The sequence below is a fragment of the Cuculus canorus genome, chromosome 16 (assembly GCF_017976375.1).
Source record: "Cuculus canorus isolate bCucCan1 chromosome 16, bCucCan1.pri, whole genome shotgun sequence".
NCBI classification, from domain to species: Eukaryota; Metazoa; Chordata; class Aves; order Cuculiformes; family Cuculidae; genus Cuculus; species Cuculus canorus.
Window position 1 is genome coordinate 3884069 of NC_071416.1, and position 122308 is coordinate 4006376.

The 122308-nt window shown below is 49.7% G+C and overlaps 4 protein-coding genes across 4 annotated transcripts; 2 read left to right on the top strand and 2 right to left on the bottom strand.

The window, feature by feature from the left end:
• Positions 1-41222: 41222 nt before the first annotated feature.
• CHMP4B (charged multivesicular body protein 4B) lies at positions 41223-71611 on the bottom strand. The gene is made up of 5 exons (XM_054081811.1): positions 71300-71611; positions 46757-46934; positions 45902-46016; positions 44921-45047; positions 41223-42036 (listed from the first exon to the last, which is right to left on the bottom strand). Exons 1-5 carry the CDS (start codon positions 71493-71495, stop codon positions 41969-41971), a joined length of 684 nt encoding a protein of 227 aa, XP_053937786.1. The 5' UTR covers positions 71496-71611; the 3' UTR covers positions 41223-41968.
• A 4172-nt stretch (positions 71612-75783) lies between these two features.
• Positions 75784-102112, bottom strand: ZNF341 (zinc finger protein 341). The gene is made up of 15 exons (XM_054081818.1): positions 102017-102112; positions 96884-96994; positions 95162-95349; positions 93933-94085; positions 92020-92259; positions 90117-90312; positions 88932-89016; positions 87702-87892; positions 85943-86136; positions 84922-85130; positions 82872-82968; positions 80847-80979; positions 80327-80438; positions 79446-79516; positions 75784-78235 (listed from the first exon to the last, which is right to left on the bottom strand). The coding sequence occupies exons 1-15, from the start codon at positions 102045-102047 to the stop codon at positions 77721-77723; spliced, it is 2526 nt and encodes an 841-aa protein (XP_053937793.1). The 5' UTR covers positions 102048-102112; the 3' UTR covers positions 75784-77720.
• Positions 102113-103911: 1799 nt separating this feature from the next.
• On the top strand, positions 103912-108683 carry PXMP4 (peroxisomal membrane protein 4). The gene is made up of 4 exons (XM_009565413.2): positions 103912-104071; positions 104998-105060; positions 105655-105853; positions 107172-108683. Exons 1-4 carry the CDS (start codon positions 103956-103958, stop codon positions 107433-107435), a joined length of 642 nt encoding a protein of 213 aa, XP_009563708.2. The 5' UTR covers positions 103912-103955; the 3' UTR covers positions 107436-108683.
• Positions 108684-116529: 7846 nt separating this feature from the next.
• On the top strand, positions 116530-121649 carry E2F1 (E2F transcription factor 1). The gene is made up of 7 exons (XM_009565414.2): positions 116530-116901; positions 118117-118207; positions 118786-119005; positions 119459-119611; positions 119768-119882; positions 119986-120190; positions 120426-121649. Exons 1-7 carry the CDS (start codon positions 116713-116715, stop codon positions 120674-120676), a joined length of 1224 nt encoding a protein of 407 aa, XP_009563709.2. The 5' UTR covers positions 116530-116712; the 3' UTR covers positions 120677-121649.
• Positions 121650-122308: the final 659 nt, after the last annotated feature.

A 122308-nucleotide genomic window follows, 5' to 3' on the forward strand; every position in this document is an offset into this window, starting at 1 on the left:
AGAAATAATGAAATCATAATGTACATGTTAATTAATGTATATATGTTCTTGGTAAATTTTGCACAGCTATAAATGGCCAAATAAATAATGAATGGAATAATTTATGTAAGCTCTGATTCTTGCTGTACATGTTCTAATTACTGTTATGAACACACCCCAATGAATTATTCAAAGTCACAGAATAAATAATATTAAAATTAATTTGTCATCCGGAAGTACACGAGAAGCCAAATTCAAATAGATATTTGATTCTACTAACGTTGCATTTTAATACTTGCCCAGTAATTGGCAGCAGGAAAGGAAACATTCCTCCTGTCCAGCCTGATTGGGAGCTCTATTTCTTCTGGATTTTGTTTGTGACTTCCAGTGATGAAATTCAGCAACTAAATCTGAGGAGATACTTTTCATTATTGGACCTTCAGAGGGAATTACATGAGACCAGACGCCTTTCTGAAGCCCTGTGCATAAAACCAATGCCCATCAAAACATTATAAACAGCGCATAGCACTCGCACGGCGCGTTGCAGTTCAGGATTTCACAGTGGCTTGTAGATTAATTACTTAAGCTTTACCATTTCCCAGTGAAGCTGCATATTATCATCCAACTTTTACACAGGAAAGGAAAGCATAGGAACGTTCTGTGCCTCTAAATGCAACTGTGAACTGATTTTGCAACTCTGACCAAGGGTTAGGAGCAGCCAAAGGAAGTGGCAAGTAATTAATGGTGCTGGTTGTTAGCATGCTCGGTTGATTTTCTCACATGCATGCAGAGAAACTGTGTGCGTCTCGTTAAAAACTGTGCTCTGCAGGGTAGTTTCTAAAAGGTGCTGCTAAGGGCTTTCAAATAGCTGCCCTGAATGATTTGCCCAGCAAGCTGCTCGCAAATATTTAGAAGGAGCCTTTGCCTGAAGGCCTTCATCATGAGATGTTGAGTGTGTTTCCTGAATGGATGGGTGCAGCCACTCCCCTCATCCCAGCAGGCACTCTTCAGCCAAAACTGTGCTGCTTACCTATTAGTTATCCACTTACTCGGTGTACCAGGATGTGCAACTCATCGCTCAAAGCCACTCCCTTTCCCTCTCTCAGCACACCGACGGTTAATGTGATTGATGAGCTGCTGCACCCTGAATGCTAGATTAATCAGCAGGAAGATTCATCCTATGTCGCCACGTTCATGGTGACATTGCCTTCAGAAGGAGTCAGCCAGGAGACACCCCATCAGATAATATGGAGAGATTATAGTGACCTTCCAGTACCTGAAAGGGGCTACAAGAAAGCTGGAGAGGGACTGTTCATAAAGGCTTGTGGCAGTAGGACGAGGGGCAATGGGTATAAACTGGAGAGGGGCAGATTTAGACTGGACATTAGGAAGAATTTCTTCACCAGGAGAGTGGTAAGGCCCTGGCCCAGGTTGCCCAGGGAAGCTGTGGCTGTCCCATCCCTGGAGGTGTTCAAGGCCAGGTTGGATGGGCCTTGGGCAGCCTGATCTACTGGGATGTCTCTGTCCACGGCAGGAGGGTTGGAACTAGATGATCTTTACCAAACTATTCTATGATTCTCTAATGCAGCCAAGGGTCATTTCATCACCGGTAGCACCAGCGTTCCAGCCTGCAGCCCTCTCTCCTCTAAGCAAAGCATCCAAGCTGAGCATGCGCTGCTTCCAGGTGGCCAGTGGCAAGAGCACAGCTCTGGAGAGTAGTTTGTCACCTTATCAGAGGCGGAATAGTGATTAGATCATGATTAAATTAATAGCATATATTGAAAATGGTTTAATGGTTCAAACTCTGGGCTTAGAAACCCAAGTTCAAGCCCTTGTTCTGCACTTGTGTGCGCAGCCCCGTGGAGACTGAGAACAGCTCACCCAGAACGAGCTGGAATATCTAGATAAGCCTCCAATGAAGGGAAACTAAATTCCTTCTCCTGTCTGGTCACAGAGTGATCCTGCCTGGGCACACGATAAGTGACCCAGAAGGCAAATACCGGATGAACGAAGCAGACTGAAAGTGGCATTCTTAAATGATGTCACTTCACATTAGTCTCTGTGCCTGCAAAACAAGAATAACTATTTTAAGTTATGTTGGAGATTCGTCTTTGAGTTCTTCTGAGGTATGTCAAGCATTTTCATTTGAGAGGTGATAGCTCATGCTTTTGATCCCTTTCATGACTTTAAGTATTTCTTCCTCTTTTCTTTCTCCTGTCAGATCCCAAACATTCATGTTTCCCCACAAAGACAGCAGCCACTTGCTATTTCCATTTTTTTTTTAAAAAAAAGTGTTTTTTCTAAGGTAATTCTCAGTGGTCAACTCCTTGACCAGCTCTACGGATGGAAAAAAAATACTTGATAGAAGAGTAGCAACAAGTGGACAACTCCAAAGCAGGCACAGAAATATATCATTCTTAAGACAGCTAGTTTGCAAACAAAGCTCCAAAAATAAGTTGCAAGTTGCAAATACTCCAAGGGTAAAATTCACCCACTACTCATATAAAGATGATCTGAGGGCTGGAGCACCTTCCGTACGAGGACAAGCTGAGAGAGGACGGAGTTGGGATTGTTCAGCCTGGAGAAGACCCCACAGAGACCTCATAGCAGCCTTCCAGCACTGAAAGGGGCTCCAGGAAAGCTGGAGAGGGGCTCTTGATGACGGAGTGCAGGGAGAAGATGAGGCGTAATGGTTTTAAACTGAAAAAGGGGAGATTGATATGAGATCTTAGGAAGAAATATTTTACTGTGAGGGTGGGGAGGCCCTGGCCCAGGTTGCCCAGAGCAGTGGTGGCTGTCCCATCCCTGGAGGTGTTCCAGGCCAGGTTGGATGGGGCTTGGAGCAACCGGATCCAGTGGGAGGTGTCTCTGCCCATGGCAGGGGGTGGGACTGAATGGGCTTTAACATCCCTTCCAACCCAAACCATTCTGTGATTCTCTACCTACAGTAAGAAAAACCTTTCCTGTACCCAGCCTTGCCAAAAAATGAAGTTATTAAGCTTAGCACGCAAGACAGAAGCCAGGTCTCCACTCTCCTTGAGTCACTGGTGGAGCAGATACACAATCAGAGCCTGAGCCAGCGTTGCTCACCCAGAGCATCACAGAGCCAAACACAATACGTCCATCTAGTTCCACACAGGGCACATGACAGAGTTGCTCAAGCTCAGCTCATAGGTAAGATCTCAGCTCAAAACCTTTCCAGCAGCCTTGGCCAGAACAACCCCAGATACTGCCATTCAGATACTAAATGCTCAGGACTGTAAAACCAAACAAGATCCCTGTGAAGTCCCCATCTCGTTGTCACTAATATTCATCATGTTATTATGGGACAGGCTCTCCTCTGCAGATGTCCCTTTTGCCAGGTGTCCACAAACAGGGTTGGGCAAACTCTCCTGGCTGCACACTGATATTTGCTCTTACTTCCTCAGCAGAGGGGAAGGAGGATGAAGATCAAAGCCCTGGAGAAGAGGGAGGGAGCAGACCATTCCCTTTCACCTCCTAGAATCAACACAATTATGCTGTTTCCAGCAACATCAAGGGCTCTCTCTGCTAATGAGGTGGAGGTGAACTCCAGGAGAAGCATTTCATCCCGATCCAGACCAAAAGTGAAGTCAAACAAGAAAAGGTACCATTCTTGCCAGGCTTTCCTCCTGCGCCCTGGCTAGTCAAGTGACTTACTTTTCACCGAATATTTAACTGGTGCATCTAATATGAACTTTGCTTTATAAATGATAAATCAAGTAGCTTTTTTTAAAGCTATACCTTGTCACTGTCTCTCCTCCAGCACTTTCATGGGCAGGAATAATTATTTAGTGCACACTGCATGTATAATGAATTTTCAGGCATACTTGTTTGATCTATAGCCTTGGAAATAAAAATCCCATTAGTCTAACAAGCTCACCAATTATTTCCCCGAGATCATTGAGCCTATTCCAGTGAAGAAAGTTGCATAAAATTGAAAATGAATGGAGAGCAGTGCAATACGTTGTTTTACAGAGTAAAACACTTTAAAATCGTGTTTCACATCGTGTTAGGGGAGTGGGGGGAAGAGGGACAGAGAGAATAGAGAACATGGGTCTGCTTTAGCTAGGTGGATGTAGCTGGAAGCTGAGTTAAAATTAGAGAAAACACACATTTGTCCAAATTCAGATATTCACCACTTGGATGTCTTCAGTCAAGCCAGTCACTCAGATTCCTTTTAAAGGTTTGATGTTAAAGAAAAGATTAAAAAAAGCTTCTCCGGGACACGTATCCTCTCTCATTTTGGATATCTAAGTTCAGGGAGGTATTTCTCTCTCTTGACTCCAAGGGAAGTCTGTATAACTCACTCAGCCACAGTTGCTTGCTCTGGAGACGTATAAAGTTGGATGATGTAGACCTTCTCTTTGCGTCCAATCTCACCTGTTCACCTCGAGTTTCTAAGGGCTTTGGAGACAGTATCTCCCAAGGGCCACCCAGCCTAGCCGTCTTTAGATACCAACCTCCAAATTAGATCAGCTGGGCTTTAGGGTGACATCCTCTCTCCACTGCCTCGGCCAAAAGTAAAAGAAATTGCTCTAATGAGATGCCTCAGGCGGTAGTGAGCAGAATCCAGCACACAAAGGGATTTGTTAGCTGAGGGCAATAAGAAGCCAAGTCCAAGGCAAAGATTCCCAGTTAAGACTGCAGATTAGAACAAGCTGGTAGTGGGCACCAACAGGGTACAACCTCAGTTTGATGGCCTCTGTCAAGGGGGTTAGCATCAGTAAAACCCTCTACAAAAAGTAATTTACTGCTAACATTGCTGGGGGTTTAAATAGGGATTACATCCAAATCTTGCTCCTACATCCTCTTTGTAGGTCATGGATCGATACATTGAGGAAGGCATTAGGAAAGAGACTCTATAGTGCTGCTTCTCCAATGGCAGAGATGGCTCCAAGGCTTTCATCAGACCTTCGTCTGCCACTCGGGGTGGTTGAAAGGAGGAGGGAGCACCGGGCTCTGTCTGCAAATAAGGGAGTCAAAGCATGGCTTAATTCAAGGCTGTTGGGAGATGCTTGTTATGTGATTATAGAGGGACAGAGGAGTCTGCAGCAGCAGCAAAGGAAGATAGCGATTAGAGAAAATGCCTTAACGTAAATACATACAACACTGACATTTCTGACCTTTGAGCACTCCACACTGCACCCAAAAATGTGGTTTTACTGCTAAAACATGCATGAGAAAAATTAAACAGATCCTGAAAACAGAAATATTTTGTCCTATGGGTTGGGATCAGCAGCAAAAGTGGACCTTCACAGACAGAAAGAACAAGGCATGTTGATCTAACAGGATAACTGTAGCTCTTGTGAGTTACGATCTTGTGCATGGAGTGAAGAGATGCATTGTTTGAGGATTATTTCCGCAGCTCCTTGCTGGCATCTCAGCCCCAGTGCTTATGTCCCAGATGCCAGTTCAGCCTTAAGAAGCAGCAGGACTAGAGGGTGCAGGTCCTTGCCCCAGCTCACCCAGCCTGCTTCCTTCTGCTTTTGCCCCCAGCACATCCCCTTACCCTGTGCTTTGCTTTTACGGAATACTCATCACTGTTCTTGCTCCTCACCCTGTGCTTCTGAACAGGTGAGAGCTGGTTTTCTGTTGTTCTTCGCAGCCTTGCCCTCTTTCATAGAATCTCTAGGTTGGAAAAGACTTTTGAGATAATCAAATCCAACCATACTAAATTAAATCCCTAAGCACTTCACCCACTTGTCTTTTAAGCACTTCCAGGGCTGGGGACCCAACCACTCCCCCGGGCAGCTATTCCAGTGCCTGAGAACCCTTTCAGTCAAAAAATTGTTCCTGATGTTAAAACTGAACCTGCCCTGGCACAGCTTGAGGCCATAAGGCCAACTTTGCAAGCCTGAGAGAAACCATCTGCCTCCTCGTAGTCTTGACATGTGGCATCCAGCAGGAGCAGGTCTGATTGAAGGTAGGTGTCTCCCAAGATCCAAGGGGGAACATGTTACAGAATTATAGTCATTAAGGTTGGAAAAGACCTCTAAGCTGCTCTATTCCAACTGATAGCCCAACACCACCATGTCCCGTAGCACCAAGTCATGTTGAATTGCTCACTCAAGTTCAGCCCATGCACGGGTAACAGGTCAGTGCAACGCATCATCAGCACAAATGTGCTCTTTGAAGGCCGATGCTAGACCTACTCTTATTATCCCATTTAACTGACACTTCTTTTGGTTTGAATTAAATGACTTTGGTGCCATGGGTCAGTCAGATGAGGTTATTTTGATGTAAAAAAAAAAAAACAAACACCACACTCCCCTCCCCCAAATATATCTAGAACAAGATAATTCAAAGTAGAACATAAGAGTATTAAAAACAACTGGGAATGATGACAGAAAGGGCACAAATGGGATAACTGAGCCATGAAAATTGAGCTTTTTCTTGTCATGTTCAGTACTGTCTAGAGGACTCTGGAAACACTTTGTTCACTGAATCCCTTAATATGTATCCAACGGTGTCTAAGCTTTAAAGACCCATCCAAACGGGGCCATGAACCACTTCTGGTGAGTTGCTTAGATTTGTCAAGTACTCAGATGCACAGCAGGATGTTAATTAAGGGTTTAAACAGGTGGGCATCTGTAGATTGCATCTGATCATGTTCAGAAATGAGTGCCCCTCACTCTTCCCAGGAGCTGCTAATTACCACCTATCAGCAGGAGATCACAGCTCCAGCGCTGAAACGTGCTGCACGGTGCAGGAAGGTTCCTCGTGCAGTTTAACAGGGGCGAATAGGGTTTCCTGCCTAGCAGGGTTGGAGCCCAGCTGCTCACCTGCGGAGGGGCTTCCCATCTGCAGCCAAGATGTAGCCACAGGTGGTACCAACCTCAGCCTGCCTGAACCCACTCGAGCAGCCTGTCTTACCCAAGAACCACTAGGTATGTGTGAAGTGCTTTATTCGGGGGAGCAGTGAAGTTTGCTTTTCTGTCCAGACTCCTGGGCTACCTCTTGCTTATCCCTTCTTGCTGAAGGACTCTTTCTGCAGTACATCCGATCCAGCAGCATTATGTCTCCCAACATCTTCTGGCCAACACATCTTGAAGACTCACCAGCCATCAGCCCTGCAAGCTGACAGGGGACTCCTTCCTTGGTTTTGGAGACTCTGCCAGACATAGACAGAAAGCTTTATCTGCTCACATGGAATGGTCCAAGTGTTACCTGTTTTGGATCCAAATCAGCCCATGACTTTGCCTACATGGAAGTTGCAGCTCACCTCTTCCTGTCCAACACAGAAACACTCTCTGTCACTGCAGAGGAGTGGTTGGGAAGCAACACCATTTTCACCAGAAACTGGTGTTGGAAGACACTCTCTGTAGGTATGGAGACTTCCTACATCCAGAGGCTTCAAATCAAGGCTGACCAGTGTCTGGAAGGTCGCACAAAGACAGAACACTGAACTGAAGGCAGAAACTACAGGAACTATTTCAGGGCACGTGGAGCTTCACGAGAAGCATCTCCACGGCAGAGGTGCCAATCCTAACCCTCATGGCAGTGGTGCCCCAGCAAACCAAATTCATGCTCACCACAGGGGAATTTCCTCCCCAGAAGAACACTGAGGAAGAGGTAGAAGCTGGTAAAACAGAAGGAACAGGACAGATGGAGCAGCCTGGTTTTCTAAATCAGTTATTCAAGGGCCTTCGCATACACTCACAGAGGTGTGCAAAGGCAATTTGCATGAAGCATGGCCCAGCAGCCGTAGCTCAGGGTTTGGGTGCCCTCCTTCAGCGGTTCACCAAGTCGCCTTTACAAAACCATGTAGTCCAAACAGACACCAGTTGCCCTCTCAGCTCGGCAGAACATGTGAATACCCCCCTTTATTGTGACAATGGGGAGGTAACACTTCTACAAAGCATTCACTGATGAAAAGAACCTGAAAGCAACAAACGGTTACTTCTGGCCATTACTGCTTTTCCATAGAACCCTACTTGTGGAACTCCAGTCCCAACGTGAATGCCAGTACATGTCTCTGGAACTTTTCTGCACCTCCCACAGCTCTCTAGTAGAGAGAGGTCTGCAAATCTTCATTAGTGGAGACACACACACACACCAGCTGGCCCACCAGTCTTCATCTTCCCAAGCCACCCACCTCCCAGCCTGCATTTGTGGTACTTCTTTCCAACATTTGCAGGAGACATCGCAGCTAATAATAGAGCAATGTAACTGCCTGCTGGCTAATCTGAGGTGACGAACAGTATTTTCATCAAAATATATCCCAGCAAATTCCAGTAATAGACTGAGACGGAAGAGAACCTTGAGCAGGATGAGCAGATGGTGAATTTCTTAGCCCAAAGCTCTTCAATATCACCTTGGATTTGTCCAAGACCAGGTTGGATGAGGCTATGAGCAACCTGGTGTCCCTCCCCAAGGCAGGGGAATGGCTTTCAGATCTCTTCCATGATTCTACAATGTTCTAAAAGTCCAAGTAACCCAATGAACAGGCTCAGTGCAGGGAACATCCTGAAGATGCAGTTCCCAAAGTTGGCCACACAGGCTAAAATTCAGGACAGCTCTAAACCATACTGTACAAGTCAGATGCGTGCTGCCCTCTTCCAGCCTCATGGGAAGTTGCAATTTTCCGTATTTTCAGACAGACTAACAGCTTTTAGTGAAAAGCCACAACCTTGAGAACACAACAGCCAAAAAAAAGGCAGCTCTGCACTGCAGAACAGGTTTGGTTTGTTACACAAATGGCAGCACAGCTGCACAGGCACTCCATGCACAGGCAGGTCTCGACCATCACAAGCTTATCTTCTCCTGAGGTGCTGGTAACCTGGCCTGAAGGAAGACACTTATCAGTTACACATATATGGGAGATCATAGAATAGAATCATAGAATGACTAGGTTGGAAGGGACCCATCATCTTCTCTTTGTCCCACTGATTTAATAGGATTCAGGCTTGCAGCTGCCTCCGCAGCTCCTGGTCTGTGCGCTGACCCCATTACCCCCAGCTCAACAGCTATATCTCACCGGGGCCAACTGAGGTGTGATGAAAACCAGCACTCAGGAAGGGCAAAACCATAAGGCAACACAACCTTTTCAGCTCAGCAGACGCTGACAGCTCTGCTGCCCTACACGTTTGCATCCTTTGCCCAATACAAGTGCTCCAGGGGAATTAATTAGGGCAGATTAAGCAAACACAGATGTTCATTATGTCTGTCTGGGTTTGTCACAGCAGGCTCACCAGTGACAGAGGGCAGCAGGAAGGGGTGGACAGCAGTCCTGCCCAGCAGCTCCCCTTGCAGAGATGCTTCCAAGGAGGCTACAGGTCTTTACCAGGCTGCAGTCAGCCTCTTCTTGCATTGGTTACCTCAAATCTGACCCAATGTTGGTTTCACCAACACTCTCCATCCCTTCCAACACACCTCCGCTCTCCGTAGGCCTCAGGAAAGATCAGGGACGTGCCTCTACTTCAGCAAATCACAAGTGCTAAATCACTATTGGACATCACAGAGGTAGCCTGAACAGACCCCAAAGTCCTTCCACTCACACTGGCGTCTGCCTCGGCTCCAGCTGGTGGAATGGGCCCTCCACGGCACATGGAACCCTAATGCCCCTCAGCCACCAATTCTACATAGAACATCAAGTTGCTATTGTCAAAGACCTTTTCACACCATTGCTAGAGGGAGGAAAAGTGGCAGTGGAGACCAACCCCCACACTCTCCTCATCCACGTTGGAAAAGCCAACCCAAGGAGATCCAAACAAGAGGTAAGCTCCCTGTCTGAGGCTCAGGACATATTTTTCACCCATGACTGCTCCAAGACCTTTGAAAAGGAGACTGAAATAGGCTTATTTTTGTACAAAAAGTTTTCATCACCTCTACAGCATCAGCTTTTGGGGTGGGTGAGGGCTCCTGCACACTCAGGTGAGCAGCAGATACCCTGGATGCCAAGGCCAAAGGCAAACAGAAAACAAGCAAAAGATACCTCCCTCCAGTACTGCTCTGAAGAGCAAAATCCTGCTCTTTTCCCTTCCCACATTCACCCATCCCACACAGGTGGGCAAGACTAACAGTTCCTGTTGAAACACATTGGAGTCAAAAGGGCTCAAAACTGGCAGAAGGGGAAGAAAATATTAAAATATCGATCACTCCGTAAATTATACTCCAATACATCCTTCAGACATGAATGTCCCCTGCTTGCTTCCATGTTCCTTTTCCCTTGGGCATGCACAGATTACAGTAGCAGAGCATGTATTTCACAGAATCATGGAATGGTTTGAGTTGGAAGGGATCTCACAGCCCATCCAGTTCCAAACCCTTCTGCCATGGGCAGGGACACCTCCCACTGGATCCGGTTGCTCCAAGCCCCATCCAACCTGGCCTGGAACATCTCCAGGGATGGGGCAGCCACCACTGCTCTGCCCAACCTGGGCCAGGGCCTCCCCACCCTCACAGCAAAACATTTGTCCCTAAGATCTCATCTCAATCTCTCCTCTTTCAGCTGAAAACCATTCTTCTCATCCTGTCCCTGCCCTCCCTGATCCAGAGCCTCTCCTCAGCTTTCCTGGAGCCCCTTTCAGCACTGGAAGCTGCTCTAGGGTCTGCTCAGAGCCTTCTCCAGGATGAACAGTCCCAACTGTCTCAGCCTGTCCTCATAGTGGAGGCAACACAGCAGGGAACCCTGGCAGGGACAGCAGCTGGGGCTCATGCGCTCGGCATCCCAGAGTGGATTGAGTTGCTCAAAGCCCTATCCAACCTGGCCTGGAACACTCCCAGGGATGGAGCATCCACAGCTTCCCTGGGCAACCTGGGCCAGAGCCTCCCAACCCTCACAGGGCAACATTTCTTCCTAAGATCTCATCTCCATTTCCCATCTTTCAGCTTAAAACCATTCCCCCTTATTCTATCCCCGCACTCCCTGATCCAGAGCCCCTCCCCAGCTTTCCTGGAGCCCCTTTCTGGATTAGAACCTGCTCTGAGGTCTCCTTGGAGCCTTCTCCCTTCGAGGCTGAACCAACTCTCTCAGCCTGTCCTCACAGGGGAGGCATCACTGCAGGGAACCCTGGCAGGACAGGAGCTGGAGGCTCATGTTCTCAGCATCCCAGAGCAGGTCTCTGCAGCCCCTCCAGTGGGGTCTGGCTGAGCAGCACCACTCGAGAGCAAAGCCAGCAGCAGACCACAGTGAGCTAGGAAGCACTGAATAAGTCACTACCTGTGCCATCTGCCTCTTCACTGGCTGTGGAGGATGCATTTCCTTTCATCCACTCAGTTACGGGTTTCTTCCTTCAATTGTCATTTCTTCTCAGTTGAATCTTGACGCCTGTGGTCTGTATTTGATCACTCGGCTGAGAGTGTCACGTTAGATACCGTGAATGAAAAATCAAAGCTTTGCTTGTGTTCCAGGGTTGTCTGAAAACAACTCACGTAGATGTGCCTGTTATTACAAGCGGATGCCTGGCACAGTGCATTCAAGCTTCGGTTACAAAACAAGCTCCATCATTACCTCTGCTTTTTGCATACAGGTAACTTGTTCAGCTATTCACTATTTAAAGGTGGAACTTGCTATCTTTTCTGTCTGCCAGAAGTTTTTTTGAGAGGGCAGAAGGGTTTGAAGAATGTTTTGTCATCTTTTGAGTCGCAGAAGAGCAACTGAAAGATGTATTTCCCAAAGGTTTAAAAGGAAAATAAGCACAGACACGTATTTCAGAACCAGAATAAACCAAAAAGCAAAAGTTTGGAACTTGAAACTGGTTCAGTCACCAGGCTGCAGAACAGCATGATAATTGTAAACCACAACAGCAAAGGGCACTTCTGAGCAGGAGCAGTGGGTATCTCCTACGAGTGTCCCTCTGGTCAGCTCCTGTGCAATGGTTTTCTTTGCTTCTTTTTGTAGAGTAGCCACATGAAGCCTTTTGCCCCTCCTTCCCATTACATCGCTGGAAAGCCCACATATTTCCCCGGTACTGGAGTGCTTTGAAGAGGAGGCTGGTCAGGCCACTGGCCCAGCTTTGCTGGGGGCAAAAGCAGCCTGAGGAGGCTGCAAAGTGAGAGCCTGAGAAAGGAAGGACTGAGCCTCAGCCCCCTGTGGCATGTAAAACACTGCAAAATTGTTTTAACGTTAGAAAGGGGAGATCAAGATGAGATCTTAGGAAGAAATGTTTTGCTGTGAGGGTGGGGAGGCCCTGGCCCAGGTTGGGCAGAACAGTGGTGGCTGCCCCATCCCTGGAGGGGTTCCAGGCCAGGTTGGATGGGGCTTGGAGCAACTGGATCCAGTGGGAGGTGTCCCTGCCCATGGCAGGGGATGGAACTGGTTGGGCTTTGAACTCCCTTCCAATCCAAACCATTCTGTGATTCTATTCCATTATAGTTTCCACTGTCCCTGGGCTTTAACACACCAGATGCCTTTGAGGAACTGCACACACGTTCATTTGCTGTATTCATGATCTATCCAAAGGACACAACCCATCAGCCATCCAGGGTGGCATCCCAAGCCCATGGTTTCTGGCAACAAGTAGTCCAAGCAGCCCTAACATGAAAGGAAGTTAAGTTGGCAGTCGGGTATCAGAGCAGGAGACCTTGGCTTTACCCTCAGCACATCACCCAGGGACTCTTGCCACCCATGGAACTGCTCCGAGCATCACTGCTGGGAGGTCACTTGAGCTACGTAGGACATGATTTGTGTTGGTACAGCCTCCCCTACCAGCCAGGGCTTTGTGGTTGGTTCCAATAAAGCAGATTTAGCCCTTAACCCATCTCTAATACGTCTGTTTCTCGTAGCCAGATGAATAATGAACAAATATAAATCACAAAGAATTTATCTGATGATGGCAAGGAGAGAAAAAGATGAATAATTTATTTGATGGATATTATTCATCCATCCATAGATCCAGCCAAGTAATGAAAACATTTATTCACAAATCACTCTGTTGACAGTTGAAAACTTTGCACAATAAGTTATTCATAAATAGGATTTGACTCCCCAAGAACCCCAAATGGATGGCTGACCTTGGAGAGGGTGAAGAAGCTTTAGCACTGCACCTATTTTAGACCTACCTGATGCCTACCGTCTGTGGGGTAGCTCTCGACTGTGGAAAATGGAACCTTCACTCACAAGACCACCCCAGAATTGGACGGTCATGTACTATGTGGCCACTCTTGGAGGCCCAGCCCCAAACCATAGAATCCTAGAATGGTTTAGGCTGGAAGGGACCTCAAAGCCAACCCCCTGCCATGGGCAGGGACACCTCCCACTGGATCCGGTTGCTCCAAGCCCCATCCAACCTGGTCTGGAACACCTCCAGGGATGGGGCAGCCACCACTGCTCTGGGCAACCTGGGCCAGGGCCTCCCCACCCTCACAGAAAAACATTTGTCCCTAAGATCTCATCTCAATCTCCCCTCTTTCAGCTGAAAACCATTCCTCCTGTCCCTGCCCTCCCTGATCCAGAACCCCTCTCCAGCTTTCCTGGAGCCCCTTTCAGCACTGGAAGCTGCTCTAGGGTCTTCTCAGAGCCTTCTCCAGGATGAACAATCCCAACTGTCTCAGCCTGTATTCATAGTGGAGGCAACACAGCAGAGAACCCTGGCAGAGACAGGAGCTGGGGCTCATGTGCTCAGCATCCCAGAGTGGCTCTCTGCAGTCCCACCTCTCATGGGAGGTGCTCGAGCCTTCACATCATCCTCTGGACTTGCTCCAACAGATCCATGCCCTCACTGAGACCAGACACCAGGGACTTTGTCACCTGGCAGCAACACTGCAGTTCTCCAGATCAGCACTCCAGCTTCGAGACCCCTCCTCCAGGCACCCCAGCTACTCTCCTGTCTGTGGAGACCATCACTCCCTGATGCTCCAAAGGGGCTTCCAGCTCATCCCTGTACAAATCAATAAAATGTGGCATGCCACTCTCTGATGAAGGCAAACAGATGCTCTTCCCACCAGCCCTGCTCTTGTTCCGAAGAGTTCAGGAGTACCAATTCTCTATGAATAAGCCACTAGAAAGGCCTGAAAATAACTTCTTCTTCCTGTTAGAGGACATTCGGCTGCTTTTCCAAATCTTAAGCACTCTTTATTCCATTATCAGAACTACTGCCTCCATCCCGTCTTGCAACTTTCGGAGTATTGAAATAATCTAAATGGGTCCATATTCCCTCTGAATAACATGAACAACAGCGAAGATCATAGCTGCCACAAACGAAAACATGATATTTATGTCCCCCCGAATTCCAGCCACTATTTTATGATCTCAGCTTCTCTAAAGAAAGTCACAAACCTACACGAAGTCCCCAAGTGCCGGGTTGTGCATTTGGGTCCTTTAAGATCACTTGAAGGAGGACTGCTGCCTATTGACCATCCATACACAAAGGCACAGAAACACACATTATTATGTGATGACAGAATAAATTGCCATCTGTTTTCAAGCAGCAGGAGAGGAAGAATTTCCGTGGCCAGGCCTGAGGAGCTGGTGAGCCAGAAAACTTGTCACTGTTCAATTAATCTCACAAAAAGTATCAAAATCACATCTGCTTCTCTGAAGTAGATGCAAACTATCCATTCCTCTTCAGTGAACGAATCTGAGATGGAAATCATGTTAAACCAGGTTGCTGATGAGATTTTAGTGCTTCTGGGGAGCTACAATGGAGCAACTCTGGGATTCTGGCATTTGCAAGGCACTCTCTTCCCAGCAGAGATGGTTATTACAGAAGAAGTGGAAATGAGGATTAAAAGAAAAGGTCATGCAGGCTGAACAGATGGCTGCCAATTCTTTATGAAGACCCTGAAGTAGACCTGTGTTTGTGGGGAGAAAGGTGAAAGGGAGTAGAGCAGCCTAGGATGACTTAGGACACAGAGCTGGACCTCATAGACCTTCACATCACTTCCCTGCAAAATCTCAGTGATCACTAAAATCAGAAGCATCCATAGCTGAGAATCTGCTCTCCATCCTTATCTGCCCCTGCAGCAGGGGAGGGTCTGAGCAGCAGGACCTCAGCCAAACTCCCAGCCCAGCCAGGGGCAACCAGCTGTTTGCCCAAACTAGAACACCCTGCTGGCTTCTACTGCCCAGCACCCAAAGCGAGACCAGACACAGGGACCATCCCCACCACTGCTCAGAGCCAGGCACCAGACAGCCCCCAGCCAAGGAGCAGCTCCCTCCGACCTCCACCCTAAGGAGCAGCTTCCCTATTAAAGGCTTCCCCAGTGACACCTTCCCATAAAAGGTTTCAGTGGTCCACAGCAACCGCCAAACCTTATGAACATTTGATGGAAAAAATAACACACAGTGGGAAATTAATGCCCCTGAGCCTTACCTGGAAATGAGATGCAAGTGAAGGCCACACAAGCAAAAAGGTCCAACCAGAACCTCACCAGCAGAGTCATTTTCCCCACTCAAGAAAAAGCAGGCTCGTTTTTTGTATTCTTTCCAGGGGCTCTGGTCCCACTTGTAAATGAATTTTTAAGTAAAACCTTTCCTGTGAAAGTGTCAGCCTGGAAATCAGGATCTCGCTGAGCGCCAAAGAACTTTAGAACATTGGAAAATCTCCACTCCCACCAACCACCTGATGCATTTTCGTTCCTTTGCCCTTAATGAGCAGGCCCTGTACTTCCCATTAGCTATCATTAAACCTTCACAGGTGTCTCCCAAGCCACAAGATAAGGAGCTTTTGACCCACTTGAGCCTGAAACAGTGAAATCCGCACCCTTGAGTAAACTCTTCCAGATTAATTCTTCACTCCTTTTTCCCCCGCTACTTCCAGGTATTTCTATATTTTTGTATCTGAAGTGAGCTCCTCTTCATTCAGATTTTAATCTATTTAATCTATAATCTACAAAACCTCTGTAGTAGCCATGGCTGCAAAGATCCAGCTGTTGTCCCCTTTCCAAAGATGTCCCCTTTGCAAAGACGCAGTTGATGCCAACAACCACTGTGCTGAGGGCAAGATATGCCAGCACTTCCCTGTCCTGAGACCGAGGAGGATGGTGACATGGGGCTGATGAAAGAGGCAGTTGTTGGTGGAAGAGGCAGGGGCTGCCGTTTTAGAAAGCATTTCTAGCCTGGAAAACGGTCCTTGACTCATCCAGCAATGTTTCACCCAGGTGGTGGGATAGGATAGGAGGGGTTAATGGAGCAGGTGGACAATGATTGTGGTGAAGGCACTGGCCCAGCCTCCCCTGCTGTGAGCACAAAGAGCCAACACTGACCTTGTTGAGTCCCAGGTGGTCAACTGAGAATGGTTGTACTTTCCCAGAAAAGAAGGCTCAGAGGCCAGATAAATCCAGATGAGTCAAACATCTTCACATCCTCCACTGGTTCTTGCTAAAGTGAATGAAAGGCAGTTGTTTTACTGTACCTGCAAAACTATTTCATAGAATCATAGAATTATTAAGGTTGAAAAAGACCTCTAAGCTCATCCAGTCCAACCATCACCCCAACACACCGTGCCTACTAAACCCTCTCTCTAGGTGCCATGGCCACAAATATTTTTAACCCCTCATGGATGGAGACTCCACCACTGTCCTGGGCAGACAATTCCAAATATTTCACCACTCTTTCTGTAAAGAAATTTTTCCTAATATCCAACCTAAACCTCCCCTGGTACAACTTGAGGCCATTTCTTCTCTTTCTACCCCTTGTTACTTGGGAGAAGAGCCCAGCATCCACCTCACTACAACCTCCTTTCCACATTTTTGAGATTTTTTTTCTTTGCAGAGAGCAAAACCAGGGAGCAGACATCAAGTGAGAACAGCATAAGGCATCTTGAGGGCTTCGCCAGGATGAAGAGCGTGGTTGTTGATGTCCCCAGGCAGGTCACCTCCATCCACTCCCCGTGTCCAGCCATCTTTCATCACTGGGCTTTGAGCAGGCAGGAGAGCAGCCAGCTATCCTATAGCTCCATCTCGTGCGCTGCACCCATAGCACGAGCAGCAATCAGGTTTTATTCCTACATTTTGGGAAGTTCTAGCTCCTGTAATTATGGGATTCCTGGATATGTATGTTTTACAGTTCTCACCACTGGTACATTTTCAGGTGTTGCTGCTGCAGATGACACCATAAAACCACAGTTCAGGTGCCTTCACAACCAGGGAGAAAGTAAAAGGACTGTCAGCCTCTATCTTTTTAAATCCTCTTGTGGATTTTTCACTTGGAAGTACTCGGCTCTGCCCACACTGCAAAAGCTCACCAGCACCGCAACCTCCGCCTCCGTAAGGGCAGAGCAGAGCCAGGCACGAGGGCACGGCTGCCCGAAACACAGCCCTGATTTTACAAAAGGATTCTGATTTTCAAGGTCTTGGCACCAGATCAATTGTCTTCAAAAGCATCCACCACGCTGGAGGTGATGAGGAGTCTGGAAAAAGAAAGGTTTCCCTTAAATGACCTCTTGCTGTGAGCTGTCAGCAAACAGGGAACCTGCCCCGAGCACGACGGAGCTGTGAGCTCTTGGGTTTGCTTTAACCATCAGTCTCAAAAGGAGGGGAAAAAGCAGAAAAATTGGGGGGAAGGGGGGAAAAGGGGGAAAGGGGGGGATAAAAGAGGGGAAAAGGGGGGGGGAAGAGGAAAAAGGGGAGGGGAAGAAGGAAAAAAGGATAATAAGGGGGATAAAGGGGGAAGGGAAGGGAAGGGAAGGGAAGGGAAGGGAAGGGAAGGGAAGGGAAGGGAAGGGAAGGGAAGGGAAGGGAAGGGAAGGGAAGGGAAGGGAAGGGAAGGGAAGGGAAGGGAAGGGAAGGGAAGGGAAGGGAAGGGAAGGGAAGGGAAGGGAAGGGAAGGGAAGGGAAGGGAAGGGAAGGGAAGGGAAGGGAAGGGAAGGGAAGGGAAGGGAAGGGAAGGGAAGGGAAGGGAAGGGAAGGGAAGGGAAGGTTTGGCTTTTTTGAAAAAGAGCAGCACTGATGTCCAAAGGAATGAAGGAAAAAGTGGAATGAGATCCTTTTTGCTGCTTTTCCCTGTGGAAGAATGGCTCAGTGAATGAGGGCATGATTTAATAGCAGTGAACAATCCAGGGTTTGCTGTCTGCAGCTAGGCCTGACCTTGAGATAAGATAAAAGGGAGTAGAACACAAGAATGTGGAATCCAGTGCGGGAAAGTCCCGAAGAGTCATGTTGAGAACTTTGTATCTGCCCCTTTCGCGTGCTCAAGAGCGTCTGGCCAGTTGTGTGACAGCTCAAGGTGCGTGAACAGTGGGACATAACCAACTATGATTTGTTTTGTTAGCGTGTGCACTATTAGGATAAGTATATAAGAAGTGTAAGGTGTATGAATAAAGGAGCACGATCATACTCATATTGAGACTCCATCGTTACTCCGGGTCTGCCTCCCGCTCCGACATTTCCCCCAAATGCCCTCCCCTTGGTGCAGATTCCAAGCATCTCTCTCTCTCCATTTCTCCATGCAAACCCTCTCCTGTCCCTGCCACTGACACCAGCCATGGACCCCAGCACCTCCTCTCCTCCTGCTGCTCCTCAGGGAAGCTCAGTAAGACTTTGGGCATGATATTTCATTTTTAACCATACACAATATTCAAGGAGTTTCAACAGCAACTACATCCTTGCCTGTTCAGCCATTTCCCCCGGCCAGAGAAGCAAGATGCTAATTGCCTCGCTGGGCTGATGAGCAACTTGTTCCTTTGTCACCCACCTTAGTGCCGGTTCACAGCCCGGCTGCAGTGCTCGGCAGCACAGCTGGGGTTCTCCCCTGCTCAGTGAGGGAGGGGAACTTTAAACGAAGGGAGACGCATAAATACTTAAATAAAGACATGAATGATTAACAGAAATAATTGTTTCTTTATTTTCCCAGACAGTTGCCGAGGTGCGTTATAGAAGGCTACAAATGATTTCCAGCTATTCAGACAAGGCATGGATGTTAAATGAAGGTCACGGAGTGATTTGTACCACATGCTACAATGCATTTGATCAATCTTTTATTAAATATCGCTGCAGTACTTTTGACTGCTAACTTCTCATCAAACACATGCTTCACGCAGCTTAGAACTGCTTCGCTTTTCCGAGCTGTCTGCTTCAGTCTCTCCGCCTGAACTGCTGTGTGGGGAAAGGGGAACGACTGGAAAGAAATAGGGTATAAACTCCCAAGACCAATGCTTTAGGGCATGAGAGCAGCTCTAAGGCTGCTCTGCACTCGCCAGCTGGATGCAGCCCAGCGGCTCGTGATGCTGCTGCATCCCCACCATCAGCATCTCTACAACTACCTAAAAGGAGGTTGTGGAGAAGAGGGAGCTGGACTCTTCTCCCCAGTGACAGGGGACAGGACAAGAGGGAATGGCCTGAAGCTCCGCCAGGGGAGGTTCAGGTTGGATATCAGAAAAAGATCTTCACAGTAAGAGTCATTGGGCACTGGAACAGCTGCCCAGGGAGGGGGTCGAGTCGCCTTCCCTGGAGGTGTTTAAGGAACGGGTGGATGAAGTGCTGAGGGACATGGTTTAAGGGAGTGTTAGGAATGGTTGGACTCGATGATCCAGTGGGTCCTTTCCAACCTGGTGATTCTGTGATTCTGTGATCTCCTGCCCACAAGAGCTGCCTCCTGCTCTGCACCTGCCTGCTCTCCTCCCCGTGCACCAGAGATGCAGGCAAACAGCACGGTTTAACTCACGAAACACAACCTGTGGCCCAAAGTGGGGTTTTGCTGTGACTCACAGCAACAGTGGGGCCTCCTGCCATGCCCAACTCGTACAGAAAAAATATGAGGGAAACTCTGCACTCCAAGCTTGAGAGTTTGAAAACTCTCAAATAAAACATCAAAGAGAAAATGTGCTTCTTCCTTAGATTAAAGCAATTGTGATTTTCCTCACTGCTTCAGGGCCAGGGGCTGCCCCGGAGGAATGTGCTCCTGCTGATGACAGCCCCCAACCCAGGGGCAACGTGTGCAACTATGCGTGTGCCAGTTAGCTGCTGGTTTAATTGACAGAGCAGCCCTGGAAAAAAAAGGACTCAGGGGTGCTTGTGGATGAGAAGCTCAAAATGAGCCAGCACTGTGCGCTCACAGCGCAGAAAGCAACCATGCCCTGAGCTGTATCCAAAGCAGTGGGACCAGAAGGGCGAGAGAGGGGACTCTGCCCCTCTGCTCCACTCTGGTGAGACCCCACATGGAGCCCTGTGTGCAGTTCTGGAGTCCTGAGCACAGGGAGGATGTGGAGCTGATAATTTGAGGGCTGGAACACCTCCTGTACAAGGACAGGCTGAGAGAGTTGGGGTTGTTCAGCCTGGAGAAGAGAAGGCTCCAAAGAGATCTTATAGCGACCTTCCAGTACCTGAAAGGGGGTCCAGGAAAGCTGGGGAGGGGCTCTGGATCAGGGAGTGCAGGGAGAGGATGAGGGGGGACAATTTCCAACTGAAAGATGGGAAATAGAGATGAGATCTTGGGAAGAAATGTTTCCCCGTGGGGGTGGGGAGGCCCTGGCCCAGGTTGCCCAGAGCAGTGGTGGCTGCCCCATCCCTGGAGGTGTTCCAGGCCAGGTTGGATGAGGCTTGGAGCAACAGGATCCAGTGGGAGGTGTCCCTGCCCATGGCAGGGGGTGGAACTGGATGGGCTCTGAGGTCCTTTCTGAGCCAAACCATTCCACGATTCTATGATTCTATGAATTCAGCTTTGAGTCCCACATATCTTACAAAAAAACTTTAAAGCAACTTCCATAAATGCTCTCATTCCAAGGATGTTCTGACTCAAATGCATCGGATTCATCTTCCTGCTATAAATGACCCTTTTACAAGACAGACTGAGCAGTCGAAGGAAAGCAGAGTTGTTTTCTCCCTGCTACCACAATCAAGTTGTTTGGTATAAAATGTGGCTTAAAAGTGAATCCATAATATTCCTGGCAATGCAAGGAAACTGCTATTACCAGGAGTAAAATGTAGGTAGTAACTCTGTGGGTTTTTCTCCACTGAAACTGTAATTAATGTGGATCCTGTGTACTAAGTGCAGGGAGAAATACAGTCTTCACAGCCGTTAAAATGCATCTCATTAGCACTGAAACTACTGTATCGTCAAAACGCATTATGTTCACCGAGGAATAATTGTGTAATTGAATTCCCACCAAAGCACAGTTCATCTGAATCCAATGGCATTGTGCTCATCATGGAGCTCGTTTCAGCTGCCGCTGGAAATGAGGATTAATTAGGATACCTGCTCATTATTTGAAGGAGGAGCGCTTCAAGGCGCTGTTGTTGGGCTGGAGGCTGCAGCCCCAAACCTGGACCAGGCTGACAGGGGGGCAAAGATTTGGCCATTCCTGCTCATCCTGTTCGCAGAGTGCTTTAGGGACCCAAAAATGTTTGTCAATGCAGCAACCGGTGGTAAAAAAAAAAGCTGACAATTCACACGAAGCCATCCCTTCACTGCATAAATACTTCAGTAATAATTAATAAAAGATTTACGCAATTGCTTTTGAATTATACCAGGCTGGATTGGTGCGAGTGGCAGTGATCTGTATAAATCATCCCGTGTACAGCATCTAACAAGGGCGATGCAAGAGGTACAAATACACAAGCTAATAAATTCTCTCTAGAGCCGTTCATGCAAGGCTCTTCGCCTCTTTCAAGAATAACTCATTGATCTGCAGCGGTTTAATGGGCAAACTATTATTAATTTAAATAAATACATTAAAAGCTTCGAAAAACGGTACAATGTTAGGAAGAGACTGGGAGCAGATAGGAGACAGGCAGAGAGTGCCGTAGGGATGTTTCAGAGGTTCAGAGTCTGAAGGTCTGTGCTTTCACTCAGTAGTCTTTCAGTCAGATCAGAGTGGATTTGATCTATCTCTTTCCTACAGCACCTCCTAGCCAGGAGTCCAGGCACTGGAGGGTGAATGGGCAGCAAGAGCTGATTAAATTCACTTTATATCATCATCATCTTCTTCTTCATCGTCTATTTTCCCTTTTTTTCCACAGTTACTTATACCGGAGCCCAGATACATGGATCTCCTGCATCTCACCAGCACCAGGGCCAAGCTGAGAAAAACAACCTGCACACAGAAAAACAGAGTTATTTTGGGGCAGGGAAATTTGGGGGCAAAACGGCAGACAGGGAGCCCATCCCATCCACTGTTAATCTGAGCGGTTCAGGTCGGGGATAATCTGATTCCACATTGGCCAATGGCTCAGCATCCCACTCCTCTGGTGCCCCACAGAGCAAGTGAGAACGGATCAGCCCCCAACTACTCCAACACCCCCTTGGACCTGGCTTTGGGCTGAGCAATCCGTTATCTTCAACGGATTGCTTCAACTGATATCTTCAAGTTATTTGCAACTTTTGCTGCCACTCAGGTGAATTTTACTCACTAGAGGGGTGAGGGATGCTGAGGTCCAGCTGCTCCATCTCCCCAACACATGGGACATGGTCCCACCGTTCCTGGGCTCTAGCTCTGCTCACCAGTGCCTCCGTCCCCTCCGACACGGCCAGGCACGTCCCCGTTACTTCAATCCTTCAAATCCCATTATTCAGATCTAACGAGGAAATAATTTTAATTAAGGAAATGAAAACTTTATTTGCATTTGAATTTTAAGTCGGTGTTAATTGGAAGGCACTGAAAGGAGCCCTCCGGCAGCATCAGGATCTGTTTGTGTCAGGAGGAGCAGCGGATGGGGGATGGAGGAGGGAAAGAGCCTCCACAGGGACGGCAACGCTTGTGCAGAGGAGGGACGTGGGGAGCAGTGGCAGTGCTGACAGAAGTGATACAGTACCAGCCCAGTTCCAGGCCCTCGGCCAGGCGGCAGTGATCCTCTCCAGCCTAAACACAGCTTCTGAGCTGTCTGTCCAACCTCCTGCCCAACTTTACGGGGCTTATGGAAAGGTGGGCCTGTGAGAACCTCATGGGCTTCAACAAGGCCAAGTGCAAGGTCCTACGCCTCGGTCGGGGCAATCCCCAATTTCAACACAGGATGGGGGATGATGTGGTTGAGAGCTGCCATGCAGAGGACTTGGGGTGCTGGTTGATGAGAAGCTCAACGTGAGCCGGCAATGTGCGCTTGCAGCCCAGAAGGCCAATCGTGTCCTGGGCTGCATCCAAAGCAGCATGGCCAGCAGGGCGAGGGAGGGGATTCTGCCCCTCTGTTCCTCTCTTGTGAGATCTCATCTGGAGTACTGTGTCCAGTTCTGGAATCCTCAACATAAGATGGAGATGGAACTGTTGGAACAGGTCCAGAGGAGGCTACAAAGACAATCAGGTGGCTGGAGCACCTTCCATAGGAGGACAGGCTCAGTGAGTTGGGGTTGTTCAGCCTGGACAAGAGAAGGCTCTGAGGAGAACTTATAGTGACCTTCCAGTACCTGAAAGGGCTACAAGAAAGCTGGAGAGGGGCTGTTCATAAAGGCTTGTGGTGATAGGACAACGGGGAATGGGTATAAACTGGAGAGGGGCAGATTTAGGCTAGACATAAGTAAGAATTTCATCACTATGAGAGTGGTGAGACACAGGAACAGGTTTGCCCAGGGAAGCTGTGGCTGCCCCATCCCTGCAGGTGTTAAAGGTCAGCCTGGATGGAGCCTTGGGCAGCCTGAGCCAGTGGGATGTCCCTGCCCACAGCAGGGGGATTGGAACTGGATGACTTTTAAGGTGCCTTCAACCCAAACTATTCTACGGTTCTATTTGCCTTTCAGCCCCCAGAAGACCTCTGTCAGGCAAATTACCATAGTGCTGCAATTGCCAAGAAGTTGCCTAATGGTGCAGAGCAGGACACCATCATTGATGTGACAGTGGCACGGAGCGGGTGACACTCTTCCAGTTACAGCAGGTGACTGCCTCGCCCCACCAGGCCTTTAGGCTGCTTTGGGATGGGATGAGCTGAATAACAACTAAGGCTTCCTACAACTCCCACATCTACCTGACAACAAGTAGATGGCTTTCCCAAGGTGAGAAAAGGGTCTCCAAGATCCTGATCACCTGCACAGCGTCAGTGTGTTGAGTAATTTCAACTCACCTGTCTCCTTCCAGCTCCTGTTGACTAAGCAGGCACCACTGTCTTGGTGAAGCTCGACACGCAGCCAGTTACCAGGATCTCCCAGTGTGGGATTGCCAACCAGCAACAGGCAAAGCAGAACATCAGCTCAGGAGGTCACCTGCTAACTGAATTTCTGTACTAGGTGGGAAAAGCAGGAAAATAAAAAACCTGTCGGAAAATCCTCAGAGAAACTCTGAAGCCAGGAGGGAGAGATGAGCACATTCCCAAGATGGCGCAGGTCCACATGGGCTGTGGTGGCCTCTCAAATCCTCTTCACGGGCAGGTCTTGAGGATCACATGGAGATGCCAGGCCCTGGTTCCACTTCTTCCTTCAGCTGGTGCCGGTCTCCAACACCACAGGACTCTCCACTACCATCTTCCCAGGATTTCCACAGAAAACACCAACCAACACACAGCTCAGCTGATTGATGGTGCCACAGAGAGGTGGCTTTGGCAAAAAGGAAGGAGATGCTTCTCTTTTCATGTCCTTGCAACAAACAGCCCAGCAAACAGTGCAACGTAAGGCTCAGTTTAATGCATTTGGATAAGGGACCTATTGAAAACAGTAGCTAGTTAGTTAAGGAATAGTCAGTGTTATTAATTCTGCAGCTCTACCATCATCGATGTATTTGTAATAATAGTGTTTCCTCCATAATAGCATTAATCATAATGGATTTACTAAGAAATTAAGGGGGAAGGGATATTATCTCCCTCGGGAACACCATTTGACAGCAGCTCTACTTACTGTGGAGATTTTTATTGGTTTAATTCTTAATGTCTTGCTCATTAATCTGCTTTCTAACATTCCCTGGCAAACACCCCTTTGTGAGTGGAAACTACAGGATGGCGAATGCAGCCCCGCTCCTGCCGAGCCCAGCCAAGCGAGGGGGGCTCCAAGAAGAGCAGCCCCAGAGAATCCCATCCAGTCCTTACAGGAGATCAGCCCCACTCCCTGCCATGGACACCTCCTACTGGATCCGGTTGCTCCAAGCTCCATCCAACCTGGCCTGGAACACCTCCAGGGATGGGGCAGCCACCACTGTTCTGGGCAACCTTCATCGTGAAGAGTTTCTTCCTAATGCCTAATCTAAATCTTCCCCCTTCCAATTTAAAGCCAATGTCTACTTCTGGGCAACAACCAGTTCTCCATCTGGTTTACTCATTCTCAGTTCCACATTCAAAAGCCTCTTTAAGCATTTCCAGGGCAATAAGAAATATTCAGCATCTCTTCCCAACATTACCCCAAATACTGAAAGGCTTCACTGAAACTTGTTTTCCCAAAACCCCTTTTCCCATCAGCCTGCTTCTGGTTCAGGACACTGGCACCAGACCAGGCTGTAGACCAACAGCAGCTTGTCCAAGCCAGGGAATCAAGTGAGACACTCACTAGGGATCTACGCTCAGCTCACATACACCAAGGCAGGGCACTGAGCTCAGGACCACCCACGCATCCCCACACACCACCATCAGATATGGCCATGGGAGAGCTCAGCATAGAATCATAGACTCATAGAATTACCGGTTGGAAAAGACCTCTTGGATCATCAAGTCCAACCATTCCTACCTGCCTCTAAACCATGTCCTTGAGCACCTCGTCTACCCTTCTTTCAAATCCCTCCAGGGATGGGGACTCCACCACCTCCCTGGGCATCTTGCTCCAGTGTTCAGCAACTCAGTCCCACCATCCTCACCGGTGCCCAGCCACAATCAGTGCATTAAACTTTCACCAGCATCTCCTTTCTGAGAAAAAGTAAAGCCTGATTTATCTGCTAAAAATCAGACAATCTAATAAAAATTAAAGCTTGAAGTTCAAATCGATCCAGCTCGGGATTTTTACTAAGAGCTCAGCTTTCCTTGATTAGTTTATGGCTGTGCATAAAGACGATGAGATTTTTAATGCAGCCTGCATTAAACTCCTTCAATGACCTGCCCAGGAGAGCAGTGAATCCATGGAGGACATCCACCTGCCAGCAAGAAAAGAAGCAAGAGGCCAGAATTGCCATAGGTAACAGAGAGTCCGGCGCTGCTGCAGCAACCGAGGCAGCGTTCCTCCCATCCACCCATCCACCAGCATGACCACCGCTGGGACACCCAGCGCTGGTGTCTCCAGCACTGGTCTCTAAGGAAACACAGGGTTCTCTTAGATGAAAAGAACATAGATTCGTTGTCCCTGTCCTTTGCTCCTTGCAAAGTCCCGGGGACAATTGGTTTGTTTTTTCACCACAATTTCTCAATACACAAACAGATCTGTCTATTTTCTTTGCCCTTTTAATATTTCCAGTGCCTTTAAGGAGCTGTGGAGGGCATGGAGTGATAGGATGAGGGGAATGACTTTAAATTGGAAAGGGGAAGATTTAGATTAGACGTTAGGAAGAAAGTCTTCACAATGAGGGTGGGGAGGCACTGGCCCAGGTTGCCCAGAGCAGTGGTGGCTGCCCCATCCCTGGAGGTGTTCCAGGCCAGGTTGGATGGGGCTTGGAGCAACTGGATCCAGTGGGAGATGTCCCCTGCCCATGGCAGGGGTGGAACTGGATGGGCTTTGAGGTCCCTTCTGACTCAAACCATTCTATAATTCTATTTTTTCTTTTCCTTTTTGCCCTTTTAACTTGCAGCAGTGACTTTCTGACTGGGGAGGAAGCTGAGGAACCATCCCTTGTGCCCAGGATGAGCTCCAGGAGAGTCACTGACTTGAGACAATACCCATACTCCCGTCTGGGCTCTGTGCTTTTCAAAGTCGTGAGCCTGTTTTTCCTCTCTCTTCATGTTTTGGTTCTAATTTGTTAAGCATGAGTTGCAACCTGGGTAATTACATTTGTCTTAATTAGTATGTAGTACCACACGCCGCCGCGCTGAAGAGAATTTTCTTCTGTGGCCAGCTCCTCACCACGGCTGTAACCCCACATTTCCATAACCGCGAGCCCAAGCTGCTGAAATACCGCAGCCCTTCGCCACCAGGCTGATTAAATACAGAAATGCTTTTTTGCACGTGTGCCCATAATTAATTTATAGAGTTAGTGCAAAGCAGGAGGCCCTTATGACTGTTTTATCCTGCTTTTTGGACCTCATTAGATATGAGCCTCACCTGCAGGAGAAGCTGTGATGCTTTGTGGGGTGCGGGAGCAGGGGGTGTCACAGGAAGGGACACCTAGAAATCCTAGAATCACGAACTGTTAAGGTTGGAAAAGACCTCTAAGCTCATCCAGTACAACCATCAGCCCAACACCCCTGTGCCTGCTAAGACATGTTTCAAAGTGCCATGGCTACATAGTTTTTTAACCCCTCCAGGGGTGGGGACTCCACCACTGCCTTGGGCAGCCGGTTCCAGTGCTTCATCACTCTTTCCATAAAGAAATTTTTCCTAATATCCAAAAAAAATCTCCTCTGGTGGAACTTTAGGCCGTTTCCTCTCATCGTATCCCTTGTTACTTGGGAGCAGAGCCCAGCACCCACCTCCCCACAACCTCCTTTCAGGAGCTGCAGAGAGCGATGAGGTCTCCCCTCAGCCTCCTCTTCTCCAGGTTAAACAGCCCCAGAGCCCTCACTGCTCCCACAACCCCTGGGCTCCAAACTCTTCCCCAGCTCTGTTGCCTTCCTCTGGAAAGGTGTGGATCAGGTTACGGACAGGTTGAAGGGAGCCTTTAAACATATTTAAGGTGAGAATTTAGACCTTAAAGCCAGAGTATAAGGCTGGAGATGAAGCCCCAGCTGCAGGGTCAGCTTTTCTGCCCATGCTAGGAAGCCACCACAGATTGTGGATCTGGGGGTGGGAGAAGGAGGGAGTGAAGTGTGGAGTACGATAATTAAATGAGCAGAGATCAGGAAGATTAGTGGTAATACGCAGCATTCCGCCAAGCAACACAGTGGGACTCAAAAAAGATTAAACTATATTACAAGTGTTTCAAGATATGTGCTGTAGATAAGCAATGAGAGAAACGATCCATCTTAATTGAGAGGACGGGATACGGTGTTGGGGAGGGAATAACAGAGGCTGAGACAGCTTCTGCCACTGCCTGATCCACCCTATGCTGCGGGTGAGCCGGGAGTAACAGCGCATGGATCCAGTAAGAAAATGAATGCCATGTCCAAGTCAAACCACAGATGCCATTTGTTCCCAGCTCTTTTGGATCCCAAACAGATTAATCTAAGTCCCGACTTCTGAGCAAATACCATGTGGAAAAGCATGACTCCTCCATCGGGACGGGGGGATGGCAGGGATGCAGCACACCAAGCTTATTTTCAGCCCCAGAGCTGCTTATTGAGTTTTGGATTTCCGAGGCAGCTGGCTTTGGGGCTGAGCGCTGGAGTTTTGCTGTTAAAAATGAACTGCCAGGCGCTGCCAACAAGTCACTGACTTTATGAAGTCATTAACCAGTCGATTGAAATCAGCTTTCTCTTCCACTGCCATCCTCCTGCCAGGCGCCCATCCATCCATCACTCCCGGCTCCGCACATCTGTCTCGGTGCCCCAGCACCTTTCCCTTGGGTTTCTGCTGCAGCAGAATTTGGGTAGGGCGAAGATGCTGTGGATGATGCAGGTGAGAAATTTGGTTGCCTGGTTGAATAAAAAGCACACTTCTTTTATGGAGATGGCCCCTTTCAGCACTTGTGATGCTGACAAATAAAAAGCAGTGTCTGGGGTCTGGTGGGGTTCAGGGGAAGTGCTGCAGTCCCCTAAATATCACTCTTCCCCCCGTGGCTCATCCTGCAATGGGCTCATCCTGCCCTGACTCTGCTTCATGTCTGTGATGGCACCAGCAGCACGAACTCTGAGCACCCATTGCCACCTCCATGGGGATAAGAAGAAGAGAAGATCTTCCCCTTTGCCTCTGTCAAAACCTTCGGCTCAAGTTCAAGGCAATAGACTTAAGTTCATGCCCACAATGTCATTCTGCTCCCCAAGCCCCGGAGCCACAGCAAGGATGGTCCCCAGCTCCTCGCTGGCCACCACAGGAGGGATTGGGAACCTGCCAGCACCTGTCCAGGAGATACTGCAGCACTTGCTGGGTCTCCATCCTGACATACCCATCACTCTTCCTGACCCAGAATTGGTTTTCGATGGATTGGTAGAACAAAAGTATGCCAAAGAACTTCCAAGCAATAACATGGTGCTGGGAAGGAACAGATGTAGCAATTCCTGACCTCACCGTGAGTTGGTTTGGTAGCAGGGAATAAACCACAGGTGAGTGATGAAACCGGTGGGTGTAGAATATTTGTCACACTCTCCAACAGCGAACGCTAGAGACTGTGCCAGCAGCAATATCAAAGCAAAACTCTCCCTGCTTGCCCACTTGATCGATGCTTCCTCCCATCGAGCTTGGCTGCAGCACCCTCAGCGCCCAGCCTGGCGTGGGGTCTGTGAGCCGTGGCCCATCCCCACGTCCTGGTCCCCTGCAAACCACACCATGGATGTGCCAGGGAGGATTTTGCAGCAGAACCAGAGCCCTCGGACGCAAAGGGAGGCCCACAAGGAGATGCACCTACAGCCACCCAGCTCTGACAGCCCAGAGGGGAGAGGTTGTTCACAAAGGCTTGTAGTGATAGGACTAGGGAGAATGGCTTAAAACTGGGAAGGGGCAGATTTAGACTACAGATAAGGAAGAATTTCTTCACTGTGAGAGTGGTGAGGCACTGGAATAGGTTGCCCAGAGAAACTGTGGCTGCCCCATCCCTGGAAGTGTTCCAGGCCAGGTTGGATGGGGCTGTGAGCAAGCCAATCTAGTAGGAGATGTCTCTGCCCGTGGCAGGAGGGATGGAATTGGGTGATCTTTAAGGTCCCTTCCAACCCAAACTATTCTATGATTCTATTCTATGATTCTATTCTATGATTCTATGAAGGAGCAGGCTCAGACCCCAAAAACCACACCCAATGAACTGCACGCACCCCCATCCTCTTTGCTCCCCTGTCCTTTTGCTCTTCTGATTTAACTTTGTTCTTGTGTCCCTTGGCTCCTGTCCAGGGGATATAGATGGTACTGAGCAGGCTGCAAACAAAGTGACGTCCCCCCGCGCTGTACCAGCAGGATTATATGAGATTTGTCAATATTTGCTCACGCCTGAGGTAAAACTGCACTGAATGAGGCTAAGAAATAATGTCAGACATCAGGTTGTGAAAAGCCGTGGGCAGCCCACGGTGGTGGCTATTGAGGCATCACCAGTTGTTAAACAGAAAGGGCTTTTTTTTTTTTTCATTTTTCTCCCCCTCCTTTGTATTTTAACTTCAGGTAAATTGATTTTGAATGACACACTCTACAGCCACAGAGCTGGCCGGTGCAGAGAAGCAGCAACCTATAATATGTTCAGCAGGGTGAGCTAATCTGAGTACATGCTTTGTACGAATGAAGGGAAAAGCAACAGCCAGAACCGAGGGCACGGCAGGATCAGTTCGTGCACCTTGTCCTGCACCCCAGCAGATCCCTTCTACTCTCCAGCACCACCTCAGAAGCTCAGTCCTGCCCAGCTCCACAATCTGCCTCTCAAGCAGCACAGCAGCACTAAATGCAGGTAATTCTGAAACAACACCCAAGTGTTGGAAAAAAGAGAACTTCAGAATGGACGCAACTGTCTTTCATAGAATGCCAGAACGATTTGGATTGGAAGAGACCTCAAAGCCCATCCAGTTCCAACCCCTGCCATGGCAGGGACACCTCCCACTGGATCCGGTTTCTCCAAGCCCCATCCAACCTGGCCTGGAACACCTCCAGGGATGGGGCAGCCACCACTGCTCTGGGTAACCTGGGCCAGGGCCTCCCCGCCCTCACAGGGAAACATTTCTTCCCAAGATCTCATTTCAAACTCCCATCTTTCAGCTGAAAACTATTCCCTCTCATCCTATCCCAGCGCTCTCTGATATAAAGCCCCTTCCCAGCTTTCCTGTAGGCCATGCTTGGGGAGAGCTCAAGGATGCTCTTCTCACAGTGTGACCCAGACTCAGAGAGAAAAGCAAAGCCAAGGCAGCAGCCGTGTAGGTTGAGAGGAGGAGAACAGTGCTGGGAATCAGGGATCCAGTGGGAGGTGTCCCTGCCCATGACGGTGGAGTTGGAACTGGATGATCTTTAACATCCCTTTCAACCTAAGTCATTCTATGATTCTGTGATTGTATGGGTGGCTGTGCGGCCGTCAGAGCCACTTGCATGAGCAACCTGGCCACAGCACCTGGTAGCAACACCGAACACAGTCACAGGTTTGGCATTCCAAGGGGCTGAGCCTCTGGAGCTCCCACTGTCACAGTAGGAGATGTGACATTTTGGTGGAGGCAGCCCCTTCTGCTCATCAACAGATGCTCAAAATTGGTTGATTCTTTAGACCCCAGCAGGGCGACAGCCACACTGCTGTCCCTCAGCCCCATCCCAGCCCCAGGATGCATCACCAGACCCCTCCCACACCCTCTCCAGGGGCTTGGATGCCCCACAGGACGCACCCATGAGTCCTCCTTCTCCCAGCCCTGCACATGCCAGCATATGACACCAGGACATCTGGAGTGAAGGAGAGCTGCTGTCAATGCCCAGAGACATTCCCAAGCCTTATCCCAGTGCTGTGGGATGTGAACCTTTCCGAAAAGCCCCTGCTGATGTGGTGGACCTGAGGCCACCTGCTACCCAGCAGCTTTGGTCCCACAGGCAAGTGAGCTGATGAGCCCATCACCACAGCCACCTCAGCGCCCACCAGCTGGCCACTGGATATCACTTCTGCACAACACAATGACAGTTATCCAAAATTTTTGTAAATAATTAGCAAAAAATTAATGCAAAAGTCAGATTTCATTTTCATATCAAACCCAATGTTAATTAGAAAGCAGTGACAGATGGCTCTGCCCTCCCCCCCACCCCACACATCCTCTCACAGGCACCTCCTCGATCAGTGGGACACGTGTCGGCATTCTCTTCTGGGGATATGTGTCCCATCGCAGAGCTTTAGCACTCGCTCCCCAGCTCGTGCCTGTGGGCAGCAGTCTGTTAATGCAGATCCTGAAAAGACACGGCCGGGATGCTCCTGTTCTCCTTGCACACAGGGTGATGGGGATGAAACCCTACCTCCATGCACATCTCGCCTGGCGCTGGGAGGTTTCTGTGTCCTCCCTGTGCCCAAAAATAGCCCCTGTGGAAGTCAGTCAAAAGGTTTCTGTTCTGTATCTTGCAGTCAGAGAGGAGCAGACCCAGGCAAGGACAAGGATGGACATGTGCTGCTTGAGGGACTCAGACCCAGCAGAAGAGTTGCCTGGGACAAGACAGAAAAAGTGGTTACGGGTCTCACAGGCTGCAGAAAGCCCCAGCACAGCCACAACAATCAGCCCAGCAACCTCTCCTTTACCTCTGTTGCACACAACAGCCCCAGAGCTGGCACATCTTCTAGATGTCCAGAGGGAATGGCTCCGACACTGCAATGGGTCCTCTCCCAGAAGCTGGGCTCCCACTTTGGGGATGGTCAGCACAGCATTTCCTGCTTCCAATGCTCCACTCAAGCAAGCACATGATTTATCTCTCCCTGTGCAAAGCAAAGTCTTCCTGTTCCGGTGATGCCCTCAGGCTCAGCATCCCAACACCGCTCAGTCCCATTGTGCCCATTGTGCCCATTGTGCCCAACTGGGCGGAGGATGCGGTCACACAGGTTTCTGCCAAAGGGAAAGTGTCACAGAGGCAAAGAACGTCCCATTGCCATTGGGTTTCACATTCACTGCTTAAAACTGTTCATTTGTATCTGGAATAGCTCCACTTATAGCAAGGTGCCATCAAGAAACCATATGGCAAATTTCCACTCTCTCATCTTCCAGCAGAGCTGAAGGAGAGAAAGGTCTGGGAGCGTTAATTAACACCAACACAGGGGGATGCGCTGCCGGTCACGATGCTGACCCAGCATGAGATGGCCCTGGACAAGACAGTGGCTGTGCAGCACTCTGCTCCGTGCCTTGGCTTCCTCACCCATAAACCACATGAACCAACGAACCTGACCCCCCTGTGCCATCAACCATCAGCTGATGATTTCCCTACTAGAAGGGCGAGGGCCACAGCCCAGTCCCAAGCCAAGCAGATACATAACCCACGCTGAGCTTCGTGAAGCCTCTGTCTCACAAGGGTGAGGAGGGATGGAAGGGCTCCCCATAACCCCAAATCACAGCCAGATCCACTCAGTGTATAATGAACCTGCATAGGATTTAGTCCATGGATCAGTTTGCCTCACGGTACTGCTTTGCACCACCGCCTCTTTATAGCCCTCCTAACCGTCAGGGAGGCATAAATTGTACTGTCATAGCCAGTGGGGGAGAGAAAAGCCTTGGACTGTGTCTTCCCTGCAACAAATAAGCGCATTTTACCTTTTTCTCCATGTCATTGCTGGTAGGGTAGAGCTGAGACCCATCCCTCCCTGGCAGGGGCAAGCGCAAGAGCTGGGAGAGGCTGTGCTGAACACCAGAGTCCAGCATCACCCCGGGGTGGCTTCTGACGGGCTGGGGAGGGAAAGAAGAGATGCTCCAACTGGGGTACAGGCACAGTAGAACAGATTTCATTGCTCAGAGCCTCACAAATGGCTCTTGCATCTTGGATGTGATGAAGCCAATGGGGAAGAACAGGAGGAGGAACGTGAACAACCTTGGCCAAGTGCCCCAAAAGCCACGAGCCTTGACCAGGAAAGGAGACCTCACCTGGAGCCCTGCATTCAATCCTGGAGTCACAGGAAGGACATGGGTCTGCTACAGTGAGGCCAGAGGAGACCACGAAGATGATCTGAGGGGTGCAGCACCTCCCATACAAGGACAGGCTGAGAGAATTGGGATTGTTAAGCCTGGAGAAGAGAGGGCAGACCTTAGCGCAGCTTCCAATACTGAAAAGGGCTCTAGGAAAGCTGGGGAGGGGTTCTTGATCAGGGAGTGCAGGGAGAGGATGAGGGGAACGGTTTGAAGCTGAAAGAGAGGAGATGAAAATGAGATCTTGGAAAGAATTTCTTCATGATGAGGGCGGTGAAGCACTGACCCAGGTTGCCTAGAGAAGTGGTGGCTGCCCCATCCCTGGAGGGGATTGAAGGCCAGGTTGAATGGGGCTGTGGAGTACCCTGATCGAGTGGGAGGTGTCCCTGCCCATGGCAGGGGGTTGGAACTGGATGGGCTTTGAGGTCCCTTCTGACCTAAACCACTCTATGAATCTATGGTTCTATGATGACTTCACACCAGTGGCCATCAGCCAAGTTCATTCCAACACCCTCATTCAAAACAGGAGTCATCAGAAAGTGGTGACACCTCCCACCAGCAGCTGATCGTGCCCATCCATTCATCATCAAAGGGGCTGAGCATGGTGACTGGGACCTGCTCTCGGCTTTGCTCTCAAACAGCCAAGGGGGCCGAGGACAGTTTACTCCAGCTATTTCCTTACCAGCAAGTCATCTTCTGACTCCAGCCCTCAATGTCAGGGCTAGGAACACTCTTTCTCTATAACTGATGCCAGAGTGTGTGTCCACTTCATAATGAAGACGAGGTATATATTTTTTTATGACAAAACCAACCTTGTTGTGACATTTTTTGGAGGAACAAGGCAAACTTCTTCCCTGGAAGGCAAACAAGTGCTGTCTTGGAAAATGCAGAGCAGAAGCCCACCAGGGTCTCCTAAGTTTGGGGACAGGGCTGTGCCTTAGGAGCAGCCACTGGAAATAGAAGGCATAAATGTAGAGAGCTGATCCCTGAGCTGCTCCCTGCTTCTGCTGGGAACAGCCAGGGATGAGGAGCACCTCTGCGGTGTCTGGAGCAGCATCACTCTCTAGCTGCAGGCATGGATCACAGCCTCCTCCTACACTCAGCACTTCAGCTGATTACAGATCTTCCCCAGCTCTTGTTCCCTTAACAGAGAATAAAGAGACCATCGTGTGCTGCTGCTTCATGAAGTAAGAGAGCAAAGCAAGGACAGCAAAGCATCAGAGGCTTTTGGGAAGGTGCTGCTTCTCTGGCTGGGAGCCCCAGTGCTGAAGGGCAAGAAAATGGAGCCCAGTATCCAGGAGCTGAAGCCAATCCCGCACAGGGATGCTCAAAGAAGCTACCAGCCCAGTAGAGGATAGCATTTGTGCTCCCAAACCCAATGCCGCTTTCACTGGATGAGACCCCATCACCTCCGCAGACAGCCGAAGCAGGAAAATGCCTGTTGCTTTTCCAGCACAACTTGGCGGGGAGATCAAGTCACTGGCACTGCAGAAGACTTTACGACCCCAGCAGAGCAAAGGCACGGTGAGATGTGGGTGCAGACTCACTTGAAAAAGAACATCTAACTACTTTGCAGGATCCCTTTGCATCCCTGAATAGTCACATTACGGCCCATCAGCTCAGCATGAGAAGGCACCAGGTGGCCAGGGGGGAATGATTTCAAGTTGAAAAAGGGGATATTGAGATGAGATCCCCCTTAGTGCTGAGATGAGATCACCACTGCCCAGAGCAGTGGTGGCTGCCCCATCCCTGGAGGTGTTCCAGGCCAGGTTGGATGGGGCTTGGAGCAATCGGATCCAGTGGGAGGTGTCCCTGCCCATGGCAGGGGGTAGAACTGAATGATCATTAAGGTCCCTCGAACCCAAACGGTTCTAGGACCATGTATGACCATCCAAGCACCCTGAGATTTCCCTGCTCATCATAATGATTTTCTAGTCTCTGAGTCCTAATACACTCAGCTCCTTCCTTTTAGAATCTTTCATGCAAACATGGATGCTTTTCTCTGCTCCACATCATGTGTATTTGGTGTAACCCCACTGCATTTTGCCACTTGTAACCTGATTTTCATAGAATCATAGAATAGTTCAGGTTGGAAGGGACTTTAAAGATCATCTGGTTCCAACCCCCCTGCTAAGGGCAGGGACACCTCCCCCTGGCTCAGGCTGCTCAAAGGTCCATCCAACCTGGCCTGGAACACCTCCAGGGATGGGGCAGCCAGAGCTTCCCTGGGCAACCTGTGCCAGTGCCTCACCACTCTCATGGTGATGAAATTCTTCCTTATATCAAGCCTAAATCTGCCCCTCTCCAGTTTATATCCATTCCCCCTTGTCCTTGATGGGGATGGAGGTGCTGGGAATTTCTGAGCCTCATGCCCCAGCAAGAAAGGTGCCTCCTCCCTCCTCCCAGAAACATCATCAGGGCTGAGGCAGTTTGAAAGGGCCAAAGGGACTACAGTCCCACCATCCATCTCCATCCCCTCCCAAGCTGGACCAGCTCTGGTTTAATATCTGCCAAACTGCACAGAGATGAAAATCCATCACAGCATTGCCCTCTGCTGGTAATCCTTCCTGGATAAGCCTTTTTCCTGCCACATTTCTCCAGAATACTCTCTGGGGAGCGAATCCACTACCTTGTGGCTGCTCATTTGCGCACCCACAGCATCCCCATGGTCAAATCCCAGCGGCCTCGGCTGAAGGGGCTGAGCGAGGAGGTTTCCATTTGGTTGTTGTGTGCACGGGAAAGCAGCCAAGTGACTGGAAAAGGGCACAGGAGCCTTTCAGGAGTCAGGCTGTACCCTCGGGGAAAGAAGGAAATGAAAATTTAAGTGGGAAAAAAATGGTTTTCGTTACCAGTTGGCAGGCAGTCACCCCCTCCCAGAATGTAAATATTAGTCTCTAACTCACAGAAGTTTAAGAGAGTTCAGGACAGAGATACCAGGACTGTTTTGTGTTTGCAAACCTCAGTGAGAGGTGCTTCCCAGAGCAGGAGGATCTCTGGCTGATGGGCCATGGGTGATGCTGGCACGATGCCCTCAGCAGCACCACCAGCATCCCAACACTTCACTGCTCAGCAGCATCACACCCCGACCCGTCACAGCAGGATGGAGCCTGCGGGCAGCACCCTGTGCCCTGCTCCCAGGCAGCACCCAGCAGCGGGGTCAGTGTCTCCCAGAAGGTCAAGGGCAGACCGGGAAGGATCTGCAGGAGCCCCTGCCGTGCCTGAGCTCCAGCCCCAGCCGGGAAGCAGCAGCCGCACAGCACATGGTGCTGTCAGCACATCAGTCCAGAAATGCAGTTTTGCCTCCAAGTGTTCGAGCAAGAGATTGCACGGATGGCGTTAGCTGGTCTCATCCTCTTGCTTGCCGCAAATCCCGCCTGCATGGTCTCTGCAGCAGGCAGAGTCCAGCCTGGAGAAGGGGCACACATGGCCCTCCTGCTGCACAAGCACAACAGAGTGGATGGAACAGTCCAAGGCAGCAGGACAACATTTTCGGTGGTGCCTCATAACCCAGTCCAAACCCCATGGTTCCTGGGACATTCAGGATCTTTAAACTGAGGTGCTGCCTACCCCAAAGAACCCTGAAAGTCTCAGTGCCATCTAATCCCAAAGCCATCTCCTCCCTTGTGCCAATAAGGAGTCTCTGGGGTGGGAAAGAACAACTCTCCACAACCAACTCTCCGTGGAGAGCCATTAGAGTCAGGGTTAAGCTCGGGGCAAGGGTTAGGATTAGGGTTTGGTATTAGGGACAGGGGTGTCCCCATGGAGAGTTGTCCCCAACCCTCCCCGGGAATGGCCTCTCCAGCTGGGGACAGGAGCTGCAAAGGCAGCTGATCTTAAAGACTCACCATGGATGGGGAAGATCTATCTGGGTCGTTTGGCCCTGTGTGTGATGTCCATCCTGCCCACTGAACGCTCTTCAGACCCCTTGGCAAGACCCCCTCACACTGCAGGAGCCAGTCACGGAGGAGGATGGGGGACTTCACCCTGTCGGCATAGCAGGTAATGAGAACAGGAGCATGAGGGCAGGGGAATAGCTAAGCAAATAGCAACGGGCAGGAGAAACCTAAGAACAGCAGAAGGGTGAACCGAGCTGGCACCAGACACAGATGGATCTGGGCAACCATCCCTCCTTCGCACCCATGGGACAGCCAACAAGGGATGCCCTTGGCCACAGCTCCAAATGATGTGTTGGACAACGCTACTAAGTTCCCACAGCGCAGGCAAGACAAAGGAAAACCTCTGATAATGCCCTAAAATGGAGCCTCAGCATTCCGCCAGCTGACCAGCTCAGGAGACATCCAGCAGACCTGGAGGCAGCGGACAGTGGAATGGAGATGGGTTGCAGAGAGCCACAAGGTTTGGAAAGCATCTCTTTGATTTAATGGACCTTGACATTTGAAAATTAAGTCAAGAGCATTCTTTTATTTGCCACAGGGCTGAGCGTAAGCCGAACGCAAGCAGGATTTGGAGGGGTTAGAGCTTTCCAGATGAACAGAGTGCAATTTTGTCATAAGAACCAAAATAATGATAAAAATAACTAGCAGGGGAGGAAGGGAGTGTTGAGCACAGCATACAAATGTCAAACTCCACATCATCTCAGCAGAGTTCTAATAAAAGGGTTTAACCTATTATATCGATTAGTGGTATTACACCTCTTGAGAGAGAAGAAACTCATCCTTACAGGCAGGCTAATTTCATAAATTGGCTGTGTTCAGAGGCTGCAATAAGCTGATCAGTTTTAATGAAAGGGTCAGGATTTAAGTATACGTCTGCAAAGGGATTAGAGAATTGCAACTAGTAACAGTACCTCCAGGGATGAAGCTACTTTATCACAGTAACCCACCAGGCTCTCACATCCTGCGGGTACCCACAGAGGTGTGGAGAGCCTGCGCTGCTCTGAGGGGTGCCAGCATCCCTGGGGCGCCCTGAGGGATGGCAGACACCCTGTGGCCAGGCAAAAACTGCCCTGAATTTTTGGATGCCCCATGCTGTTAACCACTCACCTGGCACCAGCGATGTGCAGGATGATGGAGGTGTCCTTGGGAGGTGAAGGGGTTGTGCCTGGGAATGGAGGAGCTGCAGCGTCGCAGCAGAATCTGATGGGTTTCCGTGGTGGGGTTGAACAGAGGAAGAACTCTGCACAAGGCTCCTCTTTGCTCCCACTCCACTCAGAGCTGTGGACAAGGCTGAGCACTCTTCAGCGAGCTGTGACCACTCATGCCATGAAGTGCTTCCCAAAAGCCCACTACTGACCTGCACCAAGAAGGTAATTCGCTTACAGCTCATGAGTTAAACAACTGGTGAACAATTTGCACCTGTGGCTAACAGAGTCCCCACTTATTCCCTGCCTATTTAAGGTCACGTTGAAGGTTCTTGCTGTTACCTGGCTGTACCTTGAAACAGTCTCCACCTGTTGGAGAGAAGACCAGGAAAGGCACAGAGAAGTCATTTATGTATGTTGCAAAGGCCAAGATGTGATGGCACTAATGATGGATTTCACATAAAGCGGTATTGGGTAGAGCTATGGATTTCCACTACTCCCAGAGAGAGCAGCCCACCACCTGCTGTACCACACAAGTGCCCTCCAGCCCCAAGGAGGACGGCTGCCGAGGTTTATAAGCCACAGCACTGAAAGCAAAGCCACCTCAGCCGCTTTGGCCCCGCCTTCACTCTGGTCTAACGGTACAGACACTTTGAAACCCTAAGCCTTTGGGCAGCCACCATGCAGCAATTTCTTTTCTGATTCCCCCAACTTGAATACACAGCATAAATACAAAACACTTTCCTGCCACTCCTGGCTGAAGTGTCAAAGTACAAAGGCAAGGTCCTGGTTTCTCTGCCAGCAGAGGAGAGATAACAGCCACCCCTTCTGCAGAGTGCTGAAATCATTAGAAGGGAAAAGCAGTAACAAGTTCCATAAGCCCAGACTACATTTTTGCCCTACTTTAAATGTGTCAGTCTCATACATTCATGCAACATTGATAACGCTTTTTACCTTCCCTATAGGAAAAAACAAGGATTAACCACAAATTGAAAATATCTGGATCCGTTTTCTGCTTGTAACCTTTAACACAAAACAGCAGCTCTACAAGAAAACACTGATGCAGCTGCAAATTAAGCAGCCTGATGAGGGCAAGTTAATTGAGAATGCAAGGTCCCACACAAAAATAAGATTAACCCTACAGCTCAAGAACCAAGAGTGGGAGGGGAGAGATAGAACATGTTCTGACCTGTCACAGTGAGACAAGGCTCAGCTCGATCGCTTCACTCTGTACGGGTGGACACGTGTTCAAACAGAGATGTTTTCTTATCGTCGGTCAGAAAATGCCAGCGTGCAAGAGTGAACAGCGAGTTCACATCAAGACAACGTACCAGCCCACAACACTTTGTCCACAAAGCAAACTCCCTGTGACTTCTCCCTCTTCCCAGAGATCCAGATGGTGCTCAAAAGGAACCCATTTTTTGTCAGGAGAAGATGTGAAAGCAAAACTGATGGAGACCCTCACAGCCTTTCAGAAAACTATCTGCAGAATTGCTTTGAGCATTGGTAGCGTCGTGTGCAGCCCTGTGTCAGTTCCTGAGAAGGGAACTGTTGTGAAGGTGAATTAAGAAAATCAACTACAATCATTACATAAAAAGAGTTACAGGCACAGTCTTGGGTTTTTTTGTGTCAGACCTCATAGTTTTCTAGCAGGAACCAAACTGCCTTTCCTAGGTCAGGGCAATCCTGGGCAGCGAGTGCACAGCTACAGAAAGCCTGCTGGCAGTCAAGAGCTGCTTCCTTTTACACTGCATCCCAGTGCTCCTTATAGGTAAGTTTTGCCCACAGAATGGGTCTGAGGAAGGCAGGAAAATGTTTTACCCTAAGCATTTTAGCTGTTCACTGATATTATGCAACATATCAAGGAATTCAGTGACAGTCAAAGCAGAGAGGTGATCAGTGCTCAGACCTATCAATAAACTGTAGGGTTAAGAAACTACCCCATCATTTATTAAAATAATCATGAAAAAATAGGCTGTAAGAACCCAGGCTGTCCCAGCTGTCTGGCTAAAAGTAACCAGGAATCATGAGACACACTCATTGCTGTATATTCTTCATGCTGTGCACGCTGGGTTCTTCCTTGGGTTAAAGCCATTGGCTCAATGAACAGGAAAGACAACACAGGCCAGGAAACAGCTGGGCTGCCAGGTGGTGCCTCTGTCAGTTCCTCATCTTTTCCATCAGTAACCCTATAAGCATTAACAGTGCTTACAGGATTTCCCTCTCTCCCAGATACACCTGAACACTTCCATTAAGACACCGCACCGCATGCGAGATGCTCACTCACAGCTCTATAATATGATTTAAAATACAGTAGCACAGTGCATAACAGCTATCGTTTCCATGACAAGAGAGTTCCCAGCTCTGCCCCTAAGCCTGTGGTTCTACTATTAATTCAGCTTTGACATCTCCTTAGTGTGGGGATTTTGACAAGGTGGACCAGAATACTATTACAATAAGCAAACAGCAGTAGTTTTGCTCAGCTAAGACTGTAGTTTATACAGCTAAGGTACAACCAAAGCTCAGCCAGCTTTAAACTGTGTAAAAAGAGGTCAAATGGCACATAAGTTATAGTCAGATCACTTAAATATCACAAAGAACTGACAACAGCAGCCACAGATGAAAATTAATCAAGATATTTAATACAGTGCAATCCATAGTAGTTTCTTAATTAAAATAATTGTGTGCATGTATCTGAACGGGTTATCCATTATCACAAAAAAGCAATAAACACTGTAGTGCTATGTAGAAAAATGTACAACTCAAATTTAAATCTTTGCTACTTCCAAAGAGCATTTGCCAATTGCAAATCATCATCACCAATTAAAATGGGAATAGTGACTACATTGCTGCGGTGACAGACACAAGGCTCGCCACACATCAGTTGAGGGATATAAATAGAACTGCGAAGAACTAAAAACCTAAAGCATTCTTGCACCTAAACACAATAAGAAGCCGGTGGTGGCTTACGACTTGTCCTGGTTTTTAAATGCCTTACGAGACTCCTAGAGACACTAAAACTGACTTAAAATTACAGAGTATTTTTCAGCTTATTTCAATTCAATATGGCCCAAACTTCTGAAGATGAAGATCCAGCAGTGGCAATACAGTCCAAAAGCTGAATGTTTGATTTTGCAAATACCTTTTTACAGAAATTCAACTGTATAAACTGCAGGCAATTCCCCCTGCTCCCCTTCTTTCCTTTGTGCAGACCATGCTAGGCAGAAAACAGCAATGCAGTTCCCACTGCTTTGGGTTAAAATTAAAGATAAAGACATTTTGCTTATGCTTTCTCCTCAACACAACACATTTGCACCCAGAATAGGTAATCAAAGTCTTTTTTTTTCCAGCCAGTTACTGCTGTGGTTACATGGTTCCTGCCCAAGCTTCCAGCTCTTTCATGTCATCATCCTCTTCTTCCTCTTTCTTCTTGGCTGCAAAAATTAAAAGAAAACAAATTAGTGGGAATCTTGACAGAACCCCATCTCGATTCTTTGTGGCAGAGAAACCTCTGTGCCCCTGATCTCACCAATACATGAAGTACCAAATGCCTGTAGAGGAAAAGAAAGACCTCTGTGAATTGAAAAAGTGCCTTTGTGAAAAAGACGGAATGAGCTAAGCTTCCTGATGGAGTGGAAAGAGACAACAGCTCACAGGGGAGCGTGCGTGAAGGGTAAGATGTGTACACTAGCGGGGTGCACAGTCTTCCACAACCACCAGGCCTCCAAGCAGAAGATCTCAAAGTTTTTGGCTTCTTGTCTAACACCTCCAGTATGACAGTTTCTCCCCTATTAAAGAATTCTTTATTCCATCATGAAGTCCTCAAAGGGCAACACATGAGGTTATGGTGTTTTCATCTATCGAGGTACAGAATTTGGAGGTCTGCAACCCTGTGTCAGTCCGAGGTGTTCAGGGGCTGAAGAGGTAACGGGGAACTGGGCACGTGCTGCTCATGAGTCGCTGGCTGGGCACGGATGCCCCACACACTGCCCCAGCATCAATTTGCCCCTTCTGGAGAAGCAAGTGCTACTATTTGTCATAACATGACAAGTTCAGTTTCTGGAGATGAAAACCATTCACTCAGCAAAAAAACCTTTAACCCAGAAACAGCTGCAATAATTTTGGAAAATACCAAAAAAAAACCCAAAAAAACCCAAAACAGGTAATTTCCTCATGCACAGTTTTCGCTTCCAAAGGGGAAAAAAAAAAAAAGAGTCAAACAATTCATACTCAAAATGGTTTGTGTTAGTCCAAATGAAATATTTACATAAGAGAACTGAGTTGGCTTTAAGTCAAACTCCAGATCTACCAATTGTACAAGTTTGGAATTTGTTTCCCTAAATTAAACTCTTCCTCCATCAAACACAAGGAGGCCTCTTAGGCCTCCATTAAACAAAAACAGCTTTTGCCTGAATTTCTTCTGACATCAATTTAGCTGACAGGCAGCAGCAAAAAAATTCTCATTCAGACTGATTAAGTTAAAATCCAAACAGCTCCTGAGAACTGGAAAAGCTGGAAAGCTCACATTCCATTTTCCATTCGATGAACAAAAAGGAAGCGGTAAGAGGCAGCTCTACTGCAGAAGACCCATTACTTCTCTCCAGAAAACAGAGTAAGCATCTGCCTACATGGTCAGGTAAAGTCCGACCCACAATGAACAGAAGCAAACTTTTAATCGCAGTGCCTATTAAGTCAATTTTAAGTGAAAAACAATTTAGGTTAAAACAAACAAATAAACAAGTCCTGCACACAACATCCCCGCCCGTCACAGAATCCCAAGGTCTCCAAAATGCCGATCTTGGAGGCAATTTTATTTAAGTAGCTTGCCATTTAAATACATATTGGAATTCTAATTTACATCCAAAGCAGCTTAGAATAAATCCTATAAACCACCGAATTTTACACTCATAGTTTTACTGCAAAAACACTTTTTATTATCTGTATCATTTCAGGAAGTGCTATGTCTATGTAAGTATTCCACTGCGTAGTTACTTAAATATGTGCACAATTATAATATCTCCTACAAGTGTGCAGTCCCTACTACCTAATATAAAGCATACAGTATATTTGAGGTCAAGTCAGTCTGTTTTAATGTCCACACTCAAAGCATAATTGGAGAACAAACTTCACGAAGCCAGCTAGGAAATAAAAAGGTAATACACACGTTTATTTAAACTCTTTCTCCCGCTATTGGATCCGAGTCTAAATAAAGCCTCTGATTTAAGACACTTTGATAAAACTCACTCGCCTCTCATCAATGCTTGTCAGCAATTCTGCCTAGTAAAACAGCACCAGAGAAACACAAAATCAACTGTGCTACAAATAAAAGAACCACAGCACACAAGGAGCAAACTTCATAGCACACAATCTAAAGCAGAACCTTGCTGTTTGGCAGCATCTGCTGCTCCCCAGGTCCTTTTAAGCCTGGAAAGGCAGCAAGATAATTATAGATACACTGATCTATTGGGACTGGTTTGATCCGCTAGTTCTTTCAACATTCTTTCTCTAAGTAAGCACATAAAATAGAGCTGCAAAGATTACAATTTATTCTTGATACGTTATGGCAGATGCAGCAAAACAGGCTAATAAAGCTTCACATCCCATGAATGCATGCCAGAGGTATTCCAACTCAACTGTGTTTCAGGAGGAATCATTTCATAAAAGAATCAATTCATAAAAGACTGGCCAGTTCAGGTTTAACAGCATCTTTGAACTGCCTGGGTAAATATGAACAGTTCTTGCCCTTTCTCCACGTAAAATCATCACTCTGTCTGGTGTGAGTACACACAAGACCTCAGGAAGGCCACAGCTGTTCCCAAAGGGGGGACTCTGAGATTAATTCTTCCCAAAAGCCAGAAAAGCAGGGATTGAATTAACAAAGCAGCAGCAAGGAAGCATGGTTCAATGTGGGTACCTGAACCAGCCTGGGACTAATTCCCATTCCCTTTACAGTCCTGGTATGCTGTCAAGATTACTTCCTTACTGAGCCAGCAGCAACTGGTAGAAGGCTTCCTTCCTCCATATCTCCACTCTGCCCTGAGCATCATCCACACTTATAAACTAGTAGCGAATAGAATAGCTGGAATAGATAACTAGAATGCATAACAACTGCTCCTGCAACAGCTACTGATCTTCACGGCTCTTAGGAAAGGCAGGTTACCCTCACAGAGACGCAGCACTAGATGAGATTTGTGATTTATGAAGCAATTTGAAGAAAACATCTGTGCTGCCTGCAGCTGGATCTCTCAAATCTAACTTGCTGGTAAATAAGCATATTTTTAACAATCCCAGATGTTTCTGGTGAAGGTCCATACATACCTGGCTTTGACGGTATTGATATTGAGGGCACATTTGGTAGTGGTACTGTCTCGGGACCACTTATTTCCAGCAAGTTTTTGTCTAGTTCTTCTTGTTCTAGTTCCTCTAGTTCTGCCAGGAGTTCATCCTAGTTTTTGAAAGGAGGCAAGAAAGAGAAACTTTCAGTTATTTTTATTAGCAAGTACATTTAGCTGGCACCTTGAAGACTGTGTTCAGTTTTGGGCCCCTCACTACAAGAAGGACATTGAGGAGCTGTAGCATCTTCAGAGAAGGGTAATGAAGCTGGTGAAGGGGCTGGAGAAGAAGCCTTGTGAGAGGTGGCTGAGGGAACTGGGGTTGTATAGCCTGGAGAAAAGGAGGCTGAGGGGAGACCTTATCACAGTCTACAACCACTGGAAAGGAGATTGCAGCGAGGTGTGTGCTGGTCTCTTCTCCCAAGTGACAGGCAATAGGATGAGAAGAAATGGCCTCAACTCGTGCCAGGGGAGGCCAATGAACAGAACAAGTCTGTATTATTAAAGCAAATGGCTTAAATGCATCAGTTCAGAGCACACTGAGTCTGAATCTTCATCTGAATTCCTGTATGTGACCTCTTGGAGGGTGAGGAGGATGGAGAAAGCAGTAAAAAGAAGAAACCCAAGTCCAAACATTCTCAGATCAGGCCATTGAGACCATTCTCAGTGCAAAGTCAGGGGCCCAGCTGCTGTACGCAGTGGAAGGAACAGTGAGTAACAAGTTCTAGGAGAGATTTCATACCTTACGCTCCACTAGACACACACAATACATCGGTCTTAAAAGAAAGATCTCATGAGTCACCAACCCTGGAGGGATTTGAAAAATGTGTAGACATGGCACTTAGGGACATGCTTTAAAGGAGGAGTTGGCAGCATTAGGTGAAGGGTTGGACTTGATGATCTTAACGGTCTTTTCCAACCTAAATGACTCTGTGATTTTATAAACAGGGGCAAATGTAAAGCTTACCTCATCAAATTCTTCCCCAAATCCTACTGGCTTTGAGATGGCTGTTGAAATCTCATCTGCCAGCTCTTGCTGTTCTGCAATGTCCTGCATTAATTCATCTACTTTATCAATATCCCTGTAAAAGACAGGAAAGAGTTCCATATAGTCAGGTATTTTCCCAGTCAGCACTTAGATATTACTTGTGTTTTTGTAGAAATGACACGCCATGGTGACATTTTACAAGGTCCTTTCCCAAAATATACTTTGCATGCAAGTCTGAATTTTAATCCCCCTGGTCTCCACAAAATTACGCTTGTATTTTTTACTTCTCCTTAAAAGCTTAGCTCACAGCAGTTATATACAGACACTTCATATGAAGAGGTTTTGTACCGCATTACTGGTATTAGTAATAATTTGCTCTGTTTCCTGATCCAGCATTATTATATTATCTACAATACTTGCTTTTGGAGCAGTACAGCATTCCTGTAATGCAGTTTCCTTTAATTATTGCTTAATACACAAACTGCACTACACAGAAATAAGTTTAAGTCTCCCCTTGAGACTTAAAATCCTTGCTGCTACTCAGTGGATCTGTAACTGGTGTACCTTCCCATCTGCTTTAGACCACACTGGTGCCAGCCTTCGTTTGGACAAAGGCACTGGCTTTGTGCCGTGTGAAATGGTGGCAAACTGGGAAAGCATCTACACTTGCACATTTTGTGCAATACACATCCAGTAATTTAGTTTAATTTCAGGTATGGCCTTTTAGAAGAGGAGTTTGCTAATTTAGCCTTAGGTAACTTTTGGTTACAAAGCACGTAGCATTTAGCAGATCAAACAAATGACAAACAGAAAGGTGCAGAGGGAATAACTTACATGTTGTCATGAGCAGCTTTCATCGCTTTAGCAGCAAAACCCATGTTCTTAAGCACTTCAGTGTTAGTGTTGGCATTCTCAAGAGCTTCCCTCTGGAATTCAATTGTGGATAACGTGCCATCTATCTGTGCAAGCTGCTTCTCGTACCTCTTCTTACGCTTTAGGGCCTGAAGGGCAGCTGAAGAACAAAGAATAGGACTTGTGAGATTTGTGCCCAGAACAGCCATAGACATTTTGTACCACGTGCCACTCAGTACAGAGAAACATTAAGCACGTTCTGTTGTTTGTTGACCACTTTTCTTCCTAGATAAACTAAGCGCCTAAGCCTTGTGTTGGCCTCCTTCAACAAAACTGTTCACAGGTGACCAGATGCCCACTGTCCATCCCCTGCCCCACGAGGAATGCAAGCCAAGAAGCAACTCGAGGATCCACTCACTCACAACACACCACAAAACAGAGACTACAATATAACAAACAGCAGGCTTCAACATGCACGCTGATCAACCTAAAATCAACTTTGCTCACCATCAGCCTTGATCCATTTGTTGTTGGCAAAGCTCCTGTCAGATGAGGTTATGATGCTGCAGGTCCCTATCACCCAGGTGAACTCCTGGGCTGCAGCTGGGAGAAGTCGCCCATTCAAATATTAAGAAAGACAAATGTATCTGGGTTGAAACTGGATGATATTTAAGGTCTCTTCCAACTAAACCACTCTATGATTCTATGAAATAAACCTATTTGCACACATATGGAAATATTTATATGTGAACAAGCTCTGTCCATGTTTCACGTTACTCCTGCTACAAGGTGCTGCCCACACAACAGTCTCTACTGACAGGCATGAGAAGATGCCATCATCTGCATTGGTTTGAGCAATTTGTTGCTCGCCGCCACTTGTCCAACGTCTGTTCATTGCAAGAGGAGCCCGCTCAGAGCTCTGCACTTGGATCGCCTGTGCAGGACTGGTCCAACCCGCGACACAGCTAAGCTGCTCCAGCTCCTTCTGCAATGTTCAGCTCCACCCCACCCACAGGTATGCAGCCCACTGGTGACAGCAGGGAACAGCCAGCTCTTCTCCAGACACCCAGACGGACACCAGACTGGTGCATGGTCGTTCCCCAACACTGACAGTGAACACAAACTCCATTTATATGGCTCAAAGTTTTGGTAGGAGCTCCAGTGTGGGCAGAACCTAACAAGCACTGAGCACTGCTGGCTGATGAACAAACAAAAGGTATCAGATGGAGCAAGACATTTGACTAGAGCTTCCTCTCCTGGCATTTCTACTTAACTCTCCTGAGATGAACAGGCTCGTCCACTGTGTGACAGACTTGGTCGTATAATACACTCAGCTGCTTTAAAAACTCAGCTGCTGCCCCAACAGCCTTACTCGGGGTTCCTGAATTCAGCCACGTGCACACTCCATTTCTTCAACACTCTCAGCTCCGCGAAACTCATAGTACACAACTATGAAGGTGTCACCACATCAGCTCTTCCCCACAGCTGGCACAAGCGTAACACACACTGAACACACGCTCTGCTAAGCATCAACGTCCTCGACCTCCCAACACAGCAGTCACACACACCAGGAACGGTGGCAAATAAAACATTTAAAGACGTTATTTCGAACCTTTGGTCCTTGTTCATGATTCCACAGTAGACTGGGGAGGAGGGGTGGGGATGTGGAGGACAAGGAGTAGGAAATCCCGAGAGCAGACAGCTTCCCTTATCTCCCTTACTAGAGGGATGATGACTGTGTGACATAAGGAGTATGTTGCAGCAGAAGCAAAACAGCTCCACTCCTAAGAGCGGATTAAGCCTGTAGGCACGCCGTGGATTTTGTTAGATGCCATCTTGAGAAGCCTGACAGTCCTTCAAGATAACATCCTGGTATCCAGCAGCTCTACCTATTCCGACAGTTCTAAAATTGGCTATGGATACACTGTATTTGATTGCTTTCAAATTACACTGATGGATTAGAGAATGAAAAAGTACTTTGCGAAGATACCGCAGAGGTTGCCAAGCACACAAAGGAGCACAGGTTGAACAGGAGCAATCACAAACACAAAAGCACTGTTCCGACACAAACCAAAGTGACAGGACAAAGAGTAATGGCTTTAAATTGGAAGGGGAAAGATTTAGATTAGACATTAAGAAGAAACTCTTCACGATGAGGGTGGGGAGGCCCTGGCCCAGGTTGTTCAGAGAAATTGTAGCTGCCCCATCCCTGGAGGTGTTCAAGGCCAGGCTGGATGGGGCTTGGAGCAACCAGATCCAGTGGAAGGTGCCCATGGCAGGGGGGTGGAACTGGATGGGTTTTAAAGTTCCATTGGTTCCACAAATCATTCTGTGGTACCAAAGACCTAAAATGAGCCCCCACACCACATTTTAGTCCAGTCACCAGGAAACCGCCCCACTATTCTGGGGCCAGTCCAACATCCATTCCTGTTTGACAGAAATGGAAACAGGACTGGGGGTTTGTGTAACACAAAGAACAACATTTGCTCTGCAGAATCAACACAAATATCATCTGAGACATTCTAACTTTATGCCAGCTCATAAAGGGATGAGCAACACACTGCTGGTATATTGCACTAATGGTTTCATTAAGGATATATGACGTTTTCTCTCTCAGAAAGATAAAAGTGTTAGCAGGCTGTTTATACAGCAACAGATGCTGGGACAGTGTCAAAGAGCGATAGGACATTCTTCATTGAGGATTTTGTGCATCATGGGGAACTGCTGGCAAACCCGGACATTTTGCAAGTGTTACACAAACTCAAGTACTCCAATTTACGTACAGTTCCCTATTACAGCTTTCTCTGGCTACAGTTCATCTATGTTTCAAGTTTATGCGCTTTTAAGACAAGCTGCTCAGACACCAAACATGGCAAGCACCAGCACAGAAGAGCTTGTGCTCAGGAGTTTGTATCACAACTATTGGGTAACCCCACCCCTCCTGTTCCCGCACACCTGCTCGGTGTACCAGAACTGCCCTCCCTAGCCTTCAATCTCTTTTATAAACCCTTTCCTTGATGAATTTCTCTCTTGTATATAGAGAATAAGGCTCCTGCTTTTACAAAAGCATGGTACGTAATCTTCCAGCTTGCAGAACTGAGCAGAGATCCCCCTCAAGACCTCAAGGATAGCACACGTCTCCCACCCAGCTCAGGCAGCCGAGTTCTTGCCAAACCCCTTTGAGTTCCTGAAGCTCTCTCAGCCAAGCACCACCACGCTCAGATCTGCTACAGTCAAAAGCCTGGCACACAGAATCCTGCCTAAGAATGGGAAAATAAACATCTCCCTTTTAAAACCTGCCTTGTTTCAAATGAAAGCTTATAATGGATTCATGGTATTTTCTATAAACACTTCCAACTCCTTCGGACCAAGAGTGGCCAAGGAAGATATTTATATTTTTCCTTCTCTCCATTAAGGCAAATGAAAGGATAAAGCTTCCCATGGGCACAGTGCACCTCTTGTATCTACTTGAAGACTTGACTGATCGAAATGCCTATTTCAGTAGCCTAAAAGGAAAAAGGACTGACCACAGCCCCAGCAATAACACAGGACCACACATAAAGCTCCTGTGCATTTCAGCATAAACATTTGTCACAGGTTGATTAACATCAAAGTGACAAACTTCTGCAGTAAAGAAAATTTTCCACAAGAGATTGCAATTTTTTGCAGCCAGAATTGATGAGGGATATAGAAAAAGGTATTTAGTGTCTTCAATTAGATGATAGCAACTTCCTGCAATTTATTTTCATCTGTGTCTCCTTGCTCATGACGAGAAGATATACTTAAGCCAAAAAAAATAAGAAAATACCAAGTTAATTTAGGTCACTCGCATTCGTTTCCCATATTACTTCTCCCACAGAAAACAATTTGCACTTTACATTCAGGATTCTTACTGCAATTATTAGGGGCGTCCCTTCTGCAGATGCTCCCAGGCACCCACGTCTGGCTGCAAATGCAACTCGGAGAACACTAGGTGGGTTTAAATTGGAAGGGGAAGATTTAAATTAGACATTAGGAAGAAATTCTTCACAATGAGGGTGGGGAGGCCCTGGCTCAGGTTGCCAAGGGAAGTGGCTGCCCCATCCCTGGAGGTGTTCCGGGCCAGGTTGCATGGGGCTTGGAGCAGCCAGATCCAGAGGGAGGTGTCCCTGCTCATGGCAGGGAGGTTGGAACCAGATGATCTTTAAGGTCCCTTCCAACTCAAACCATTCTATGATTCCTGCATCTCTACCAACTCAGCAGAGACTGCTAGGATCAGTGCAGATCTTTCCATGCTCTATCAGTCTCAGCTCCAAAACCAGGCCGCTAACTGATCACTTCTCTGCACCTAATTCCATTTCTTTGAAGAGAAATACTTAAAATCATGTTTGTTTGTTGAAGTCCATTACAGTTCAGTTGATTTTTCCATCTCTCACTACCGAATTCTCAATTTTCAGATATTTCACAAAGAGCACAATACCCACAGCTCAGAGGTCACAAAGAATTCCTAAAGAAAAGGTCCCTTTGGAAGAAAAACAAAATCCATGTCACCCTCTGCACGAAGTGGAAAAGGAAAGAAGAGCCACCAACTCCTGCCTGAAGCACAGGACCAGCACCAGCTTCTGCCAGCGCAAAGAATGAGTCTGCAAATTCTCTATGTGTTGCTACCACACTTCACATTCTTCACAGAGTGGAGGTGTCTGATGGAAACAGTGATCCGAAGGGTGATTCTGTTCTGATCTACAGCAACTTTATCTCTACCTCCTATTTAGGCATCGATTTCTGAAAACTGATGGGCAGTTCTAATGGTTCTTTCCTGCGCAACAGTCTTTACCATCTGTATAAATACCTACTGAAACCTTACGTACTGCCAGAGTACTACATTTCCATTGGGTCTTCCTTGAAGATGAAGCTACAAATACTTAAATTCGTATGTAATGACACTGGTTCTATTTCTCAAAAAAAACAAACCAGTTTTCAGAATTTTAAATAAGTATGAAAAAGAGACAGCAGTATAAATGTGTCCTCTAGCATCACATTGCTTTATACACATGCAAGAAACAGATGTGTGTGTGAAGTCAAAGAGGATCACGGCCCAGCTCTACTCTTCAAGCAGGCTGGCAGCCACGGGGGAGGCATCCTCGGGACCCACACCCTTAATTATGCCTTTACTGCTTCCAAGATAGTAATTACATCGTCAGGCAATGTACTTTAATATCCAGCTTTAATTGCTGTGGAACTGCTTCAGCAGGACCTGCAACTATAAATTAAGTTTAAAGCATTTATTCTCCGACGTAGCCAGACTCCACTCACAAACCAGAACCTGTTGCTAGAGATCACCAGCACATTCTTCTACAAATGGCTGATCTGAGTTTCCCAACAGCACAACAATTTCCTTATCTGAGAGTAAAAAGCTGTATGAGATTACAAGATCACTGGACCAGACTCTTGGAGCAAAGAGCCTGATGTTCAGAGGCTCAAAACAAATAAGGGCTAATGCTTACTCTCACCACACTGTGGCTGTGTGATTCTCATGGAAATGCCTGTTTTTATATAGAATAAGGCACGAAGATCCCCACTAAGGTCTCTCCATGTCACTATCTACTCAAGCACAGCTGATAAGTCCGGCACGTCGCAGGGAGCGAGTACGGAGCAGGGCACAGTCTTCCCAGCATCACTCAGTGTGGCATTGCTCTGGCACAGAGCTGAAGGGAACTACTCTGTATAAAAGCCTCCCCAGGCACAGGACGGGCAACGAAGGACACCAGCAGCAGGTACGGAAAAAGGGAAAAGGCAGTTAGGGTCAGGGTTTGAAGGGACTTTCCACTGATGTCACTCAGTAACACCATAACTCTTCCTCCCTGAGCATCCTCCCTTTGGGTGGGGTTAACTTACTCCTGAAACAGCCCCATAACACATAAAAACGGTAGGACCAGTACAAATCATTGGCTGCTTTAGGAGGGGATTTTTTTCCTTGCCCCCTTTCCTTTTTTTCTGCCTCTTCCCCCCCTCTTTTTTTAGCTGCACAAGAGAAAAATCCAGCAGCTGCCAAACCATTTGAAAAGAACAAATTGACAGACCACCCTCCGAACCTGCTGAACAGCCATGAGAGGAAACAGCCTCAAGTTGTGCCAAGGGAGGTTTAGATTGGATATTAGGAAAAAAACCTTGACTTTAAGAGTGGTGAAGCACTGGCACAGGCTGCCCAGGGCAGTGGTGGAGTCTCCATCTCTGGAGGGGTTCAAAAACCATGTAGCTTTAGCACTTCAGGACATGGTTTAACAGGCACAGTGTGTTGGGGTGATGGCTGGACTGGATGAGCTTAGAGGCCTTTTCCAACCTTAATGATTTTGTGATTCTATGATTGGATAAACTGATGCAAGAAAACTGTCAGTAGGCTTAGAGTTTACTATTTAAAAAGGGGAAAAAGTTCAACATCTAAGATAACCTTCACTTAGCGAATCGGTGTAGCCCCAATGGTAGTAAATAAGTTTCATCATTAAGTGGGAAGTTCGTTCGCACAGGATGACAGGCAAGAACTTGCCAGTGAACACACAGGGTTTCAGACAGCAGGTGCCAAGGGTGGCTTACCTTTCAAGTCCAATGTGCATGGTGAATTGCATGCATTTAAAATAGCCTCTAAAAAAGTTAACGCCAGACAACAAAACTTAGTTGTACTTTATTTGAATTTTAGTAATGTTTTCAGCTGAATGCATAAAGAAGTAGGCACTGGGGAAAAAGTAGTTATATATACATTATTGTAATGAAATTAAAGGTAATAGATTTAAAACTAACTGAGTGGCTCCCGTCATCCATCAGAAGATGATGAGTAGGCTCAGAACAATCTTCTCCATATGACATTTTGATCTATTCATTGTCTTTATTACCAGCTACGACTAGACTGTTGGAGCTAATTTTTATTCCAAAAGACTTCACCACAGAGCTGCGACCAGTTAAAGTGGATATGAATAGTTTATGAGCTCTTTTCCATTGGCAAAGTAATACAAAACGTCTCAGTGCTAATAAGCACAAGCCTCTAAACTCTGTGGCTCATTTTCACACAAAAATTCTCCCAAAGAAACAATTAGCTTCCAGGGCGGAGGGCGAGTCTGGTACAACAGCAGCTGAGCCCAAAGTGGTCAGATCTGGCCTGGCTGCTTCAATCCCTTGAACATAAAAACACATATAAAAAGTACATTTGAAGAACATCTTACAGCCTTTTTAAGAACTCAAACATACAAATTTAATTTAATACATACAAAGCTATTGATTCTCATATTTGGGGTTTTTTTAGGGGGGAGGTGATGAGGGCTGTTTGTTTATTTATTTACAGTCTTCAATGGCTGAACTGCAAAATGCTATTTTTAATTTCCTATTTATTCAAATTCCTGTGATAACACTCCCTAGAAACTCCAGCAGAAGCTTTACGATTAATGTTCAACCATGGTGAATAGCAAGGGTTTCATTGCTATGCCCGCCACGGCAGTGCCCAGCCCTCCAACACTGTGGATAAGCAGGAACTCATGCTATGGATGCATATATATGCTACCTATATGCATTTTATTTTACATATTATTAAAGTATTTCAACCTGTATACAAGCAAATTATTAACAGAGCTGCTCTAAGTCTTAAGAGTACCCTCTTTAAGCTGAAAGAGGAGAGATTGAGAGGAGATCTTGAGAAGAAATGTTTTCCTGTGAGGGTGGGGAGGCCCTGGCCCAGGTTGCCCAGAGCAGTAGTGGCTGCCCCATCCCTGGAGGTGTTCCAGGCCAGTTTGGATGGGGCTTGGAGCCCCTGATCCAGTGGGAGATGTCCCTGCCCATGGCAGGGGGTGGAATTGGATGGTCCTTGAGATCCCTTCCAAACCAAGCCATTCTTTGCTTTTCTTTGCAATGCTTACAGTAGTTTGTTAGTGAAATAAGGAAAATGTTCACTGTGCTAAGAAGTGAGCAGGATAATAAAACCACAATTTAACTAACCGGTACTGCATTCAGAGAGGAAACAGTGACTACGGACACATCAGAGATCTCGTTAATCAACAGCCCTCTTGCAAATAATCACTGTTGACACACTTGTAGGACAAGTCATGTTAATAAATATTGATGCATACAGCAATTCCATGGAATTAATGCTTTTCATTGTCATTAATAGAAAAGTATTGATAAAAACAAGGGAGAACCCAAGGCTTCTTTTTCTACATACTTCCAACTCCAAAGTTTTGGTACCAAAACCACATCTTGCCTTGTGAGCAGCAGGACTCATCCCTTCAAAGAGCACTGGGAATACAATTTAAGAGTTTCCCTGAATTCACAGCCATGCTTGTATCAAGGCCCAGGCATTTGTGAATCCTGGGAATTTGTCCCGACTGGCGGCTCACAACGTGCACATTTCCAACTCCGTCCTCTGCAAAGATCTGCTAAAAATCACAGTGATCCCTAAACCAGAAAGGCTTCTCACCCAGAGGAGACACATGAGTTAAGAGCTCCGATTGCTCCAACTGAAGGGAAAAGTAATCTCCTCTTGCTTCTAATTCTTACATTCTCTCTGGTGAAGGAGAAGAACTGGCAGCAGCAGAGATGCCACTGCAGACAGGCACCAGCTGTTTAACACGGGATGAAATGCTCCAAAATAGCCTCAAAAATAACGTACACCCAGCAACAGCCACACCAAAACAAGCACAAGATAGTACAGAGCAGCTTCCCGATGGGAGTCTCCTGGCCACACTCGGTCAGCACAGGCACCAAAGATGACCAACATGATCACCTTAACACCAGGTGAGCTCTTACACACCACACAGTGTATCCAGCTAGAATGTGCTCAACAGAAAGAAGCTTCGTTATTTTTGCTGCTTCTGGAAATACCATTCCATCTTGATGGCACTTGCCTCGGCGGCAAATTTAATCACCAACAATATCCTCACTGTCCTTGAAATGGGACAAACAAGAGGCACCAGTAGGTGCAAGAAGTAGCTGGCTGCCTTGCCTGCAGGGGAGTAGCTTCATCTCAGGCAGCATGTGCTCATCTCTCACACTACTAAGAACTAGCAGACCACCTACAATACCTCAAAAAAACTCCTAAGAAGCAAAAAGGTAAAAAAATATCCTCAAGCAGATAAAGAGGTAGATATGTTTCCCTGGAAATATTCAAGGTAGGTTGGATGGGGCTCTAAGCAACCTGATTTGGTTAAAGAAGTCCCTGCTCCTGCAGGGGTTTGGACTGGATGACCTGTAAAGGTCCTTTCCAACCCAAAGCATTCTATAATTCTACATAAATTCCACTACAGTCTTATCAAACCTCTTTCATACCACTGCCTTGGCCTTGGATAACCATCTTCCTGCAGGGATTTGCTCACTCAATGAACTGTTAACCAGCTGAGGAACATGTGTGTTCAAACCAAACCCAGCACAACAGCATCCAAGCAGGATCTTGCCACAAGAGATCCACAGCACATTCCAAGGAACACTGGTCCAACACCTTTCAGCCTTACAGGATGCAGAAGCTAGCAACACTGAATTCCCTTCTATTCACAGTCCTACAGTTCAGATCTCCTCAGAGTGTTTTCCAAAGGCTCTCAGCATATTTCCAAACCCATGTAACTACTGCAGATCTAACAGCTAGAGAGCACCCTTGTCCTGCAAGCTTCTGCCTGAGCATTTTTGTTTTGCTGCTGTTTCCAGTTCTGGAAATACTTCCTACTCTTCCCCTGCTCCCACAGAGTCTTGCCCACATCCTGCACATTGATGACAGTTCTCGACATGCAAAGAAAAGTAAAGCCTTTGAGAGACAGTACCATACAGGCCTCGTATGACAGGCTGAAGAGGAAGAATGTACGCACAGCCACTGAGCCGATCCCCAACCCTGTTCCTACCTGGCTGCCCATAAATACTCAGCCACGCTGAGCCGAGCTGATGGCACAGCACAAAACGTCAGAGGTCCAAGAAGTCAGCTTTGATTTTAAGCATCATGTTGTGAAAGCAGCTGGGAAACAGAGGTACTAAAGCATGGCTAAAAATAAATTCACATCAACTCCAAGGCTAACACAGCACAAAGCAGCACAATTTCCTTTTCCATGAGAATCACCTGCTGAGGTTTATGATGTCTAGAGGATACACACAGGTCTAAAAGTCACTTTATGCTGAACGTTTGAAGCCATTATTGCACATTTCCCTGCAATGGTCAGGCCTAATGTCTCCAGCATGGCTACCAGAGAGCATCTCACAGAGCTGGCAGCAACCTCCTCTATCTTTCTTTCGGGAGATGCTATGTTTTAGTAGGGAATCATGAGCAGAGTTCAGTCCTTGTCCTCCATCTCTCTCTTTGTGTCTAGCTACTATCTGTATGCAAAACGAGATTACACGACTTCTCCTAGAGCAAAGTAGCGCCAGAACATTAAGTCTATTGTGTAAGAGATTAAACAAAACACATTTCTAGTCTAAAAATCTAGAAATAAAAAGATACAGAAAAGAGCATCCTGTACAACAGCAATCAAAGCGTTGATTCAACACTACCCAAATAATCCTGCAACCACCTCCTTCACGCTGTTACCCCCATAATGCTGCTCAGTGCTCCGACCAGTATCAACCCAACCTTCACCACCAATTCCTGATGTTGTTCCACATCAAAAGAAGCATGGTTAGCAGGTCGAGGGAGGTTATTCTCCCCCTCTACTGCACTCCTGTGAGACCACACCTGGAGTCCTGTGTCCAGTTCTGGAATCCCCAACATAAGAAGGATATGGAACTGTTGGAATGGGTCCAGAGGAAGCTACGAAGATGATTCGAGGGCTGGAGCACCTCCTGTATGAGGACAAGCTGAAAGAGTTGGGCTTATTCAGCCTGGAAAAGAGAAGGCCTTCCAGTACCTGAAGGGGGCCTACTAGAAAGCTGAGGAGGGATTTTTCACAAGGGCATTGAGTGATAGGATGAGGGGAAATGGCTTTATACTGGAAGGGGGAAGATTTAGATTAGACATTAGGAAGAAATTCTTCATGATGAGAGTGGAGAGACACAGGCACAGTCTGCCCAGAGCAGTGGTGGCTGCCCCATCCCTGGAGGTGTTCCAGGCCAGGTTGGATGGGGCTTGGAGCAACCAGATCCAGTGGGAGGGAACCCTGCCCATGGCAGGGGGATGGAACTGGATGATCTTTAAAGTCCCTTCCAACCCAAACCATTCTATTATTCTATGATACCAGAGCTGAGATGTAAGCAGCTGTACTCGAAGTGTAACGCACTTCCTTGTAAAGCTTCCTTATAAGAAATCAGTCACAAGCAGCTATTTTCACATAGAGTGCAAAAAGTGTGTTTCCAAAGGTCACAGTCCATGACTACAATGCTATTTACTCTTGAAACAGCAAGTGACTCACTCAGGCTGAAAGTTACAGATGGAAACGCACTGCATTCAGGATGCAGATCCACAAGTTAAGGGAGCTCTACCTCAGGCAAGAGGTGGATGGTCCTGAAAGCCAGAAAGCCTTCAGCCTGAGAATTTGATTCCTTTGCCCCTTGGAACACCAAGGCAGCAACCCTCTGGTCGATAATACTCTGTAAAATAATCTCTAGGTGAGTCTGGGGCAGTTTGGATTACAAAAAAGGGAGGAAAATGTCAACTACAGCGAGCTTTGTAACCCAAATGAGAAACCTGAGAAAGACAGAGAAGAAGCCAATGGGTTTGTTCCACCCAGGATCTGGAATGAGCTTAACAAACATTGCACCAGCCAACATCATCCAGGCCTAAGGCTTCCAACTGTTACATTAAATCTGCTCCACTCTCTGGAAGGAAAGCTTATGCCACATTTCCCAGCTTTCAGTGTTCCACCTCTTGCAGTCAAGCACATCACTGGATGATGGCAGGGAATTGCAAGGCATCTCCAAAACTGATTCAACCAAAACACAATTCTCCTTTCCAAATGAAACCAGGTATTTTCTAAGCCTGCTGGGGTAATTAATCCCCCCTTGCCCTTTTAAACTGCCCAATAACTTTGCTGTTAAAATCTGCGCTTGATCTCACATCAGAATTTTAAATGGATACAAAATGAGATCATTATTCAGAATTCAACAAATGTTTAAACTTTTAGGATGAGAAAAGTACATTCCTTAAGGACTCCTCGGGATTCTCACAGACTGCAAATACCCTCCATGGGTTTTCTTCTTTATTTTATGATTACTGAAGATGCCTTGTTAAAGAGAATTAGAATCACAGAGTGGTTTGGGTTGGAAAGGACCTTAAAGCCGATCCAGTTCCAACTCCCCTGCCGTGGGCAGGGACACATCCCACTTGAACAGGCTGCTCAAATCCCCATCAAACCTGGCCTGGAACACCTCCAGGGATGGGGCAGCCACCACTGCTCAAGGTAACCTGGGCCAGGGCCTCACCATTTCTTCCTAATGAAGAATTTCTTCCTAATGTCTAATCTAAATCTCCCCACTTACAATTTAAAGCCATCCCCCCTTGTCCTATCACTCCATGCCTTTGTAAAAAGTCCTTCCCCAGCCTTCCTGGAGCCCCTCTCAGTACTAGAAGCTGCTCTAAGGTCTCCTCCGAGCTCTCTCTTCTCCAGGCTGAACAACCTCAACTTTCTCAGGCTGTCCTCATACATACAAGGGTGCTCCTGCCCTTAGATCACCTTCATGTCCTCTCCTGAACCGGTTCCAAGAGATCCATATCCTTATTATGCTGGGGATTCCAGAACAGAATTCCAGTGAAAGACTATGATCCTCCCTTGAATCTTTGCCAAAACTCATCAAGCAGAGGTTCAGCTTTACAAGAACTGAAATAGTGCTTCTTCAGTATCTCAAAATGTTCTTTTCTCACAGGGAAGAAACCCAAACAACCGCATTCCCTGTGCTCAGCAATATTTTTGTGATTAAGTCAAGCAACTCGGAAGATCCTACCCTTAAGTAGCCCATTTCAAGCCCTTGATTTTGTGGGGAAAGGAGTAAGTAGGTGCCTGGGCAATCTATCCCACATTTTCCACCTTTCAGCAGTTACCATTAGAATGTTGCCAAGTTTTAAGAATTTTGCTAAGGATGTCATAATATTTAGCATTTCTCTTAACATCTCATCTGGCAAAGTTATGCTATTTTGAGATGTGAAAATTTGAACTTATTTTTCATGACAGCTCACATTCCAATACAATGACTGAGGGGGAAAGGGTGAAAACACAAACCTCCAGAAAGACAGAAGTTAGAAATCAAAGAAACAATATTTATTTCCAAAAAAAAACTTGGTACTTAATTGAATCAACTCCTAAACACTTAAGGGGCAACTCTGCCGTTCATCTCTCGAGGCCAGAATTTCTTTATTTAACGCTGCTCTCGCACTCTTGGGGAGAGATCAGCTCTCAGAGCTCGGTTTGGCAATGAGCATTGTTACCACAGCCCTCCCATCCATCACAAGTTGGTGGAGTTGCCAGGGACGCACTTAGCGGAAGAGATTTTCTATCACTCATTTTTCTCCCAGAACACTGCACGTGCCGAGCCCACTACACAGATGCTGTCAAGATATTTTATTGGGGTACTTCCTTCATAGAAGATGCAATCAATGCACACAGCTCTAGGCAGCTCAATATGAACTTTCCCTCAACTGGGTTTACTTCATAATCAACAAGAATCACCTGCAAGTTTCTGAATATCATCCGTTGATGTTCCTGTTACCCTGGCATTGATGTTTCTTTGCAGTTCCATTACATCCAAGCAACCTCTGTGCAGTCACCTGGAGGTAAACGTTGAAATCCTTAATCCTGAACAAGCTCCTGCCAAGCTGTGAAGAGCACATGCAATATGGATGTTTGGTAACACCACCACCTCAGTGAAACAGCCAGGACAGCTGATCACAGCCTTATCAGACAGAGGGACTCCAAAAAGCAGGTTTTACAGCAAAAGACATTGCAAGTCTTTGCACCCAGAGAGTAACCTGGCAGCAAGTATCCAAACAAGCTCAAGATACAGCTACACAGCCAAATCGACCAACATCACTCCCAGGTTAACCTCAGGGGGTTGTGCCAGCAGGGTGGTGATCACATTAGCAAGACTCCTGGTTTACCTTGTGCCTAAACCAACGCTTGATTTCAACACATCAGACCTACTGGATAAGGGACTGGGGCACAGGGACCTGTTAAATCTTTTGTTCTGTTTTGAAGCAACTGCTGCCTGGAAAACACAGCAGAAGGTGGTAGTACCTGGTTATCACTCCAGATGTGATCCTGCAAGCCGGAGTAGCACAATCCAAGATGGACGAATGGTGGGTCCACTTGCTGACTTGGCTCCCCTTAGCTGTGGAGGGTAAGGAGCTGGGGAAACAGCTGACTGCAGGAGCACAGGCTGGTGCAGAAGCTCAGCATGGGGAAGACAGCAGTCATGTATGATCTCAACCCTCACTTGCTACGTGCAAGGATCAACATGCACCAAGACACTATCCTGGTTATGTGGACAACTCCAAAATTTCAGCATTCACTGCCAATAAGGTGAGAAATGCAAGACAACTGCTGTCTGTACAGCTACCTGAGACCTCTATTAGCACCTGTAAAAATGGTTATCGGCAAGGCTCCATCTAAACCATGAACCCAGAGAAAGTCACAGCAAACCTTTTCCAACTGGGCTTCCAACAGCACAGACATTATGGGCAGAACTATTATTGCCTTTCCCCCAGCCAGACACCAAGCTTCATCAAGGGCTCAACCAGGATGATTATGAGCAGAAGCTCAGCAGCAATGTGCTGCAGCCTCAGGTTGTCTGTGGAAAAGGGAAAGGTCGGCCAATACCTGATGCCCTACTTGGGTTTCTTCAAGCACAACTTTTGTATTTCAGGCACTTTGTGCCAGGAGAGCCTGTCTGCTGGACTGCAAACTTCATAGAAAGCATGTTAAAGCAGGTGAGCTGCTACAACTTCTATTGGAAATCATCCATTCGTAAGTAGTGTGAATAAACAGCAACATTTGACTTTACATCCCATTTCCCTCTCACACATGCACTCTCTCTCTCTTTCAGAGCCTTGCTGGCTGCAAAAGGTCAGGCCACATCCTCCTAACTCACACCACACCCCATGCAAAATCTTCGAACAAGCTGCACATAGCACTCGAAAAAAACAAAAAGGGCAGTATTAAAAACCTCGGTTTTTCCCAAAGCAGCTGGGGATCTCACAGGGGAGAGCAAAAACCACCTGAACCACCACAGTGGTCTTTTCCCAGCTAGACTAAGCAAGGGCCTGCAATGCATCCCCCCAGCTGCTGATGCTCCCAGAAGCAATGCTGAGCACTTCACAGGCAGGAGAAGCTGGGCTACTAGAGCAGGAGACACAGAGGAACATGGGCATGCATGGCTGGGACAGAACTCTTGCAAGGTTGTCCATGCAGTCCAAGCAATACAGCTTGCATGAGCACCCCCAGAGCTTAGAGGTGGTGGTACTCTCTTAGTTTAAGCCATTCACAAATGCTAAAGAGCAACTGCAAAACAGTTCAGGCCACAAAAAGATCCTTCTCCTGGACAGCACTGGCTGCAGACTCCTCTTGACATGACACTGTCCTTCCCTTTGCCATTCTAAATCAATACCCTGCTTGGCAGAGATGCACGGCCATGTCCTTCACCATCACTTCAGCCCTGGAAGCACCAAGACTTGCCAGGTAAGGAGCAGTGGTAGCTTTTACTCCCAAGAGCCATAAAACACCTTTCCTACACTGACTTGTGTGCTGAGCAGCACTGCAGACTGCTCCACGGAGCACGCCTGAGCACACAGCACCTGGCCAACCCAGGAGGTCTAGCAGGGATCCTGCCACACAGACCAGATGATGTAGAAGTACAAGCATGCGGTTCTTATCAGCACCCAGTCACAAGGAGCAGGAAGGGATTGACAGAGGCCTGAAGGATAAAAGTGTGAAGCTTGGCAACGCTCCAGTACAGAAAAACATCGCACAAATTGCACCAAAGAAACAATCTGGCAGTTTCCTGCACAAGCATGAGTAGGTAAATGAGAGTTAAAGCAAATTAACAACTCATATCACCTGCAAATTATAGTTCTGAGCAAGCACTAGGGGCCCTTCAGTAGGGTTCAGTAACCAAGGTTGGAGCTTAATGAGATACTGGAACCAAACATCTGATACATAGGGAGAGAAGAAGAAAGAAACACAAAGTTGCTGGCTGCAAATGTGGCAAGTTTCCCTTCCACATGGCTTGGCAGGGAACAGGAACAGAGGAAGGATGTATTGCATCAAAAACAGTTACCAAAACGCATCCGGGTCTTTTGTTTATATTCATGCCACTTTCTAAAGCCATTTTAAAAGGTGTTTATGAAGCTCCAGATTCCTCCCAAACTGTTTCATACCACAGCAACCTCTCTCCAAAAGCTTCTGTTAAACACAGGTAGGATGGAGTTACAAACTAGAAGTTTCTTCCGTTTTAAACACCCATTTTGCCTGCATCCTAGCCTGTATCAGTCATGGTGTGGCCAGCAGGAGATCGTCCCCCTGTACTCAGCGCTGGTGATACCGCAGCTCAAATCCTGGCTTCAGTTTTGGACTCCTCGGTACATGAAAAAACATTGAGGGGCTGGAGCGCATCAAGAGAAGGGGAACAGAGCTGGGGAAGGTGCTGGAGCGGCTGACAGCTCTAGGGCTGTTTAGCCTGGGGAAGAGGAGGCTAAGGGGAGACCTCATCACTCTCTACAGCTCACAAAAAGAGGTTGTAGCCAGGTGTGTGCTGGTCTCTGCTCCCAAGTGACAAGGGATAGGACAAGAGGAAGCGGCATCAAGTTGTGCCAGGGAAGGTTTAGATTGGCTATTACGTAAAATTTCTTTACTGAAAGAGGAGGGAGGAAATGGAACCATCTGCGCAGGGCAGAGGTGGAGTCTCCATCTCTCGAGGAATTAAAAAACCATGTAGCTGTGGCACTTCAGGACATGGTTTAGTGGGCACAGTGGGGTTGGGCTAATGGTTGGACTGGATGAGCTTAGAGGTCTTTTTCAACGTTGATGATTCTGTGATTCTATTTAAAAAGAGTAATTATCACACTTCTCCCAAGCCAGGCTATCAATGCTGAACTCATTAACCTCGGGGGAGACGAAAGTCTCGGGCCAGCACTGCTAACAGTACTCTGGCACTGAAGCCATGGTTTAGTTTGGCACTTGGAACTCACAGACATATTTCACATTAGGCTATGATGTAAAACACCAAAACAGCAGCCTCAAATACTACAAGAAGAGAAGGGCTTGACAGTGTTTGCAGCAGGACTCTTGCTTCCCCTTCATGAATCTTATGATTCATGGAAACAAACCCAGGTTCATGTTATTTGACTCTAACAGCAGAGATCACTTCTCTTGCCAAATGTCAAGCAGGGCTTTAAAAACACATCCATAAGCACTGCGTTAATGTCCAAGACCCTACAAACACGGTCACAGGTCACTGGAGTTCTGCCCGTACCAGGTCTGAGCCTGCAGCTTTCTCTTCCTTGAATCTGAGATCGTTGTAAACATCTAAATAAAAAATGCCCACATCACCGTGCAGGCTGACTTCCTTTTTTTAATTAATGATCAGCTGAGAGACTGCACGTCACTCAGATTTTATCTCAACTAACAGCCCTAAACTGACGAAGCAGGGGACTGTTGCCAGGAGAGGCAGAATTGCCCTCCTCCTTCCAGTCACATTCCTGACTCCTCCTCCCGCCAGCTCTGGCATTTGTGCAGTTAAGCCCCGAAAACAGGGGGTTTTTTCCTCTTTATTTTTATTAACAGTTAGGTTTTGGCTGGATCAGCAAAGTAATCCAACACCAGGGCTAACACCAGCACAGGAGAGCTGGCAGAACAAGGGGCCTCCAGGGATGGGGACTCAACCACTCCCCTGGGCAGATGTTCCAGTGCCTGAGAACCCTTCCAGTGAAGGAATTTTTCCTGATATCCAGCCTAAACCACCCCTGGCACAACTTGAGGCCATTTACTCTCAATTACTTGTTACCTGGGAGAAGACACCAACATTCACCTCACTCCAACCTCCTTTCAGGGAGCTGCAGAGAGCGATAAGGTCTCCCTCTCAGCCTCCTTTTCTCCAGGCTAAACAACCCCAAGCTCCCTCAGGTGCCTCTCACAAGGCTTGTTCTCCAGCCCCTTCACCAGCTTTGTTGCCCTTCTCCGGGCACACTCAAGCCCCTCGATGTCTCTGCAACAGGCAAAGAACAGCAGCAGGCTCTTGTGAGGGACTGAAAAGGCATGGGGACAGCAAACAGTTAATTCTCCATCAGATCAGCCAGCAGCGCTGACTCACCTGTGGCAGCACCGTCACCTACTGCCAGCTGGAGGTGGGCATAAAATTATGACTTTTGGCTTCAGCCTACACCCAGCTTTCTTGTTTGTTGTTTTTTTTTATGTGTGGGTTGGAGCACAGGAGCGCTCTCTTTCCAGGAAAAGCTTGAATTATACAGCAGGAATCTAGCAGTGGTTTTATATCCATTTTGTACCCAGTCATGAAGAAAACTCGCTAACTAACAGTTATCCAAAGTTGATAGAAATCCCATGAAATGCTGGAATAATTTTACTACATATTAGCATGATATTAGCTTTTCGCCCAGTTCAGTGTGTGTGGACACAGTGCTCATTAACAAAGATGTAAAATCCTATGGCAGGCAGGAACACAACCGCAGCGATACACCCTGGATGTAACCTCTGGAGTGTACAACCTGCACAAGGGGGACCCCAACAGAGCACTCAGTTTCTCTCCCTGCTGCAATCTTCACACTGAGATATCATTTGGGCTTTGAATTTCGAATAATCACAGAATCACAGAATGGTTTGTGTTGGAAGGGACTTTAAAGCCCATGCAGTTCCATCCCCTGCTATGGGCAGTGACACTTCCCACTGGATCAGGGGCTCAAAGCCCCATCCAACCTGGCCTTGAACATCTCCAGGGATGGGGCAGCCAAAGCTTTTATGAGCAACCTGGACCAATGCCTCATCAACCTCATCATGAAGAATTTCCTCCTAATGTCTATCATGAATCTCCCTCCTTCCAATTTAAAGCCATTCCCCCTTGTCCTATCACTTCATGCCCTTGTGAAAAGTTCCTCCCCAGCTTTCCTGTAGGACCCATTCAGGTACTGGAAGGCCAAAATAATACAGAATGCATAAATAATGAATAATTCAGAAACAGATTCCAGAATCATTATACCCGAAATAGTTATGGATCAAGGAACTAATCTGTTGCTTTTCTGGGTGCGCACGCTATTTCTCCAGCAGCCCGACTTTATGAGACAGCTCTTGAAGGACAAGGCAACATTCACAAGGAAAGGAGTAAAACCGGAGCAGCAGTGATTAAGATCAGCTTAAGCTACCCTGAAACTGAATACTGAAAATCATAACTTCATAACCCTTGGCCGGATCTAGTGATTCTGAGTGCCTGATAAAATATCCTGGACTGGATGCAACAATGCCATATAAACAAACTGGAGCGGAATAAAAGGATGCAGCAGCGGCACAATACTTCAAACCGTCAAGCTCACAGCTGCACACTCCTTTTGTTAAAGCAAAAGTTATTTTCAGGACAGATTTAGAACCCAGGAAGAAGCTGGCTGACTGGTGTTCAAACCCTGTTGTTCATTAACTTCAGCAAAAGGAGTAGGTCCACTATCCATGAGCCAGAGCAGAGATGCTGAGGAGCCTCTTGAGAACACAAAACAAAAAGATAACCACCAGAACACAGACTGTTTTCCAGAGAATAGGCTGAACACAACACTAAACAAAACACAAGCATAACACAACTCCTCCCTAAAAGAAGGAATCTCCCTAAAAGAACCCGAATCTTCTCAAGAAACCCTTCTAAAGGTGATCAGTCTTATCCTCAGTGGTTTTTCATTGCACAGCTTAGTGAAGCCATAAGTGCTGGTCTCCTTGATGTATCCAGAAGAAGCATAGGTGCCTTTACACCTACCAAACTCCCGGAGGCTGTTCCCCTCTTCATACTCCAGGAGCTATTTTGATACTGTGGACTAACAAGAAGGAACTGGTAGAGTGAAGGAAAATTATTACTACTTATTAAAATGATTCCAGTGCCTCCAGAAGGCACAATGATAACAGCACTGCCACATCTGTGCTTCCAGAAAAGAACAAAGACACAGAAAAAGCAGCTTTTTAATAAAACTTGAAAGCTGCCCATGCCAAGAAACACCATTGACCGAGGAAATTTATACTAGTTAGTAACTTGTTTTAACTTCAGTGTTTCACGAGAGGTTACATAGCCCAGATATCCTGAACATCAACTATGGAAAATATACACACAAAGTAAGTTCATAAATTATAAAACCCTGCATGTGCTTGGGGCAGGCACAAGAAGCAGGAGGCCTCTAAGTCTCTGTGCTCTCGCTAGACGCCAGCAGTGCTGCAGGAATTGGTCAATGAGCCTTTAGAAATCCACTGATTTGGCACCCGAACAATCAGACAGTGTGCTGGAGAACAGGGAATGTTTCCTTTTGTCACCCTCAGTGTGCCAGATGCCCATCTTTCCCCTGAGAAAACAAAAATATCATTCCAGATTTTCCAAGCTGGCTTTAAACTTTCAGGTAAGAGCCATCCCTGCTGCTGCAGCTGCGTATGTTCTCCTTAAGGGGGGCTACAGGAAAGCTGAGGAGGGGCTCTCAATCAGTGAGTGTAGGGATAGGACAAGGGAGACCGGTTTTCAGCTGAAGGAAGGAAGATTGAGATGAGATCTTGGGAAGAAACGTTTTCCTGTGAGGGTGGGGAGGCCCTGGCCCAGGTTGCCCAGAGAAGTCGTGGCTGCCCTATCCCTGGAAGGGTTCAAGACCAGACTGGATGGGTCTTTGAGCATCTTGATCCAGTTGGAGGTGTCCCTACCCACAGCAGGGGCTGGAACTGGATAATCTTTAAGGTACCTTCCAACACAAATCATTCTATGACTGCCGGCCTTTCCACAGCAGCTTCCATTAATGCCAGCTCGACTGCCCAGCTGAGCATTACACGCATGTACAATCCACAGCATGCTTCTCTGTAAAGAGCAAGGATGCACAGAAACTAAGAAAGCGTATGTATTCTTAAAGTTGTACTTCTTAAAAGGTGACCCAATACTTCACAAAAATCGCTATTTAATTAACTTTTGTTCAGTTTTACTTAAAACATTCAACTACATTAAAGTTTTGACATTCAAAAGACAGACTTTCACATATAAACTCAACATACTTTTAATTTCACTTGAACTGCTGATTTAAACGACTTTGCATCAAAACTACATAATTCCTGGATTATAAACCAGCCTGAAATCAGAGAGGGAAAAACCCAAACAACTGCATACAAACACAATTTATTGGAGCTGAGCTGATGACTGACATCTGAACCCTGAATAAATGAGCAGTGCCAGAGTCTGTCCTGAGGAGAACTCGCTTCCCAGCAAGCTCCCAGACAACCAGCTGTCTTTCCGAGCAGACCAATAATAAAAGTTGTCCTCCAAGTTTCAGAAATCCTCTGGAAAACAAGAGGTTTTGTTTTCCAGCAGAAAAACCACTCCTAGCCCTTCTCCATTTCACAGCTCCTCAATTACTCACCAGGATCCACTCCTCCTTTGAGACCTCAATTAGTCTGACCCAGAATCCGGGGCAGGTTTTTCTCCTTCCTCCACTCCCAAAGAAATGCAATCCCTCTGCTACCCAAAGCACTCTGGAGCACACTGCCAGGCAGCAGGCACAGCATGGCAGGGAGGGAAAGGGCCTGACAGAAAAGCCCTGAACAACAGAGGCAGGAAGAGAAGCTTAGGAGAGGTTAAACAGAACGAGAGTAAGACGGAGCATGCAGAAACCGCATTACAGGAAGGCTACAAAGAAGTGTATTTTAGTTCTCCTTTTAAGCTCATTACCAAACTAGGCCAAAAACTGCACAAGAAACTCTGACTTACTAAAACTGTTGCAATAAATTTAGAAACTCTTAGTGAAGCCTGAAGTTAGGCTCCCTTGAGGTCCTTCAGAAGATGCCTGGGGTAGCAAGCAAGGTCCCTGCCACATCATCACTGCCCACAAACTCAGTGACCAGCCCTGAGCTCACTCTGTTCACACCAGCACCCAAACGCACAAGGCCCAAGGTACCAGACTGCTCTGAAGGAGGCTAAAAATGCTGACTGAAGTGGTGATATAAAGCAGAAGCTATTGTGGGCAATTACTGTAAATTAACCCTTGCTGCTTAGCTAACAGTTGTGCGTCAGCAACTCTCAGTGCCACAGACAGGGCTGCAGCTCCTGCTTCAAACTGTGCTGAAACCCTGCACAAAAAGGGCAATGTCAACACAAAAATCTAAATACGTGTTCCTGAAAACACCACTTTAAATGATCATTGTAAAACAAGCAAGAAGCTCATCAGAGCACTGAAATACATGAGCCAAGAACCTCGATCTTACTTGTGCGCTGCCTGACCACCAATGCCCACCATGCACAGACTGCAAACACGCAGCCAGACCTCCTCGGGACAGCCAAGTGAACATGAATCTGTAACAACCACTTATGAGCCACCTACAGCTTTAGGATATCCTGACCACAACAAAAATGTATTTAGCCGAACCCTTGATTTGAGCGATGGCTCAGTAAAGAGTTTTGGTAGAAGATGAAACACCAGAGAGCCAGGCCTTGTTCCAGGCTGATCACACCTTTTCCAGCTCCTCCTGCACGCAACCAGCATTATCCCAGCCTTTGCTCTGCCAGATTTTCCTGGCCCCTCCGCAAACCCAGGCACAGGGAACAGAATGCGAACCCAGCACAGAGGAGCAGAGCCACAGCGTGATATTGTTATGGGGCAGCAGTGACATGTTCCAATGTCAGAGCACTTCTGGCCACAGACGCTGCCCTTCCCAAGCCAGGGAAAGCCAGCGAAGTTTTCTAGACACTGTTACACTCTTCATTCTTTTGGAAATTCTAACATCTTGTGTTAAGTATGAACTGTGCTAAATAGATGCTTCTTCTTCTTCTATAACCACCTCTGTTTGCAGTCTCTCCCTATCTCAAACTCAAGATCAGACAGAGAGCTGGCTCCAAAGCTCCAATTAGCAAGAGATTTGATTGTTGTGAAGTTCATAATGACATTAAAATGAGTCCTTGGAAAGTAATATAATATGCATAAGATTTCTGGGAGAATTTATACATATGCATGTAAGTGGGAAATAAATTCTGTAACCAGGTCTTGTCTCGCTGAAGGTGACTGATGGAGATCATTCCCTCAGGTAGCCCAGGCCTGCATTAAAAGGATACTTGCACTCCCTTCACTACAAGAAGGACATTGAAGGGCTGACACACATCCAGAGAAGGGCAATGAAGCTGGTGATGGGTCTAGAGCATAAGCCTTCTGAGAGGTGTCTAAGGGAACCAGGGTTGTTTAGTCTGGAGAAAAGGAGGCTGAGGGGAGACCTTATCACTGTCTACAGCTGCTTGAAAGGAGGCCGGAGCGTGGTGGAAGTTGATCTCTTCTCCTACATAACAGACAACAGGATAAGAGGGAATTGCCTGAAGCTGCACTAGAGGAGGTTCAGATTGGATATTAGGAACAAATTCTTTACTCAAATAGTGGTGAACCAGTTGCAGAGGCTGCCCAGGAAGGTGGTTAAGTCCCCATACCTGGAGATGTTTAAAAGCCAGGCTTAGTCATTTGTGAGATGGGAAAACTTATACATACAAACATACATACAAACGTCTACAAAAACTTACCGACATGCATTTAAGTGCGAAATATATTCTGTCTCTGCTCTTGCTGCAGAACTGATGGAGATCATACAATCCTAGAATAGTTTGGGTTGGAAGGGACCTTAAAGATCATCCAGTTCCAACTCCTGTGCCATGGACAGGGGCACCTCCCACTAGATCAGGCTGGCCAAGGCCCATCCAACCTGGCCTGGAACACCTCCAGGGATGGGGCAGACACAACTTCCCTGGGCAACCTGAGCCACTGCCTCATCACTCTCATGGTGAAGAAATTCTTCCTTATATCAAGCCTAAATCTGCCCCTCTCCTGTTTATACCCGTTCCCCCTCATCCTGCCACCACAAGCTTTTATGAATAGTTTCTCTCCAGCTTTCTTGTAGCCTCTTCAGGTACTGGAAGATCACCATAAGATCTCCTCAGAGCCTTCTCTTCTCCAGGCTGAACAACCCCAACTTTCTCAGCCTGTCCTCGTAGGGAAGGTGCTCCAGCCCTCTTATCATCTTTGTGGCTTCCTCTAAACCCTTTCCAACAGCTCCATATCCTTCTTACGTTGAGGATTCCAGAACTGAATACTCCAGATTCCAGAATCCAATACTCCAGGTGAAGTCTCACAAGAGAGGAACAGAGGGGCAGAATCTCCTCCCTTCCCTGCTGGCCACGCTGCTTTGGATGCAGCCCAGGCTGCGAGCACACACTGCCGGCTCACGTCGAGCTTCTCATCAGTCACTCCCTCGTGCTGCCCAGGCCTTCCCTGAACGGGCGCTTGCTTTCTAAAACTCCAAAATTGAGTCTTAGAGACTTTATTTGCTGGCATTTTCGGTCTCACAGCCCTGCCCAGTCCAGCCCATCCAGCCCAGCCCATTCCGGCCCAGCCCAGCCACTCACCCCGCTTGTTCTTGGTTCCGTGCTTGCGTGCCGCCGCCAGCTCCTGCTCGATCTTCTTCTCCAGGAACTCCTGCTTCTTGCTGAGCATCTCCTCGGTCTCACGCAGCCGCTGGATCGCCTCCTGCGGGGACGGGCCCTTCCCGCCGCCCTTCCCGCCGCCGCCCGTCCCGAACAGCTTCCCCAGGAGCCCCGACATGGCTGCGAGGACGGGCGCGGGGCACCGGGACCCCTCACGGACCGCCTGTCTGTCTGTCTGTCCGCCCGCCGGCCCAGGCCGCCGCTCCCTCTCTCCCTCGCCGGACTCCGGGCACCGCCCCCGCCTCGCCCCGCCCCGCGCTCCCCACTCCCCTCATACAACTCCCGGCGTGCCCCGCGACACCGCGCTCTCGTCCGCAGGCGGTGGCCGCTCCGCGAGGGATGCCGGGAGTTGTAGTCCCGGAGCGGCGTCATGCGTCACGCAGCCCTTTGACGTCACCCGCCGGGCGGAAGGAACAGCCGCCACCATGGCGGGTGGGGCCCGGCCCGGCCCTCAAAGCCGCCTGGGACCCCGCGGGACGAGGGCAGGTTGCGGCCTCCCCAGCGCACTCCTCGGGGTTTGGAGCGGCATCTGTCCCAGCTCCCCACGGGTCCTGGCCCACCGGGGCTCCAGGCTGGCCGGACCCCGGCTCAGGCGGCTCCGAAGCGCCGGGGCTGCCCTCGATTGGGGGCAGGACGGGAATCGTAGAGACGCAGAATGGTTTGGGTTGGAAGGGACCTTAAAGCCCATCCAGTTCCACCCCGTGCCATGGGCAGGGACACCTCCCACTGGATCAGGTTGCTCCAAGCCCCACCCAACCTGGCCTGGAACACCTCCAGGGATGGGGCAGCCACCACTGCTCTGGGAAACCTGGGCCAGGGCCTCTCCACCCTCACAGCAAAACATTTCTTCCTAAAATTTCATGTCAATCTCCCCTCTTTTAGGTGAAAACTGTTCCTCCGTCATCCTGTCCTTGCACTCCCTGTTCAATAGCCACTCCCCAGCTTTCCTGGAGCCCCTTTCAGTACTGGAAGCTGCTCTAAGATCTCCCCAGAACCTTCTCCAGGCTGAACAACCCCAACTATCTCAGCCTGTCCTCGTATGGAAGGTGCTCCAGCCCTCTGATGATCTTCATAGCCTCATCTGGACGCATTCCAACAGTTCCACTTCCTTCTTATATTGGGGATTCCAGAACCTGACACAGGGCTCAAGATGAGGTCTCATGAGAGTGGAGCAGAGGGGCAGAATCCCCTCCCTGGCCCTGCTGGCCATGCTTCTTTTGATGCATCCCAGGATATGGTAGACTTTCTGGGCTGTGAGCACACGTTGGCTCATGTTGAGCTTCTCATCCAATCAGCACCCCAAGTCCTTCTCCACAGGGCTGCTCTCAATAATTTCATCCCCCATCCTGTATTGAAACTGCAGATTGTCGTCACCCAGGTGTAGGACCTTGCACTTGGCCTTGTAGGGTGAGAACCAGCACCTACCGAGGGGTCAGGGTGGCAGCTGGGGACAGTTTGGGTTTTAAACTTCCCTTTCTCAACACGTCAGCGCTGCAAAATGAAGTATTTAAGTCACAGTTGCTTCATTGGTGGTGACTAATTGTGAGCTCCTTATTTCCTGGGCACTGAGTCACACGCCCTGATTTGCAGGGCTGATGTGGACAGCACACCAGGCTGCGTGACCCTGCGTAGAGTCCAAAGTCCGAGACAGAAACTGAGCCTTGGGTTCCTCCGCCTGGTATCCACCCTTGCTGGCTGCTTCTGACTTCTGTCTCTTCAAGCTTGGCCTCTGTCATCTGCAAAATACTGAATTTCCTCCCCTATTCCTGGAACTGACAGTGGTGTTGTGAGAACAAGTTAATTAATAACTACAATTGTAGTATTCACCACTGCAAAGGACCCAGGAAAATTAATCCTTGCTTTGAAGCAGGGCTGGAGAAGTCCACGTGCTGTAAACACACTGGGATATACCCCCCCAAATGCAAAGAGGAAAAAATGAACCCAAAACCTGTTTATTGGGTAAGAAAGCCTTTCTATGTACACAACAAGCAGGAAAAGGCACCACACTGGCTAATGGAACTAGAGACCGGACAGCTTTACTACAAAGTGGGAGTTCAGCGACGAAGCTGTGCGATGGATCCTGCCTCATCCCACCTTATTAACACTGTAAAGGCCAATACGGAAGAAAATACACAAGAAAAATCCACGGAGCAGGAATGCCAACCGCAGCTGATGACACCAAAGCCTGGAAGAGTGCAAGGGGAGGCAGAGCTTTCACCTGCCCCGTTCCTAGTTTCGCGTGAGCATCTGCTGTCAGAAGTGGAGGCTGAGCACCACAGAGCTTTGTTCCAATCCAGTATCGGCTCTGATTCTCCTAGAGAATGGCTCTGGCCCTCCGGTACTCCAGGGAACTTCTAGAAAATGCCAAGATGCTTCTGACAGGGGTTTTGTGAAGAAAATGATTGTACCTGGGACATAGGATGGAACCAATCCTGTAGAAAGGTGGTGGGACAAAAAGTGATGTCCTCAGTAGCACAGATCTGGCCCCCGCTACAGAAACAGAAATGGGGCAACATTCTGGGTAGAATCCCTCCCTTTTGGCCAGCAGGAACAGAAGAGTTCCTGAGGTTCATGGCCTGCTGTGATGTGCCCTTCCCCGTACTGAGGGCTACACGTAACTAGGGATGTCTCAGGACAGCATTTAGTCTCCTAATTAAATTCTCTTCCCCATGACGTTTCCTTCCCTGGCAGACTATAATCTGCAGGCAGCATAGTGGGTTTGCTGTTGGTTTAAATAGCTGTATTTTTTCCCTTGGCACAGGAAGGGCAGCAAGGCTCCAGGAGCGGCTCTTCCTCTGGTACCACCGGCCCAGCTGGGAAGCAGGAGACAGCAGCCACCACACTTGGCAGACAGTGGCCCATCCTTTCCCTTGCCAGTCTCCATGGGGCTGCAGCATCCATCAGACACACGAAACACCCACATCCACAGAGCTTCCAAAGGCAACCAGCTGCCTGGCTGTGCAGGTACCTCTGTTATGTTATCGTACGCATAATCGCTTCGAGGTTCTCTCTATTTATGCGCTAGGTAAAATCTGATAAAACTTGTTTCAGTTCTACTCTACCACACACACTAATGCCTCTTAAGCAAACAGCGTGGCATCCTTCAGCCCCCATGTCCCAGTCACATACGCAGCTGGTTTGTGGCTCTGCTTCCACTCCTTGAATTACATGCAGCATAACCAGTGGAACCAGCTTCCAGCATCTCATGTGGACTGACTGGCCGGAACGCAGGGCTGGTGGAAAGTGAGGCCAGAAAAGAATGGCCAGGCCTGCAGACGGTGCTTCCAAGCTTAAGGAGTGCTGCACCACACATCATTGCCTCAAAACAGACCCAACCGCAGCACCACAGCAAGCGCCAGTGACCACATAATGACACCGTCCGGTGCGGGCTCAGAGGGGAGGAAAATGGGAAAAGTATATTTAGCAAACTATTTCCTGATACTCTTCTCCTCCTATGAGAGCTGTGTATTTAAAGCAAACATTGTGGGCAAATAAACTCTGCCCTCCAAAGCAGACAAGACATTCCAGAAGCACAGATACATGTAAGTAGGAAGGGCCATCTGGAGGTCTGCAGCCCAGCAACCTCCTCCAAAGCCATTCCACTCAGACCAGGATGCTTTTCCAGTTTGGAGCATCACCAGTGAGATTCCACAGCCTCTCTGTGGCCTCCATCCTTTGACCTCCCTCTTGGTGGATATTTCTTTATATCAGGTCAGAAGCTGCCTTGTTCCAACATGTCCCTGTTGCCTCTCGTCCCATCTCTGTGCTCCTCTGAAGAGCCTAGCTCCACCTTTTCCACCCCCTCCCATCAGGCAGCAGCAAGACCTCTCCTGAGCCTCTTGGAAAGCCTGAACAAATCCCCTTCTCCCAACACCCACCAACAGCAGGAGGTACAGAACCATCACAAAACAGTGAAAAGGGCAAAAAAATTAGTTAGGAAAGTGAGTGAGTAGAGTGAACTGGTGGCAGGATCCATCCTGACTTGAACCGGTATGACAGTCTGCCAGGGGTGATAGCATAAGCCATCCTGAGACCCAGCACAGCCTGGGAGCACATCCCACCAGGAGAGACCACGATGGGCACAGCCCCAGCACTCTGTCTGCAAGCTGCTGCAAGGAGACAGGAAGAGCACCTTGGAGTCAAGCGACATGCTGGAGCTCAGGCAGGCAGCAGGTGGGTCAGACCAGTATTGCTGGGCACACTGCTCCAGGGCCAGGAACACCGCATTGGCTGAGACCAATGGCACGAGGTTTAACAAGGCCAAACACCGGGTCCTGCACTTGGGGCACAACAACCCTGCGCAGCTACAGACGAGGGGAAGAGTGGCTGGAAAGCTGCCTGGAGGAGAAGGACCTGGAAGTGTTGATTGACAGCGACTGACCATGAGCCAGCAGTGGCCCAGGTGGCCAAGAAGGCCAATGGCATCTTAGCTTGGATCAGAAACAGTGTGCCCAGCAGGTCCAGGGAGGTGATTCTGCCCCTGGACTCAGCACTGGTGAGGCCACACCTCGAATCCCGTGTTCAGTTGAATACAAGAAGGATGTTGAGGCTCTGGAGTGTGTCCAGAGAATAGCAACAAAGCTGGGGAAGTGGCTGCAGAACAAGTCTTACGAGGAGCAGCTGAGAGATCTGGGGTTGTTTAACCTGGAGAAGAGGAGGCTGAGGGGAGACCTCATTGCTCTCTACAACTGCCTGAAAAGGAGGTTGTAGAGAGGAGGGTGCTGGGCTCTTCTCCCAAGTGACAGGGGACAGGACAAGGGGGAATGGCCTCAAGCCGTGCCAGGGGAGGGTCAGGTTGAATATCAGGAAAAAATTTTTCACAGCAAGGGTCATGGGGCCCTGGCAGAGGCTGCCCAGGGAGGGCGTAGAGTAACCATCCCTGGAGGGATTTAAAAGACAAGTACGAGGTGCTCGGGGGCATGGTTTAGTGGCAGGTAGGAATGGTTGGACTTGCTGATCCAAGCGGTCTTTTCCAACGTGGTGATTCTATGATTCTGTGTTTCTCGAAGAGCAAGGCAGGGTGCTGCGCAGGCAGAGTTTTGGCACCCAGGACTGACTGTGCCTGCACTTTGCTTCGTGCCACCCAGGAGAAACAGGCTAGGAATGCAGCATTTTGCATCTACAGACAACTTAACAGCTCATCACACAAATTTACCAGGGAAAGCTCAACTCTGTTGGCCTGTGCATGGAGCAGGAATAAAGCATGACAGAGCACAGCAACCTCCCTTAGCACCATTGCACAATGGTAACTTTCAGCTCCTGGGTCTGGTGCTCTCGTGCCGGCTTTGGCACTCCTACCTGGGAAATCAAAGAGGAGAAGCCAAGCAGACAAAGGAAATCATCCCAGTCACACCAGACATTCTTGCTTTCTAACCACACTGAGCAGTGACCCAGTGATGCTCCTAACAACCGGCTCATAGAGCTGAGCTCAGGGAATGCGCAGGCTGGGAAGCAGCTGACAGAGAAACGCACAGAAGTACCCTGCAGCACCTAGTCCAGAGCCGATGCTGGAAAACTGGCTTGTGGATGCATCACAAGGTTTCTCATGTGACCCTGGACAGGTGATTGCACCCAGGCTTTACTCTCTGCCACAGCACACAGAAGTGTCACATTTAACTGCCACAGCGATTGACTCACTGATCTCTAAGGCACTTGGAGATCCTTGGATATGGAGAAAAACCATGAGAAGAACAAACGCTGTGGAGGGAATACCAACCAGAGACAGGAGGCAACACCCACACGTGCTCCCACCCAGTGAATCCACAAGGCACATGAGGTCCGTGGTGTTTATAACATGTGTAGTACAGACAAGGTGATCTTTCCGATAGAGACAGAGAGGAGAAACATACCGGAGATAAGTCTACGAGCGTATTTCTGAACAGTGTTCCCAAAGGATCTCAGGATGTACTTGCTTCCACTAGGAAGGATCAATTGTTTGCTCTCGGAGAGGCCACCCAAATACTGGGCAATACTTAGGCCACAAAAACCACAGATGGGACAGGCTGTGATTTGCAAACCCACCTGATTTCAGCAGCTCTGTTTGCTGCAAGTTTGCACGCTCCTTCCCTGATTCAGGGATCTTAGTCTTTCTTGCCCTAGGCTGACCAGTGATGCAGCAGGACAAGAAATAACAGAGCCATTCTCTTTAGTGCCTTTTAGCCGTCGGTGGCTTCCAAGCAGTCCTTTGCCCAAGGATGGGAAGAACAAGTGGAGATGAAAGCCATTTCTCTCATATCCATCTACCTCCCCACAAGAGCTTTGGTCTTTTTCACTGGGATAAATTCCAGCACCAAGTCTGACAACCCCAGAGCAGCCCTGAGCCACACAGTGGCTCTACATGTTATTACTCTGTTGTTTGGATGTAAACAGGGACAGCCAGCATGGTGCAGGGGCTGTCCGAGGGAGTCTGCAGCTCTGCCAGGGACAAATCGGACGCGATGCTGTTGGGCTGCCCAGGAACAACAAGGTCCGTATCAGCAGCTCCCGACCCACCAACCACGATGGACAGGACTGCATCCGACTCCTGGAATGGTTCTTTGTTAGAGCCACCTTCAGGAGGGCTTTCCCCAGCAGAACTGTCCTTCAGCTCCCCCAAACCCATATGGCTGGGGAGGGAAAGGCCCGCCTTGCGTCCCCGCACCACCCGTTTCTTCTGGGGCTTCCTGAGCTGCAGGTCCTTGTCCTTGGGTGAGCCCAGCCGGCACTTGTGGTCCTTCATGTACTTGTGGCGTGTGAAGCCTTTGCTGCAGGTGGGGCAGCGGTATTTGTAGTTGCCGGTGTGCGAGCGCTGATGCTCTATCATGTGGGCTCTTCGGCTGAAGGACTTGTTACAGTACTGGCACTTGTGGATCTTCATCCCTGCACAGAGCATTAGAGGAGAGAGAGCTCAGTTAGAGACCCTGCATCCTAATACAGACCTCCCGGAAACCCTGCACCACACTGAGGGGGTGCATGACAGCTTCATCCCCTCTTCCATGGAGATGTTCCCTGATAAAAGGGAGGAGATACAGTGCCAGGGAAATCTGCAGAAAAGGTGAGTGGCTAAATCTTGGAACTGAGTCTTTGAGCTACCTGATCCAGTGGGAGGTGTCCCTGCCCATGGCAGGGGGTTGGAACTGGATGACATTTAAGGTCCCTTCCAAGCCAAGCCATTCTAGGATTCTATGAATGTCTGTCTACGTTTATGAAGGGCTAAACCAATAGTTCTTGCCTCAAATAAGATGATTAAAATATCACCAGAAAAAAACCCTCAGGTAATTGTGATGAAAATGCAAAACAAACTTATTTTTTTTTCAACTGTATTTGGCAAGTCAAAAAAAAAAGTCACTTTTTTTCCCTCCCAGGCATAGGAATGTAGAGCACAGAACAAACCACCCACTGTCAGCACAGTCCCATCTGACCGCACTCTGCAGCACTTTGGACATGACATGCACGAGAAAAGACCATCAGTTTTACCCCGTGAGACAAAAGTCACAACATTCCCTAGGGCATGGGAATAAATTGTTTTTATTAGGAGTGGGAGCATCATTTTGGAACGACAGAGAGAAGAGAATCAAATCCTAAGAGATCTCCCTCTGAATGTGAGCTGGTATTGGGGAGGAGTGGGCAGAGCACTCTGGATATTTGTTTGATAGCAAACACAACAAGTAATCCAGCTCTGCTTCCGCATCCTACACAGTTACACTGCCTTAGGAAGCAGATCACAGCATGGGCACAGCTGTAAGTGCAAGCTCACATCAACAGGCCTGCAGCAACAGAGAGAAAATCTGCAGTAAATAAATGATATTAAGAATTTAGGCTTATATCTGGGAAACTCTGTGCCACGTGGTGGAAAACTCTCTCAGAGGAAACTACAGAGGAGCCGTGATAGCTGAGCAATGGGTCGAGGGAAACCCCAGGAAAGCACCTGTAAGGAACACCTTGTGCTTCTGGGGGTACCAAGCAGCACTTTCACAGTTTGCTCCCTCTCGTTTCTCAGGTTTACTGCTGTACCACGCCCCTGCACACCACAGCGAATCCCAGCCACCACATTCCCAAGCATTGGAATCATGGACAGAGCTGCACTTACCCGAATGGGACAGTATGTGAGCCTTCAGCTTGTCCGGCCTGTTGAACTCTTTGTTGCAGCCTGTGTGGCTTCTGTAACAACAAATGCTGGTGAGCAGCATGAATCAGCAGAGACCTGATGTACAAACAGACTCTGGACCACTGAGAGATCCAAAATCCCTCCCCTTAGCAGCACCCAAATGCGTCCCTCGGTGCAGTCTCCATAGGAGCTCCACTGTTTGAGCCCTTCCAGAGAGGGGCAAGAAATAAACAGGCTGCTACAAGGATGCATGGCTTCTGCTGGACTAAACACGGTCTGTGTTTCGCTATGAATGCTCCTAAAAGCAGCAGCCAGAGAAAGAAATACTTCAGAAGGAGCTACAAGGTGTTTGGAGCAGGCAGAAGCCAGTCAGTGTTGGCCACCTCAGAAGGCTGTGCCACGGATTTGGGCACGTACCTTCCAAACCTGGGTTTCTCTGGTTTATCCATCAGATCCTGTATTACCAAGTGCTTTTTGAGACCCAGCAGTCAGGGAAACCCCATCATACCGGCAACCCCGTTCTTTGTGGTCAAATAACACTCCTTCTCTTCCCCAGAGCTCCCTATCAAGCCTCCCATGAAGGCAGACAGTTTTTTACGGGGCTTGATGAAGGGAGATGAAACAATGTGGCCCCACAGGAAGTCAAGGTCAAAGAACTGGGACTTTTGGGCTCCCAGTTAAACACCACACAGCATTCCTGCCTCCCAGTTCAACAGACACAGCATTCCTGCCTCCCAAGCAGCAGTGGATCGGTAGATGCCACACATGTACCCTAGGGTACCACCAGGAGACATCTCTTCCACCCCAAAACCCCATCTCAACCCCATTCAGACATGTCACCATGACGGAGACAAACTACGTACGAGAAGGGACATTTATATTTCTTAAAAGGCTCATGGATCAGCATGTGTCGCTTGAGTTTGTCTTTCCGATTGAAAGCTGCATCACACACTGAGCACTTAAAGGGCTTTTCACCTGGATAAAAAAGAGACCAAGAGTCAGGGAGAGTCCAGTCACCCAGGGCTGCTCCAGTCACATACAGATCCACTCCGGCAGCACTGCCATGCTCTGTTTCTCTATCCCAAGTTTCGCTACCCTGCCTGACGAGTGGATACAACTCAACCTGTGCATTGCTCCTGCTCTCCAGGGCCAGCTTCCGTAGCTCCTACAACCACGGGCAGTGGGCAAGCCACTTCCGTGCCCCACTTCTAACTGGAGCAGTACTGGGCACGAGGCTGAACCAAAACCATCCATTCCCTAAACCCCACGTTACTACAACAAGTGACTCAAGCGGTTAACCAGTGATCACAAAAACAGCCAGGGCATTACAGAGTGCAGCAAGGACTGTGATACGGAGGTGGTGAGCACTGGAAAAGTCCATACCCGAGTGGATGTGTGCGTGCAGCTTGAGGTAGTGCTCCCGGCGAAAGAACTTCTTGCAGATCTGGCACTTGAACTTGCTGCCTCCGCCGTGCGTGGGGATGTGGCGGCGCAGGTACCTCTCGCAGGGGAACACCTGGTAGCACAGGAATATAAGGCTCAGAGCCAGGAGCACAAAAGGGACACCACTGGGCCCGCATGGGCATGGGAGGGGTAGGCAGAATAGAAAGCACATGAAGCTCATGGTGACTGCTTTCCTGGAAAGGACACACCGAGGAAACCTTTAGTTTGCATAAAGAAAGCTGTGGAGGGGCTTTTTATCAGGGAGTGCAGGGATAGGACAAGGTGGGACAGTTTTAAGCTGAAAGAGGGGAGATTGAGATGAGATCTTAGGAAGAAATGTTTTCTTGTGAGGGTGGGGAGGCCCTGGCCCAGGTTGCCCAGGGAAGTCATGGCTGCCCCAGAGTTCAAGGCCAGGTTGGATGGGGCTTGGAGCAATCGGATCAAGTGGGAGGTGTCCCTGCCCATGGCAGGGGGATGGAACTGGATGGGCTTTAAGGTCCCTTCCAACCCAAACCGCTCTGTGATTCTATGAAAATACAGACAGAGCTTTTAAAAAAAAAAAACAACCACAAAAAAACTAAAACCTTCTTATCCTTAAGAAACACAAAAGCGGAAACCTTGCTACTAGGTTTTGTAACACCATACTGCCGAGGACCAGCATCCCAGATGGATGTTCAGTCTCCCACCGGAGCCAGCAGCAGGCTGGGCTGGGCAAGGACCCCCAGTCATTACCACCTTCCCATAGCACTAATTTCAGTTTGGGCTTCCAGATCATCTGTTACCAAGGGCTCCCATTCATGGTCTTTATAAAGCCAGAATGAATGGTTCCTTTGGCTAATAGGGATACTGGAAATGGGGATACTGGAAATACCAGGCTCAGCAAATTTCTAGTGAGGATGCTGCTAGCACACATCTGAGGGGAGCACGGAAGAGTCAGGAGTTCTGGTACCCAGGACTGTGCTCTCCCATCTCCACAAAACAGCAATATTAGTAAGAAAACAAACAGAAATGAAAAATGCTGCTGCAGATAATGGGCTTTCAAAGCCTTGCGCTGCAGGCTGCACATCCCACCCAGGCTCAGAAGGGCATCTGTCACCTGGTGGGGAAGTGGAGAGAAGACAGGTAAAGAAAGGTGGTTTACTAACCATGACAGGAGAGTGTTTCCCCTTCCTGAGCTACCCCCATACAGAGTGATCACCCCTTTGAGATCGCCCCTGTCCCCACTGCAGGGCTTTAATTTCCTTTGCTATAAACACAGGAGCAAGGGTCCAAATTTTAGGTTGGATTTCAAAAATCTAATTTATTAGAATTTAAATCCCATGAAATTCTGCTCCTCAGTCCCCCTCAGGGGCTGTACTGAAAAGAGTTTTCCAGCCAAAACCTACCTGGGCATCATTCCACCCCCAGTCACATCACTCAGACAAGGTTCTCTCCTTGCCAAGGACACAAAACATTCATCCAAAAGTGGGGAATGAGGGGGAACTCAGAGACTTCTATTGCAATAGGAGATGAGGGCAGCAAGAGTTGTACCAGCTCCCCCAGGACCTAGAGCTTTTCCTGCCCTACTTTCCAGCCAGGCACAATGGGTCAAAGGCATGGCCACCTCTAAGACTTCCCAAACCAGCCTCGCTCCTCCTGATACTTGCTTTTAAGAAATAAGGACAGGAGCCCAGAGCACACAGCCCTGTGCTGTCATGGGAGTAAACGAGCTCCCCTGACAAGTTCTCCTCAGCAAACGGGACCCAGGAGAAAAGCCAGCACTGCAGGGAGGAACATGCTCTGCATGAGAGGCCAGAGCTGGAGGCCAGGGGTGCAATCACCTCTGTCTCTGTGAAAAGCCACTTGGCGAGCGTGCCAGTCCATATCAAGGCAGGAAGAGAGAGGAAAGGGAGCTGAGGGTTCCTATCTCACTCAAAGCCATAGTGACACATCCAGGACAGGCTCAGGCAGCGGTCACCCACCCACCTTCTGGCAGTGAGGGCAGGGGAAGTTGTGCGTTGCTGTCTGCAGATGGTGCTCCAGGGCTTCCGGCGTGGAGTACTTATTTACACACTTCACACACCTGAATGCAGAGAGAAAGCACAGAGGCTGTGAACAAGGCTACCGCCAGCAAACCCCACACCGCAGGCAGACCCCAGTCCCAGCCATCTCCGAGGTTGATTTTTGATGGGGTCGGTTTGGCACAGACATTAATACCACCTCCCAGTGTCCCTCAAACCTCAGCAACCCGGATCACAGTCACACCTAGCATCCTTCACGAGGGGGAGATGCTGGGAAACTGGGCGAAGAAGCCTTTCAATTGCTAGTGCTCTTCCACACAGACACCCTTGGGACCCCAGCACATATTTCACGTTGCTTCCTTATGGAGACAGGCCCTAAGTAACAACTTCACCTTACTTAAAACACCTCCTTCCATCTTCATTGCATGAAGACAAGAGCTGAGAGAGGGGTCACAGTGTAACAGAAGTGTTACCCATGGCTGGGGCAGCCCCAAGGTGACATGCTTCCATGTGGAATCTCATGCTGTCCACTCTCCGAAGCCACAACTGGGCCCTCTCCACCTAACTCACACAGCCCAGGAGTATTTCTGCCAGAGACCTCTGCCAAAGCTGACCGAAAATGGGCAATGGGGACAGGCACCATCAACAATGGATACAGAGGGACTCGCGTCTTGTTATCTCCTGTGACCCCCTTGTTTCCTTAGATCAGACTAAAACCTCTTCAAAGATACGCAGGACTCTGACCTCAAAGATACCCACTAGCAGGCTGTAGGATGAAGCTTCACAGTACATGAATAACTAGAAATTATGGTCTGTGTAAGAAATAGCAAATTATTTATTCCATGAAGCTCCTAGGAACTTCCTCTGGGCTTCCCGCTCTTCCTGTGTGTCTCTACAAGCATTTCAAAAGCTCCAGAGTATTCTGCATGTAACCCCTCACCCTCTCCCTCTACACTAATAGAAAGGTTCTGCCAGGTAATAGATCCCTTCATAGGAAAGGGGTAGGAGAAAAAACTTTGTACCTGGCCACAGGTTGTACAACCTGCACTCCCTTCGCTGCAGGGGGTAAAGAATCACAGAAAACAGGCTGGGAAGGGGTTTCCCTGGGTCTCTGACCCAGCCCAGTGTAGGGTCAGCTGTGCCCATCTCACTCTTGACTGGAATTCAGAGGACTTGCAGTGATGGGATCTTCCCATGTACCCGATCCCAGTCTTTCACTGTCTTTCCAAAAGGTTCCTGGGCTGCATCCAAAGCAGCATGGCCAGCAGGTCAAGGGAAGTGATTCTGCCCCTCTATTCCTCTCTTGTGAGACCTCACCTGGAATACTGTGTCCAGTTCTGGAATCCTCAACATAAGAAGGAGATGGAGCTGCTGGAACGGGTCCAGAGGAGGCTATAAAGATGATCAGAGGGCTGGAGCACCTTCCATATGAGGACAGGCTGAGAGAGTTTGGCTTGTTCAGCCTGGAGAAGAGAAGGCTCCAAGGAGATCTTATAGCAACCTTCCAGTACCTGAAGGGGCTACAGGAAAGCTGGAGAGGGACTGTTCACAAAGGCTTGTGGGGATAGGACCAGGGGGGACAGGTATAAACTGGAGAGGGGCAGATTTAGGCTAGACATTAGGAAGTTTCTTCACCATGAGAGTGGTGAGGCCCTGGCCCAGGTTGCCCAGGGAAGCTGTGGCTGCCCCATCTCTGGATGTGTTCAAGGCCAGGTTGGATGGGCCTTGGGCAGCCTGATCCAGTGGGATGTCCCTGCCCACAGTAGAGGGGTTGGAACTAGATGATCTTTAAGGTCCCTTCCAACCCTAACTGTTCTATGATTCCTTGCATTCAAAGCACTTCACTCTATTAGCCCAGTGGAGGGACCCTCCATCTGCCACCTGCATGTCCAAAAGAACTGTGGGCACTGAACACACGGCCCCCTCTTCCATCTAACATCCCCACCGCTCTCAGCCAAACACTCTCCGCACCCACTCACTCCTACAAGCCTTGAGAGCACCGATCGCTACTGTACTTGTACACGGCCACATCCTTCTTGGGGCTGTGCTGGGGCAGCAGGCTGTGAGAGTATTGGTGGACGCCCAGTTCATACAGGGAGGGAAAGTCCTTGCTGCAGAGGTGGCAGCGATAGCTCAGCTCTTCCTGGTGGTTCTTGATGTGCTCAAGGAAGGATTCCAGCTTCTGAAAGGTCTGAGCGCAGGTCTTCACCACACACTTATATACCTGGGCAAAGAAGGGAGAACAATTGGAGCGGCACATCATGGAAATGAGCAGGGAAACCCCTCTGCCAACAGACAGAGTGCCTTCCTTCCTGGAAATTGGTGCCACTGGGTCATTTACAGAAAGGGACAACTGCCCCTTCACCCACTGTGCTGAAGAACAGCTGAGCTGATGTTATAACAAAGCAGCACTGCAGCTCCCAGAGCATCCCACCAGGCTCATAGCCGTATTCGTGCTCAGATGGGGCACAGCAGAGAAACCCTGCACTGCAGCAGGACACAACATAGTGGTAAAAGATCCCCCTTCCCAGAGGAAGGGTCTTTAAAGCACAGTGCAGAGCAGCTCAGCATCACAAAGCAGCTGGCAGCTCCAGCTGAAGACAACAGCAGAACCCGCAGGGAGCTGAACACTCTGCAAATACGGACTGTCAGGGCACTCCCCTAAGAAAGCAAGGTGGGAGAAAGGGGTGATGGTGTGAGCACCTGAAAGCCCTCGAGTGGGTGAGCTCACAACATCCCAGAAAGGACTGTCCCACAACCCGACAGCTGCCACTGACACTGAAAACTTTGGAGTTCACTCCTTCACCTTTCCTCTACCACCCAAACCTGCTTGGCTGACTTCTTGCTCAGCAAGGTGGGGGCAGCGGAGCTTTTCAAAGCCACTCAGACCACAGAGCTGCAAACTAGACAGGCAAAGAGCCCAGCTGCAGGGGCAGCACTGGCAGCTTTACAGAACAAGAGGCTCAGGACAGACCCTGTTAGCCAGTGCACTCCACGAAGCTCATCCCAATCTCACCACCGATTCTCTGTCCCTACCTGTTCATTCTTGTGCTGCGTCATGTGCGATTTGAGCTGGAAATAGGTGCTGAATTTGCTGGGGCAGAACTGGCACTGGTAGGAGCTATCGATCAAGACAACCTGCTTGGCTTCTGGTTTGCCTGCTTCACTCTCTTCCAAGGGGCTCATGTCTTGGGGCGGGTGTGAAGGGTTCCTCGAGGCCTGAGTCAAACCTGGAGAAAGGGAGAAAGAAAGTCACAGCCTGCCATGAGACAGCTCTGAAAGCTGCTCTGCAAGTACCCTGCTGCCGAGACCTATCCAGGCCCTTCCTTCCTTTCAGAGGCAGATTTTTTAGATCAGACACATCTCACTCTCTAACAGAAACATAGAATGGTTTGGGTTGGAAGGAACCTCAAAGCCCATCCAGCTCTAAACCCCCTGCCGTGGGCAGGGACACCTCCCACTGGATCAGGGTGCTCAAAACCCCATCCAACATGGCCTGGAACACCTCCAGGGATGGGGCAGCCACCACCGCTCTAGGCAACCTGGGCCAGGGCCTCTCCACCCTCATCGTGAAGAATTTCTTCCCAACGTCTAATCTAAATCTCCCCTCCTCCAATTTAAAGCTGTTCCCCCTCATCCTGTCACTCCATACTCTTGTAAGAAGTCCCTCCCCAGCTTTCCTGGAGCCCCTTTCAGTACAGGAAGCTGCTCTAAGGTCTCCTCGGAGCCTTCTCCTGCCCAGGCTGAACAACCCCAACTCTCTCAGCCTGTTCTTATAGCACAGGTGCTCCAGCCCTTGGATCACCTTTGTAGCCTCCTCTGGACAGTTTTACCCTCCCCAGGGTAGTTTTAAAATTTTCTACAGATTATTAAGGGCTCCAACTACTCTGTCTACCTCCCCTTAACCCATTCTCTTTTTTCAGGGCTCTGTGCTGTCCAGAGTAGTCAGCAGGGCCGGCATCCACCAGTGAACCAGAGCCAGATTTTCTCTGGCAGGAGTTGGGAAGTGAGATCCAGCCAGTAGCTCACAGCCCATGATGTCTGCAGAGAGCAGCTCTAGTAGGGCCTTGTCCTAGATGTGACATTGTCGCTGCGTTCCCTCTCCCCGGGACTGAAGCCACCAGCAGAAAGGGCATCCGGATACCACTTGCCAGCAAGGAGCTCTCCTCTGCCTCAAGCATTTTCCATTGGCCATCGTGGCCAGACCCAGCCCAGGCATGACTTAAATTGCGAACAAGCCACAGCCCTGGGCTATGCTAAACTGCCAGCTGGTTCGGCCACCAGACCAGAGCTGCCAAGCACGGCTTGTGCTGCACCTGCTAGAGAGTGAGAAGGGGTAAAACATCTCACTCTGTCCCCACACACATCCTGGCACAGCATCTGGAGCTGCACCAGCACCTGAATCCCTCACCCTGTAGGTACCCAAGGACGCACCTCCCTGCGGAAATCTAGCGAATCATACAATCATAGAATAGTTTGGGTTGGAAGAGACCTTAAAGTCCCTCCTCAGCTTCCCTGGAGCCCCTTTCAGTGCTGGAAGCTGCTCTAAGGTCTCCTGGGAGCCTTCTCTTCTCCAGGCTGAACAAGCCCAACTCTCTCAGCCTGTCCTCAGATGGGAGGTGCTCCAACCCTCAGATCATCATGTGACTCCTTTCTCTGTTGTGTGCTGCTAAACCCCACGGGAGGAATGTGAACAGCACACACAGCGTCCCCTCCCTCCCTCTGTGGAGCTGCAGCGATGTGCAGACTGCTCCCATCACTGCTTTGTCCTTCATATGTGCCATCCCCAGCAAACCTGTGTTCTCCTCATCCTCGGGCTGGCTGGGGTTCAAGGCCATGACCTGCACCGTGATGGAGTTGCGAGAGATGGTGCACCCCAACCCTGGAGGCCACACTTTATGTGTTTGCATGTGTTTCTTCACGTTGGACTTCTGGGCAAAGGCTCGGCCACACACGATGCACTGGAAGGGCTTCTCGCCTGTGTGACTGAAGGCAGAAGGTACCACATCAGCAGCCAACAGAGACAGGTCACCTGCAGGACTGCACTAAGCACTCAGATCAGCTCCTGGACCAGCCAAACAGGGCTTTGAGAACCTGATTAACTGGAGGAAGTGGATTGCAAGAGGCCTGGGGAAACAAGCCTGCTGCACAGGCAAAACACTTGTGCTTTGGGGACGACAAGGGACCAAAGGAATAAGTGGGAGAGCAAAAGACCTCTGCAGCAACATCAGAGCATTCGCTGTCCGTGTCTTCGCACAGACCTGGTGGACACCATCACTTTCTCAGGGTTACAACCCTTTTCTTCCCTGTCACCCCTTCCTCCCCTGCACACATGTGGCTTCTAGCTTGCAGCCCCGTGAGCTCCCTGAATTCACTCTCCCCTGTCCACAGCAGAACAGTCTTTCCACCACTCCCTTCCGCCGCAGGAGAAAGACTGGACTCTAATACGTGCAGTACATCAGGTGAAGAGTCCAGACTGGGAAGCAAAACCACCACTTGTTGTTTCTCATCTGTCCTGAGTTCAGAAGAACTCTGTAGGGAAAACTCTGAAGATTTCAGCTGCCTTCTCCCAGAGAAAAGCTCTCTTAGAAGAGCTCCCTAGATAAACACTGAGCTTTGCTTATGGTTTGCCAACACCAGGAGACACGACAGCTGCAGCTTGCTAGGGAGGGAGAGTAGGGGAAAGGGCAGAGGCAAGCACTGGAGATGCTGCTGCTCCAGCAATCAGGTGACAACAGGTCTGGCTTTCAAGGTCACACCAGTGAAGAAAACAAGCCTCCAGGCCCAGCCCATAATCAGCAAGATTACATCCATGATGCGGCCTTTATCCCAGCCATTGGGGAGAAGGTCTCCTGGAGCGAGGGGGATGAAAGATCACCTCCCAGCACAGCACAGATTCTGGGACATGATAAACACAAGGTCTGCTGGACTGCACAGACTCCCTCTGCAGGGAGTGGAGCCTCAGTAGGCTGTACCCACCTCCACCCCAGCCACACTTCTGTGTCCAGGTTCATGGCACTGTTACCTTCTGATATGCTGCTGCAGGTCGAAGTTCTTGGTGAAGGCCTTGTCACAGTAAGTGCATTTCAGCTTGGGGGACTTGGGTTTGCCTGAAAGAGCAAGAGTGCACACAGGAATGAGATCATGTAGCAGAGCCCTCACCCCAACATGTGCCTATTCAAGACCAGGAATAAAGAGCTTAGGAAAGGATAAGATCTGCCTGGCCAGTCTGAGGAGACGTTACGGGCACAAATATGTATTCAACGTAGCCTGTGCTAATTCCAGAAGTACTGAGGAGAGCAATAGTGAAGGGGCAGGGCATCCCCTCCAGGCACGAACCACGCCAGGGAGTCTGCCAGCCATGCTTAAAACACCCGATTTAAAGGCATGTTGGACATCAGGAAAACACACAGGATTAATGAGATGAAGGGCCCTGATTTTGTCTCTCTGACAAACTCACCAGCCAGAATATGTGCATGTTTCTCCCATCCAGAACATCAGTCACATCTTCTGTCTACTATGATGGATATAAACCAACGAAAACACTAGAACCGTGGGCTGCTCTAGGACAATCTGGACTGAGCAGCAGCCTGCATGAGCATTCACACCTCTGCAAATAACATCAAAGCTCAGCTCTTGTAGGGTTGCAAATCTGGAGGCCCAGCCTTCTTGGGGAGGAAGGCCACGTGGCTTTCCTCCACCTCACACCTAGGATCTCCCTTGTCACTCAGCTATGGGTGCCCGCATCCCATCCATAGGATTGGCCGGTGGAGGATCATCCTGTCACGGGGCTTACCCCACCCTGCCTCACCTGGGGAGGCACTGAAACACACGGCAGGGACAGGTCTGCTGAGCCCTTGGGAAGTCTCCAAGCCTGTGGAGACTGGCCTTGTGGCTTAGCAGTCTTCCTTGGGTTAAAATGGCTCTAACACCTTACTTAGCAGGATCTCCCCATCTCAGGTGTGATGCAACAAGCCTGCAGCTGCAGAGGGTTAGCACAGGCTTGCCCATGCAGTAGCAGAGTGGAAGCTCAGAGGTGACAGACAAGAAGCATGGATGGCCGTGCTTTCAACTGCTCTTGATAGCCTTGGGCAGGGCACCGTGCTCTCGTGTTCCTGCTCTGGAGCGGAACACACAGACAGTGCCACCCCCTGCGCCTGGAGAGCCCATGGTTGGAGGTTAGCAAGGTGAATCTTGCACGGACACCTACCTTCCTGCAGCCCGCTCTCGTTTTTGCAGCGTCGACTTTTGGCAGCAGAGGTGGAATCAAAACCAACCACACCACCTCCTCCTGTGCTGGGCAAAGGCGTGGGAGGGCTGGTGCTCTTGGGCTTGAACCCCTGCTTCCCAGGGCTGTACACAGGAGGAGAAGGGTACACAGGGCTTTCCACACACTGGCTCTGTACCTGCAAGAGTGCAGTTTATCAGTGGAACAGGTTTCTGTAGTCACGCTGTGTCCTAGCCTCCATTTCCAGCAGCACTGGCCACACCAGTTTCCTGCCAAACTGGATCAAATTGTTGGTTCACCAGCCCAACAATGTGCCTCTAACTAAAACTAACACCCTGCACAGCGTGAAACTCTCCTGCTGAGCATCACCAAGCATCCAGGAGTTATTACAGCAGGAACAGGACAGTAAAGAAACACTCTGAAGGAGCTGTCGAGTCCCTCATTGATATCTTATGCCTAGCAGGGTTTCTCATCCCTCTGGAGTGGATCATCAGAGGAATCACTACTGACCCTGTGTGTTCACACCACCCAAAAGCAGGGATCTTTGAGCTCCACCTGCTCAGAGGGAAGGAAAACACGAAAATGCTCCAGGTGGCAAAGCACATTATTTAGAGCAGCACCAGAAAAGGACACTTAGAGAAAAAGACAGAGGCACCAGTCTTGGGTGATGTGGTTGAAGGGTGTTTCTGTCGCCCACCCTGATAAATTAACACAGAGCATTATGTAGCCAACATCCCTGCCCGTTTCTGACCACTGGCACTTCCAGATCAGATGCCAGCTACAAAGCTAAGGCTGACAAACCTCTGTCCCGGTGTTTCCATTGCGAATGGCAATGCTAACGTGGAGGCTGTGAACAGCTGACCCACCAGTAAAATCCAGCCCTCTCTTTAGGGAAAGTCACCTTGTCAAGCTCACTGATAGTCAGACTGACTTTTGTTCTCCACATAACCCTGCAGTGCACAGGGTGCACCTCCCTGCACCCCTCTGGGAGGTGAGTCCCTCAACTCCCTCTCACTCCTAATACCTGCAGGTATCCCTCAACCACAGCAGCCATTCAGGTCTCCTAAGCATGTGCCAGTCAAGCCCTCCATCCCTCTTATCTCAGAACCCCATTATCTGGCTGAGATTCTTTTTCTGTTCAGTACCTTCTCCCAGAGGAAATACGAGGTGCAACACAAACAAACCAAGACTAACCCTATAGCTTGGGAACCAAGGGTGGGAGGGTAGAGACAAAGAGATGGGTATAGAGACAAAGAGATGGGTATATTCTGACCTGTCACAGTGAGATAAGGCTCAGCTCGATTGCTTCACTCTGTACGAGTGAACACATGTTCATATAGAGACATTTTCTTACCCTTGGTCAGAAAAGGTGTGCAAGAGTGAACAGCAAGTTCACATCAAGACAACACACCAGCCCACACCACTTTGTCTGCAAAGCAGTTTTTAGCTTGAAATAACATCCCTGTGCTTGAGCATCCACCCTGTTCACCAGACCTGGCTGCCTCTTCCTAAAGATCCGGTCCATGCTCAAGCGAACCCATTTTTTGTCAGTCAAAGATGTGAAAGCACAAACGACTCAGACCTGCAACAACCTTTCAAGAAATGGCCTGCAGAATTGCTTTGAGCACTGACAGCATCGTGTGCAGCCCTGTGCCAGCTCAGAAGGGAAATGTTGTGAACGGGATTGTAGTTATTTCCTTAATTCATTACATAGTTACAGGCACAGTCTCGGGTTTTTTGTGTCGGACCTCGTAATAATTGTCATGATAACTGACATATATTTTCAGACTCAAATTCCACATTTCCAGTCCAGGTGACTCCAAAGTGGCCTTGTTTGTTAGAAGAGTCCCAAGAGGACAGAGCCCCTGTGAGCCCTTGACCTTACCTCCAAGGGTGGATAGGGCTGCATCCCCAGCGTCTGGATCTCCACCGTGCTGTTTGCTGCCATCGGAGCGGGCGCGCTGTACACTTCGACCACGCCACTGCCGCCAGCGCTGGGCTGCCCTGGAGCCCCCATGCTTGGGGGAGCAGGCGGCGGGGGCTGGGGAGGGGGTGGTGGTGGAGGAGGAGGTGGCGGAGGGGGCTGGGAGAGGTAGCCAGCCCCAGCGTGCATACTCAGGCTGCTCTAAAACCAGAACAGGAAGAGATAGACAGACAGGACACTGAAAATGTAGCAGCGGTGAGTCGGAGGGGCTACTCCCTCACAGACATTCCCAGTTCAAAGCAGCACCTGCAGGAACTGTGATGATCATAGAATCATAGAGTCACCAGGTTGGAAAAGACCTCTTGGATCATCGAGTCCAACCATTCCTACCTGCCACTAAACCATGTCCCTGAGCACCTCATCCACCTATCTTTTAAATCCCTCCAGGGACAGTGACTCCATCTCCTCCCTGGGCAGCCTCTGCCAGGGCCCAATGACCCTTGCTGTGAAAAATTTTTTCCTGATATCCAGTCTGACCCTCCCCTGGAGCAGCTTGAGGCCATTCCCCCTTGTCCTGTCCCCTGTCACTTGGGAGAAGAGCCCAGCACCCTCCTCTCTACAACATCCTTTCAGGCAGCTGTAGAGAGCAATAAGGTCTCCCCTCAGCCTCCTCTTCTCCAGGCTAAACAATCCCAGGTCCCTCAGCTGCTCCTCGTAAGACTTGTTCTCCATCCCCTTCCTCAGCTTCGTTGCTCTTCTCTGGACTCGCTCCAGGACCTCAACATCCTTCTTATTGCGAGGGGCCCAGAACTGAACAGGATTCGAGGTGCAGCCTCACCAGTGCCGAGTCCAGGGGCAGAATCACCTCCCTGGACCTGCTGGCCACACCAGCTGCCAGATTGGGCCAGACTGTACTGGCTCGCAGAGGGTTGGCATGACCTGCCAGCAGATATTGTGACCTCCAAAACCCAAGCACTCAAGCCCCACAGCCTTATTTGCTTTGTTTGTAAAGCCTTTAATCCTTCTGGCTATGAAGAATATTTTCAGAGCACGGAGAGTGTATATAGGCTGGCCAGCCACTGGGAGAGCCCACAACAACCATCCCAGGGGGACAGGGATCCACGGGGAAAACTGACAGGTGCTCTGGAAGCCAATCATTACATGAGGGCACAATAAAAAGCTGGAGAGACCACGTTGCAAAGATCTGAGCATCCAGCAACAAGGACATCAGGAGAGAGCAAGCCCTGGAGCCATCCTGTCATAGCATGGACCTGATGGATAACATCACTCCTTCCCGAACTTGGCTGTCACATTGGGAAGATGCTCAGGATTGTGTTGGTCCCTTCTCCCAAGTAACACGTGATAGGACAAAAGGAAATGGCCTCAAGTTGCACTAGGGGGGGTTAGGATTGGATATCGGTTGGATGGGCCTTGGGCAGCCTGATCTAGTGGGACACGTCCCTGCCCATGGCAGGGGGTTGGAACTGGATGATCTTTAAGGTCCCTTCCAACCCAAACTATTCTATGATTCTATGATTAGGAAATACTACTTTACCAAAACAGCCATCAAGCACCAAAACCAGCTACCCAGGGAAGTGGTGGAGTCACCATCCCTGGAGGGATTTAAAATGAGGGATTTGATGATCTCAAAGGTGTTTTTCAATGAGTGATTCTATGATTCTGTGAAAAGATGTGTGGATGTGGCACTCAGGGACAAGGTTTAGTGGTGGAGTTGGCAGTCTGAGGTTTATGGTTGGACTCGTGACTTTAAAGGTCTCATCCAACCTATATGATTCTGTGACTCCATGTGACTCTCCTGCAGAGCAAGCTCAGCCCCACACAGCAGCAATTCCCAAAGCACATGTGCCCCTTACCTGCGCCGGAGGCTGCACTGTCGGCATCGGCTGGTCCAGGGATGTAAAAGCCGACATAGCTGACATCAGCACCTCATCGCTGACTAAGATGTTCCCCTGCACCAGGGTCTGAATCAAAGGCGATGGGGGAACGGTAATGTACGTAGAAATTTGCTGAAAGAAAAAAAAAGATTTATTGTTGACCAGCAACAGGACAAAACAATAAACATGACACGATGACACTGCTTTTCACTGAACAGCAGAGTCTCTGCTTTCACAGCCTCTGGTGAGTTACAAGAATTATCTACAGCTTCCAGATGAGCCCACGGCAGTTTCCAGCTGTAACAACGAGGCAGCTCCACAAACGTTCTTCAGAAAAGGAGGTGAAAAAGATCATGGGGGCTCAGTAAAGTGGGCAGTGGCTACAATTCAAATCATGGGTTGTTAAACAAGAGCTGCAGGAGAAACTGGTAGCAGACAAGTTCAGGCCTTTGTTGAGTGCTTCCCCCAGCTAGGGATGCTGGAGAACTGAGGGAAGCTGCTCTGGCTGCAGATGGTGAATGTCAGGCTCATCCCTTCAGATTGGAGTCGGATTAGAAGAAGTAAGGGAGACTGTCTCATCTTCCAAGTGGGAACAACCCGTGTTTGCAGCCCTGGGCAGCACCATCCACTGGTACTGTGTTAACTGAAAAAAACAGGTTTAAAAGCCCTTTGGAAACCACCACAAGCACAAGGGACTCTCTCCTGAGAAGTCTGTTGGGAGAGAGATCCTCCAGAGAGGATATTCCCTTAACACTCGTCACACCACCTTACGTGGGCTTATCTGCAGGAGCCTGAGAGAAGGGATGCAGGGATGAGGCTGCCAGACACTGGCCTCCTCTTGTGCCGCGAGCCAGGTCACAGCCCAGGGGACAGCAAAAGCCATTCCACTGAGAGCTCCCAGGTGCATGGCCAACCTGCCACGGCAGGACACCGGGGCTTTCCAGTAGAGCCAAAGCCTCACTGTAACACAGACACAACACAAACCCCCTTCATGGTCTGAAAAAAGCGGTGTCAGATGCTCATGCTGGAGGACACCTCACTGCAGAGGATCAGGAAGATTGAATTAAAAGCCAAGAGGACCACAGCTGAGCCTCCCAAAAGAGAAGACAATCATGAGATGTCACTGGATACAAAAGCATCACCCAGAGGTCCCCCCAAGCCCAAAACCTCAGCAGCACAGCGGCAAAGCCCCCACCACAGCACGGTACCTGCCGGCCAGCGCCTGGAGCCTGCTGCACCGATGTGATGGGAGGGCTGTACACACTGTTGTTGGCCAGAGAGACTGTGGAGAGGGACGGGGCGTTTCCCTGGCACTGCTCTCTCTTGTGGGTCATGAAGGCAGGCAGTGAGTTGAACTGCTTCTTACACTTCCCGCAGAGGAACACGTCTTCATCATCTGTAATTAAAAGCACCAGATCATTGCTTCAGGCTTTCTTGCATTCCCTGGTGCTACACCTAACAACCACAGCCGTAGGAAAATAGACTCCCTCTGGATCTTAGCTCCTCAAGGACATCATCATAGAATAATAGAATAATAAAATCACTAGGTTGGAAAAGACCTTTGAGATCATCAAACCAAACAATATCTCTCCACTACTAAACCATATCCCTAAGCACTTCATCTACCTGTCTTTTAAACACCTCCAGGGATGGGGACTCAACCACCTCCCTCGGCAGTCAGTTCCAGTGCCTGAGAACCCTTTTGGTGATGACATTTTTCCTAATATCCAACCTGAACCTGCCCTGGCACAGCTTGAGGCCATCACCAGAAGTCATCAGCTGCAAAGGCCAAACTGACTCTCCTTCCCAATCCCAAGCTCTCTCTAAAGCCAGATGATGCGATTGAACATATCTCAGCCCTGCTCCCACATATGAAACCTGCCGTCTCCCTGTGACAAACTGAATCCCATTGTCTGTCTCCTCATCCCAAAGGCATGAAGAACTGAAGCACCTGCATTATGCTGGTGAGGCAGATTCTATTACACAAGTCACACTAAGGAAGACAAGTAAACTGGACCAGGGCACGGAGCCAACAGCAGGTTGTGCTCAAAAGCTTGTGCCCACCCCCTTCATGACTGCTGGTCCTTGGCGCCTCTGCTCAACGTTAGAAACAGAAAGAAGACAACGCAGTCACCATGTCCTGGATGAAATGTGCATCAGCAGCAAAGCACACAAGCACACACTGCTTTGCCCTTCAGCCAGTCGGACTCACAAGGCTGATTCACAGCCTGAAAAACTTGGGATAGCTCGGTATCCACCTTGGTCAAGTGCAACAAGCTTCCACGTGCACATGAACAACTACTTCCCATATTCAGGCACAAGATGAGCTACTCAATGACAGGAGCAGTTGTACCTCCTCAGAGGATAAAGAATGGCTCATTATACAAGAAACGTGGATGGTAACAAGCACAAGTGGCTTGGAGAACAGCTGCTCCTCCTTTTCATGCCTTTATTGGAAAGGCACAGTCAAGAGGGGAGATTTCAATGAGATCTTAGGAAGAAATGTTTTGCTCTGAGGGTAGGGAGATCCTGGCCCAGGTTGCCCAGAGAAGTCATTGCTGCCCCATCCCTGGAGGTGTTCTGGGCCAGGCTGGATGGGGCTTCGAGCAACCTGATCCAGTGGGAGGTGTCCCTGCCCATGGCAGGGGGTTGGAACTGGCTGGGCTTTAAGGTCCCTTCCAACCCAAACTATTCCGCCATTCTACAAAATCTATTGTCATGACCATCTCTGAAAGGTCCTCTTCTTGCTTGGGCACTTGTCTCCCTCTTCCTGTTCTCCCAAGTCCTGCCGAGGGCTCACAACACCTGTAGCAGCACCCAACACATACAGCCGCTCTGCCAGCTGTTCTGACAGTCACAAGCACACGCCGTAGGAAGAAACCTGCCACCCCTGCCCCTCTTCCCTCTCTCCTGTTGCTACCAGGACTCACCCATCGACTGGATGGCAGTGGAGGGGTTGACATTTTGAGCAGATGGGTCCGTCACACCTCCTTGACCATCCAGTAAGGACTGCACAGCCAGCACCGTCTGATTATCCATTCCTGAAAGGAGACACAAGCACGGGTGGTAAATCAAACACAGCCTGAACATGGAGCACTCAGCTCATGAGTCATGGAGGGAAGCCACTTGGCAGCTGCTGCTTTCTTCTCCTGCAGAGCCACTCTTGCCTCCTTATTATCCCCCTCTACTCCACAGCACCAACTACCAACTGAAGCAGCGCTCCCGTCTGTCTCCATACACTTCTTTGACAGAAGAAAAGGAAAGAAGGACATGGAAAACTGAAAGAAGGTTTGGTTTCAGGCATTTGCTGCAGAGGAAGGATGCTGACAAACAGCAGCTGTAAAAGAACTACACAGGGACGATACCTGGGATGTCACGGGGCAGTCGGGATAACAGGGTGAATGAGGGTGGGGAGGCCCTGGCCCAGGTTGCCCAGAGCAATTGTGGCTGCCCCATCCCTGGAGGTGTTCAAGGCCAAGTTGGATGGGGCTTTGAGCATCCTGATCCAGTGACACAAGTCAGGGAGGTTGGAAGTGGATGGGCTTTGAGGTCCCTTCCAACCCAAACCATTTTATGATGTCACCTTCCTGATGGGGAGCCTCCATATAACCCGTGACATTTTAAAGACATTCTAAATGCTCATTTCTCCTGCATCTCCAGTGTGAAGCAAGTAACACCAAGTCTCCGTGAACACCTTTTTCATCAATCACCTTTCACTATGAAGGGGTTGAAAAGGCTGCACGTGTCATCAGACAGAGGAAAGCAGTGTTCTCCAGCTGCTGGCAAGGCACAAGCAGCTACTGGTAGCAGCAGATCACACCACTTCACACACTACCATGAAATTACTGCCATGCCTACAGGAACCCTTTCGTATATATCTCACGGAAGCACAGCAAAGCCCCGGTTTGGCAAGGCTTCACTTGTGCAGAGAGCTGGGACCAGCCCTGTTGGGACAGCCCCACCAGCAGAATGCCATGGAGCACTCCTGGGTGGATCTTCTCATGCTAACCAAAGCCGTTGAAATACACCTCCTCTTCTACAAACAACCTCCTGGTCAACTGCAAAGGCAGCACTGGACGCTCTTGTTGGCAAATCTGAACCATACAGTGAAATGGAGCTGCTGATCTTCAGCAGAAGTCCATAGGAGAGCAACAGAGCTGGTGAAGGATCTAGAGAACAAGTGTTATAAGGAGAAGCTGAGGGACTTGGGGCTCTTCAGCCTGGAGAAAAGGAGGCCAAGGGGAGATCTCATCGCTCTCTGCAGCTCCCAGAAAGGAGGCTGTAACAAAGTGGGTGCTGATCTCTGCTCCCATGTAAGAAGTGACAGGATGAGAGGAAACGACCTCAAGTTCTGCCAGGGAAGGTTTGGATTAGATATTGTGAAAAATTTCTTTACTGGAAGAGTGGTGAAGTTCCCATCCCTGGAGGGATTCAAAAACCATGTGGTTGTGGCACTTCAGGACAGGGTTTAGCTGGCACGGTGGGGATGGGCTAATGGTTGGATTGGATGAGCTTAGAGGCCTTTTCCAACCATAGTGATTCTGTGATTCTATAAGTGAGCTAACAGGACACAATAGGAAAAGGGGGATTGAAAATTCCAGTTTAGTCTATTATGAAGATAATTAAGAACAGCTTGCATCAAAAATGTCACTCTTGATGTGCCCAGCACCAGACAACTGGGTTTCCTCCTGACATGTAGCTAGATCTTCCAAGCGAAAAAGCCAGATGATCTCCTCGATCTCGCTAGCAGGAAGAAGCTCAAGGAGAGGCCAAGAGCTGAAGACAGGCAACAACAATGCAGCAGCACTGTTGGGGTTGCATTCAGCTTTACGATGGAGAGAAATGGCCCAGGACAAGAGGAATGCGTTGCTCTTCATCCATCTGGGAATTCAGGCAAGCACCCACAGAGATCCTGTGGTGTCACAGGGTCAGTGCTCAACACCACGCTTAACAGAAGGAATTTACCACGTTTAAGGTTCAGCAATCTGTGAAGACAAGCACGGAGAGATACTTGGTTGCATGGATGCCATTCACGGTAGTCCACAGGCTCCAGAAGAAAGCTCTGGATCAATCCTGTACTGACTTCAGCCTGCAGGATGTTCTTCAGTCATGAAACATAAATTAAAGCACAATCTCTTCTCTCCTGGCTTTCCCCATGGAACACATGGGTTTGGGGACACCAGGATAAAAGTGTAAGACTACTGATTTGTGCTTCTTTTTCCCTTTCAAGCGTCACTCGGTCTAAAGAGGGAAATAAGACCATCATTTTCACCCCGGTGCTACTTTTCCCTCTCTGCCTGAATTTCACGCATCCAGACTTTCTTTTGGCCACCAAGAGCAGCAGACGCTTCTGTAAGGGGTGAAGCTGCACCTGCTGAGGACACGGCTGCTCTCAGCAGCGCACACGAGTGCCAAGTCCCCATCGATTTGTAATGGAACCAACAAGACAAAACAAACACGCTCAGCTACTAAAAGCTGCCAATTATTGTGGCAAAACCAAACCAGACTTTTTTCTTAATGTGCTAAAATGTTTTGCTTTCCTGAATTCTGTGAGGAAACCTGTACGACAAGGAAACAGAGAACCTGATGGCATAAAGAACGCTGTCAAATGCACCAAGAAACCATAAGTCGGGGCAATCCCGGACTTCAACGCATAATGGGGATGAACGGATTGAGAACAGCCCTGCGGAGAAGGACTTGGGGTGCTGGTTGATGAGAAGCTCAACATGATCCGGCAATGTGCGCTCACAGCCCAGAAACCAACTGTGTCCTGGGCTGCATCCAAAGCAGGATGAGGGAGGGGATTCTGCCCCTCTGTTCCTCTCTTGTGAGACCTCATCTGGAGTATTGCATCCAGTTCTGGAATCCTCAACATAAAATGGAGATGGAGCTGTTGGAACAGGTCCAGAGGAGGCTACAAAGACAATCAGAGGGCTGGAGCACCTTCCATAGGAGGACAGGCTGAGTGAGTTGGGCTTGTTCAGCCTGGAGAAGAGAAGGCTCCGAGGAGACCTTATAGCGACCTTCCAGTACCTAAAAGGGCTACAAGAAAGCTGGAGAGGGGCTGTTCATAAAGGCTTGTGGTGATAGGACAACGGGGAACAGGTATAAACTGGAGAGGGGCAGATTTAGGCTTGATACAAGGAAGAATTTCTTCACCATGAGAGTGGTGAGGCACTGGCACAGGTTGCCCAGGGAAGTTGTGGCTGCCCCATCCCTGGAGGGGTTCCAGGCCAGGTTGGATGGGCCTTGGGCAGCCTGAGCCAGCGGGTTGGCCCTGCCTATGGCAGAGGGGTTGGAACTGGATGATCTTTAAGGTCCCTTCCAACCCAAACTATTCTATGATTCTATGAGTCTAAACCTGACAAAATAGAGGAAAATTTCTTCTTTGCTCTTCTTTCTGCCACCGCAGTTTGCAAAGCGCAGGGCGACAATCCCGTCGTGAGGCCTTGCACTTCATGGTGCCCCTCACGTAAAGGAAAATAGGTGCATAACCCAAATTAGGAAAGAAATGCCTTGGGAAAGAGTTTCTCTCCAAATGGGCTGACTCTGAGCTCAGTGTCACGCGAACCAGAGCGCCCCTCGGATGGCACCTGCCTCTGACACACCGTGTCCCCACGTGGAAAGGAACGTGAGCACGAGCCCTTCACCGGGAGCAAGGAGGTGACAAGGCACCCCAGGATGGGGGACACAGGATCAGGGAGGCGACAGGGCACCCCAGGATGGAGGACACGATCAGGGAGGCGACAGGGCACCCCAGGATGGGGGACACAGGATCAGGGAGGTGACAGGGCACGCCAGGATGGGGGACACAGGATCAGGGAGGCGACAGGGCATCCCAGGATGGAGGACACAGGATCAGGGAGGTGACAGGGCACCCCAGGATGGGGGACACAGGATCAGGGAGGCGACAGGGCATCCCAGGATGGGGGACACAGCAACAGCGGTGAAGGGGCAGCCCAGAGTAGGGGGCACAGAAGTGCCCTGGGATGCCCTGGGGTGTGGGCATGAGGTAGGGGTGCAGTGGGGCAGGATGGGGGGCACAGGGACAGGGGTCATGGTGCACCCCAGAGTGGGGGACACAGGGGGCACTGGGATGCCCTGGGGTGGATGGCACAGGGACAGGGGCGTGATGGGATGCCCTGGGTTAGGGGGCACAGGGATGGGGCTGATGGGGCACCCCAGAGTCGGGGGCACAGGAGGGCAATGGGGCAGCCCAAGATGGGGGGCACAGGGAGTGATGGGGCAGCCCAGAGTTGGGGGTGCAGTGGGGCACTAGGTTGTCATGGGGTGGGTGGCACTGCAACAGGGGCGACGGGGCACCCCAGAGTGGGGGGCACAGGGTAGTGATGGGGCAGCCCAGGATGGGGTGACAGGGACTGAGGTAATGGTGTACCCCAGAGTCGGGGGCGCAGGGGCGCACTGGGACTCCCCAAGGCGTGGGCGTGTGGGCAATGGGGACGATGGGGCACCCCAGGTTGGGGGGCACAAGGATGGGGCACCCCAGGTTGGGGGACACAAGGTGACGCTGGGATGCCCTGGGGTGGGTGTCACAGGGACAGGGGGGCAATGGGGTGCCCCAAGTTGGGGGGTGTAGGGATGGGGCTGATGGGGCACCCCAGAGTGGGGGGGCACAGGGTAGTGATGGGGCAGCCCAGGATGGGGTCACAGGGCCTGGGGTAATGCTGTACCCCACAGTGGGGGGCATAGGGGGGCACTGGGACTTCCTGAGGTGTGGGCGTGTGGGCAATGGGGACGATGGGGTGCCCCGGGTTGGGGGGCACAAGGGGACACTGGGATGCCCTGGGGTGGGTGGCACAGGGACAGGGGCGCGCTGGGGTGCCCCGGCTTTGGGGGGCACGGGGGCGCTGGGGCAGCCCGGGGTGTGCACACGGGGGCGATGGGGCAGCCCAGGATCGGGGCTCGGGGCCGGGTGTCGCTGGGCTCCCTCACGCCGCGGTGCGGGTCCCTCGGTGCCGCCTCGCCCCGCGGAGCCCGCCCCGCCCCTGCAGCCCCCGCCCGGCCCCGAGCCGCCCCGGGCGCATCCCCCACCGCCCCGTTACCTTCCAGCGCCTCGAAGATCGCCTGCGCCATCTTGGAGAGCGGCGGGAACCGGAGCGAGCGGCGCCGCCAGGGGGCGCCCGGCACCGGGCAGGGGGGGGCGGTGCCCCCGGGAGCGTAACTCGGACATCGGCGTCCGCGGGGCGTGCGGTGCCCGCGCTGTGTGGGGCATCCCCGGGGCGTGCGGTACCTCTGGTTTGGGCGGCATCCCCCGTGTGTGCGGTACCCGCTGTGTGCTTGACTTGGGCAGCGGTGCCCGGTGCATGCGGTGCCCCCGTGTGTGCGTGTATGTGTATCTCGGGCATCCCCGGTGCGTGCTATGCGGTACCTCTAGTTTGTGCGGTACCCGGTGCGTGTTTCCCTTGGGTAGTGGTGCCCGTATGTGTGTGTAACTTGGGCATCAGCATCCCCGGTGCGTGCGGTACCCCTCGTGTCCCTAATATGGACATCAGCATCCCCGGTGTGTGCGGTACCCCTCGTGTCCCTAATATGGACATCAGCATCCCCGGTGTGTGCGGTACCCCTCGTGTCCCTAATATGGACATCAGCATCCCCGGTGCGTGCGGTACCCCTCGTGTCCCTAATATGGACATCAGCATCCCCGGTGTGTGCGGTACCCCTCGTGTCCCTAATATGGACATCAGCATCCCCGGTGTGTGCGGTACCCCTCGTGTCCCTAATAGGGGCATCAGCATCCCCGGTGTGTGCGGTACCCGTCGTGTCCCTAATATGGGCATCAGCATCCCCGGTGTGTGCGGTACCTCTGGTTTGTGCGGTACCCGGTGCGTGTTTATCTTGGGCAACGGTGCCCAGTTTGTGCGGTGCCCCCATGTGTGTGCAATTTGAGGGTCAGCATCCCTCGTGTGTGCGGTGCCGGCTGCGTGCCCCCCCTACCCCCCCCGGTGTGCTTAATATGGGCGTCGCCATCCCCGGTGTGTGCGGTACCTCTAGTTTGTGCGGTATTCGGTGCGTGTTTATCTTGGGCAGCGGTGCCCCGTTTGTGTGGTTCCCTCCTATTTGCGGTACCCGGTGTGTACGGTACATCTGGTTTGTGCGGTACCTCCGTGTGTGCCTAACTTGAGCACCGGCGCACGGTGTGTGCGGTACCCGGTGCGTTCAGCCCCCTCTCTGTGTGCTTAATTTGGGCATCGGTACGCCCGGAATGTGCGGTGCCACCGGTGTCTGCGCCTCCCCCCGTGTGTGCGGTACCCCCGTGTGTGTTTAACTTGAGCATCATCCCCGCCATATGTGTGCGGTACCCGGTGAATGCAGTATTCCCGGTGCGTGTTTATCTTCGGTAGCGGTGCCCTGTGCGTGCGGCATCCCCGGTGTGTGCGGTACTCGGTGTGTGCGGCGCTCCCGGTGCGTGTGTAGCTTGGGCAGCGGCGCTCCACTGTTTGCGGTACCCCCGGTGTGTGCAGCAGCCCCAGTGCCAGCGGTACCCCCGGGGCGTATGGCACCCCCAGTGTTTGTGGTACCCCCAGCGTCTGCAGCACCTCCGGTGTGTGCAGCAGCCCCGGTGCCTGCTGTGCTCCCGGTGCGTGTTTAGCTTGGGCAGCGGCGCCCCGGTGCTTGCGGTGCACCCGCTGCGCAGGGCACCCCCGGTGTTTGTGACACCTCCGCTTAACTTGAGCACCAACGCCCCGGGTCGGGGACAGAGAAACCGCGGTGATGCTGCTGCGGTGATGCTGCTGCCGACGCTGTGCCTCCATCTCCGCCCCTCGCGCGGCGCCACCGCGGCCGCGCTTTGTGGGAGGGGCAGAAGCGTTCCGCGCTCTCCCATTGGCTGCTGCGCCGCCGCTGCCACCAATGAGCGGCGAGGAAGCGTTGCCATTGGTCAGACGCTCTGATGGGCAGCGGGGAGAGCCAATGAGCGCCGTGCGCGGAGCCGCCCCCGGAAGCGCGCGGCTCTGCAGCTGCAGCCCGAGCGGGGGCCGCGCCATGGCGGGAGGGGCGGCCTCGCTGCGCGCCCTGCTCCGCGCCGCCAACGCGCTCCTGAGGCAGCGCCAGTACCGAGCCGCGCTCGCTGTCATCAAAGGCTTCCGCAATGGGGCCGTGTGAGTGCGGCGGAGCGGGGAGAGGGACCGGGAGGGGGCCGGGCCTGGAGTCCCTCTGAGCCCCTCGTGGGCCTCTCAGTGAGTGCTGGGAGAGACGGGGTTGTGTGGGCTGCGGAAGAGGAGGCTCCACAGGGACCTTGGAGCAGCTTCCAGTGCTGAGAGGGGCTCCAGGAAAGCTGAGAAGGGGCTCTTGGTCAGGGAGGGCAGGGACAGGACGAGGGGGAAGGGTTTGAAGCTGGAAGAGGGGAGATTGAGATGAGCTCTTAGGGAGAAATGTTTCCCTGGGAGGGTGGGGAGGCCCTGGCCCAGGTTGCTCAGGTTGCCCCATTCCTGGAGGTGTTCCAGGCCATGGGGAAAGCACAGCTGAAAGAGTTGGGGTTGTTCAGCCTGGAGAAGAGAAGGCTCTGAGCAGCTTGCAGGACAGAAGGGGACTCCAGGAAAGCTGGGGAGGGACTTTTTAGCAAGGACTTGTTGTGACAGGATAAAGGGTAATGGTTTTAAACTAAGGGAGGAGAGATTTAGTCTGGATATAAGGGAGAATTTTTTTACAATGAGGGTGGGAGGCCCTGGCCCAGGTTGCCCAGAGCAGTGGTGGCTGCCCCATCCCTGGAGGTGTTCCAGGCCAGGTTGGATGAGGCTTGGAGCAACCTGATCCAGTGGGAGGTGTCCCTGCCCATGGCAGGCGGTGGAACTGGATGGAATTTAAGATCCCTTCCAACCCAAACCATTCCCTTCCAACTCCGGTTATTCTACAATTCTATGATTTTTCTTAAGCCTGTGGTTCCTTCTGGTCTCATGTGTTTCTGGACTGGCTTAAGAGTGAGACATAATTCCTTAGGTAGCACCTTGTGGCTGCCAATAAAATGGAAATACACTCTTTTTACACTGTAATGCGAAAAGTTTGAAATACATTATCACTTTTGCAGCTATGGAGCAAAAATCCGTGCCCCGCATGCCTTGGTGATGACTTTCCTGTTCAAGAGTGGAAGGTACGAACCACAGTGCTGTGTTTCTGTTACTGTGTAGAGTGCTTTTGTTCAAGTACTTGGTTTTCCGTGTTTCCAGAGGGCTTAAAAAGTCAAAAAGATGTGTGTGTTGTGGTAACAGCCTGTTCTGATAGCAGCACAGGCAACACATATGTGCACACAAATATACATGTGTATGGGAGTTAAATGCTTGTGCAGTGGTTGATGAGAACCAGTGGATAGAGAAGAAATTTGCCACTGCAAACAGCAGTGCTCTGCTCTGCGCTCAGATAAGGGAAGCCAAGCTTTAGCAGCACATGTCATGGCTTTCCGTGCTTATGCCAGAGGTTGGCACTTAGGCAAAAAATTAAAAATAATGAAAAATAAAAAATGTCTCCTTGGCAATTGATAGAAGTAGAGAAAAGCACAGCCTGCGGTCTAAGCGGAGCTGTCAAATATGTTCAGGTGAGCCAGAGTTCAAGGGGTTTTTCTTCCCTCACAAAGTACCTGTTCTGTGGGATGCGCAAGTGGTCAGTGTAGAGGGACGTAGTGTCCAGGCTGAGCGACTGCTACAGTTTTGCCTTTCTACTTCTCTAATCATCTGCTTCTTTTCCTCAGCTTAAAAGAAAAATTGAAATCGATTGCTCAGGCTACGTACACTCATTCCCGGAACCTGGCATTTTTTGTGTTCACCTACAAGGGGCTGATGGCATTGCAGGCCCAACTACAGGGGAAAAAAATTCCGTTTCATTCTTTCCTTGCAGCCTGCATTGGAGGCTGGCTAGTGTTCGGTGAGAACAATCCCATCAACAGCCAGGTAAATGCATTTGTTGAAAGTTTCCTTGTCAGAAAAGCTAACTGGCAGGTGACTGTGTGCCAGGAACTGGTTGGTGTGGCCTGGCATGGTTCTGTGGTTCTTACTGTGTAGCATTACTCTTTTTATCATATTTTTCTTCACACAAGTTGTGTTTCTGGCTGTGCTGCACTTAAATACTAGAGGTGGTTGTGCAGTGTGAGACCTAGGAGCCCACGTTTAGCTCCAGAGCTGCACTGTGTGCTGAGAAAGGCAGGCAGGCAAGCAATCCAAAGGCAGTGGGTTACCCAAAGTGTTGTCTGGGCTGTGGTAAGTGACTGCATGTGCTTCTGGTCTGCTCGCTCGCAGGGCTAAACCCCATAGCTGGAACACTGAGTGCAGAGCACAAAGTCACTGAGCTACACAGAACTGAGCTGCTTAAACTGACAAAAGCTGCTCAGGTTTGGCTGTTGAGTCACAGTTACAGATGAATGAATCGGTAAAAGACAGACGCAGAGTCATCAGAGATGTTTTTCTTATGCAGTCCTCTGCAAGAGCATGCCTTCAGTCTGGTTTTAGGATGTGTCCAGTCTACTGAGGCTATATCTGCTTGCCAGGTGAGCAGGGCCGCTCTGGGATGATTCCATCAGCAGCAGTGTTGGAGGCGGTATTAGTTGAGTAAAGAGAAAAGTTGTGCAACTGCAAAGAAATGTTGCATCAAGAGTGACTTGTTGATTACTACACTGGAGCACCAGCAGAGAAGCAGGGCTTTGAGGACTTGGGGAAAGCGCAGGCTGAGAGAGTTGAGGCTGTTCAGCCAGGAGAAGAGGAGGCTTCAGGGAGACCTTAGAGCAGCTTGCAGGACTGAAAGGTGATCCAGGAAAGCTGGGGAGGGGCTTTTTAGCAAGGTCTGTTGTGACAGTGCAAAGGGTAATGGTTTTAAACTAAGGGAGAGGAAATTTAGACTGGATATAAGAAAGTATTTTTTTACAATGAGGGTGGTGAAACACTGGCACAGGTTACCCAGGGAGGGTTTCCACCCCTGGAAACATTCAGAGTCGGTCTGGATGGGGCTCTGAGCAACCTAATTGGTTGAATATGTCCCTGCTCCTGCAGTGGGGGTGGGCTGGATTACCTGCAAAGGTGTCTTCAACCCGAACCATTCTATGATCTCCAGTTATAAAGGCTGCTCGTTAGGTGACCCTACAGCCCGTTCACTGTCAAGTTGCATAAATTATTTGCACCCCTCTTGCCTGGCTTAGGGCTTCTAAATCACTTAACTTGCATACTGTATCTGGTCAGGTGATTTATCTAATGTTCTTTGGGTTTTCTCTCCATGCAGATCATTATGTACCTGCTGTCCCGTATCCTGTTTGGCTTGTCTCGGCTGGCGGTGGAAAAGGGTTACGTCCCACAACCAAAACAGGATCCCTTTCCACTTGTTGCTGCCCTGATATGGGGGACAGTTCTCTGGCTCTTTGAATACCACCGGGAAACTCTGCAGCCTTCTCTGCAGTCCTCCATGACCTACCTGTACGATGACAGTAACGTATGGCATGATGTTTCCGACTTTCTCATTTACAACAAGAGGACAGACAACAAGTAGGTGGTTCATTGTAAAACACCTTTGAATGGGATGGTACCTTCCAGCAGCTGAGGGAAAAGGTTCTTCTGTGGCTCCTGACTGGTGATTTTTAAAGTAACATCTAGCGAGCACAGTTACTTCTTGTGTCCTCGCCAAAGTGTTCTGATAAGTCTTCTCTTGGCTCTGTATAGAGCAAGCAAATACCCCACAGAAACTTCTTGCAGTCCTCGGTGAGAGGATTCCTTGGGAATGAGTTAAAATAAGTCTTTTTTTAAGAGAGGCCTTATTTTCCTTGCAAGTGTGTGGTTTTATTTATTAAAGGAATTAAATATACTTACAAAATGACAGCCTGACAGTAGGTGGGGAGCATGTCTGATCATGTAAAAGTATTGTAAGGGTTGTCTGAATGCTCATAAAGCAGAAGGGTTTTTCTGTGCTACTGTGTTCATTGTGGTGTGATGGGAGTGGGGACCTGCTGAGGTCTGAACGCAGGAGTGCAATGCCTTTATTCCTGTGGATGACTGGAAACCTCATTTAAACTATTGCAAGGACAGTTGTGTGCTCCATAAGAGAGTTTCTCTGCAGTTTCCCCTCAGGGAAACAATGAAATGCTTGAGAACAAGACTGGTAAGACTGATGAAAGCCTGGTAAATTGGGCTTGGAAGGATTATTTTTGCGTGGTTTCTTTGATGCACTTGCGCTGAATCTGTCCCTCTGCAGAGTGTGCTAATTAATACCCTGTAATCATTTTAAACTTGTTTGTAAACTTCTTAAAAGCTGCTTGAAGTATATACCAAAAACAGTTACGCAACTCGGACTCCTGTGGAAACAGGCTGAGGCACATCACACGCCCTCGGATATCACGCTAGGTGCTTTATACGTAGAAGCAAACAACACTTTTAGCGAGCACTTATGTTTTGGTGGAAGATAAGCACATGGTTTTTTCTTAGCTCCAGAATCCGCCCTCCGCAGCAGTGGCATGTGTTTGCTGTAATCAAACTTGAAGGTATGTGTAGTTTTTGCTGAGCCATGTTGAGACCACGAGTGAATGTATGAGTGAATCTTCCTCTTAAAAACACACTGCTGAGCCCCAGGAACAGCGCAGCATTCACTGGGCTTTAACAGGAGATAGACTGGAGAGTTGAGAAAGAACAAAACCGGCTTTAAAATAGATAAAATCAAACTGTTAATAGTACAAAGCACTTATACTGCTGTCTAACACTACACCATTCAATTAATGATGTATATTAAAATAATTCCTGAAATACAGGTTTTATGTGGTGGTGTCACAAGAGAGTTATTAAACACCCTGTGCTAATCAAAATCATCCTAACGGAAAAGGGAATATTTGCTCCTTTTTTATCCCTTGTTTAAAACAGGTTAGTTCTCTCTGCACCCCTCTGCTTTTCCATCCTGATTTAGAATCATAAATGGCTTGTGTTGGAAGGGACCTCAAAGCCCATCCAGTTCCACATCCCTGCCATGGGCACGGACACCTCCCACTGGATCCGGTTTCTCCAAGCCCCATCCAACCTGGCCTGGAACACCTTCAGGGATGGGGCAGCCACAATTTCTCGGGCAACCTGGGCCAGCAACTCACCATCCTCACTGTGAAGAATTTCTTCCAAATGTTAAATCTAAATTTTACCCCTTCCAATTTAAAGTAGTTTCACTTTGGTTTATCACTGCATGCCCTTATAAAAAGTCCCTCTGCTGCTTTCTTGTAGCCCCCATCAGGTACTGGAAGGCCACTACAAGGTCTTGACCTTGTCATTTCATAACTTTTTTGATGCTGTTCATCTTTGCAGCCTCTCTATTCTCCAGGTTCTAGCCGTTTGTCAGATTTAATGGTACAACCGAAACACTATGTTTAAGTTCAGGTAGCTTTTGTGCAGAAAAACTCTAGATTTCTTTAAGTCATTTTTCCATGTCCTTCTAAGCCCTTCTGAGTGCTGCTTTGCTCTTTAGTTATCCCCTCTCTTTGTCAGCAAGAGAGAGTTAAAAGTTCCCCTTGTCATAGTTTGGTGCTGTGATGTTTGAGGTTGAATCATGTCTTGAGTGTTTCAGGTCAAGTAGGAACAGAGTCTTCTGGCTCTCAAACTGAACCTAATGCTGAATCTCACTGCATTTGCTGAGAGATCGTACACTGTGGAGGCGGAAGCTTCTTTGTGCTCATTCGGTGCAAATCCATGACGTGCTCATCGCTGGTGCCCAGAAGACAAGATATTGCTGCAATAACTGCTCATGGTACCTTCAACTTTCAACATCACCAGCTATTATGGTCTCTGCTGGATACTTGAATTTGAACACCACTCAGTGTTTAATCAGACAGACCCCAGAAAAGCTATAGCAGTTAGGAACTGGTTTTTTTAATTTGTAGTTAAATATTTTGTTTGGTGTAGATAAGCCCAAAGATTCAAGTACAGGAAAAACACTGAAGTTACAGTTGAGCTCTGATTTCTTCACAGACTTTGTATCTTTACTTGCACCACAGACAGCTGAAGCAGTGCTAGTGCAGCACTCTTACGTCAGAAGCCTCAATATCGTTCCATTTAAGAATGTTAATATTCTGCTAATATTGCTGAATTCCTGCAGGCTTTGATAGGACCTCAGAAAACCCTTCTAGACTCTTGACAGCCGTGGCTTGGAGTTTCTCCTGAGTGCTGTAAGACTTGCAAGGCCCTGATCGTCTATAATTAATGTAGTAGAAAATGGTGCAGGCTGGTTATGTGAGCCCTGTGTCGGTGAGAAGTTTTTAACCTTTTTTATTTATGGCTGGCATTCCTTTCTCTGAGGAGTCTTGTGATTCCCTTAGAGGCAAAATAATTTTCTTCTGCTTGTAGTTCTACCTCTGCAGCCATGTGGCTACTTGTGAAGCACTTCTCTGGCCACGTGAAGGGGATTTTCTATGCTGCCAAAACATCGCTGTCCTCTCTAGGTCATAGAATCACTAGGTTGGAAAAGACCTTTGAGATCATCAAGCCCAAACATTCCTATCCACTACTAAACCATATCGCTACGCACTTCATCTACCCATCTTTTAAACACTTCCAGAGATGGTGAATCAATCACCTCCCTGGTCAGCCGGTTCCAGTACTTGATAACCATTTGGTGATGAAACTTTTTTCCTAATGTCCAATCTGTACCTGCTGGGGCGCAACTTGAGGTTCTCTCTCATCCTACCACCTGTCACTTGGGAGAAGAAACCAACACCCATCTCTCTATAACCTCTTTTCAGGCAATTGTGGCCAGTGATAAGGTCTCCCCTCAGCCTTCTCCAGGCTAAACAAACCCAGGTTCCTCACCCACTCCTCATAAGACTTGTTCTCCAGCCCCTTCCCCAGCTCTGTTCCCCTTCCCTATACACGTTCCAGGACCTCAATGTCCTTGTAGTGAGGGGCCCAAAACCGAACACAGTATTTGAGGTGCAGCCTCACCAATGCCGAGTACAGATGGCAGAACCAAGCCCATAGCAAGTTTCCAGGATCAGACTGGCCACCAGTCATACTTGGTTCAAAACACCCTTTTCCTCTTGGGAATCTCTCACCATCCTTGCTTTCAAAGCAAATTGTGCCCGAGCCTCAGACCATCTGTACTTTGATCCAGGAACCAGCTGCCGTCCCTGGAAGACAAACTGCACTCATCCCAGGAGCGGGACCCACGTAGCAGCAGCCATTAACCACGCGTTAGCGGACGGTTGGCTTTCCTGCTGTGCCAGGGCAGGACGTTAAGCTGCAAGTCACTTCTTTCCCCAGGGAAGTAATTGGAACAGGTCTTTAACGGCACCAGTCCGCATTGCTGTTCCTGTGACCAGATAGCTGGGGATGAACCCCTTATGCTGCCGAGGTGCTGGAACAATGCGGGCGTGTAGTAAGGAAGTGAACTAGAAGTAATTTGTCTGAGTCAGACTTTTCGGATACATAAGTTAACACTCCCAGCCCTCCCCCAGTGCATTGTGTTGGGGAATTGAGTCCCTGTTTGTGTTCTTTTTTATTAGCATTAAAACCGAAAGAAATAAAGAGGCAGTTGGGAAGCCACCTGCGAATCAGCCAAATGCTTAAGAATCACAAAGAAGTGCCATTCTCTTCCCCTACCAGCCCCGATTGGGTTTGAATTTTAAAATGAACTTGGGTTTGTTTGTCTACCCCAGCTTTATTTTCCCTTGTTATTTCTTCCTCGACACCTGACTGAGAGATGCTGAGTGCCACGAAAGAGGAGCGGGGTGTCTCAACGCTTAGCTCATTTTGTCAAAAATTAGGAATTCTTAAAACACTCTTTTAAAAATGATGCTCCTCCAGATTTTAAGCTTCTTTTGGAGGCATTTTTAAAGGTTAATGAATCAAACCGATCAAAAGTTTTCAGCAAGCCTTGAAGAGCAGAGTGGCGATGCTGAGCTATTAATCATTCATTTTATGAAGGAACAAAGCAAGCTAGGGGTTATTTACTGCCGCTGCATGCTGCCCTAGCACGCACACTGTGCTTCCCTTCTCTTTGGAGGGCAGCTTGTGTGGCAGTGCTGGCTGTCGGCATGGCTGAGGAACCGTTTCTGGGACAATTGCATTATTTAACAAAGGTGACAATTAAATGGCCGCATGACATTTGGGTTAGGGGAGGCTTTCTGTGCTGTGTTTGATCCTTTTAGTTCAGGGGAGAATAATTCTGAAAGCAAACCTTGTGCTTGTCTAATTAGTGCCACAGAGGAGTGCTGGCGGAGGTTGTGGCTGCTGTAAGGGGTGAGCCTGCGTTCACAGAGTGGCAGTGGGCTTTGTCCCATCGCCCTCCGTGTGTCTGGGCAGTGTCCAGCCCTGCTCCAGACAGTGGAGTTGGGAGGCAGAGGCTGCAGAACGGCTTCAGTATTGGTGCTGTGAGAGTTTCTTGCCCTGGTAGAGTAGTTCCAGCTCTGCTTTAAACCAAGCTGGGTGTGGGTGAAGCACAGGGGTGTTCTCTGGCTGTTGAAGCAGACCAGAACCAGGGACCCATTGGGACCCCTGTGACAGCAGAGGGGCCCCTGGGCACACCAAACTCTGCAGGTGAGAGCAGTTTTGGTTGGCTGGTGCTGGCAGAGTAACCAGAACCCCTGGCAGATACCCTCCCACAGGAGAACCTGCTGTGACTCCAACTCCTTTTCACTGCCTCAGCACAAATTCGACCTTTGGATAACACCCAGAGCCGTGTGCTGGTTCCTATTTGTCCGGTTGTGTTTGTCTTCCCAGATCGTGCCAACCTGAGCAGAACGTGTTCCCTTCTCTGATGCTGGTTTTGAAATCCAGCAGATAAGGGAGGAGAGAAAACAAGGCGTAATGCATCCAGCGCAATGTCTGTCTGCCACTGTTAATATTTTAGGGGTGCTAATCTTACATTTTCAACCTGTGTGTTCATACCAGATTGTTGGAGGAGGTAACTTTTTTCTTCACATAGCAGCATTTTTATTTGCCTCATTTTCTTATGATGTTGGTGATGAGGGGCAGGAAAAATAAATTAAATGCTAATACAAGTTAATATTACCTCTGCTTTTGGTATACGTTTTATGTTCATAATTGCTTTGTAATCCAAGCCCTGATTTTCTGACAGCATAGAATAAAATTAAGAACATAAACTCAGGTAACTTGTAATTACACTGATTTGAATGCTTGTAGGAATATCTCAGGGTTTGGGTTTAAAACGTGTGGAAGAGGGGGCAATGGGTTGTGGAAGTCGCTCTGTCTGCTACGAGTTGACTTCTTGCATGGTCAGCGTTGTACATCGATCAGAGACTTTCTGCCAAACCCATGTGCAGATTATTGCTGTATAATCACTCCTTCAATATAATACTGCATTTTCTATAGGAATAATAAAAACCTAATTTTTTGTCATTTTTTGTTACTGTCATCATTATTAATCTCAAATAAATTAAGTAATGCTTAATTAATGCACGTTACTCATCCTATATGCAGAGAAGTCATGCACAGAGTGCATTTTTGGCATCACTTGTGCCCTCATGTTACCAGCTCGGAGGCAATTTGGACCACACCACCAGATTTACCTACTGCAATGCTGGCTGGGTTGGATCCGCGCTGCAAGGATAAACTGGGGTGGCTGGGTTTTCCTTTTGAAGCATGAACTTTCTGGTGCTGTAGCTGTTGGGCTCGCTTAGTGTGGTTGTATCTTCAGATTGAAAGAGTCAGACTGGGACGAAGCTGGGAGGTTCGTGGTGTGTATGAACTGGGCACGCTCAGACACAGTGTAAATGGGAAAGAGTGTGACCGGCTCTTGCACTGTGCCAGCAAAGAGTCTGTCTGTCCCGCTGGGTATTCCTGGGGTGGCACTTACAAGGGCAGACTGCTCCCTGGTGCCTTAGGACCACCAGGAACGCATGTGGAGTCTGGCTTCTGTTTGTCTGCCTGGTCCTTGCCCAAATATTCGTCTTCAGAGCAGAAAGCTTGTGGCGGGACCATCTGCCAGAGCAGGGCAGAGGTACAAGGCGTTGGACACTAGTCTGAACCCATTAGCTAAACAAAATCGGGACATAAACATACAGCTGGACAAAATAAGGATGTATGTAGGTGATTTTGCTGCCTTTTCTCAGGCAAGAACTGCAAAGGGAATATGCTGTGATAGTGGAGATAAAGCAGTCCGTGTGAGGGGCTCCCTGTGACACGGGCAGGTGAGGGACGTCCTGGTCCCCAGCAAGAGAGGGTCCCTCTGCGAGGGGAGCACTGTGTAGCTCTAAGACAAAACCTCCTGTAATACTTGAGTGTCCAGGCCAGGGAGAAGCCAAATTAATGCCTCCAGCCCCCATCTTAAATGGTTCCTGCACCACCACCTCAAATCATCCTCAAATCATCTTACTGTACCTGAGCCCTTCTCCCATTCCAAGTGAAGCTCTGAGTGTGCAAGGAGAGAAATGGTTCAGCCTCTCCATTCCTCCACAGGCTTGGAGTGAAAGAAAAGAGTCTTGTCAGAGTGGCTTTTAGCAACTGGTGTGGAAAGCGGGCATTTGTCCTCTGTCTTTCAGAGGATGGAACACGATTGCCCCTGTTGGGGTGTGAAGAGCAGAGCGGGGAGTGGGCTCCTTGCTCCTGTCCTTTCTACTGAAAGACTCCACAGATAGATGTGAGCTTTAATAACAGATGCCATCGTATGAGAGGAAGAAGGATCTTGCTGAAGAAGTTGTCCTCAGCAGCCAAGAGAGTAGCTGACCTGATGTCCTGGGAGAACTGCTGGTGTCATCTTCTGTGACAAGATGCAAGGAAACAAGCAGTTCCTGGCTTTTGGGAGTGGGATCTGAGAGAAGGCACCCAAACCAGTGGTGCTCTCCTTCTGCCACAAGCAAGCTTTAGTTCTTCTGTTTATGCTATCAGAAAATTGCTTTGGTTCCCATAGAAAAAAAAAGGCAATGGCTGAGGTGATGGAGGTGGAGAGTGGTAAGGGCGGGATAGCAGGAGTCTGGGGGGTTCTGGGTGTCTCCAAACTGCCTGTCCCCTCTGTGGGTGCCACACTGCCAGCTCGCTGTCACCCGAACCAGAGTGCTGTGAACAGGAGCCTTGTCAGGAGAGCTCAGGGAAGTTACATTTCCACTCATGCGACACAGTCATTCCAGTGTGGCAGCACAGCACGGTCTAGATGGGAGAGGCTTTCAGCAGGTCCATGCTACGGATGACAAGGACAGCCGATGTGCTTCTGGGGCACCTATGTGCCAAGGTCAACTGAGCACAGGGATGCTGGTTTGCACCCTGCCAGCTCTCCTGCCCATTCCCACTGCCAGGAGATGATTTTGCAGTACAGGTACCAGCTCCAGCCCTGTCTACACCTTCTCTTTCCATGCAAGGATCAACAAACACTCCTTGGCTTGAGTCCGCCCAGTGTGCAAGGCAGCCAGAACCCACCTGAACTTGGTGATTGCTGGGGTACAAAGTGAATAACCTTCTTGATCCCAAGCGGGGCTGTGGAGACCAGACTTTATCTTTGCAGAGCCCCCACCAGACAGCTCGTCTTGGGAGCACATCACTCTTCGGCAGGGCTGGTGAGGCCAGGAGGCTGCAGCTGTGCAGGACATGCGATTCATCTGTCAGCACAGCCATGCAGGTTTGTGCTCTGCCTGCTCTCACTGCCAGGAGATGACTTTACAGCACAGGTACTAGCTCCAGCCCTGTCTGCACCTCCTCTTTCCATGCAAGGACCAACAAACCCCTCTTGGCCTGAGTCTGCCTGGTGTGCAAGACAGCCAGAACCCATGCAAAATATATGATTGCTGGGGTACAAAGTGAATAACCTTCCCCATCCCATGCTGGGCTTTGGAGACTTTATTTTTGCAGAGCACCCACCAGACAACTCATCTTGGGAGCTCACCACTCCTTGGTGACTCCAGGAGAAGGCTGCAGCTGTGCAGGAGGTCAGATTCATCTGCCAACACAGGGATGCAGCTTCTCTTTCAGTGCAAGGACCAGCAGACACCCCTTGGCCTGAGTCAACCCAGTGTGCAAGGTGGCCAGATCCCATGCAAAATCTATGATTAGAATCACCAGGTTGGCAAAGACCTTTTGGATCATCGAGTCCAACCGTTCCTATCTGCCACATAGAATCACAGAAAACTGCTGGGGTACAAAGTGAATAACCTTCCCCATCCAGGCGGGGCTTTGGAGACAGGACTTTTTGCAGAGCACCCGCCAGACAGCTCATCTTGGGAGCTCACCACTCTTTGGTGACTCCAGGAGAAGGCTGCAGCCGTGCAGGAGGTGGGATTCATCTGCTTTCCTTCACATACATGCAAGAAAAGCCCTTCTTTCTCCCACCAACATCGGCCTTTCTCTTTCCAGCTGCCTCCTCCAACACTGAAACCTTTAGAGAAGTTGCTCAGAGGCGCCCAGAATCCAAACTCCTGAGTGAATTAGGGGCAGAGAAAGGAAAAAAACCCATCCTTTGTGCGCCCAAGGAATCCCGGGGGCGGCAGGGGCGGCGGAGGGGGGGGGAAGGCGATGTTCGCCACCTTCCCCCCCCCTCCACCGCCCCTGCCGCCCGCTGATTGGTCTTTTGTCAGCGCCGACCAATGAGAGGTCGCGGGGCTGAGCGCTGCAGCCAATGGGAAGGCGGCGGGGGCGGCGCGCGGCGCTTTCGCGGCAAAAAGGATTTGGCGCGCAAAGGCGCGCGCGCGCGCGCGGGAGATCGAGAAGGAGCCTCCGCCGCCGCCACCGCCGCACAACAATACGGCGGGAACGGAGCCGCCCGGTTCCCCCTCCTCGCCGATATGGGCCGGAGCCTCGCTTCTTCCTCCCTGCCCGCCGCGCCGCCCGCCGCCGCCGTCCCGGTGGCCATGTGAGCCATGGCGGCGGGCGGCGCGGCGGGGCTGGCGGCGCTGCTGGGCAGCGCTTCCCCGCGCCTCCTCATCGTCTCCGCCGCCGAGGAGCCCGCGGGCGGCCCCGAGCACGACGCCGAGCTCTTGCTCTTCGCCACGCCGCAACCCGAACGCCCCGGGGCCGCCCCGAGACGGCCCGCGCTCGGCCGCCCGCCGGTAACCGCGTTAGACTGGGCTGTGTGTTAGACTGGGCCATGTGTTAGACTGGGCCGCTCTGGGCGTTAGACTGGAGCAATCTGTGCTTTATACTGGGCTAGGCATTATGCTGGACTCGGCCATGTATTATATCGGGTCGCTTTGTGCCTTATACTGGACCAATGTGTGAGTTATACTGGGCTGTGGATTGTACTGGACAGGGCCATGTATTATACTGGACCAATCTGCACATTATACTGGGCTGTCTATTATACTGGACCAGTCTGTGCATTATTCTGGGCTGTAAGTTGTACTGGGCCAGTCTGTCCTTTATACTGGGCTGTCCTTTGTACTGGGGTAGTCCATTATACTGGGCTGTCTGTTATACTGGGCTGTAACTTATACTGGGTCGCTCTGTCCATTATACTGGATCAATCTGTGAATTATACTGGGCTGTAAATTCTACTGGACTGGGCTGTGCATCATGCTGGGCTGTTGTGCATTGTACTGGACTAGGTGGTATACCAGGCCATGGAATGCTGGGCAGCATTGGATCAGGCTCTATACTGTGCCAGACTGCGCTGTACCATGCTGTTCTATACCACTCCGTGCTCTGCTCTGCTCTGTGCTGTGCCATGCCATGACCTGCTGGGCCGTGCTGGGCCATGCTATACCAGCTGTGCTGTGCCAAGCTGTGTCATGTTATCCTGGTTGTGCTGTGCTGTGCCATGCTATATGGCCCATGCTGAGCCATGCTATACTGGTTGTGCTGTGCTGTGCCCGTGCCATGCTATATGGCCCGTGCTGAGCCATGCTATACTGGCTGTGCAGTGCTGTGCCATGCTATATGGCCCATGCTGAGCCATGCTATACTGCTGTGCCGTGCTGTGCCCGTGCCATGCCACGCCACACACCTGCCAAGTGCAGCCCTGCCCCAGCTGCCACTGCGGAAGCTGCGCGCCCAGCGCTGGGCCGTGCTTCGCCTCCCCTTTCTGTGGCCCCCGCCTGCTTTGGGGCGCTCCCTGCAGCTGGGCCACTTCCCCTGTGTCTCCTGCCAGGGAGCCGCTCCTGTCAAACCCGTTCCTGCCGGGAGCAGGGGCTTTTGTGCCCGACGTTGCTGTGGCCCTGGGGGATCCCTCAGGGGTCCCTCAGAGCCACTCTCTGTTGCCAGCACTGGGGGGGCAGCGGGGACTGTGGGGTGGAGGTCACCCCTCTGAGAAGCCCCATCCTTTGCAGGTGAAGAGGAAACTGAACTTGGAGACGGATCACCAGTACATAGCAGAGAGTTTGACAGTGGGCCGGGGCAAGGCCAGGAACCCCACTAAAGGTACCGTCTCTGCTTCCTCAGCCTTCCCCAAGCCAGCCCACCCCAGAGCAGGGGATCCTGCAGCCCCATCTGCTGCGCTGCGCCTCCAGCCTCCTCCCTGGCAGCTTCTTCTTGTCTCTTCCTGTCTCTTTGGAGAAGCTGTTCCTGGGGCCGGGCCGTTTCTGGCAGTTCTCTCCAGCCTGTGTTGCTGTCCCCTGGGCTGGTGGCGTGGTTGTCCTGCCTGTCTGCTGGGCACCACACCAGCTCCAGCTGTAGCTGCCAGCACGGCGTTGGTGCAGTGTCCCAGCTGGACCCTCCATCACCTCCTCCCTGAGCTCCGCCTGGGACCTTGGTGTCACAGCCAAGCTGGCGGTCATGACTGAGCATGGGTGGCAAAGCCACACCAGGTCCTACAGCATCCTTCCCATGGAGGATGCAAGGAGCTCACCCCATTGCCCTTGGATAGCCGATGGGCTTCAGGGTGCCTGGTCCATGAGCCACCTGTGAGCAAGGGAGGACGTTTGGGGACCTTCCAGCTCTGGCTGAAAGCACTGGCTTTCTGTTGTGGCTAAATCATGCTTGTCCTTGGTGGCTGGCAGGGGCAAAGTCTCCTGGGGAGAAGTCCCGCTACGAAACCTCACTGAACCTCACCACCAAGCGCTTCCTGGAGCTCCTGAGCCAGTCGCCTGATGGCGTAGTGGACCTCAACTGGGCGGCTGAGGTCTTGAAGGTGCAGAAAAGGCGCATCTACGATATCACCAATGTCCTGGAGGGCATCCATCTCATCACCAAGAAGTCCAAGAACAACATCCAGTGGCTGTATGTTCCCAGGCCAGGCTCTCATGGAGTCATGCTGGGCTGTCCCCTGGGATGGGGGAGTCCCCTGAGTCCAGCTTGGGGTGGAGCAGGGTCTCACTGGAATGGAGAAGTTCAGTGGTGTGGCTGGAACTGCTTGGAGGTTGAGTGGTAGCTCCCTATTTGCGTGGTCTGTGGCCCCGGGCAAGGGCTGTGCTTGGCTGTGGATGGCTCTCCTGAGCAATTGATATCCTTCTGTCGGCTGCGAGTCCTCTTTGGACACTCTGAGCCAACCTGGGGAGCGAGGGGACTGCATCTGGGCTTGGAGAGGAGACCACAGGGTTGTGTCCTCCTGGGAAATCCCCACAGAGACAATTCCCTGGGTACGGGGTGGGATTTAGCCTGGCCCAGGTTGGGACAGTGCTTGAGGATGGTCAGGTGTGGGGTTTGGCTCCTGATGGCCACAATACTCCCCAGGGGCAACCAGGACACCGTGGGGGCCCCTGGCCAGCACCGGCTGCTGGAGAAGGAGCTGCGGGAGCTGCAGGCGGCCGAGCGGCAGCTGGACGACCTCATCCAGATGTGCACAGTGCAGCTGCGCCTGCTCACTGAGGACCCCGCCAACCAGCAATATCCTTCGGTGCGGGGCCGGGATGGGGCTGGCTGGGTGGGGGGGACATGCTTGAGCCCTAAGATGAGCCCAGCTGCATTGCAGGCGGGGTGTTTCACCGTCTGCCCTGCTGCCACATGAAAGCGTCTCTATATCTGCTCCTTGACTCATCACACCGCAGCCTACGTGACCTGCCAGGATCTCCGGAGCATTGTGGACCCCTCGGAGCAAATGGTGATGGTTATCAAAGCTCCCCCAGAGACCCAGCTGCAGGTCGCAGACCCAGCAGAGGTGAGCTGGGGCCACTGACTGCTCCTTCATGTCCGCAAAGCCCAGCCCAGGCTCCCCAAGCATCCTCGTGCCTCCTTGTCTCACTCCTCTCCCCTTTCCCTAGGCTTTCCAGGTCTCTGTGCGAAGCACTCAGGGCCCCATCGACGTCTTCCTCTGCCCCGAAGACAGCTCAGGGGTCTGTAGCCCCGTCAAGAGCCCCTTCAAAGGCTCCATAGAGGAGTCTCCTCCAAGCCATTCGCAGCCCAGAGCCTCCCCGCTCCTGCATCCAGCCCAGGACATGAACATGCCGCTGCTGCCTGGAGAGCAAGGTGGGCAGCCAGGGCTGGGGACGGGAGGGACGTGGGGACAGGGTACTGGTGCGGTGGCGCAGGGTCTCTTGCTGTGTTTGCAGCTGTGAGCCCCTCTGCTGTTGGCACAAGCAAGGAGCTGGGGTGATGCTTGCGCACTGCAGGGAGGCAGGTTCTCCTGCAGAACCGAAAACTGCTTTTCAGGGTAGGGGTTTGCAACTATTGTGGGATTTACGGATGCTTCCCACCTCTGCAGAGACACTGCTGCCAGGGACGAGCGCGCTGCCCAGCAAGTGCTCGGCGGAGGAGGTGAGCCTTTCCCCACTGGCCTCGATGGACACCCTCCTGGAGCAGAGCAGGGAGGATTTTTCAGGTTTCTTGGCGGACGAGTTCATTAATTTGTCGCCGCCGCAGGCGCAGGATTACCACTTTGGCTTGGAGGAGGGTGAGGGCATCAGTGAGCTCTTTGACTGCGACTTTGGGGACTTTACACCTTTGGACTTCTGATGCTCTGCTGGGGTGCCCGCAGGGGAGGCGTCAGGCAGGAGGGGCACCCCCAAGCTCCTGCCCTCTTAGGCAGGGTGGGCAGCCCCCCCCAGCTGCAATGCCCGTAGCTCCTCTCCCTTTTTGCAATATTTTCTCATTGTCCCTCCAGCCCCCTGAGCCCGTCAGGGGCCGGAGGCACCCCCAGCTCCAGCCCTACAAGGGGGAAGCTGGGGTGGGGGTCCCATCTCAGGGCACCCCCCAAAACAGGGCCCTGACCACAGGGAGGGGCTGCCCAGGGCAGAGCCGTTCCTCCCCCGTGTGCCCATTCCAGAGCTTTAAGCAGTCCTGTGTATAGATTTGATTAATTTATTATTGTCCCCTGGGGACAGCGTTGAATTTCCCGGGGAGGCTGTGGGGGCCGTGCAGCAGAGTGGGGGTGCTGAGAAGTTTTGCTGGGAAGGGGGTGGCGGAGACATGGGGGATGCTGGGTCGGGGCTGTCCCCCCTTACGTGGGGGGATGCCCACAGCCCAGCTGAGCATGGGGTATTTATTTATTATTTATGGCGTGTGGGAGCTCTCCCAGGACACTGGGAGGGGAGTGGGAGCTGGGGGGGACTGTGCTGGTGGGGAGGGACACAGAGGGTCCCACCTAGGGTTTGCTGGCACGTCCCAGCTTTGCTCGTGGCCAAACCAGGGCTGCTGGTGAGGCCACTGCTGTGGGGGGTGGCTGTGGGACAGGGGATGGGGGCTGGTGGCCTCAGAACCAGGCTTAGGTCCCCTCAGAGGGGACACAGGGCTGTCCCAAGGGGAGGGTGCACCCTGTGGGTAAGGACCCAATGCTGTCTCCAGGATTTTTTTCCTCTCCCAATGCAGCCATTCAGCCGTTTGGCTCTGTCCCCCCTTCTCTGGACCACGGGGGCTCAGAGATGGGGGTCCAAGGGCTGGGCTGGAGACGCACTTTCACTTTTACCGCCTTTTTAACAAGCTTGTGTTCCTCTGAGCTTCGAGTTTAATAAAGGTTTTTACTGACTGGTCTCCAGTGCGGGTCTCTGCTTGTGTTACTGGAGGTGGTGGGGACACCAACCCACGAAACCAAGGGATTTGGGGTTATTTTGTATTTTTTTGATCTTTTTGAACGTGAAAAGCAGGAGCAGGAATGTCTCTGCCTGGGGTGGCAGGAAGCATTTTGGTCTTCTTGCATCTCTTCTTCCCCTGCACCTCCACACCCTCCCATGTGTGGGATGAGAGCTGGGGCTGATCCTGATTCCCCTGCTCCTCCAAAGGGGTGGTGGGTTTGGATGGGGATTGTTTCTCTCTTGAGAAAGTGGCTGTAGAGGAGCAGCTCACCTCTCCCATCCTCTGGCAGCCCCTGCCCTGCCTGGCTTCTTCCCCTGGGTTTGGGGCTCCCTCCCCTGGGTTTGGGGCAGCAGAGGTGCCCACAGCAGCAGCAGCTCCTGTGCTGGGAGGAGGAAGGCAGCATGGGGCCTGTGTGAAACCAGTTTGCATCCACCACACCAGCAGGCTCCTAGTGATTCCCATGCTGCAAGCGGCAGCTCTGACCCTGGGTGCCCCACACACACTCTGCAGCACCTCATCCCCTTCCTGGGGAGTGAGGGACATCAGGGACACCCTGGGGAGGGGTGCTTGGAGACT

What these genes read in the sequence shown, in the direction of transcription:
- CHMP4B (XM_054081811.1), bottom strand. Translation starts at nt 71,495, where the DNA reads ATGTCGGGGCTCCTGGGGAAGCTGTTCGGGACGGGCGGCGGCGGGAAG. An exon ending in AAAGCTGCTCATGACAACAT is followed by an intron (nt 46,017 to 46,756) that starts GTAAGTTATTCC and finishes TGTCTTTTACAG; the next exon opens with GGATATTGATAAAGTAGATG. An exon ending in ATCAATACCGTCAAAGCCAG is followed by an intron (nt 42,037 to 44,920) that starts GTATGTATGGAC and finishes TAATTTTTGCAG; the next exon opens with CCAAGAAGAAAGAGGAAGAA.
- ZNF341 (XM_054081818.1), bottom strand. Translation starts at nt 102,047, where the DNA reads ATGGCGCAGGCGATCTTCGAGGCGCTGGAAG. An exon ending in CAGTGCAGCCTCCGGCGCAG is followed by an intron (nt 92,260 to 93,932) that starts GTAAGGGGCACA and finishes TTCTGGTTTTAG; the next exon opens with AGCAGCCTGAGTATGCACGC. An exon ending in CTGCAGCAGCATATCAGAAG is followed by an intron (nt 87,893 to 88,931) that starts GTAACAGTGCCA and finishes TTCTGCCTTCAG; the next exon opens with TCACACAGGCGAGAAGCCCT.
- PXMP4 (XM_009565413.2), top strand. Translation starts at nt 103,956, where the DNA reads ATGGCGGGAGGGGCGGCCTCGCTGCGCGCCCTGCTCCGCGCCGCCAAC. An exon ending in GGCTTCCGCAATGGGGCCGT is followed by an intron (nt 104,072 to 104,997) that starts GTGAGTGCGGCG and finishes TCACTTTTGCAG; the next exon opens with CTATGGAGCAAAAATCCGTG. An exon ending in TTCCTGTTCAAGAGTGGAAG is followed by an intron (nt 105,061 to 105,654) that starts GTACGAACCACA and finishes TCTTTTCCTCAG; the next exon opens with CTTAAAAGAAAAATTGAAAT.
- E2F1 (XM_009565414.2), top strand. Translation starts at nt 116,713, where the DNA reads ATGGCGGCGGGCGGCGCGGCGGGGCTGGCGGCGCTGCTGGGCAGCGCT. An exon ending in AAGAACAACATCCAGTGGCT is followed by an intron (nt 119,006 to 119,458) that starts GTATGTTCCCAG and finishes AATACTCCCCAG; the next exon opens with GGGCAACCAGGACACCGTGG. An exon ending in GAGGACCCCGCCAACCAGCA is followed by an intron (nt 119,612 to 119,767) that starts ATATCCTTCGGT and finishes GACTCATCACAC; the next exon opens with CGCAGCCTACGTGACCTGCC.